Source organism: Andrographis paniculata, unplaced genomic scaffold (assembly GCF_009805555.1).
Source record: "Andrographis paniculata isolate CXL003 unplaced genomic scaffold, ASM980555v1 Contig21END, whole genome shotgun sequence".
Lineage (NCBI taxonomy): Eukaryota > Viridiplantae > Streptophyta > Magnoliopsida > Lamiales > Acanthaceae > Andrographis > Andrographis paniculata.
In genome coordinates this window covers 1451865-1596043 of record NW_026137502.1, presented here as the reverse complement: position 1 = coordinate 1596043, position 144179 = coordinate 1451865, and the positions used below count along the sequence as shown (strand labels likewise).

The window sequence follows — 144179 nt, the reverse complement described above, 5'->3', positions numbered from 1 at the left end:
ATACTACTCGTTTGATTTGATGTGTTGCAAGGAATTGCCCTGGGATATCTAAAGGCCTTGTTGTTATCGAGACATATGGGTTAAGATGACACATTCGATTCATTTTGCTTCTTAGAGGACAGTCGAGTGATCTTGCCAGCTACACAAAGAAAAAGAAAATTAATCCGAGAACCAAGAATGGATCAAACATAGGAGATCACAAGTAGAAAAACTTTATTACCTCGGACATTCAGGACATCTGTGGACGAGCTCAGCCTCTTCCTCTTGTTAGACATATTCCGAACAATAAAACTATTTATGTCTCTTCAAAATAGCACAACTGTCAGGAGACTTTGAGAACAGGGAAAATTAATTATTTTCTTTTTTTTTTATTATATAATTTCTTTTAAATTTTGCCGTGCAAAATTATAGTTAAACAATTATTTGATCATTTTAATAATAATAACTTAATAAAATATAAACAATATATATCATTTTGTAGATATATAATATAATTAAATAATATATAAATATTTATTTATAATAACACAACTTAATACTCAAAATTATACCATTATTAATTTTATAAATTTAATTTAATACATATTTATATTATTATATTTTTTATATACCAAGTCAATACAATCAAAACCACAAGCTCAAACCAAACATATTAACTTAAATAAACATAAAATTTTAAATTAATCAGAAAATTCAAATTCAATTCAAACTTAAATTCAATTTTCCAAACCTATATTAAAAAAGAAACACACCCGTAATTATCCAAATTTCCTTAATAATTTTTTTAATATAAAATAAAATAAAATTAATTTCCCACTAAATTTTTTTTCATAAAATAATTTTATGGCACCTATTTATTTTATTTTACGAGTTTTGAATGGTGAAATTATTTTAGCCATATAGAAATTGTTTTACTATGAAATTGTTTTAGCCCGATGTTACACGAAAGAGGAATTTTTAAAAAATTAAATAGGATTTTTAAAAAGTAGATTTTATACTCCCTTCGTCCCATAACAAAGTATCTAATTTTTTCATTTTAATCCGTCTCATAACAAAGTATTCATTTTTTTAAAAAATAATTTTACTATCTATCTAACATTACAAATATCCTTACAACTTACAATATATTACACAAATGTCATTACCTTTGTATCACACATACTAATAAGGTTATTTTAGTTAGTCTACTTTATTCCTATTACTACGTGTAAAAAGCAAATGGATATCTAATTATAAGACAGAGTGAGTAATAGTTTTGGAAACTATTTCCATATACAAAATTGAGAAATTTTCATCATTTATTAATTTTAATTCAAGGAGTTTTTGAGTGTTTTTGTTGCGGGGACAATTGTGACCCACCAAACTTGTATTTAATTACATTTTAAAGAAATTTACAGAATATTATTAAATTTAAATACAAATTTTTTAGGAATTTATATATCAATAATACCTGTATATACAGAAGTTGTAAAAATGGTTACCTGAAAAGACTTTTCTATCCTCAATATGTGGTAACTTTTCAATTGTGCATTAAACATGCAGTTGAGGGTTAAAAATGTAACTTTTCTTATTCTATGTCCTTTCCACCTAATCATGTTTTTGTCTAATTTAAGCACCTCCCAAAGCTCCAATTTTCATATTGTGGTACTGTTTCTTTGACTAACTGCTATCATTTTCTTTTATTATACATATTTATATTTATTTATATTAATAAAAAATTAATTTATAAAATAAATTATAAAAGAATAATATATTAATATATAGTAGTATCATTTTGTAAAAAACTTTTTAATAATATAAGAAAATAAATTTAAAAATTATATATAATTTTAGAAGATATTTTCTATAAATTATTTAATATTATATTTATATATTTATTCAAGTTTTAAACCGATTGTCCAATCTTTTCCCAAAACATATTTACACATATATATTTATAATTAAAGTTTTGATTGATTTATCATATTTCTCTATTAATTTTCTGTTCATATATATTTATATATATATAATTTAATTTTTAAAATAATTCATTTTATAAAGAAAATACTTTTTATAATATACAACAATAAAAAATTAACAAAAAATTAATTTCAAAAAATATTTTTCTAATATACTTTTCTCTCTCTCTTTTTTTTTTCTTTTAAATTTATTAGACAACCATTTCATTCTTTCTCTTTCTCTCCCATTTATGGTCGATATATTTGTCTCCTCCACCACCGTCACCTTTCCTCCTCTTGTTGCCATCTAATTCTGTCATTAACAACATGATCAGCTTAATCAAACTAATTCAAGAAAAACACCGTCAAAAGTCGCTATCAATCCAAACACAGAGGTAACGACAAATTCATCACTTCAATGGACTGACTTTATTCTTGTGCTACCATCTCGGTTTTGATAGGCAGTTGTCTGAAATTCTATCACATTCTAATCTTAGGAATGTAAAGTTTCGAGAAATTTTTATTCTCTCACAAATCTTCTCAACACAAATACAATAATTATATTGTGTTGTAGAGCGGTATACTAGTACAGAGTATATATAACACATAAAGTTCTTCTATCCCGTTCATTAATATGAAAAAAATTATTTTCTTTGTTGTTTGTTAATGTTTACATATTTTTCTCTTTTTTTTGTTGTTAGATATTTTATTTTTATAAATTCTATTCCCTCTATTTAGCTAATATATATATATTTTTTAAACGAAGTTTAAAAAATAATAATATTTTAATTGTAGTAAATAGTTAAAAGTAGCATAAAAATAATTGTGATTATTTTTTAATGTAAAAGTAATAATGTGATGGTAAAATAATAATATTTATAAAAAAAAATTTGATATTTTTTAAATTGTTACTTTGTAATTGAATAACAAAAATAAAAATATTTATACTAAATGAGTGGATGAAGATAACATATATTATTAGAATAGAAATTTTGATATATTTAGAACATTTTTTTAGTTTTATAAAATGTTAGAAAATGTTTCATATACATATGTTATATATATGTGATATATTTATTTTTGTATAAAACATAACAATAAAATACAAAAATAACAATATTATATGTGTGATGTATTTATAAATGTATATGGAAAAATATAACAATGAAATGCAAAAATAAATATATTACACATATAATATTATTATAAATGTATATGAAAGATTTTTTAACATTTAAAAATCTATCAAAATTTCTATTCTAATACTATATAATATTTTAGTATAATAAAATATCTAACATATATATGTGATATAAAATGTTGAATGTATAAAATGTTGAATAGAACTTTTGATAGATTTAGAATATTTTGTTAGTTTTATAAAATATTAAAAAGTCTTCCATACACCTTTATAACAATATAATATGTGTCATATTTTTTTTTTTTTACATTTAATTGTTATATTTTTTCATACATATTATAAATATTTCGCACGTATAATATTTTTATTTTTGCATTTTATTGTTATATTAAAAAGTAAATATATCATACATATAATATTATTATAAATGCGTATAGAACATTTTCTAACATTTTTTAAGACTAAGAAGATATTCTAAATGTATCAAAAATTTTATTTTAATAATATATACTACTTATGTCAACTAATAAAATATATATATTTTTATTTTGAGTTGGTTTCGAAATTCTTATAATGTCTATTTTTTTTAAATTTTATTTGAATTAGAATATTATTTTAAAAGAACCCCTTTATCGATCACAGTTTGGGAAAACAAGATAAACTCTTTCCCCTCTAATCCTATTTTAACCTGATTAGTTAGTCTCTTACGTTTGTTCTTTTGTTTTTTTTTTCCTCAAAAAATATTAAATAAATAATTAATTTTTTTTATATTACACTATAAATTTAGTTTACATTCTAAACACCACATCAATCTTTCTTTATATCACATCAAACAACTATTCAAATTCAATTTTAACTATTTAAAAATTCAAACACAAAAACTAAAATCTACGAACAAAGACGCCCTAACTGAATTTGTTAGTTGGTTAGGGTTATAAACTAAAGTTGGTTTTGGAATTTGAGAGTGGGTCTCTCGGAAGATGGTATGAGTGCTTTAATTATGTGTGAGAGAAATCCGAGAGAAGAGAGGAAAAGTGAGTGAGAGAGAGCAGCTATTAGTGGTAAGAAATCGAAGTCTTCTTTGTGAATTGTGTCCGGTGAGTGTTCACCTTGACACGTGGCTGGTTATAATGGGGAAAATCGGAGGTGATCGAGTCTCCAATTGTTTGCAATATTGATAAGATATAAACTTTTAAATCATTGGCTATTATTAAAACAAATATTCAGTTTAAATAACCTAAAATTTTAATTCAAACATATCTGAAGATGATAGGACGAGCAGTTTTTTTTTTTTTTCTAAAAAAAAATTAGTTCTAACATGTAATTTTAAATTATTATATACTTTCTTTATTCCAAATAATTTGTAATACAACATCGAGTCAATGTTCCAAATAGGTTTTTATATAGCATCAATTCAATGTTTGAACCTATGACCTCACTATCACGAATCTACCCTGGTGGGTCATCCCTTAAGAGACGAGATTTGATTTTGTTTTGATATTCTATGTTAAGTTGTTCATAAATATTTATGTGATTTTGGTTTCAAATATTTATAATTTTTAATTAGTTGGTAATTTTTATGTATTTCAATTGAATTAAGAATTTATGGTTAAATTAAAATTGTATGTCCGTAATTGCATTTCAATTTGATTTTAGTGGGTATATGAAAAATATTTTTTGCAATTTTGTTTCATCCTGACCATTCAAATCATCAGCTGAAGAAAGATGTCCCATAAAAAGAGCCTAACTTGCAAGAATTTTTATATTCTTGTTCTTATTTCTGAAAATTTGTGTTCTTGTTCTTGTTTACAATGATTGCACATCTTATTTATGATTTAGGGTGTTTTTGGAGACTTTCTTGTTCCTTACATTTAGATCGAATAATAACTTTCCATACCTTAATGCTTAAAAATGTCCAAACTTGTCATGCAATTGTAAAATATGGAAAGAAGAAGGTTGATGGGCACAACAACGATGCCACAAAGGAGAGACTTTTCGTTGTTGCCACCAGTGTAGGAATAATATTGTCGTCTTATGCGAACCAAGTGCATAAAAGCCATAGATTTGTAGTTGTGTTAGATTGTGCCTCGCCTGCAACTCCAGCTTCCGTTGCTTGTAGTTCTTCACCAGGTAATATATCAATTATTCCCTAAGCCTACACTTTTACGCTTAGTTTTTTATTGCTCTCGCATTTTGTGCTATCTTTTTGTCATATTGTTCTCTCAGTTATGTTCTTGCTATTTTCTTAGCTTTTTAGAAAGGCGTTCAAACTTAAGTACAATCTGTTTTGTGTTACTTTGGAAGAAGTATTTGTTTTGATTGTTGTAGCTATATATGAAGAAGTAGAAACATGTGCTAGGATCACTTTGTTTCATCTTACAGTTAAGCAGCGCTATGAAAAAAAAAAAGTTAATAGGCACGATGACGATCTAATTGGTAATCGATGTTACTTTATGTTGATTAATGTGCTTTGTCTAATTTATGGTTTTCATTATATTTTCTAGACTCTTGGTTTCTAAAAGATACAATTAATTATTATGACTTGAAAGGTCTTCCACCTAGAATAAAAGCGTGCTAATGTAAGTAAGATGGTGAATGAGAAATTATATTCAGTTGTATCATCTTCCTCATTGGTTCACCTATCATTCAATTAACAAGAAGTGGTATCAAAGCATTGCGTTGATTCCTTTTCGACCCACTTCAATATTTACCTTTCAAAAAATGTCCAACACAAGTGATTCACAACAAATTCCCATTTTTTCTGGAGAAAATTATAACCACTGGGTTATAAAAATGAAAATAATACTCATCTCCAAGGATTTGTGGAACTATATTGAAGATGGGTTTGAATAACCTCAAGACCCGGCGGCTCTGGATGATGCAGCCCGAAAAATATTGAAGGAGAATCGAAAGAGGAATGCAAAAGCTCTCTCTTTTATCCAACAAGGTCTATCAACGGAGTTGTTCTCAAGGATTATGAGAACAATCATCGCGAAAGAAGCTTGGGAGATTCTTCAAAAGGAGTTCCAAGGCGATTTGAAGGTAAAAAATGTTAATCTTCAAACACTTAGAAGGGAATCGGTGAATTTAAAAATGAAGGAATATGAATGTGTTCAGAATTACTACACTCGGTTGATGAGCATTTTTAATCAAATGAGATCGCTTGGTGAGGAAATTAGAGATAGCAGAGTGGTGGAGAAAATTCTGGTTAGTTTGCCTCCCAGTTATGATAGCATTGTCATTGAAGAAACTAAGGATATTCCCTCCTTGACGATCGAAGATGTGATGGGTTCGTTAAAAGCCCATGAGAAGAGAATGGAAAGACACTCCGAAAAATCAATCGAAAGTGCTTTCCAAACTAAGCTAAATTTGGGTACTAAAGAAGGTGAAAAAAATAGTGAAAATGGTAATCCAAAAAGGGGAAACAGATATGGTGGTGGACAAGGTCGAGGCTGAGGAAGAAGTTCAAGAGGCGGCGGAAGAAACAATATCGAGGGAAAAAGGCAAGTCTTTGATCGAATAGGAAACTCAACCAATTCCCAAAATTGTACAATTTGTGGGAAAATTGGTCACCATTCGGATGATTGTTGGTTTAAAGGCAAGCCAAAATCTTACCACTGTAAAAAATTCGGTCACAAGGAGAAATATTGCAGGAACAAAAATCAGTAGTAGTCGGCCCATTTTTCTGAAGAAAGGGAAAGTAAAGGGAATTTGTTTTATGCTTGTCAAAGTGCAACGGAATACAAGAATGGTGTATAGTATGTGGACATAGGTTGTAGTAATCATATAACGTGAGATAAATCAATTTTTGTGGATATGAATAGCTCCATAGACTCAAAGTGAAGATGGGAAATGGAGCTGTGGCAAAGCGCTTGGAAAATGTACAATTTGTGAGCAAACAAAAAAGGGGGCGAAGTACATTCATGATGTTTTATTTGTTCCAGATTTGGATCAAAATTTGTTAAGTGTTGGACAACTTGTGGAGCATGGATATACCGTAAATTTTAAGGATAATTGTTGTTTAATATTTGATAAAAGTGATGCACAGCAGCTGGTTGCCTCAATTGAGATGGAGAGAAATCGAAGTTTTCCACTTGTTTTCGAGTTTGGAGGAAATGTCGCCATGAATGCTCACACACTTGAAGATTCGTGGTTATGGGATAAAAGACTCGGGCACTTGAATTTCCAAAGCCTTAAGCTACTTCAATAAATGAATATGGTTCAAGGTCTTCCAAAAATTGATGAGATCCATGAAGTTTGTGAAGGATGTGCACTTGGGAAGCATGATCGTCAATCTTTTCCCAAGGGAAGTGCTTGGCGCGCTACGGAGAAACTGGAGCTGATTCATACAAACGTATGTGGTCCCATGGAAACACTAAGTCATGCCAATAATAGGTACTTTATCCTATTCATTGACGATTTCACTTGCATGACATGGGTTTACTTTATGAAACAAAAATCTGAGGTGTTCAACATTTTCAAGAAGTTTAAAGCTCTTGTTAAGAAGCAAAGTGGGTGTGTAATTAAATGCCTCAGAAATGACCAAGGAAAATAGTACAATAGCAATGCGTTTGACAAATTTTGTGAAGATGAAGGCATAATTAGACAACTTATTGTTTGTTATACTTCTCAACAAAACGGAGTAAATAAACGAAAGAACCAAACAGTGGTGGAGATGAGCAAGTCCATGATTCACGCAAAGGATTTACCAAAAGATTTTTGGGGAGAGGCTGTGAATACAGTAGTGTACTTGATTAATAGAAGTCCCACAAAGGCCTTGTACAACAAAACTCCATTCGAAGCTTGGAGTGGAAGAAAACCATCGTTGAGGCACTTGAAAGTATTTTAATGCATTTGTTATTCTCAAGTTCCAAATGAGAGGAGAAAGAAGCTGGACGAAGTGAGTGAAAAGTGCATATTCATTGGGTACAACACTATGTCGAAAGGGTACAGGCTTCTGAATTTGAAAAATGCCAAAGTTATAATTAGCTGTGATGTTTTATTCAACGAGAATGCTTCTTGGAATTGGAAGAACATAGAAGTTAAAAAGAAGGTGGTTCACTTTGAGGATGAGGGATCTGAAACCGAAGAAGAAAAAAATGAAGAAGAAGATCATCCAAACACACCTAGTAATCCATAAGCATCCTCAAGTTCGAGTTCGAGATCGTCGTCCTCTCCCGACTCAACTACAAAGAAATTAAGGAGTTTGAGTGATATCTATGAAAGGTGCAACTTTTGTGTCTTAAAGCCTGAAAGCTTCAAAGAAGCTTACAACGATAAAGATTTGAGAAAAGCCATGGAAGATGAGATTTATTCCATAGAAAAGAACAAGACTTGGGAGATGGTTGCGAAGCCAAATGATAAGGAGATTATTGGATTTAAATGGGTGTTCAAAGTAAAGGTGAATCCAGATGGTTCAATTAAGAAAAAGAAGGCGCAATTGGTTGCTAAAGGCTACTCACAACAGCCCGGAGTAGATTTTAATGAAACTTTTACACCAGTAGCCCGACTCGACACGATTCGAGCTCTTATCTCCATAGCAACCCAAAAGGATTGGAAACTTTATCAGTTAGATGTCAAGTCAACCTTCTTGAATGGAGAATTGCAAGAGGAAATTTATGTTAGGTAGCCACAAGGTTTCCTCAAGGAAGGCGATGAAGACAAAGTATACAAATTGAAGAAGACATTGTACGGGTTGAAGCAAGCGCCTCGCGCTTGGTCTGAAAATATTGATGCTTATTTTGAGGGTAACATGTTTCAAAAGAGCAAAAGTGAGCCGAATCTATACGTGAAGACTCAAGGTAAATCTATTCTCATTGTTGCTCTTTATGTTGATGATTTATTCTATACAGAAAATAATGAAGAGATGATTCTTGAGTTTAAGAAAGATATGATGAATGAGATATGAGATGAATGATATGGATCTGCTACATCATTTCCTTGGAATGGAAATTCATCAAAATGGTAATGGAGTGTTTCTTTGTCAAAAGAAATATGTTGAGAATATTTTGGTTAAGTTTGGAATGGATGATTGCAGTCCTACCGAAACTCCTCTTGTAGTTGGTGAAAAATTGTTGAAAAATGATGGTGCAAAGAAAGTGGATGCCTCTCTTTATAGGAGTTTGGTTGGAAACTTGATCTATCTTACAGCTACCAGGCCGGATACTATGTTTGCTACAAGTTTTTTGTCGAGGTTTATGCACGATCCAAGCCAAAATCACTTAGGGGCAGCAAAACGGGTTTTGAGGTACATTAGTGGTACTACAAAGTTTAGAATCAAGTTTGAGAATTCAAGTGTTAAGTTGTATGGTTATTGCAATAGCAATTGGAGATGTTGTGTAGATGATATGAAGAGCACCTCTCGCTATGCATTTTCTCTCGGTTCGGGCGTGATTTCATGGTCATCAAAGAAGCAAGAATCTGTGGCGCAATCATCAGCTGAAGCAAAGTATGTTTCAACTGCTATTGCAACATCACAAATCATTTGGCTTTGAAGGATTTTGAAGGATGTCGGTGAGATCCAAAATGAGGCAACTATATTGTTCTGTGACAATAAATCGGCAATTGCTATGGCCAAAAATCCAGTTTATCACAGTCACACTCGTCACATCGCGATCAAGCATCATTTTATTCGTGATGTTATTGAAGGAGGCGAGATGAAGCTCATTTATTGTAAGAGTAATAGCAAGTTGTAGACATCTTTACCAAAGTTCTTCCGAATGAGATATTTCATCAATTATCAATTAAGTGAGCGCCTTGGAATTGTGAAAGCACACAAGGGGGAGTATGTTGATTAATGTGCTATGATGATTAATGTGCTTTGTCTAATTTATGATTTTCATTATATTTTTCTAGACTCTTGGTTTCTAAAAAATACAATTAATTATTATGACTTGAAAAGTCTTTCACCTAGAATAAAAGCCTGTTAATGTAAGTAAGATGATGAATGAGAAATTATATCCAATCTTATCATCTTCCTCCTTGGTTCACCTATCATCCAATTAACAAGATTTTATTATGTTAAATTGATACTTAGGAAATTATATAACATCCTTTAAATTTTAGTGAAATCCACAAAATATTTTGTTTTTATTATGTTAAATCCCTTTGTGTTGATACAAAATTTGCATATAACACATTTTTTTATCCAAAATTGATATTTAGTTACAAATATGAATTATGCAAAACTTTTATACCAATAAAAGAAAAATATATTCAATAATCATTTTTAAAATAAACAAATAAATAAATAAATAATTCATTACTTCTTTATTTTATAATTTTTTTAGATATATTGTTATTTAATTTTTACAAAAACTATAAAATTAAAGAATTGGTCAATTATTTATTTATTTATTTTATTCATAAATCATTGTATAAAATATATATAATTTAAATTGATATTTACAACCGAAAGTGCGCACTGAACATTATTCAACTCTTGGGAGAACAGAGTATGGCAAGTGTGTCAAAGTACATAAACTTCAATATAAAACATGCCCAAACAAAACAATAAAAATGAGTTAAAGAAAATAGAAATGAATTCACATCTACCCTCAAATGTGCTAACCCAAATCACAAAAATAAATACTATAAAATTACCAAGAAGCATGATTCAAACGATTGATTTATCACTAAATATCCAGTCAAGTCAGCCAAGCCAAGCCATATTCATCCTAAGATATGTAAAGCTTTCCATCACAACGCAGGAACTTCAATAGCTACATATAATATACACATACATAGCTTACAAAAATTAAGCACGCACCACGGCACATTGATGTTGAGTCGACAGAAGGACAATATCCTAGTCGACTCCACAACTCGGCATCAGAGTAGCAGCACGAAAATAAGACAATTAAGCGATACTCTGGCCTTAAGAATGCAATGCATCAAAACAGAAATTGCATTTGAGACACATTATTTTCTGTACTCACTCCCACCAAAATCCGAATACAACAAATACAAAGGCCAGGCTACTGCTGCAATAAACATCACAATATCCAAAAACATTCCTACCCTACCCCATCACACACCCCACCGAGAAAGAACACCAAAAACAGATGAAACCAAAAAAAAAAAAAGAAAAACTGTCCTATCATTGAGTTGAAAAAAGCACATAAATACTATGTAGTATGATACACTGCATCAAAAGAAAGAGCAATCTCAGCACACTACCTGTTCGCCTGCCTAAATCCCATTTTTACTTGTCCATTCGCCATCCAGACCCTGCCTGAAGATTAAAATTAGGAGCTGTAGCATAGTGCTTTTTAACAGGATTTGAGGCCCCGGGGAATTGTTCGTTGTGCAGAATTACTCCTCTTCCCACAACATTATTTATTCCAACCATCATCTGTGCTTGCTGCTGCTGCTGCATTCCTGCCATGGCGGCCTCAAACCCAATCCTTCTTTGCATCTCTGAGAATGCTACATCCTGTGGCTGCCTCATATCTACTGTTAAAGGCTGCTGCTGCTGCAGCTCTAGATTCCTTAATACTGGGAATTCCGATAGTCCAATGTTGCTGTTCAGCTCTCTTGGTATAACTGAGACACCATTGAAGGGATTGTCATTGCTCTTAGATACTCGACACAGAGGAGGCTGCTCCAGTCTTATAGAGTGATTAGCGAATGCAGCGGGATACTTGCTCAACAATAGAGTAGAATCAAGTAGAGGGTACCCTGCCTGGGTCTTGCCTCCATCCCAGAGACCAAAACTCCCAACTGGGATGTTCTCTGTGCCAAGAAAGTTATTACAATCAAACTTGGACTTTGAAGAGTGCAAATGAACCTTCTCATCAACACTTAATTTCAAGCTCAGAGACTGGCCACTCGTTTTAAGGTGCGAGTTATCAGGGCCAGAATCTAGTAGTTCAGAATTAGGTTCCTTATTGGAAGACACTAAAATTTTACCAAACAGCTTGACGTCACCACTCCGTGAAGGCTTATCTGAACCAGATGAACACCCTGGTTGAGGTCTGGATTTGTCCCCACAGCTCTGCTCTTGGAATGAAGGCTTCTTGAATACTTCACTCTGATGTCTAGAACCAGTACACTTTTGAAGGGAGAAATCCGTATGCCGATCCAAATGCAACATTCCATCTCGAATGGAAATGTCTTGAGGTAGAACAAGATTTTTCCGTTTGACACCCAGATTCATCTCCTTCATAGCATGCACTGGAACTGGGTACCCCCTCAGGATCTGGGAAGACTGCATGGATTCTAAAAGTGAGTTACCTGGGCGTTGTTGCTGGCAATCACCTGTGGTATCCATAGTCTGTAAACATCTTTTATCTAGAGCATTACCAACCGAGTGTCTCTGATAAGTGATGGGAACAGAAAAGAGAGCAGAAGGCGCCACAGAGGCCATAAGATCATTTGGCTGCAATGAGGTCACATCGGGTGTTTCAGGCGGGTAGGATTTGAGGCCAGCCTCCTCCTGTGACCCACATAGAACTTGCACAGAAGAATGTGCATCAGCAGAAGGCTGAGAGACGTTCCCATCAAGCTGATTCTCTGGATTCAGGTCACTTGCTGCACTGGAGAACACCACATCAGCCAGATTAGTATCTCCTAATCTAGCCATATTACCACCATCCAACTTTTCTTCAGGTAAATTTTGCATACGCTGCCCATCAGGAGCCTTGGATAAAGCCTTATCAGCAGCTAAACTAGGCCTACTAGGCATGCCACAATCAACGCCCAGTTCAACTTGTACAGAATTGCTATTGGATGACAAACACATAGTTCTACTCTTCAGATCAGATCCATCAGCATCATTCTGCTCTTTGTTGCCTGCACTGATGTCGACTGCTGGCATAGCATCCACTTGACAGCCATTCGCAGATGTGTTCGTTAAAACAGGGCTGGCAGCCATAGAATCAAGAAGGCATGTGCTAGAACCTTCTCCACAGGCATTAACATCAGGCTTCAACTTGTGGGGTTCCACAGAATCAGACATATGATCCATTTTCGCCTCTTCGGCTATAAGATTCTCTTCACTCTTGTTCTCAGAATTATCACTGCATATAACAGATACATTCTGCAGAACACAGCCATCTTCAACATCACTGCCACCTTCATTAACATCACCAGGTTCAGCACCATCAGCACCAGGATGAATTTGATCTAACTGCAGACACTTTCGAGCCTTGCTGAAGAATATTTTGCACTGATCATTGCTTTTGGTTCCAACACATTGTGAGATCCTAGCAAAATCCTTACCATAAGATGATATGGCCCGAATGAAGATAGACTTCTCCTCATCAGTCCAATCAACTGTATCTATTTCTGCACAACTCTCATCTGAGCATTCATCATCAACATTCTGTGTTACGTCAGGAGTCAAAGGTAGCTTAATACCAGAACTTGCTAGTGGGCATTTCCAATCCTGACACCGATCAGAAGGGTCAAAAGAACTCGTTATGCAAGAGCTCATAGCCTCAGATGACAGTGAACCACAAATGCCAGCTAACACATCAGCTGCAGCAGTTTCACTACAATACATATCCAGACTATTTGACCGATGCAAAGCACTATCATCACCACTGGACAGTTTATGAGAACCAGCTGGACCCAAAAGGATCCTGGGCCTGGATTCTAGCTTCTTCATGCGGACGCCATCATCAACAGCAGCTGCAATTATCGAAGCATCACCAAGTATATCAAGATTCACAGCATTCACCTCACGACTTGACCTTTTTGCAGTAGCTACTAAGTAAGCAGTAGCTTGTGGCTTGCTTTGCTTATCTCGGTTCTTTCTAGCTCTCTCAAAGCTAGTAGATTTATGATTCTTGTAGTAAAACTCAACACAATCAGCAATTGTTTTATGTTCCAGAAAACCTGCAATCTTGCTGAAATCTTTCCCAAAAACAGCAAGCTTATCAATGAAGATTTCTTGCTCCTCAGCTGTCCATGGGTTTATACAAGATCTTTCTTTCTCAGCAGCACCAGGATTTTCAACCAGACCATTGTTTGAGATAAACCTTGACATCCTTGTTTCCTTGTCCAAAATAAAAGCAGGCATCTTCAAGAAATTCCTACAGGGTTTGAATGGTGATGATGAAAGCAACCCATTAATGAAATCAATTACTTCTTCTGCAGGAACTATCGGATGACTTCCAGCTGCAATGTAGAAATGCAAAATCTTTCAGAACATATTGGTTCAGGCAAACTCAGATCCCATTTCCACAGGATTGTAAACAAAGATGAAAGAAAACAAGTATCCCAACATCATTTGCAAACTAATCATAGACATCACAAAAGAGAAGGCAGGTAAAGGACTAACTCCCGGGATCCGTGGTTGAAAATTAGAAGAAAATTTTAGACAATTGGGAACAACTAACCTATACTAGTTATCATAATGCAGATTCCACAATTAACTCAAAAGTTTACATAAAACCTATTTCACACGCTGCTGGGCAAAAGAACTCAAAAGGTATCATTGACAGAATTCCTATGTTTACCAAGTTTGTTAAGAGGAAACACGGAAACAGATCTCAAAGTAATGGTCGACAGAATTCTATTAATTACCCAAACATCTATACATAGGTATAATATCAATACCGAAAATGCATCTTAGAAAGCCTTTTGAGGACCTCATATTGCTGTAGAGTCAAGGGTGATATGCACTAGAATACTTCAGACATGGAATTTCTCTAAACAATATGCAGAGAATGACAGGATAAAGGAGGATGAAAGGAAAATCAATGGTTCCTTCCACACATATGCACTCAAAACAGCATTCTATACTTACTCAACAGAGCATCAGAAGTGCTCTCTTCAAATTAAAGGAGCAAATGATTCAAGTACCAATAATATCAGCATAGATCAACATTAAACACTTTCCCTTAGTGGAGCATCATAGCATATAATACACAAAAACTTGAAGCTGACATTAGAAGTAGAGTACAGAGTTTTAAACCTACAACAAAGACCTCTTCAGTCTTCAGGTACTTAAAAACAGTCAAGAGTGTCATGCAACATTACCAGAAGAATGCTAAACATTCCTTGAAAATGCAATTTCAACTACAGATTACATAAGCCACAAGGAAAACTAATAAATGCTGAATAAACAAGAAATGAATGCCCTGCTGCATCAAATCAACAAAAAATTTAAATATCTCAGAGTCTTTACATCACTTCCCCTGGAATTTAAACAACCACATGAAGCATCATCCTATAGAAAATGTTAAGAATGGACATCAATAAATCTCGTTCAAAGATTATTTGGAAACTGATACTTAACTCTCACCTTCTTACAATTTTTTATATCATGTTTTAATGAGCCAAAAGCAGCATTCCTATTAGTTTTGTATTAACATTTAACAAGGATCGAACTCCAGCCCTTCAAACCTAGTAGTGTGTGCAGTTATGAGGAGATCCAAAAGCCATTGGAGTAAGTATGATATAGTCAATAAAAGCTATATATGAAAAAATAAAGATAGGAGTGGAACACAAGAGGAAGTAACACATCAAGGCAAGAATCATAGCAAGATAAATACTTACCAAAATAAGAAATACGAGATTGAACAGAGGATCGATTCCTTCTATACCCAGTTCGACTTAGATCAAACATCTTGTGTGACTTCCCCTGAAGTTTCCTTACAGAAACAACACGACCTTCTTTCCAGAAATGCTGAAATATCTTAAACTTCAGCGTAACAACTTTCTCCTTAAATTTGTGAGACCACTTCCTTGCTACAAACTTTTCCTTAATCATCAAGGAATCCCTCTGAAAAGAGGAGATCCCAGACACATTTGAAGTACCAACATCACCTTTCCCATCAGGTAATAACTTATTCAACTCCTCTACAGCCCTAGTTGCAGACTCTTTACTAGAAGCTAACACAGAGTCATAAATATGATCACAGGACACATCACCCACAATATTCGAATTTTGGCTATCACGCAAAATGGAATAAGGAACATCAACAGGACACACATTATCCTGGTTGCCCAACCCATTCTCTGAAAAAGCAGGATTCGAGTTCCTGGAATTGTCTGAGTTCAGCATAACAGAACCCTCAACACTTTCTGCCGTCTTGGAAGTGCAAATATCTTCCCCAGACAATACTACAGCCCCAACAAGTTTAGAAGTTGCTGAATATGGGCTATCAATGTCTTCATCCATCGCCTCCATATCCTCTCCTTCCTGGGCAGTAGGTGCATCCTCATCAACCAGGCTTCCAGATGATGCAATCTGCAATGGAGGAGGAACAGCAGTATTACCAGAAGCAGCAGCATGCTCTTCACAAGGTTCTAAAAGGGGCTCTCCAGATTTCAAGTGGCAAGCTGCTGGAAATGGATGGCAGCTGTTGGATCCACCAGACAGAGTCTTGAGTTCAGTTTCAAGAGAATCTATCTCAGATTCAGTCACTTCAAGTGCTTTCAATATGTCAACCTTACACACCAACAGCTTATTCATTGAGGAGGTCCTCACATAACCAGTTTCCATTGAATTAGGATCGCTGGATTGCAGCAAGTCATTTATAAACAAGCTCAAATTAGCAATAGAACTAAGCTCCAAGTTCTCTAGGTTAAAAGAAGTCCCCTCATGGTAGTCCAGGGGCATAATACCAGGCGAACAGCAGAGATTAGCAGTATTATTATCTGAATCTGCTATGTTGATAGATTCTTTCTCCACAATACCTGCAGTGCCTGCAACAAGAGGACACTTTTCATTAGGACCTTGTTTAATTTGAGTAATTGGGTTGGATATTATTATCTTATCCAACTTATCACTAGTAGACTTCAAATAATTAAACTCGCATACAATAAAAGAAAATTTAAACATAATTAATCCTTCAACCAGTACGATTAATTTATCATAAGCCTACAACTATGCTAAGAGTTCATTCGTCCTATTTTTTACTTGGTATAAACTAATCTAAAATTAACCATATTCTAGCTAAGAGTATTTCATGTAAACATAATAATATGTACAACCTAAACATTGCAATATCTTATCTAACAGCTATTTAAAAATTTATAATTAATTTAAGCATTTTAATCCTATCCATTAGAATAACTCAATAATCAAGCAGTGAACTAATAGCATGAGATGAACAAATAACTCAATAAACTAGCGTGAAATACTAAGCATACCTTACTTTGCATTTACATCCACAATGCAACCTATTAACATTATGAACAGACAAACCACCACAAGTTCACTGTATCAATAAATGATATCAGCTTCATAATATCAAAAAATATTCAAATAATAATTAACAATCTCGAATCATTCCAACTGAGCACTAATGACACCATAACCATGCTTGAGCCTTGGCAATTGGCATAACAGGGGTATCATAGAACAGTGGAAATAAGAAAGTACAATATTATTAATTTAAGCACTGATACTATGAATGTGCTAAATTGATCTCACATTTTAAAAAAAAAAAAAAAAAACTTAAAACATGGGAAATAGCTAATGAAATTCAAAAGACATGGTTAGTGACAAAATCATACTTTCCAGTATTCAACAAAAACAAGTAGAAAAAAAATTAACAGCAACAACAAACTCTCACAATGGAAGTCTAGCTGAAATTTTAAAGATACAAGCAAAAAGAAACTCAGAAAAGAAATCTAAATGATGAAATATATAATATATATACACAGATATCTGCAATCGCGTTCCTATATCCCAGCACATGCTCCGCAAGTAAATCAAAAAGAGACACGAGTGAATCTCTGCCTAAATAACATTCAGAGTAACTCATAATACATGACATAAAACAATGGTTTTAAATGATGGCAACTTTCATAATTTATGGCTAGTTATAACCAGCATAACATACAAGTAGGTCAGTAGAAGCTGAGCAACATATCAAATGGATTGCATGTCATGGAAACATGTTTTACACATTAGATTTTACAGTTAGATGAGCCTTCAATTCAGTGGAAACATAAGATCAGCAGAATGATACCATTGCAAGCCCACAAGTTTGGGTTTGCATAGGAAATTAGAAAATTACCAAAATACGTCTCCCATGTCAACACTTCAACACTAAAAGAAACATTTTATGCTTCAGAGTTCCCAACTAAAATAGATCATATTCCCAAAAACATGTCTCGTCCATTGAATAGCTAAATAGTTAGAAGTAACCATTTCTTTACATGGAATTTCCCATTGAAAGTATCTTCAATTGCAAAAATTGAAATACTAGGTTGTGATTGAAAGCCCATAAATATGGAATATTTAGACCAAACAGAAATGGACAGCTACAATTAAATTAAATATTACATAATACCAAAAGATGCTATGAAGAAACACATCCAAGTTGCTAAAATTAAAGCTAACTCAGATTATAAGACATCAAACTCAGCAGAAATAATTTCTTTAGTGCTAAATGGTTAAGACAGCTTTAGAACATAGTACTACTGCTTAACTGCAAGATTAAACAAAGTGATCCCCATACATGTTTCTACTTCTTCATATATAGCTACACTAGACAATCAAAACAAATACTTCTTCCAAAGAAACACAAAACAGACTGTGCTTTCCTAATATTTCTTTTTCCGTGTTTACACAACAGGGAACAGGGCCAAATTACAAACCCAGCAGCTGGGGTTGCTGAAGATAAGCCAAGAGCACTTCTGTCCAGGCACTACAGTATGCTTCTCACAGGAAAATAAAAAAATAAAAAAAGTTTGAACACATCTAGATAGCTAAGAAAATGGCAAGAACATATGAGAACAATATCACGCAGCTACTTGGGGAGCTAATTATGGAGGCAAATATCATTTTAAGGATGGAAAGTGAACCCCCTTTAATGATGATTATAAATGGAACAAAAAGATAGCACAAAATGCAAGAGCAATAAAAAACTAAGTGTAGGTGATAATTTGATATATTACCTGGTGAAGAACTACAAGCAACGGAAGCTGGAGTTGCAGGCGAGGCACAATCTAACACATTTACAAATCTAGGGCTTTTAAGCACTTGGTTCACAGAAGGCGACAACATTATTCCTGCACTGGTGGCACCAACAACAAGTCTCTCCTTTGTGGCATCGTCATCGTGCCCATCAACCTTCTTCTTTTCATACTTTGCAAGACCCTCACCCCAGCCAAGGCGGGGTTTCTTCCTGGAAGTGGTCTCATCAGATGGATCAGAGGAACTGGTCATGGCACTAGCAGCAGCAGCAGAAGATTGGTCTGGTGTCGCATCTTTCTTCTGTAGATCAGACATAATATCAGTAGAGTCAACTCCCAGACTTTTGGAGCTACTGGAATGGCTGAAACCAGAGCCTCTTGACACCAAGCTCCCTGACCGAGACCATTTCAGAGGCTTCCAATCTATTGATCCTAGGTCCTTCTCTTTTCCAGGATTCTGACCCAGGCTCGCCAATGTACCAGATGCTGCCGCATCATTCTTTTCTTGCTTCTCTTTCAGAACATGCTGAGATGGGCTTGATAAAAGATCAGGAGGAGGATGAGCAGAATCATTGCTCACACTATTATCCTTGTGACATGTCTGCACATTCTCCACAGCCTTCTGCACATTCTCCTTATGGCATATTTGGCCATTTTCTACAGCCTTCAGATTACTTGCCTTAAGGTATGTTTGGTAATCATCTACAGCGTTCTGATTGCTTGTCTTATGGCATGTTTGGGAATCATCTCCAGCCTTCTGATTGCTTGTCTTATGGCAAGTTTGGGCATTCTCTGCAGCCTTCTGATTACTTGCCTTAAGGCATGTTTGGAAATCATCTACAGCCTTCTGATTGCTTGTCTTATGGCAAGTGTGGGCATTCTCCGCAGCCTTCTGATTATTCACATTATAGCATGTTTGGGCATTCTCCACAGCCTTCTGATTATTCACCTTAGCGCATGTTTGGGCATTCTCCGCAGCCTTCTGATTATTCACCTTAGCGCATGTTTGGGCATTCTCCGCAGCCTTCTGATTATTCACCTTAGGGCATGTTTGGGCATTCTCCGCAGCGTTCTGATTATTCACCTTAGGGCATGTTTGGGCATTCTCCGCAGCCTTCTGATTATTCACCTTAGGGCATGTTTGGGCATTCTCCGCAGCCTTCTGATTATTCACCTTAAGGCATGTTTGGGCATTCTCCGCAGCCTTCTGATTGTTCACCTTAGGGCATGTTTGGGCATTCTCCGCAGCCTTCTGATTATTCACCTTAGGGCATGTTTGGGCATTCTCCACAGCCTTCTGATTATTCACCTTAGGGCATGTTTGGGCATTCTCCACAGCCTTCTGATTATTCACCTTAGGGCATGTTTGGGCATTCTCCGCAGCCTTCTGATTATTCACCTTAGGGCATGTTTGGGCATTCTCCACAGCCTTCTGATTATTCACCTTATGGCATGCTTGGGCATTCTCTGAAACCTTCTGATTATTCACCTTATGGAATGCTTGGCCATTCTCTGCAACCTTCTGATTGTTCACCTTTAGGCCTGATTGAGTATTTTCTGTGGCCTTCTGGTTATTCACCTTATGGAATGTCTGGTTGTTCGCTATAGCCTTCGGATTATTCACCTCAGTAGTTGGCCTCCCAGAAACACTGGATGACACTGCAGGTTCCCAAGAGTGTGATCTCCAGTCTTTTTGGCTAAAGGATCCCCTGCTTTCTCGGTTATTTCTGATATATTTGGCTTCACCACGAGACCCAAAAGGTCGAAAGTTATCATCCGGCGCATCTCTGTCATTGTACCTAGACCCAAACGGCATAAATACATGACCAGCCTCATCAGGATACATGTGCCATCCACCCTGCTTACCATGACCTTCAGAAAAAAACATACAAATCCCCCAAGAAGGATTGAAAGACTATTAACACGAATATAAAACAAGTTAAACGAGACAAAGCCAGGTAACATGATTTTTTTAATAAAATGTTGCAGTTTTACAGATAATGTAGCACAATGAAAAGCAATCATAGACCGAGCTCTCCAACACCATCTAAATGAAAACCTTTACATGCATTATGTCACAAAGAGTTTACTCAAAAAATAAAAAGAAAATAGGGAAAAGAGTTCAAGTAGTTGCCATGTCCGACTTCAAGAAACTGTGCAATTTAATGGCACGAAAAGCTTTTCACTTCCAAATCTCTCTCCAATAGAAAACTACATAGCCTATAAAATACTTAGAACCTACTTAACCACCCAATATCTATTAACAAAGAAGAAGCGGAACCGAAAGAATAGCGTAAATTGTTACGGTGTGGAACAAATACTCAATCTTTACTGGGAAAAAATTCCAAATACGGATGGAAAAAGAATCCAAGAAAAAGCAAGATAATAATAAGAGTAATAACATTAAGAAGGCTGTTTACTCACCGGGAGGGATAGGGCGGGAAGTGCGAAAATCAGAATACCAAGGCGGCTGCGGCTGATGGTTGTGGTGGTGTTGAAAAGACGGCGGCGCGTGCGGGTGGTGTTGCGGCTCCCGCCATCTATTCGCCCATCCGCCTCCGAATCCTCCGCCGCCAAAGCGGGGGTCGGACCCGGATCTGTCGTGCTTACGGAAATCCCTTCGATCCCAAGGGAATTGCTCCGGCGGCATCAAAACCACTATTCCTGCAACCCTAAAATATCGCTGCTGCTCCGCCGCCGACTTCAATCACATCCAAAACAAACTCCGCCCTACCAACTCCAACAATGAGAATTCACACCAGTAAACGATCAAAACAAAAAGGGAAAAAGAATAAATATGTCCACGCGCTGGCTCCTCTTCTTCTTGCTCCTTCCTCCGCCGCGACGGAAAATTGAAGTCTGGGATTAGGGCAAAGTGACAAAGGGGGAAAGCGACATGGGAGAGCGGTGAGGACAGGTCTCTCTTTTCTTTGCTTTTGTGTTTGTGAAATGGGAAGAAAATTATTATATATTATTATTAATAATAATAATAGTTTTAGATGATATCGAGTTGCTATTCCCTGCTCCGGTGCACTGCACCGGCCCTTCTCAATTCAATTGTCCTCTGTGATCCTTTCAGCCCATCCTATTCGTTCCTCGATTCTTCTAGATTCTACGCCCACCGCACCCAATAATTTCCCCGCTCATTAATTTTATACTATATTCGTATGAATAATAAATTTACAGCAGTATAAAATTATTTGTCTCATGACTATTTATCAGTTTGATTTTGGATAAAATTTTAAAAATATTAATATTATATTAAAATATAGAAAAAATAAAAATAAAAAAAATACTAAATTAAAATAATATTTGTAATGTTAAATAAATAATATATTTTTTAAAAATAAATAAATATTTTATTATAAAACGGATCGAAATAAAAAAATAAATAAATTATTAAGAAACTATTACTATAATAGTTTGGGTTTATTTGTATTGTAAATAATTTGAAAGAATATTTTCTTAAATGATACATAAAATTTGTATTATAAAAATATAAAAATTATAAATATGTATAATATAGTAATTTTAAAAAAAAAATATGTTGGATTATTTTTATAGAACAAACAAATCATTTATATTATTTCAGTCCCAATTTAATATATCTTCTTTTTTTTCATATTCTGTTGTTGTTTCATTTAAAAACATTAATTTTATAATAGTAAAAGTAAATTATATATAAATATTAAAATATCTCTAATATTTATTAAAATATTTATTTTATTTGTATTTGTAAAGATAAAAATATCAAAATTATCTTACATATTTTCATTAATTAATAAAATATTAGTATTATTTTTTAATCTATTATATATAAAAAAAAGGTACAATTGGTTTTAAATTCCTATTTGTCCAAAAGTATTTAAATTCAGTCTCTATTTGATAAAATTTGGACTGCACTCCCCCTTTTTTTCGTATTGTTTGTTTTTTACTCCCTTACCATCCTTCTTCCCCACCCACCGAAATGAAATCTTTGCATTTATTTTCCGATCGCGAAATTGGTGAAGAAGCACCGACGACTACAAAATTGAACCTACCATGTGATTGCTCACGCTTTTTCGATCTTCAACATCCATTCATTCCCCGATTTCGATCTCGAACACCCATCACTCTGATTTTCGATCTCGAACACCACATCGACGGACCTCATAATTTTTTAAGTTTAGTAACTCTATTTGGAATGAGTAGATTTTCGATTAGAGGTAAAATCAGAATATTTTGTGGGAAATTATGATGCTCTACTCGAAGATGTTTACTCACACTTAACAAATTTTCAAAGATATCCATCTATAAATATATTCAAACCCTATTTGCAAATATTTGGTTTTTCATGCAATTGGATATTGAAAATTGTGTGCATAATAACTCATTTTTATGTATTAACTAAGATCATGAGTTTCGTCTTCAAGCAGATATAGTTCATTTCCTGTGTCGAATATGCCCGCTTGATGAGAGGTTCTCATAAATTTGTTTCTATATTGTTCCAATCAATGTACTAATCCTCATGTTTTGTCTATGTAACCTGGTCAACTAAAGAAACAACGTTATATTTCCAGCATATAAAGCAGTCACAAAAATGCTATCGTTGCGGTCATTTCGGGCACAACAGAAAAAGCTATAAAGATCGTTGCCATATTTCTTTCGAAGGTTGTAATCTTTGGTTTTGTCAAGGACGTCTCATTTGTCATATAATTATTTTTGGTGTGTTTGATATGATGCAATATTTTAGTTAATTATACAACAACAAGACCTCATTTGCATAGAATCGCAATTGTAATTTGGATGTATAGTGGTACATGAACACGAACAACGGATATTTGACACTCTTTTTTGGTGTATGATAATTCAATAATACAGGTATCATGAAACGTAACAGAGGCATACGGGTTATTTAGGGGGGTATTTAGTTGTCCTCTCAAAGCACAATGACATTTTTTTTAGTATTACTGTCATATACACAATTTATTGTAATTTGTACGAAGGAATTGGAGGACATTGTGTTGCATCCATTAGGCCCATACACAATTGATTGTAATTGGTACACTAAAGGGAACGGTAGAATGGATTGACATACATAGACACGAACAACGTGTTTGAAATAGTGCTCATTTTTCTATGATACTTGAAGCCAACGATTTCTGACAACATATCAGAGCCACAAAACTCATTTTTATATTAACATTTCCAGTTGGTGTATCGAAACACGTTGGCATAGTAGCGTAGGTACTAACGTATGAAGGTCACTTTCGATCGTATGCTAAATCCTCACAAGTATTAACAAGAGCTATAAAGGTACGAAGTTAGGAAATCATGTCATGATATTAGATTTTTTAGTTATATGAAACACTGTAGTAGGTACACACCTAGTAGAATTTCATACACGAAGTCAGATTAGGGGTATAGCACATCGGATCTGGAGTACTCATCTGCGCCATGAGTCAGACCATATGCTTAGATGCCCCTGACCGAAAATTATTGTGTGCGCCATAATCTGGGTTAATATGTAATAAGTCTAAAAAAATTCTATTTGTGGCAGCAATCATGTACTCTAACAATCAACATAATTCAACTTAGTCACTTATGACTTTGTTAGACATCTACAAGTGGAGATTGAAATATGATAATACATATATACCATACAATCTAAATAAGTCAAGTCTGACTCGTTTAACTATCTACGACAAATACGTATTGTTTACCGATTCTGACAATTCGGAGTGTCTCAAGAAGACTACTATAATGAACTCATCTCTGAATACCGTCAGAAAGTAAAAATTTTGAACCGCAAACGGCCCTACCCTAATCACGGGTTACCAGGGCATATAAACGCTTTACGGAAGCATATGAGACCATAATTATTAGTAGTTAATATCAACCCTAGGGTATGTGGCTATTTTATGCAGGTACGTGAGAATGTGATAAGGGTACAAACACCGACATGCGAGGTATAAATAATAGTTCCTTGGGTATTATCTATATAGTACTAAGTATCCTCAAGTGTAGGTGATTTCAATCATTGCCACACATAAGGGCAAATTTGCTTACTCGGTGAGAGCACTTCCTCTCTCAACCTTTGTAGACCGAATGTTGTTGTGTGTTCTACAGTTCGGATTATTACATAATATGTCTGAAAAAACAATCAATCCATGGGATTAATGATGCATGAGTAACAAACTACATAACTTAATCATGTCATGTATGACTTGTTTAGCCATCCACAGTAAAAATATGTTCTTTTTTTTTCACTTACAGTTCGACGTATACGCGGAAACACAATAATGATAAATTTATTCTTGGTTACCAAGAGATATTAAATGTTTTGAATCAAGCATGACTTATTTCCCAACCACAGATAACCAGAGTATAGATATGCTTCAGCGGAGCATATAACTTCATTTTGCAGGTACGTAAAGATTGCATTGAGGTATGTTCGTTTTGCACGTATGTAACAATATTCTCGGGGTACAAACACCGATATTGTAAGTATGATTGGTGGTTACTTAACTATTATATCTATAGCTACAGGTATCCTTGTGGTCGATAGCAGTCAATCCTTCGACGATTGAGGCAATTAAGGAACTCCGTAGGAACACTCCCTCTAACAATAGGGGTATGTGCATGAGTGTTAAGTCGGTATATATGTTATTACAGAAAGTATTTGTGGGTAATCAGTCTAATATATTAATCATGTCTAAAAACTTCATGCACAATGAAATTACAATTAAGATCAATCATAACATGGTCAGATAATCACTGTAAATTATATACAACTGATACATGTAGGTCATCAATGTACCCCATAATAAAAATAGGGACATGATAGTTTGCCGTTCAAAATAAAATATTGCAAAAACCAAACAAAATAAATAAGCGAGCAACGTTAGAAACAGCTAGAGGCTCCGGCCTCTGTGCGAGAGCCTCTTTCAGTTTCTCTAAAATTTCGGACAGAGGTAGGGAGGGTGGCTTCCCTCCAAAAATACGGATGAAGCTCTTGCTATGAACCATAGCATTATCCTTAACGTACACTTATTTCGAATGTAGTCCAAACATCACTAAAAACTACATTATAGAAAATAGAAACTCTATGTCCGTGCTAATATTAAAGGCCATGTTGTCCGGTTGATAACTATGGACCAAAGTCAATAATCGATGCCACGGGAATCTCATTTTCGAACAATCGATAAAGTATCCGAACGGAGTCCGCGCTTTATTTCCTTAATGTGAGAATATGAAATTTTGTTCTTCAGCTTCTCCACCTCATTTATAAAAGTGAGGAATAGAAAACTGGCTAACTACAAATTTATATTCATTTCATATTCTGTGAAAAAATAAATATTAGTCAGTAATAGGGGTATCTCGAAATATTTTATAGGTTTACTAAAGTATATTGGGGAACACTTAAAAATAAAATACACGTACACATATAACTCCTGTAGGTATATGACATAACATGTTAGGTTTAAAAGATGTCATTATGGGTACATAACAATATCATAACTGATTCTCAACCGATTTAACTTGTAACACAAGTGTCGACCTCTAAACATGATTAATATTCTTAAAACAACCAACCAATATGTAAAAATTAAACAATTGTAGCCAAATCAAACTCATTGTCCCGTAAAACTTTTCGGAAATATAATACGCTAAACCCTAAACGCATAACTATGCCCAAGCACTACTTCCAGAAAATGAGAATTTTTCGAGGACAAACGGAGGCATACAATATTGCGGCCGAGGTTTAAACCGCAATCGAACCTACAATCTGGGGTAAAAAATTGTGAATAAAATAAAAAAATTTGAAAGAACGAAAAAAAAACTTACTTTTTCACGCTGTGTCGGGGTGATGGGCTCGCTTCCAGCTTCCTCTTCACCGTATTTTTTCAGTTTGGAAGACGGTGAGCGGAAATAAGAACAATCGGCTGTCAGTGAGAATTGTGAAAGTTGGGTATAATTTTATTTGCGAGTTGTGAGTGTTGGTTTTTCCTCACTCCACTATCAAATCATGTTTGTAATTGTTCTTTAATTATTATTATTTTTTCAAAAAAAAAGATGCAAAAGTACATAACAATCATACGTAGGTATATATTTAGAATATAGTAAATAGAGCGGGAAGAGTTATGGGTATATATAATAATTATGTAGGCACATGTATATGACATCGGAGTATTATGTACTTTTTAATATTTATAAATTAAAATAATGACTAATATAGCAATAGGGAGTTTATTCAAATCAAATCAGAAAAAAAGGGAGCGCAGGTCAATTTATCATTAAAAGGGACTGAACTTCAACTTATTATGTGTCAGAGGAATTTAAAATCAATTTTCCCAAAAAATAAAAGGTTGATTGAGTCGGTTCTATTATGTCCATCAAATTTTATTTTATTTTTTTAAATGCATTTTTTATTATTTATAGCAAATAATTCTTACGTATTATGTCATTTATTTATTTCTCAATGATATATTTAATATCACAACTACTTACAAACTTAACGTGCGTTTGTAATTTTTTTTAAAAAAAAATTATTATTCATCCGGCATGGTTCCGTATAAGACTATTATTTTTTTTACTAAAAGATTATATCAAAATATTATTTAAATCAAAATTCAAATTACTATCTCAATTTTAAATTAAAACCAAACACACCCTCGATTTATCAAAAAAATTCTCATTTCATTAAATTATTAATATATTTTTCAAAACATCTTTTTTTATGTCATTAAATTACTTATATAATTTCCAAATACCTTATTTTATGATATTAAATTACTCATACATATTTCAAAATACCTCATTTTATGTCACAATCAATAAATATAATAATATATTAATTAAAATTAGTGTTAAAATTAAATTTATGGAAACTCAAAGATTGCATTATTTTGATCGTCAAAATAAAAGCATGTATAGATTCGTATCAAATGGATAAGGCTAAATTATAATCTAAAACTATTAAACTTAAAATAAATCAAATCAAACTAATCTAACCAAAATAATAAATTAAATCTAAATTTAAAATATTTTAATATCCCGCTTCAAATTCAAGTAATTTTGTAGAAACTAACTTGAGTTTGCCTGAACGAATCTAAGTTGGAAGCAGGCGAAATCGGAATCAAACGCAAATTAAGACTCTAATTGATTTCATAGTCAAACGCAGACAAGTTTTAGATAGATCCGCAAACAGAACTGAAATTAGAGTCAAATAATCACAAATAGCTTATAGATTAGAAAACATATAGCAGACATAACAAATCACAAATAACAGACAGATCACAAAAAACATAAGACAAATCACATACAATAAATAGATCGCAAAAATCGAATAGATCGCAAACAACAGACAAATCAAAGACAACAGACAGATCTCAAACATCGGACAGATTACAGACAAATCACAAAATATATCCTAATGTTTCTAGCATCCACGGAACTTTGAAAACACCTACGGTTTATTCTAATTTATGATATGACTAGCGTGTATCACTCTCATAAATAAGCCTATGCAATATCGGCAGTGCGGAACTACATGGGGGTTAGGAGGGTCAACTGACCCCAGCCATAAAAATATATGTATTTTTTAATGTAAAAAATAATAAAATTATGTATTTTATAGTAATTTGCTCCTCCTAATTTTTTATTTTGTAATTTAAAAAATCATAAAAATTTTATCCGTTTGTTGATTTATACTTTTAGTTTTTAAATTTTATTTTTTATAGTAAAAAAATATTAAATTTTATGTAATTTTATTGAAATTTTTTCTAAAACATTTAAATTGCCCCCCGACCTTTTACTGTTGGTTCCATCACTGAATATTTGGCACCGATCAATCTTTGGAGGAGGGTTTGCAATTCTAGGTTTATATTTTTTACTTCGGACTATTAATATCCAACTCAATAAAATAAAGAGTACTATAAACATGAAAACTGCATAACAAGATTCCATGTAATCTCTCATTATTTTCCCTTTTATGTTTGTGTGTGCTTAAACTTAGTCGAGGTATATCTTGCATTAAAAATAAAAAATACATAATAATAAGATACCACAAAAATATACCAATAAAACTACAAAAAAGTATTGCCGGTAGATTAAAGCAATTGTTCGTTGGAAGGAAAGAATATTTTTCAACACAAACGAACAAAAAAAAGAACAAAAATATAGTAAAACAAGAGTACAAAACTAAAATAAAAAAATAAACATTCGTACCTATTGTGGCGTAAATTAATCGAAGAAGAAAGTACATCAATTGACTGGGGAAGAAAAATGCAAAGGACGTGTAACTTGCGCGTGAACGAAAAGAAAAAAAAAAAGAGAAAGTATATGGGCGGCGTGAATGTAACAAAAAAAAAAAAAAAGAGATAGCAAGAAGATAATGAGTTTATACTTGTAGTCAAAAGTTCGGTGTTTGGTGAAGTAAATTGATGGTGGGAGAAAAGATGAAAAAGAAGAAGCGAAAATAAACGATGAGAAGAAGAAGACGTAATTACTACGGAAGTAAAAGAAAGGAAAATAGGATAAAGTTTTTTTGGTTTGGTGAAAGGTTATAAAAGTAAAAATTAAAATGCAATAAGAATGAAATTTTAAAGTAATAGGAGGATTCTACTACCAAAAGATCCTTAATTTGTAGGATTTTAGGGTCATTTTAGAAATCTCAGTATTTGAAATTTCATTCTTTATTTTGTAATCAAATATTGATTCATTAGGATTTTAAAATTTAAATTTCATAGAATTCTGCCAAATTCTAGAACCAAACAACTCCTAAATTTTTTTAAATAAGACAAATACCATAAATATAAAACTTGCTATAATTATGATGGAGGGAAGGAGTATATATATTTTCTCAAATATATCTTAACACTCATCTTCAAAATCAAGAGAAAATTGAACCAATTTGAGTTTGTCAGGAGAGACTGAAAAGTGATATAACCGGAATCATCTACTGAATGCAAGTCGGAAGCACGACTCTCAACATCTTTAGAGTAAGAAGTAGGGTTCTCAATGCTGTTATAGTATTAAACAAGGTTCTCAACATTGTTAGAGTCAGAAACATAGCTCTCAACATTGTTAGAGTCGGAAATAGGATTCTCAATATAGTTAGAGTGAGAAACAGGGCTCTCATTTCTGTTAGAGTTGGAAACAGAGCTCTCAATATTGCTAGAGTCGGAAATTGAGCTCTCCACGTCGTTAGAATTGGAAACAAGACTCTTAATATTGTTAGAGTAAAAAATATGGCTCTCATATCGTTAAGGTCGAAAATAAGGCTCTTAACATTGTTAGAGTAAAAAATAAGACTCTTAGCGTCGTTAGAGTCGGAAGCAGGGCTCCTAACGTCCTTATAGTAAAAAATAGGACTTTCAACGTTGTTAGAGTCGAAAGTAGAGCTCTCAACATCGTTAGAGTCAGAAATAGGGCTCTTAATGTCGTTAGAGTTGAAACAAGGCTCTCAACGTTGTTAGAGTCGAAAACAAGGCTCTCAACTTCGTTATAGTCTAAAACAGGATTTTCAACGTCAGATTTGGAAGCAGGACTCTCAACATCGTTAGAGTTGAAAACAAGACTTTCAATATTATTAAAGTTAGAAGTAGAACTCTCAACGCATATAGAGTCGGAAATATGATTTTAGCATTGATAAATTACTTTTTATATTTTTCATATGTAATACTCATTCCGTCCTAATTTAAAGTATTATTTTTACTATTTTTATCTATCACATTTCAAAGTATCCATTTTCAATTTTAAAATAAGTAATAAGATATTAATACCAAAATACCTTTTAACTTTTATTTCAATTACAAATATATCATTACAAATACAATTACTTTAAACAAAAAGCCAAAAGGGCAAAAATGTCAAAATCTTTTATACATTTCCAATAACCAATAAATACTACTCCATCCGTCCTGTAAATGTGTGCTCATTTGACCGGGCACGAGTTTTAATAAAAGTGGGTAATAATTGTTAATTTTTCCTTTTTATAGTAAAAAACAGTGCAAAAGTGAAATGATTTTTTACTTAAAAAAAAAATGAGAATATTTTTCGATGACAACCCAAAAAGGAAAGTGAACATACATTTGAATGACGAAAGATATTTTTAATCTACTACAAAACCCCAAATAATTCATTTGAAAAGAGACAGAGGGAGTAATATTTTAAAAAAAAAAACATAATATCAGATATTTTTTTTTTTACATCACACTAAAAGATATGTTTTATTTAAAATAACATATTACCATTTATTTATATAATATAATAATTATAATTAAAAAATGTACTATTCTTAGCTAGTCAATTCCCAAATCTATAATCAAACAACCCATCTCTTGGAAAATGAGTGGACCATCACTTTTTAAGAGCAAAATTACTATTTAAATTTGTTTACAAAATAAGGAAGTAAAATTAAACTAATATATTTACGATTTATTTTTGTCACATTTGATTAATTACAACTAGAAAATTATTTATGTGTATTACATTTATACAATTTACTACTCAATACATTGCATTATGATTGATAACATCAATTTCATGGGCCCCTTAAACAAGTGGAGTAGTGGGCCCACCCACAATATACTATAATCCTATTATTTTGGACAATTATTGACAAATTTGACATCTTATTTTATTTCTCAAACTGCAGTCAATAATTCATCACACTGAATGCATAGTATGTGTATATCATACTCCCTCCGTCCATGTCTATATATCCATTTACTTTTTACACGAAATTTTAAAAATATTACTATTATATTGAGATAAAATAAAAATAAAAGTAAAAAAATTAAATTAATCCTATTAGTATTGTATGATATAAAAGTAGTAATATTTGTGTAATATATTGTAAATTGGAAGGGTATTTATAATGTTAGGTAGATAGTTCAATTACTAAAAAATGAAATTGATACTTTTTTATGTGACAGATAAAAATAGAAAAATGGATAGATTGTTAAGGGACGGGGGAATATAATTCACACATGCATTTGATCCGTGCTATAATATTTTATACATTATTTACTTCATGTCTATACAATTGTATATACACTAAATTGCACAGAATCTACACGTGGTTTTATGAAATTTCGTCAAATCTCCTATATTTCTAAAACTGCGTCAAACTCTCTTGTGGTTTTATAAACTTTGCGTCTAACACCCTCGGTGATCCTTATTTAACGGTATTTGACCTAAATACGCTCAAACTGCGAATAAATTTTAGAATCTCAATTTTTAAACCCCTAAATTTACAAATATATTTATTTTTCTTATATTTAGCCTAACAAAATAGTAAATATATTAAAAAATAGTTATTTTTCTTAGGTTTTAAAAGTTTATTTTTTACTGTTTTTTAGGCTAAATATAAGAAAAATAAATATATTTGTAATTTTAGAAGTTTGAAAATTGAGATTTTAGGATTTATTAATAGTTTGGGCGCATTTATGTCAAATACCCTTAAATATGGATCGCGAAGGAGTTAGACGCAGAGTTTATGAAACCACGATAGAGTTTGACGCAATTTTAAAAGTATGAGGAATTTGATGTAATTTCGTGAAAGCACATGTGAATTTTGTGCAATTTAGCCTTATATATATAGTTTGGTTTGCCACACTGTCTTAATCAATACATAAAAAGACAATGTATATAAAAATTTAATAAAAAATACACATTGCCTAAAATATGAGCGTTTATTGTCAATTCTACTTTATACATGTACTGTAAATTTATATATAATATATTGTTTAATATATTACTATATGTTGATTATATTAATCAGTATCATAACCGTCGTATATAGATAATTATTAAAATTATAAAGGTAGAAGATCAATATGTGAAATATAAGAATAAAGTAATAAGTAAGGACAATTAATTTGTAATTAATCCAATTCAATCATATTTATTTATGTTTTAAAATAGCTTATAAAAATTAAAAAGATAAGCCACTTATTATTTACTCTTTTTTATTTGGGTGTAATTAGTTTTGAAAATTGATAATTTTAATGGTTAATATTTAAAAGTATATTTTATAAATAATATCTATTTAATTACTATATAAATTATAATATATACTTTCTCTATAAAAATATATTTGGTACAGAGAATTAACAATATATTGTTTGTTTGAGTTAGACAAGTAAAATTTGAAAATTAGTCATTTTTATTTCTCTCTCGTATCTATAGAAATGAAGAGAAATGAATATTGCAGTATATTTATTTTTTATTTTTATTTTTATTTTTTATTTTTTAAATTTCAATTTTATAAAATCATAATTAATTTATTATTCAAGTATTTAATTTTTATAATTTTTTCTTTTTTAAAAATTTACTAAAATCTCATCTTACAAAATTTTATATAATTTATAATTTAAACAAAAAAAAAAAACAAAAATATTTGTCTACGAATTCTCACTTGTTAAAAGTATCTTTTGTCGGATTATAAACTTAATTAGTCCTAATTCTTTACTTAGCATACTAAATAATTCTCTCTAGTCGAATTTAATTTAATTATTTATCAATTTCGATAAATTCTAAATTTAATTTTGATTAAAATTAAATTATATCGATTATTCCAAATGATTTTTTCAACAATCACGACAAAGTATGTACTTTTACTTCTTCGATTCTTGACGTCCAATCTTGATTTTTGGGGATTGGATTTTGTGTAATCAAGGTAGATATGATTTGTTTGTGTTTATTTTGGTACATGTTTTTGGATAAATTCTGATTATTCTTCCCACTTATTTTCATTGTTTGTTGATACTTTGTCCGTCCCATGTATTATGGCCTATTACTGTAGATACGAGAATTTAGGTAAAGTGTGATTAGTAAGTAATTAAGAAGTGTATTAGTAAAAATAATTATCGTATAATAAAAATAATTGTGGATTAAAATTAAGATAATTAAATAGTTTAATTAAGATTAAAAAAATTATAAAATTTAAAATTTAAAATGAGATTAAAGTGTATAAAAAAATTATATTTTCAAAAAAGGAATGGACAAATTATATGGAACGGAGAAAATAAAAAATATGGACAAATTATGTGGGACGAAAGAAGTACTAGATAAGTAAAAAAAAAATGACTATTCAATTGACATATTGCAAAACTTAACAAAAATAATATATATATAAATATACTAGTTAGAACCCTGAGAAATACACTGTTACTGCATAATACTTTTCATGTCCCATAAATATAGTTTTAATTGGGTTGGGTACGAGATTTAACGAATATTGATATTATATTGATAATTGGTAAAAATATGAATAAAAGATTTGTTTGTCTTTGTAAGTGTATTACTGTAAAAATAGTGACAATTGTGTAATAAAATTAAAAAAGTAGAGGTAGTTTTATGGTAATATGATTATTTATGAAAATAAGACTATTGTTTTAGGACTGACAAAAATGATAAATAAGACTATCGTATTGAGACGAAGGAAGTATTCTATTTCATTTATCATTTTAGGATGAGGTACAATATCTTTATAGCTCGTGTTGATAACATGTAAAATATATAATATATATATGTGGATAATATTATACTATAATAATAATATATGTTCATATATATATATATATAGCAGTAAATCTGCGTATTAATTAGTATTACTATAGATATGAGAATTTAAGAAGAGTATAATTAGTAAATAATTAAAAATATATTAGTGAAAATAATTACTCCCTCCGTCCCAAATAAGGTGCAACATTTATTTTGGGCACGAGTTTTTAGATGGGTAGTATTAAGTAAAATAATTTAGAAATTAGGTGATGTGATAGAGAGAAATGTATATTTAACTTTTTTATTTGAGTGATGTGATGAGATAAAGTGTGGGGTAGAGATTAAGTATAATTAATTATTTTCTATTTTGGAAATGTTGCAGGGTGTTTGGGACATACCAAAAAGGAAATGTTTCACAGTGTTTGGGACGGATGAAGTATTTTATAATAAAAAAAATTATAAGTTAAGATTAAGATAACTAATTAGTCTAATTAAAATTTAAAAATTAAAAAAAAATTAAAGTGTATAATTCTTTTCCAAAAAAAATTAAGCAGGAATATTATATGCTGACAATTACTATTATTATTTTTTTATAACATAAAAACTCGCGGCCGCTATCTTTTGAGTGCGCTCCGGATAAACCTCCAGCCGAACGCATGATCTGCGCTCCGGATAAACCTCCAGCCGAACGCATGATCTCACGAATACGAGTTCATTCCCGTATCACCTTGACCATATTTTACTGGACATGTAATATTATTATTTTATTTTAGAATAGAAGATATGTAAGAAATGGTGGAAGAATGATTTTTATTCCAATACACTGTGCCTTATTTATGGACAATTACAAATGTGATTAGTCATCAACATGCCATGATCAAATTAATATACCTTATGACACCTATTGACATGATGAATCATAATATGATTGGTTTTTCAATAAATTTTTTTTTTTTTTTTAAGATGAAAAATACTAACAAGCTAAAATCTTCAGAACCTATTTTATAGCCATCCAAACAATAGTAGAACAATAAAAAATTCTCAAAAAAGAAACAGACTTTAGTATTTATTAAATAATATTTGACAAATACTAAATTATTAAAATAACATTATTATTAATAAAAAATATATAAAATAAAATTTGTATATAAATCTCGACTAAATAAATAAATATATTTGTTACACCAATCAACTAAAATACAGTTTGTTGTTATTGTTGTTCTTATATACTACATCCGTCCGCCTATAAGGGTTTCATTTACTTTTTTTTGCAAGTTGATATTTGAATATTAATTATTATATTAAAACATAGTACAAATTAATAAAAAATTGCAAATATACTTTTATTGGTGTCTTGTAATACTAATAGAATAAAATCCTTCAAAAAGTAAGGACATTTTAGTAATTTATATTCTACTTTATACCTACTTATTCCCGTACCAACTTCCCATAAGATATCTCTTTTGGGACGGAGGAAGTATTAGTATTTCTACAATTAAATTAAACTTATATATTATTATAAAAAACAAAGATAAAAAGAATATTTGAGCATCACTTTGTGTCCAATATCAATATGGGTGTTCATTTTGTATTTTTAGATGTATGTATTTTTTTTATATTAAGAATGAAAAATTTTGTTGGTAATATAAAAATATAACATTTTATATTGAATGATTGACTCCTTATTAATAGATAAAGTATATTATATATATTGTGTTATTGCATATGTCTATTATATTTTTTAAATAATATTTATAGGAAATTGATATATTTACATAAATAAAAGCTAAATAAACAAATCCAAAATATCATTATTTTAAATCTGATACAAATATATATATACCAATCTTAATTTTTTTAGTAATTATAAACTTCTTCACTGTATATTACAAATACACTTAAATTTGTAGTATTTATTTATGTCAATGTTCTTACATCACATTAAAAATTACTTTTATTCCACTCTAAATGTTTTATTTATTTTTTGTGTATTAATATTTGAATATTAATTATTATATCAAAATATAGTACAAATTAACAAAAAAATTGTAAAAATACTTATATTAGTGTCTTATAATACTAATAGAAGAATATTTGTACAAAAAATTATAGAAATATAAAAATATTTTTAATGTTAAGTATAATAATGCAAAAGATAAATATGACTCTTAAAGTCGGACAAGATAAATACTCCCTTCGTCCCACGTAATTTGTCCCTATTTTCTATTTTCGTCCGTCCCACATAACTTGTCCTTTCTATTTTTAGAAATATAATTATGCACTTTAATCGCATTTTAAATTTTAAATTTTATAATTTTTTTAATTTTAATTAAACTATTTACTTATTTTAATCTTAATTTATAATTATATTTACTAAATAATAATTATTTTTACTAATACATTTCTTAATTACTTACTAATTATACTTTACCTAAATTCTCGTGTTTACAGTAATACACCCATATTACATGGGACGGATGGAGTATTATTTTAATATATTTTGAAATCAATACCGCGTAAAAATACCACCGGATTGAAACAAATAATTATATATTATTATTACCATTATTATTACTCCATTCGTCCCGCGAAAGATGATCCCTTTTGTTAGGGACACAGTATTTTAGGTAGTGTAGATTATTAAGTTATTAATAATAGTTTATGATACTATTTTATTATTTTTTATATGTGTAGTGCTGTTTGTATTTTAAATATTTTTAAAATTATATTTCAATAAAATATATGCAATATAGATATTATTTTGTAGACAATAAAATTTTATATAATACAAATGAATAAAAATATATATTTATTTATTCATTATTACCATAAATTATTTTTATAAAAAATAAGGAGTTTTAAAGGTAGATAAAAATATTTGTTAATTGAAGAGAGAGATAGAAATAAAAATATTTTTGTTGAATTATAAATATATATCAAATAATTTTAACCAAGAAGTAATAATAATAATAAACACATTCTACAATATGATTATATTGAAAACATGGTCGTGAACATAGCCTAAAACATGGTTGTGTTGAGAACAAGATCGTGAACATGACCTAAAACATGACTGTGTTGAGAACCTGAGCAGGAATGTGACTATGTTGAGAACATGGACAAGAACATGGGCAGAAACAGTTGAATAATCGGTTAATCGATTATTTATTTAATCGATGAAAAATAATTTATAAATTAAATTCATAATTTTCAAAATCGATTATTTGGTGAGTTGAAATGCATGTGGATTTTATAATAATTATAAGATATGGTTTAGGCATATAAATGCCGAAAAACCACTGGCGCACCGCTTACCCGGATCAAATAATATAGTCGCGGGTTAAGACTTGGGTATTAGACTTGACAAAGTCTATTATGCTCCGGAGACCAATCGAAACAATAAAATATATTGTTGAAATCGAAGCCCAAGAAAATAATAAAAATAAGAAAAAACCCGAAAATACATTTGTATACATGTATGATTGTAAGTAATACTCACCTACGTGCATGACATAATGCATGACAATTTTATATTTGCATTATTTCAAGCAAATTAATGCATCACATAGAATGCATATGCACGTGCTGCATGATGCATTTATTATAAATAATGATGCACGTAAGCAGGGCGGACCGAGGTGGGGTAGCCCCCCTTCCCACCCCACTCCACTCCAGGTTTTTTTTTTTTTTACTTATTTAAATTTATATATTTTTTTATTTAAATGTATGTAATATAGAGAAAGTGCATAAATAAAAAAATACTAAAAAAATTGTATATCTTGTCTGAAGGAATAGAAAAAAAAATATTTATAATACAATATATAACTATTATTATTGTTATAGTTCGTTAATTGTATTCATTTTCTTTAAAATATAATAATCACAATGATAATTTTTTCGGATAACAAATAAATATTTATAAATAAAATATATTATTTTATAAATTTCAAAATTAGCCCTCCCTCGAATATAATCCTAAGTCCGCCACTGCACGTAAGTGTGCATTAATTGAGTTTGAATACTCTAACGTGTATATGATTCAAATTGCATTTGAATGGATGATCGGTTACGGTCGGTTTCAAAAACCATTAACTCACAAAATAAATTGAAAATTCAATTGTGAATTAATTTACCCACCGGATGGTTGCCTATATAAAGCCTCATCTTCTCTCATTTTTTACATAACCACAACCTCAACATAAACAATATCCCACCTTTCATTCCTCTCTTCTCCTATACATCCGGCGACAATCCAATTTTTTCGAAGAGTTTTCCGATTCTTTATCCGGCAAAACTCTCTCTTTCCAAGTTGTGTGATATAGTTCGGTTCTCCTCATTTTAGCTCGTCGAAGTTCCGAAATATTGGGGTGCCACCTAATTCGGAGACGAACGTCGTTTTATCTTTGGAAACATTGCGCCACGAACCGGAGACACTATCGGGACGTATTCGTTTTTACGGAAAGAGGTTCTACCTCGACTCAACGTGATTATCGAATTATTTCGATAAATTGATTATTGAAATTTATTTCAATAAATTATTGTGATATCGAATTTATTTCGATAACTAACTTGTTTATTGTGATATTGAATTTATTTCGATAAGTATATTCTTGCAATATAATAATAATGAACACGGCCGTATTCAGAAGTGCAAGCTAATCAACACGGCCGTGTTTGCTGTCTGGGACGCCCAGTTACCTTCTGAGTCATCCAACATGGCCGTGTTGAATACAGCCGTATTCAGTCCCAGTCAACTATCTTGAGACTAAAATTGATAAATTTTCGTTTGAGTGAGACCAAAATTGATAAAAAAATTTGAATGAGACCAAAATTAATAATTATAATATTGAATGAGACCAAAAATAATTTTCTCTTTATTTACTATAATCTATTATATATATTTATTTTGTTAAATTAAATAATATATTATGTTAACTATATTATGTGTTGTCAGAATATATCCGTTTGGCTAATTTGTGTTGTAACATCGAACTAATCATATTAATTAAACTCAAAATGATTTTTAAAAAAAATAAAAAAAAAAAAGAAAAAGATGTTATAATAGTTACGTATGATACACCTAAAGGCTACGTAGTCATTTGTATGCTTTTCCTTCATTATGGGGTTTAGTTGTGTATAAATATGGACCAACAATTAAATGAATGGAGATAGCTTTCACTTCTCTTTCACCTTCTATCTTATTAATGCTCTCACACACACACACCTATTCATCTATATCAATACACACGCACACACACTGTATACATTATACATATATATATTATTCATATATCTATTGCATATATATATATATTTATATACACCATATATATAATATAATACAAAATATAAAATAATGGTTAGCGGTAGAGATAATTAATATTTTTATTGGCTATTCCTGTAATAATATCACAACAAAAGCTTATTTCTCCAAGACGCAGTACTATTTTGTAAGTATGCGTTGATTTATGCCTAATTTCTAAGCTTTCTTTTGAAGAAAATTCTTACTTAATGCTTTGATTTATTCCTAAAGGCTTTCTTTCGAAGAAAATTCTTACAGAATGCTTTGATTTATGCCTAATTTCTAAGTTTTCTTTTGAAGAACATTCTTACATTTGATTGAGATGGCAAACATAAATGAAGCAGAGGGTTTTTTTTTTTTAATATATATATATCTTTATTACAAATTATGCATAATAATGCATAAAATAATTTCAAGTGTGTTTGTTCGTGGGTTTTAGTTTTTGGGTTTGGATTTTTAATAGCAAAAATTGAATTTGAATAGTTGTTTGATGGAATATAAATAGAGGTTGATGTGATATTTTGAATGTAATAAATTTGTAATATAATATAAAAAAAATAAATTATTTGATGCAATAGTTTTAGAGGAGGAAAAAAAAAAAAGGACTCCGAATAATAAAAACCTACAGTAAAACTCACAAAACGAACACAATCTTTATTACTGATTGAAGATCTTCTCTAGCCATTGCATTTTTCATTATCATCAATTTCATCTTCGTTGACCAATTTCAAATTTGAATATCAATATGATGAACCATCGGTTTTAAATAAATAAATTGACTAACAAAGATCACAATTATATATAGATAAAGCTAAAAATTTGTTATTGAAAGATGCGAGTATGCAAATGCGAATATGCTGAGCTAAATTCAATTTTAGAATTTAGTGAAAGTGATATAATAGGATCTTCTCACATACGCAATCAAATCTTATTTTTTTTTTAAAAAAATATATATATTCTTTTATTATTCATGAAACTACAAATTAAAATAAATTTACTTTAAAAATATTCAATATATTTTAAAACATAGACCATTTAATACATACACATATATATTCACCTTAAATATCATTATATTACATCACATTTGAATCAACTCTACTCAAATTTCCACAAAAGAATTAGCATGTACTCTATATTTATTTTTTGTACTTATAAAGAATATTAGTATTTTATAGACATTACTTTTTGTATTTATAAGAAAATATTAGTATTTTATATATTAACAATACATAGTTTTAGAAATTGTACGGACAAAAATATTCTTGTATAAGTATAAAAATCTACACTTATATATTAAAAAAGTAGGAGTATGGTAATTACTTCGAATACAAAATTGGGACATTTTTATCAAATAGCATAATGTATTTATCTCAAGCAAGTCTTGTAATAATATATAAGTTCGACACCAATGTTGAATCACATCAAATTAATTATTTTAATTTACATAATTATTCAAAACAAATAATATAATTATATACTTCCTCCGACTCTAAGAGTCTCATTTACCTTTTGCGTCATTGTATTAATATTAAAAATATCCTGTATATTTTTTTCACAAATATCATTATAATAATATTATAAGACATTAATAAAAGTATTTTTGCTATTTTTCTTTGATTTATACTACATTTCATATAATAATTAATATTTAAAAATCAACGTACAAAAAATAATATTATCCTTAGAATCGAATGAAGATAGTATTATAAATTTTTAGTGATCAGGGTGCACTCTATCCCCTCAAAATTAATATCTCATGTTAAAATCAACACTCTCTTCCCTAAGATTAATATGAGATGAAGAAAATATTTTAATATAATAGTTTAGGATAAAATTAATGTATTTTTCTGAATTACAAACATTGCATGGTAAAAAACATCTGAAATGAACCCAGATTGCAAGAACATAAGTTTGATTGCCATGGTTATAGGCCAATTCAACCTGTTCGTTCATTCATTATGTCATAATAGAACCTGGTTATATGAATAATATCAAAGTAGTTTTCGAATTTGAACTCGACTCGTTAAACCTCAGTGCCACACTTCCAGTGCTTACAGGCAGAAGCAATCGGCGAAAATTCACAAAATGAAACCATACATTCATTTTAAAGAGAGCTGTACAAATACATAAAATGTTACAACTGCAAAGCATTTGATATGTACTTTCCAAACCTGTAGTAATTCCTGTAGAGTTATAGCTAACAGTTCACGCCGGCATTGCAACTTGGTTCGACTTGTAGGATAAAGGACTCAAATATGCCCGACTGAGAGAAGCTAACATTCTGCGACAAGCCAAAGCTGCAGCGACAATAACCATGGTGAATGATGCCAAGCAGAATTTCAACATTAGTATGGGATCTTTTCGAGCAGATTTCAAGGAGTTGAGGAAGATAACTTTGAGTCGGCGGTCCCTCAGGATGGATCTGTGCTCGGAGTTGGAAGTAGAAAGTGATGTTTCAGAGAGATTGAGGCCCTTCCCTAAAGGTTTAGACATCCATTCGCATAGAATGTCAGCGATGGCCCTGCAAAGTTGCTGCCGGAAGGGACTTGCCTCGCTTGAAACTACTGCCCGTATCAATGAGGCTCCATCCTGTTTGGAAGAAATAGGGTTGAGATTCGAAATTGAGAATAATAATACTCTTTCTGTTATCCAACTGTGTGCTTAAACTTTTCGGCATAAATTTTAATATGAATGTTACTTTTTGCCTTTTACAATAGAAAAAAATACAAAAAATAGTACTCCCTCCGTCCCATATTTTTGGATCTATAACTGTATATACGAGAATTTAGGTAAAGTATAATTAGTAAGTAATTAAAAAGTATATTTGTAAAAATAATTATTATTTAGTAAAAATAATTATAGATTAAGATTAAAATAACTAAATAGTTTAATTAAGATTTAGAAAATTATAAAATTTAAAAGTGTATAATCATATTCCCAAAAAAGAAAATGATAAATTATGTGGGAAGGACGAAAATAAAAAATATGAGAAAAATTATGTGGGACGGAGGGAGTATGATTTTTTTTTAAAAAAAGATAAATGAGAATATTTTTTTTTATATTAGCCCAAAAAATGAGAGTGAGTGTAAATTTGAATGGCGAAGATAATAAACATAATTCCAGTACTTTGAAGCTACATTTTCAAGTATAGCCAGAAATTCAAGCATTAATAATGAGAAGTAAGGCCAAAAACAAACCCAAGCACACTAGATTAAGGGGTAAGAAACATGTACTCACTGCATTCATTAGAAGTCTCCTCAAGACAACGCCGTTTTTGGATGGTAGAAGTTTCAGGGCCAGGTTTGCAAGGTTAACTTCAGGGGATACGGCATTTATAGAGCGACCAGGAGAACTTTGAGCATTTGACGGCGCCAAGGATAGAAGTCCTTTCCTGAGGGTGAAATGGCGACCTGGGTTATAGAAATCGATTTGCTACACTTGCTTAACCCAATTCTATTTTCACTAGTTTCCGAGACTGGTAATGTATAACTATACCTTGTCGATCCAACTCTTAAGAGAACAGAGAGCTTTTGCCATTGAAATTCTCTCCTTCTGTTGAATACAACCTTGCAATATCGAACAATATATTTGCATTTATTCGAGTTACTAGCGCTAAAAACCATAAAATCTCTCTGAGAACATAATAGTACAATATCAATGGAAGACAATCAATTTTATGTTTATAAGGTATTCATCATTGTACTGTTCATCTACACGTACCGAATATAAAATTCTCCTTGTAGCCGAAGAATTGTCAACAAGAAGTTTCTGGACTACGTAAGGATATGCAGCTTCAAATGTCTTAAATGTTGGATCTGCAGCTATTGCCAGTCCTATTGAACAGAGTGAAGCATATTAGAGGCGATTACTTAATAACAAACAAGATATACGAAAAAACAAAAAGTGATTGGACAATATACAACTACTGTCATAAAAATGAGGGCACATATTCCCCTTATAGTTCAAAGATTATTTACTGTAAAGATTCATATCAACTATTAGAGGGTGACTCATCAATTTAGCTCATACATTCCCAGATATAGTCTATGCAGCAAGTGTAGTTAGTCAATTATGCACTGTTGGAATATATGGATATTGCGAGAATATATGGATATTGCAAGAATAAATGTGAAACCGAGTCTAGGATGAATCATCTTTTCGAAAATTAGATACGCCCCGATAGTGCCTCCGGTGGATGACGTTCTAACCCAAAGATAAAACGGTTTCCATCTCCAATGAGAGTAGCACCTCTAATCGTTGGAGCTCCGGCGAACAAAATGAGAGAGGAACTGAGCTGAAGAGGCTGTCAGAAGGCTAGAAGAGAGGAGATAAGGAGGAGAGAATTATTTGTGTTGGTTAGAGTGAAGGGGGAGGCTCTTTATATAGCCGTCTCCATTCGGCCAAAATGGCAAGGGATCAATTACGATAATAATTACGACCTTAATTATCGATGTAATTAATTATAAATTCAAACCTTCCGTTTGAAGCAGTCGTAATTAATTCTAATTACAAACCTTCCGTTTGTGACTATCGTAATTTATTCTAATTTCAAACATTCCGTTTGAAATAATTGTAATTTATTCTAATTTCAAACATTCCGTTTGATATTATAATAAATCTATCAAACGGATAATATTTTATCCAAATAATACTGCGACTTAGACCATATACCCGGATTTAATTTGGGGTTGCACAATTTGGTTTGTCTCGGGACAGGCAAAATAGCCAAAATATTAAGCAAACTCCATACACAATATTTATTTATTTATTCCAAATTAATATAATTAATTTGGTACACCGACTCGTCGCATTTTCACTCACAAAATAATCGATTGCAAAATAACCGATTATCCAACATGCACAATCCAGAAAAAGTTGATCTCCAAGCAGTGAGGACTAGCCCCACAGGTCAACACGAGTCATTTCAACGCGCTTCTGTCCTCACTCACGCGCACCCACACCCTGGGAGACTTCTCAGGAGGTCACCCATCCTCAAATTATGGACTCACGCGCACCCTGGGAGACTTCCCAGGGGGACACTTCTTAGGAGGTCACCCATCCTCAAATTACGGACTCACGCGCACCCGGGAGACTTCCCAGGGGGAGACTTCTCAGGAGGTCACCCATCTTCAAATTACGGACTCACGCGTACCCTGGGAGACTTCCCAGGGGGTCACCCATCCTCAAATTACGGACTCACGCACCTTGGGAGATTTCCCAGGCGTCACCCATCCTCAAATTACTCTAGAGCAAACATTAACTCTAGAGTTCTTTCAGTAGAGCTTTTGAAAAGGAATATGCACATTGTTGACATGAGTAGTCTATTCAATCCATTTAACCTATTATTCAACCTCGGGGGTATTTCATCCTCCTCGACTCATATCACTATTCAACTCCGGGATATTACATCCTCCCCGACTTAAGAATGCAATGTCCACATTGCACCCAAGGATCCATCAACTGCTAGGCTCGTCCCCAGTCCGGTCAACGACTTCGGGCTGTTGCAGGTTGACTCTGATACCAACTGCGAAACCCCGGCCTGCAAGCCACGCGAAGCCGAGCATGTCGGGATCGTAGACTAGCTCCACAGGTCAGGTCGGCTCTGATACAAATTGTGACGCCCCAGCCCGCAAGCCATACGAAGTCGAGCATGTCGAGATCGTAGACTGGCCTCACAGGTCAAAACGAGTCCTTCTAGGCGCTTCTGCCCTCACTCACGTGCACCCTGGGAGACTTTTTAGGGGTCACCCATCCTCAAATTAGTATAGGGCAATCACACTCAACTCTAAAGTTCTTTTAGTAGGGCTCCCGAAAATAAATATGCACATTGTTGACATGAGTAGTCTATTCAATCCATTTAACCTCTTATTCAACCTCAGGGGTATTTCATCCTCCCCGACTCATATCACTATTCAACTTCGGAGTATTACAATTTCTTAAAAGGCATTAAGCTTAGCTCTTGATGCATAAACTAATGTTGATTATGCAGGCTCTATCGTTGATATATTGTGTCTTTCTTGGAGGGAATCTAGTGACTTGAAGGAGTTAAAAGCATAATGTAGTAGCAAGGTCAAATCTAGAAGCATAATTTAGATCAATAGCTCAGGGCATATGTGAGTTGCTTTGGGTAAAAAGATTATCTTGGAAGACCTAAAGCTCAAGTGCGATAGCCATATAAAACTACTGTGATAACAAATCTACTATTAGCGAAGTGCACAATCTACTTCAATATGATCGAACAAAGCACATTGAAGTTGATAAACACTTCATCAAAGAAAAACTTGATAGTGGACTAATTTGTACACCTAAGTGGCTCAACATTTGAGATTAGTGAATCCAAGCTGGGGATGAAATGTCTACTCTCTAGTATGTATATTATGGAAAAAAGGCATGTCGTGTATTTTAAGGAATGATATATATTGAGATTAGTTTGTTAAAATAGAATATGTTGTTACTAATTTGATTCCCTTAAATGATTATTTCTCATTTTTGTAATATATACATATATTCCTTCTGAATTCCAAAACAAAAAAAAAGCTCAAAATGCACAGGGTGGAAGGGGTAGATGTGGAGGGGATAGGATCAAATGCCAATAGCTTTAGGAGCATACAACATCTGCATAATAGAATTAGAGGTTCAGTCACAAACAGTCAGATACCAGCGAACTTCCCGTGCAACAATACCATTCACCTATTTAATTTCGCCTCCTGTAACAAGATGGGAGTATGGGTAACCAATGTGAATAGCTAAATGCCTAAATGCAGTTTGGGCAATGAAACTAACACGCCAAACCGTATAAGATTCATGAAGAATTGTTATCATGATGCTTATGTTGCAGGCTTGGGTTTGCCACCAGGCAGATTCATAAGAACCATAGAAACACTAGAATAATTTTAACATAATATTAGAACCTATTATTTTTCTTCCGGAATAAATACATCCTACTAATCCACATTTTTCCGGGTACTTGAAATGTGCCTGCAGGTCTGTCAATTTTAAGATCCTACCTATAGTTGTTAGTCTTTCTACTTTTAATTTTAATTATGTTTAGAATTTTGATTTATGTCTGGAATAGAGTGAGTCATATCTCTGACATGTCTCCAGAGCTCTGTATCCGCTGCGTTCAGAGTCCTGTCGTTTTCGACTCTGTTGAGAGTTTCGTTTCCAATACTCAATTATGAGCATGTCTCGTCTTTGACTCCAATTCTATTGAAAAAACTGCTTCTGAGTCCGACACAGTAAACAATTATGGCTACGTCATTTTCAATTTCTCTTTGCAAACTCAAGTTATTTATGTGACCTCATCACTTGAGTTTGAGAGGACATGTTGGTGATTTAGTTTATACTTTATATTGGATTTCTATTATCTAAATTATCATTATTATATGGTTATTATATCCATTAAATTAGATTGTTATTATTTGAGTGTATCGAGTCTATGTCATGCATCTATTTTCATTATGAATACAATTTAATCATGCTTGATGAATATATGATTAGGTAGGATCGCATTTTTTATTAATCAATCACTTAAACTAAACATGTCCTATTCAGTAAATTGAAAATATAGAAGTAAAGAATTTTACCAATAAATATGTTTATCAATCCTATATCATCAAGAAGTAGTAACTTCCTTAGTTATTATTCGATCATATTTAGATTAAGTTGTTATTAGTCAGATATATCTAAATAGATTAGGTTGTTGTTTAGACATATCTACTAGATTAAGTTTTTATTATTTAACCTTATCCTTTTATATAATATATAAATACAATGTATAAATAGACCTTAATTTTATTATCAATAAATATCTTAGAAATTTTTCTTTGAATGTAACATGATATCAGAGCCAAATTTTCTCCATGTACATCCCTGTGATTTAGAATATACTCGGAGGACTTCATTTCAATTTGAGATCCACAACCACTTCGAAAACATACATCCCATTCTAATCCTTTCTATTTGTCACCTTACAATGCATTTGACCTATACCACCATCGTCATTGTATTCTTAATTTGAATTCTTAATTTGAAAAACAACTGCCACCAAATATCATCATAAGAAACAAGGCATGTGAGTTACCTGCATTGGTCAACATTTGGTCAATATAATCGGTCAACAATTTCATTTCTGCCGACTTTGGCCGCATGTGCAAGTGTGTTCGGTGTGCAATTGCTAAATTTTTCTAGTGACAACCAATATATTGAGATATTTTCAACTTATCTATTAAGTTGTTTCAGTTTTTTGATAAAGTTTCTAGTTTGGTATTCAATTACCTGTTTGAAATTTTTGCCTGTTAGTATTTAATTTCTTAGGGTTTAGCACCACAACAGCGATGGAGGACCACCAATGTTGCCACCATGACAGAGGATCGCTCTCATAAAAACCTCTAATTTGATGCCGCTGCAGTGACAAAGGATCGTTGCTATGGCGGCAACAACAGAGGATCGTGGCTTTTAAAAATTCTAATTTGGCCAAAATTTTAATTTATTAAAATCACCACCATTGCGACAGATGACCGCCAACGCATTCCCGCGATAGAGAATTGCTACCACTGGAAATCTTAATTTGACAAAAATCCTAGTTTCTTAAAGTTTAACGCCCCAATACGACTTAATCAATTTGAATGCTAATGTCCAGTTACAAAGTTCGTCCATATTCCATGTCAAATTATGTTTTTGTTGAATGTCTCACATTAGTAAACATGTGGAAACTCCTTTGGTTTATGAGGGTGAAGGGTTACTCTACCTATCACCAATTAGTTTTAGTTTAGAAGCCCGAATTCCTTCTTAACCTGGTAGCAGAGTCTTAGGTCTTGAGTTCGAGTCCCATCGTCCCCCATTTGTTGTTGTCCACGGGCAAGTTTCATTTGGTGGCATTTATCCCCTTGCCCGTGAGGGGGTGTGTTGGATGACTCTCGTTTGTAGATAAATAATTAAATGATGTCGTATCCTAAAAACTTAAACTTTTAAGTAAAACGGTCATTTACTTCATCTAACAGTTTTCATCAAAACTCAAATTGGCTTCTACGTCACCATATATCTAAATAATAACCTAATTAATAGTTAATCTAATAGATATGATTAAATAGTAACTAACAAATCTAAATAATATCAACCAAAATATTTACCTAAAATATATTTCAACACATATGAGATAAGACATCACTGAAGGTTCTATAGAGAATCTGTCATTAATGGTCGTTTAGATTACAAAGGTTGGAAATAGTATTAGAAGAGGAGAACGCCTCATGTACTCAAATATGGCTCAATTTGGGCTGTTCCTATAACAGTAAAAGAAATGTTACCTTCAAGAGAAGCCAGAGAGCGCAAGACAAGTATATAGTATGGTGGAAGGCGACAATGGTGCTTCAATGCTACAGTCCAAATTTTGCCAAGTATCTACATTATAAACTATTAATAATCAGATAAATAAGAGAAAAGAAAAACTGAAATAGACACCCAAAAGCAATCTCAATGTGCCCTTAGAAGACCAAATCAGATCAGGTCACTGATAATGAGATGTCTCTAACAAGAAAAACAGGAAATAACGAGTTAGGGTGTAATTTACTCTTACGATTAACTAACAAATTGTGTTTATACATAATACTAGTAAAGAATTGTATGAAGTTAGAATATAAAAAGACTCAGGAATGCGAAGTGTTAAGTTTTGTCCAAGATCATCCACCATTGCATGGTAAGAACTCACTTGCAGTTTCTTTAATCTTAAAGTAATCTTAATTACATAATGTGAGCAGCATTCAAAACTAGAAGTGTTAAGGTTCCTAACTACCCGAAGGTATTATTCACCGAGTTGAATTGTGAATCAATTAAGCTCTGACCAAGTCAAATGGCTGCCATATGGCCAGCTGACATAATCTACAAATAAGATAACAAAGAAATCACCCTCACCCGACTAAATTTAACATCTGGAACACCGTTGTTGAATTCCAACTCTGTCAGGGCATCTTCCAGGTCCTGTATCAATTTATAGATTGCAGGTCCAATGATTAAAATCTAAGTAAAAAATAGGATGAGCTAATGCAGGTGGAACTATGCCAATAACCATAAATCATATAGCCAGAAATGCTCATCTACCAAATTGAAGGACCAAATGTAGAGACTACCCAAGTGAAACGCCGTAAGTTAGTTCCAGGCCTTATAACATCCATTTCAGTCAAATCATGCACAAGGGATGCCCAATCTCCATTAACTATGTGAACAATCGAAGCAAGCATAGCAAACTGATGCCTCTTTTCCATCCGACAAATCAAGCCAAAATCAAGAAACCTATTAAAAAGGTGAAAAAGAAGCAGTCAAGTGTGTTATGAATAGCTTGGACCCCAGAATTCTATGCCAAAAATCAAATTTAAAATTGTTATTATAATTAATAATAAAATGCAGTTGATAACAAAGAGGATTAGCTTTAGGAGAATACCCTATTTTCCCATGTGGTACATAACGTAAATTTCCAGGATGCGGATCAGCATGCATTATTCCAGTATCAAGAAGTTGAACAAGTGATGCCTCCACGCCTTTATTAACCTAAAGGAGTTCAGGTAAAAGAGTCAATAACATAGTGAGAAGAGAACAGTATGCGGAATAAAAACAATGAGACGAGTTGATGGATTTATTATGTTAAATTGTGTGATCAATCTAAAAACTGAAAAGCATAAAAATTTCGTCAGTTAATTTGAATTAACATACAATTCTATGCAACCTTACACAGGTACAGTTACAATAATACACTAAAGCTATCACAAACTGAAAGTTGTAGTAGTAGTTTTTCTGATTGAAGTCTAATAGGACAACGATATTGTATTCTCCAAAATTTCATATACAAAGGTTTTATTGGCTTTTGTAGAAATGAATTGATTCGACTTAATTGAAAGTTTATGTTGCATATAGCTATTGAAAATAACAAAAACAAGGTTCCTTTATGTAAAATAAATGAAGCCCTAAATACATACATGCATACTTATATTAGATAAAACACTTAGATAACAAAATAATTTGGACAGATCTCTATACCAGATCTAGAAGCTTTTCTTTAGACTCCTCGGAAGATGCAGAAATTAACTCACTTGGACTTTCACCGAACATCCATTCCATGGTTAAAACTCTCTTCTTGGTCAAATGTGGTAACACTTTTGGTACACAAATAAATGGGAATCGAGAGTGTGCCTCCTGCAAAGAAATAAGCACATAGTGGTTTAAAGATGTTCAGTGCTAATATGAGTGTTTTTAGACTAGAAAGAAAGTCCGAGTTTTCATTCTTGCAGCATAATAAGCAGATCCCAATGATCCCAGCCCCGATGAATATAGCAACAAGGCAAAAAGCACTGTTGTTTAATACTGCACAGTGCTGAAAAGAAGCAACAATGTATGGCCAAGATTTAGCCAAGTAAGCAATGACTTCAACTACATGTTTATTTTATCAGATGAATCAATCAATTACTGATCCAAGGGTGACTGTTTAAATCACACATAACCATGCTCTGAAAAATAGAATTCAAGTTTATATTTGCTTCTACAGTGATGCATCTCTTTTAAGGAAATATAATTGAAATAACAGAGATAGCATTAATCATCTTCTTCCCCTGTCCTTGATCTTACAATGAATGCAAGGAAAAGGTATACATAAAGCTTTCGCAGTGTTGAAATTGTGAAGGCCTTATTTAGAAAGCCAAGGTCTTTACACCTAACTCTTTAACATGAACTTCCATAAATAAAATTTTTTTGGGCATCTCTATCAAACAAAAAGCTACTCAATGTGAATAATAGGAAACAACGTCACTTCTCAAGATCAACTGCAATAGCACTTGCAACATTATTGCACTTTTGTGGGTAAAAATGAGAACTGGCAAAAACTCTTCTAGACTTCAATGTAAAAAAAAAAGAAAAAAAACAACAACAACAAAACAACCGTCGGATGGATTCCAGATAAATCAGGTCCATGGAAATTTAAGTATGGCATCAACAAACTGCATCACTTCATCTTTAGATGCCCTTTGGTCATCTTCCAACATGTACCTAGAAGCGCAACCTGCTTTTCTAATTTTGTTGCTAAACGAGGCGCTTGGGGTAGCGCACAAATTTCTAATTGATTTAGCTACGTCTCCAAGGGTAGTTTTTCTCCCACTGCGGGAATAATTTCTTAAATTCTACTGTTCTTCCATGTCCATTGTACTATGCAATCATTCATCCTATATAATGAACTATTTTAGTCTTCAAAAGAAGGTCTGGAAGATATAGCAAACTAGCTATGTTAATCTGACACTGCATTTTTAGATCTACTATAACTTCCATGTGACAGACTGCGCAGTGCTGAGAAATGAAGCAACAAAACTTTTTGCTCCTTATTTCTCTATCCAATATTGCAAACTGATGGAATTGAAGAAGAAACCATACAGTAAAGAACAACAGTAGACTTGTTGACAAAATAAATACCATGAATTCTAAGGCATTCTGTGCCTCCAAGTTGTAATCTAACTCCCCAATGAATCCTTTTCCAAGTTCATCTGCATACAGTCGAATGTCGTTTTTCCTCTTTGCTATTTTCTGCAAAAGCCCTAGCTGAAATAGTTGAAGTTAAAATTTCAGCATCCTATATTTCTTATAACAATAAAAAGTAAGAACAGGAGCATGACACAAACCCCTATACGAAGGATGTAAATATCTCGAACAACAACGTGGTGTAAGTTTGGACGTTGAACTTTCACAGCAACATCTAAACCATCATGAGTAGTTGCCTTGTAAACCTATGCAAAGTTCCAACAAACATTTCAGAAAAGATAAATGGGATCAATGCATAAATATTAATCATATGATACATTATATCACTTCTTCTCTTAAGTCAACAAAGAATTATCACAACTTGGGTGAACTCCAGAGCACATAAAACATCATGGAAACCTTCTATACCTGCCCAAATGAAGCTGCAGCCACAGGTTCGTCAGATGTATTCTTAAAAACTGTATTAACAGGACAACCCAATTCTTCCTCAATAATCTTCATTGCCTCAGCCCGGGGAAAAGGAGGAATTTGATCATGCAGCTCTGACAATGCCTGCAATCATAACTTAAACCAGAAAATGAAATATGAAATATGAACAATGAAATTTGAGTTGTGCGTGTGCACATCCGTGTGTGGCTTACTTTACAGGCACAATGAAATGCTAATTTTGTAGCACAACTGTTTATAAACATAGTAATTAATAATGTGTTCTATTGACTGGGAGACAGGATCTCAATTATTTAACACCATTTCTGAAAATTGATCCAAGGATAACCACGTTGCTCAGAACTCAATGAACCAGAAGTTTAGTTATATACTTTAGTTATATACTAACAGTCTTGAAGGAAATATCAGGAAAAAAAAATGTCATATAATAAACTTTATTTTCTCTGAAGCGAACAAAAGATAGAAGCAAGTATGGTTAATAACATACTACAAGATGCAAAGTTAGCTCAAATATAGAATATAAGACAGTGATTGGCATATTATTGGTTTTTACAGTTATTTCCCAGTCTCATAGATATTCACACAGATTTGAAATGGTTTGTACCTTTGAAACATCATAACCAATTATATCGGGCCTTGTAGCAAGGGACTGACCAACTAGAAAGAAATAGAAAGTTGCATCAGGAAACAGGTATACTATTCAAGAAATATTCATATTACAGGTTCATACTAGAACTATCACGATTAATCTAGAATACTTCAACAAAACTGTAGATAGATGAAGCAAGCTCTTTAACCATCTTGTCTTCTATCTTTTACTGCATTAATACAAAACCTTTATCATCACCTTTCACAAAAGTGGGGCCCAAATTTAGCATTGTATCTTTTAGTACTATCCCGAAATTGTAGTTGGAGTTGTTCTCATGAGCATTACTATCTGCAGCAGGACTGATCCTGGAGATCTGGAATTTGATTGTGGCTGAAACAAAGGCAGTAAAGACCTTCCAGAAAAAGATACAAGGAAAAATATAAGAATTTGTAACAGTGATATGCCAACAACTCTAACTGTTTAATTGTCCAGTAACTCTGAATTATCACCAAGGACCCTTAATTCGACAGCAAACAGCAAGCGTAAAATAAATAGGCATCTCATGCATAAGCAAATTCAATTAGCAGGAAAAGACATGTCATTTCACAGGAGGATATATGCAACACTTTTGGGTGTTCACAAACAGCTTCATAGAGTAAATGAAGAACCTAAGATCGGAGCCAATTGTAGAATTCAACAAGAAGAAGGATATGCACAGAAAACAAACATTAACATTACAATGGTCCATAGCTCACAGTTTGCTCAGCAATTGAAGGTTGCGATTAGTGTCTATGATCCATGCATCATAACTATTAATTCTTACTTCTCTTCACTTTCCCTTTCTTCATTTTTTTCCTCCATTCTTGATCTTTCTCTTAATTTCAGCTCTACAAACTATTTCCTAATCTTTAAATTACTACATGTCACACCTTGTTAAATCACAAGCACCAAATTAATTTGCTTACTTAGAGTTTTGTACTTACACACTGGTTCAAAGCTAAACACAGCTTGAAGACTATTTTTTTTTTTTGTCACATTAATATATATTACCTCGAGAAGCCGGAATGCCACAACTTGAGGCCTCAAGGTAAAATACTCTGTAACTTTTTCTGCATCATAAGTTTCAGGAAGAGGCTTTGTCCACATCTTGGATAGATAGTAATAGTAACCAAAATACACCTCCAAGGCTTTGAGATCAGCCAGAAACAAATCAACACCAGAAAGTTCTAGGAGGAGAGAGAAAAAGAAAACATAAAACAGAATGGAGTGAGGCTTTTTAGTTACTCTGAAATACAATGTAAAATAGTATCATAAGTTTTTTGAGCAGCGAGAAACAAAGTAACAAACATTACATTAATACTGGTTTACTGTGTCATCGTCTCTGCATACACATATGTTAAAACCTATTTATTTGTCTGTGCATGTGTGTCTGTATTGGAAACAGATATGTATTTACCCCACTGAACAAAACAATACACGGATCTTTCTATTGAGTTAATACAATATTGACAATGGACGTAAGATTCAAATCAAAACATGATTAATTAGAATCACTATTTCACCGAACTTATATAATGCAACTACATCTATAAAATATGATTTAGGAACATATCCATGTTTTGTGAAAATAACTATAGGTTTATTTGCTTGTGATTTTTATAACTAGTTTTTATTAATTAATCTACAAATTCTGTAAAAAAAAGCATCACATCCAATACTAATTTTCCTTTCAAAACATCACATCCAACAACTATCTCACCTTAAAAATTCAAGACAAAATGCGCACACACACACACACACAAACAAATCACTAGTACACAAAATAGTTTTTAGGCATTTTCCCTCAAATTGAAGGGGCACAACAATACAGTTTATAACTCTGTAATTAGACAACCATCATCATGATCACTCCCAATATCCTCAAATTGATACAAATAACATGAGTGTTGCTGCAAAACTCTTTTGAGATTTACTTGCACTATTAGTATCAAAACTTTGTCCCTATACAAGCAACAACAGTTACACTAGGCACACAAGCTAGGGGTGCACAGAGCACCCCATGGCCCGGGATTCCAGATCATATCTTGTTAATACAGCCCTCAGAAATAAGGCTATAATGACAGTAATCAGACTACTAATAGTAAACCAAACAGACACCCCGAACACCAGCCATGACAATTTACCAACAACAAAGCCCGTTAAAAGTGCATATTTGAGATAGACCATTTTGAAAAATACTCGAGGTGACACAACGAAAGTGATTTTTTTTAGGGGAAAAACAGGACAGCTTAAGTTTTGATCCATTGAAATCTAAACCCTGTACTTTCCATTGAACCAAACTGTTAGAATATGAAACTGAAATTCTCTATTTCAATCATAAGAATACGCACATATTTATAGTGATATATAAATCGTAAGACAAGAATCCTACGAATCTCTTAAATAACATAACTACCATAAATATAATATATTACTTCTAAATATATTTTAACACAAACAATGCATCACTCTATGTACATAGTTACCTACAACAATATACTACAAAAGTAATATAATGACTGCTATTATTAAATTTTTACATACAATATAAACTTGAGAACATATCAAATATTTATAAAAATTTAAAATAACCTATCTTAGCTCACAGTCTCAAATGAATATTTTAGGAATTTATAGGTCTGTCTCTTAACATTCACAGGCTTTGTTCATTACTTGAAGAAAGTAAAAGGAACTGTCGTGCATTTATACTGCTGCTTTGCAACTAGCACTCAAAAGTTCATGCTCTTAGTTATCACATCTTTCTTATGCATGACATGTATTTTCTTTATCAATTGTCAGTTTAGTTTTCTATCATCACCATTGTCATTTTATCCTATTAGGCTATTACAAATTAAAAAGAGTAGTTCAAAACACATGCAAGTTGAAATTATTTACATGTATATTAAGTTTAATTTTTTAATCGGCTTTTTAGTCCACGATTGCTACTCTTCGGCCTTCCCCTTTTCTTGCATCTCCCGTTTTTGAACCGTAGAAAACTTCACAAGATTGTCCCCCATTTTGAAACTGCTCTGAACAAACACTTTCTTTCAAATGGCCTCCCGAAAACGAACTTGGACACTGATGATAGGTGTAGTATAACAGTCTAATCAATGTTCCTCTTAGCTGTGTTTGTTTGAAAGATTTTGTAAGATTTTCACTATCCACCCATTTTTTTATATAAAAAGTTTCAAATCAAATACCTAATTTACATTTCCTTTATTATACTAAAAATCGAATTCAAATTGAAAATTAACAACAACTACTAAGAGCAGTAATTAGATGCAGTACCTGGATAGTAAGGCTGAGGCCACGACGGAAACTGGAAGGACGAAGCCTGAGGATCCTCTATACTCCGCAGCCATAGCAAATCCTCGGCTGCCTTGGATACTTGGGGAATGTGAAATGCTTTGTTGGCCCATGCCCATCCTTTGCTCAAACCCGTTTTCAAAAAGGTCAGGTCCTTCCCCGCCACCTCCGCTATATTACCCAACGCGCCGCCATTGCCACTCGGTGGCTGCTTCTTGTTGGAGATAACGACATTTCTGTTGCTTCCGGTGAAGGACTCCTTCCGAGTTCTAGGAATCGTCCTTGCACCACAAACAACAGGTCCCACTCCCAGCGAGCATACTGACGTCATAGAGCCAATTCTCGACGGGGTGATTCAGGCGGGGTATGGAATCGTCATGTGGGATTAGAGTGGCGTCAGCGGATCAAAAAGCTGCTTGCTTTGGGTTAGAGTTTCCGATCAAATTTAAAAATCTTGAAGAAGGGAAGGGGTTTAGGCGAAACGCAAAGGATATGATGATGATATGAGCCACTTATCCGGGTTGGGTGGGTGGCAGCTCGTAGCGTGAGAGTGTCATTTCGACCCGGCGCCCGCGATATGTGTTCCAGTGCGTGCCGGAACATGTGTTCCTGTTCCAGTTCCAGTGTTAAAGATTAAGATTGGGCCACGTGACGTGACGCAATCTAAAAAATGTAATTTTCTTTTAAATTCATTCTTTTTCTCCAATAGTCAAGACGCAATATCTCATTTTCTCTCATTTTTCATTCTCATTCTCCTTTCTCTTTTTTTTTTTTATTTTTATTTTTATTTTTATTTATTTATGACGTGAAAATCTACCGCCATTATCTGAAAGTGTGCACCTGGTAAACCCTCGCCGAACTGCAAACTAAATCCGACAGACAAAAATAGAAGTTACTTCCTCCCTCGTCAGCAAAAATTAGAATATTTGGGTAAATATATATTTTATTTAAAAAGTGATAAAAATAAAAAGGTAGTTTGTGATATTTTTGAAAAGTAAAGTAGAAATAAATAAATAAAAAAAAAAGATGAGAGAATATAATAAAGACAATGACATTAAATAAGTGTTAAAACAAAAAATAATAGTTAAATATTCAAATAAATTTGATGAAAGTATAAAATACTAATTTTAAATTAAACTTGAAAATAATAAAAATCAAGTTGTAATAAATCAAAGCAAAGCTAGTAAATAATAAGAATAAGTGAAACAATGATTTTGCAATTGAGAAATAGTCCCAAAAATAATAATAAATATATATATACATGAAAATCAAAATTCATTGAACATCTATCAAAGTAATGAATAAAGCATACACAGGATAAAACAAATCACAGAAATGCGACTCCATTTTACAACTTCGACCGGCTATTTTATGGTGTAGCTAATTTATACTCGCTCTTTAACAATTTCTCTGTCGGAGTCTTGCTGGAGTTAGAGGAGTCTTTTGTATGTCTTTCAAGATTATTAGCGATGCGTGTTCGTAATTCTCGATCCAAATCAACAGCAAGTGTTTGTCAAAGGAGAAGGGAATCAGCGTCGACGATGGCAACGGAAGAAACAAAAGGGATTCATTATTTTTTGCGGGAGGAATTCTTTTCTTTTTAGTGTATTCAATCACACTTCTACATGAAACTTTGTTAGACTTATAAAATTTAAGTGTATTTAACTCGGATCAAAATATGGAGTATTTAAAAGTCTTTTAATATCTTAAGTTATTCATTTAAGCCTTTAAAATCTCGAGCTATTCAATAATATATAGACTTTGATTTTAGTAGAAAATTATGAAAATTTTATATAGTATAAAATCTCTCTGCTAAATTTTTAAAGATTATTATTATTAGTGTTGTTGTTGTTATTGTTATTGTTATTGTTATTGTATAAGTGATAAATAATATGATCATATTTATTATTATTATTATAATTCTTTATTAAAAATTATTAATTTAAAATTAAAATATACTACAGAATGATTATCAATTTTTTTAAAAATATATATTTTTATAATATGAATTTAATATTTAAATAAATACTATTATGATAATAAATATGTATTACTGAAGTCATTACATTGTCATTCCGGTCAAAGTGGACTAGATATTTATATATATATATATTTTAGTTGAATTTAGTTTATAAGCATTTATATTTAGTTTTTAAATTTTTTATACCAAATTTTTTTCAAAAATCATAAATTTTCTTTTTGATTTTATTTATATATTTATTTTTTATGTAAAAAAATTATATATATATAATACTCCATTCATCCCCTTAATTTGTTCACTCTTTCTATTTTCGTCCGTCTCACATAATTTATCATTTTTTTTTGGAAATATAATAATACACTTTAATCATATTTAAAAATTTATAATTTATAATTTATTATTTTAATTAAACTATTTAATCATTTTAATTTTAATCTATAATTATTTTTATTAAATCATAATTATTTTCACTAATACATTTCTTAATTACTTATTAGTTACACAATACCTTAAATTCCGTGTCTAAGCTAAATGAGATAAATTAGCTGGGACGTAGGGAGTATTAAAAACTAATAAAAATAAATTAATATATTGAATAATAATATAATAAATATTATAAAGTTAAAAATATTAATATACAAAATAGTAGTATAATATACTACCATCGTCTGGTTGTAAGGGTCTCATTTACTTTTTGTGTGCTGATATTTGAATATTAATTATTATATCAAAATGTAGTACAAATTAAGAAAAAAATTACAAAAATACTTTCATTAGTGTCTTACAATACTAATAGAAGGATATTTGTACAAAAAAATATACAAATATAAGGATATTTTGGGATCAAGTATAATGACGCAAAAGGTAAATGTTACCCTTAGAGACGGATGTAAGGAGTATGTTACAACATTTCTATTCATTAATAATTATAGTCCCGTAAGAGATGGCCGGGTGGTCTGGGGAGTGAACTTGTGAACTTGTTACAACACATGGTTCGCCTAACGTACAAAAACGGATAAGAGGTGGCAAAGAAAGGAAAGAGAATGAGAGATTGCATCTTGAGTAAGATGAAGTAGTTTAAAGAGATAAAAATAAAAAATATTCCTTCCGTCAACTCAAAGGATATTTTTTATTTATTTTTGTATGTTACATTTAAAATATTTTTCTTATATATTAATAAAAATAATAATATCTTATTATTATATTTAAATTACAAATATATGATTATACATATAATCATGGATATATTAAAATATGACAAGTTTTTTAACAACCTACATAAATGAGCATACATTCAAAGAAGAGCAGCACACTACGCCCACTTCAACGGTATTACTCTCTATCGTTAGTGTAATGCCCCGATTTCGGAATGTATAAAATAATATTATTATAGCAAATAAATATTTGACAATAGTAATGGAATCAAGAAATTAATATTTTGGGATAAATTTTATTCCTATTTTATATATTGATTATGATTGAAAAGACTGTTAAACGGATAAATATCGATAAATATAAATATAAAATATATAATAATAATATAATAATAAAAGTAATGATGATGAAGATAATATTTATAATAATAATAATAATAATAACGTTAATAATAATATAATATAATATAATATATATAATATATATAATAATAATATAATTATATATATATAACAAACTTTAGCTGAGAAGCGAAGGAAGCGAAACGCGAAGGAGAAGAAGAAAGGAGAAGAAAAAAAAAAAAGGAAGAAAAAGATTTAGCTGTCCGATTTTGATTCCGACTTCGGTATTGTATTTCTTGTTATACATAGAATTTAATTATGGATTTTAATATGAATTTCAATATTGGGAATATTAAATTAGAAATTCTTCAAAAATTCAAAATTGGCTATTTAGCTACTTAATCGATGAATTTCTTTAGCTAATAGCCTATTCATAGTCCTAGTATTATATTCTGAGAATTTCGTACCAATCCAAGTCGAATAAAAAACGGCAGTATATTGCACCTGCCTGCTTGTTCATACCTTTGCGTATTTTTATTTAATAATCGGACAATATAAATATTATGAGGTAGAAGGATTTTATAGCTAGAATATCATATTCTACTAAATATAAAAGTTTGGAGCCCGACGAGTTAATTATAGAAATTAGCTTTTGAATAAGCAGGTAGCTCCTGAGAATAAGCATAAAGCTCATCTGATTTGAGTAAATAATGGGACAGGTGTACGTTGGAGGAGATTTGGGTGAAGTTATAAAAATCCAGAAAGTATCGGTAGGAGGTAAGCAGTAGGGAATTAAATCTAATTTTAAGAAATTAGGTATTTATGTTGCATGTGATTCTGATTCTGATATTGATATGATATTATGTGGAATCATTTGGTCAGTGCATCTATATATGTATATATGTGTGTGTATATGCATGTGTGAAACTTCGTTTTACGATATTTGATATACGTATTTGATCGTGTTGGTGAATTTATGAAAAGGAGGATAGGTGGGCCGTCTCACCAGCCCTTTTCATTAAATTCACTTATTGACATGCTGCACACATCGCACGATTTATCGGATATGTTTTATGGATCTATCGTTTAGTCGCCGTGTGCGGTAGTGCTAGGCGAGGGCATCATCTGGGGTTAGGATATTCGACCCCGATGTACCGTAACACTTTGGCGATAGTGGACGATAGTAGTCGGACAACTGGGTGACTTAGTCGCACGGTCATTCAGGGATTAGACCCATTGCAGTTGAGACGTATTTGGTCTAATCATTCGTGTTCGGTGTTGTTCCACTCATTGGAGTAGCTACTAGTGAGGTCTACCGGTAGTTTAGGATCATATGCCAAACTCCAAACGCGATCCCGTTAGGGCGTGCGAGGAGGAGTAGAGTTTCCGGGTTTCCTTCGGGTGATTCCAGGTTGCACGGATTCTACTACGTTACACGGGGTAGGGCTAGACAGGAGGGTCCTATCTTCGCTATCACAGACTATGGGGTGTCTTGTGGTTAATGGCGACAACGCTCGGCTATCCATGTATTGATTGCGGGAGTCGTATGGTGGGTATATGGAAGTGACCGGGTGACCGTTATATTATTATGGGTTTACCAGGTCCTTCCTTGAGCCGAGGATTTTCCGGCTATTTATTGATGATAGTCTAGTGAGCCGTTATTATGGAGCCGAGGTTATTCCGGCTGCTCACTTTGACATATGTATATGGGTATATGTGCATGAGTTGTCGATTTTGACATTATTGTTACATTATTTCAGTATGGGCATGGCATGGCATTTATTTTGCAAATGACGGAAATTAAACTCTATTTTCGAGCATAACATGGCATATTTTACGTTAGTTCTTAAAATGGATTTAATTCTAGACTGCTTTTAAGAAAAATATTTGATTCAGGTACGCATGGCACCTCCGGGACAGGGGACGTCTCGGGAGATAGAAAGACGGGCTGAATGAGTGAACTGCATCTGATGTATTATATGTAAATTCTAACTAGAAAAACCTCCCGTTTTGGGAGTATGTTCTTGTAAATATTTATAAACTTGTTTTTTTGGAAATAATAAAATGCTTATATAATTAATTTTAGCCTTAACACTGTGTTGTGGGGCCCGAAGTAGGAGGTGACGACCTCATGATGCAGTGTGGCGGTAGCATTTCCAGTATGAGCCAACTGGGGGTGTTACAAGCTGGTATCAGAGCCTAGGTTTGATAGATTTTGGCTCTTTGAATTAAAAAGGTTTTGAAAATAATAATGATATTGAATTGGTTTGGTGAGGTTTGGGTTTTGCGGGTGCATTCATGTTAATGTGATCTATCTTTTATTGTTATGCTTGGTTTAGCTGTGTGCTGAATTGATATTGAATCAGGAAAAATTGGGGGCAGTATGTCGAATTCTCGAGGTGGTGGTGTACGTAGGGCTATTCAAGGCCCAGAGTTTGATCCTTCGTCTGATGAGTCACAGTATCCTGTGCCAGCGCATGTACCAACAGAGGCACTTAGTTAGGATTTCTTTCGGCAGTTTATGGCCGCGATGATGCCTCAACAGAGGAGTTTCATTGATGCTGTGATGCGGCATAACCCACCAACATATTCTGGTTCAGTGGAGCCAGGAGTCCTTGAGTTTTGGGTTGAAAAGATGGAAAAGATATTTCGTGTTGTTCAGGTTCCGCCAGATCAACGAGTTAATATTGGAGCCTATTTCTTGGAAGGCCGAGCAAATCGGTGGTGGTTAGGTGAAGAAGCTGCAGGTGTAGACCAAGTGGATATGACTTGGGATGAATTTAAAGCAAAGTTAAAGGCTAGGTTTATACCGTCGCATATTCGAAAAGCGAAGAAGCAAGAATTGCTGGACTTAAAGCAGGGCTCGATGTCAGTTGAGGATTATTTTGTGAAGTTTAATGAGTTGGAGATGTATGTTCCTGACTACTTTTCCTGTGAGCGAGACAGAATTGACCATTTTGTAGACGGGTTGCAACACAGAATTCAAGAAGCTTTAGCGGTGTTGGATATCAGTTCATTGTATGAGGCTTACGAGCGTGCTGCCCGATTTTATCAGAAGCAGGAAGTCAGACAAAAGGAGAGTGAGAAGGAAATAGGTTATCAACATCAGGTTCGAGATAAGGGAAAAGCTAAAGTGGAGGATGAGCCCAAGGGTAAAAAGAAATGGTGGCAAATGTTCAGGTCTGGGCCATCGTATAAGGGGATTTCGATTAATGGACCGAGTCAGGAGAGGTCTCAGCAATCGGGGGCTGTTTGTCGGCGTTGTGGAACAAGCCACCCAGGTACTCGTTGTGATAAAGTTCCATTGACATGTTTTAAATGTGGTGGTAGTGGTCACATTGCCAGGTTATGTCCAAGTGTGGCAACTGCAAGGGAGTTTCCAGAACCGAGGTTTAGGCCATGGCAGCCGCCGTCTTCGCAGTCACAAGGGAGAGGATTAGGATCATCTTGGCGAGGGGGACGAAGTCAGTCACGTTCGTCATCTAGGCAGCCAGGCAGAGGACCTGACCAGCGTGGACGAATAAATGTTCTTACCCAAGCAGAAGCTGATTATCATCCAGGTGAGGTTTTAACGGGTAGATTTCTGGTTTGCGGTTTTCCTGCTCTTGTGTTATTCGATTCGGGTGCAACGTTCTCGTTCATATCTAAGCGTCTAGTTAGACGATTGGGTCTGAATTCATCAGTAGAAGTGGTAGTGGAAGTTTTACTTCCATCAGGAGAAGTGCTGGAATGCCGAGAGCTTTATATGCAGATTCCGGTTAGTATTGAAGGGGTTGATTTTGTTACTAACTTGTTGGGCATCAAGCTATCCGAGTTCGATGTAATATTGGGGATGGATTGGTTAGTGGCATATCAAGCTCAATTTGATTGTCGAAAAAGATCAATTTCGCTGGTTGGAGCGATGGGCGAACTGGTGAATTATGCGGGATCTGCCAGACAACCTTCTATGAAGGTAATTTCATCCCTATCATTTCAATCACTTATTCGTAAGGGGTACCCAGTGTATCTGTGTGAGGTAAGAGATTTGACGCAAGGGGAGCAGCGATTGCAAGATATTCCTGTAGTCCGAAATTTTCCTGATGTATTTCCTGATGACATTCCGGGTATGCCACCAGCTCGTGAGGTGGATTTTACTATTGATATTGTGCCGGGTGCTGAGCCAGTATCAAGGGCTCCATACCGGATGGCACCTTTAGAACTAGCTGAACTTAAATTGCAACTACAGGAATTGCTAGATAAGGGTTACATTCGGCCTAGTACATCGCCTTGGGGAGCTCCAGTTTTATTTGTGAAAAAGAAGGATGGAAGTTTGAGGTTATGTATTGACTACCGTGGACTGAACAAAGTCACGGTGAAGAACAAATATCCTCTTCCGAGGATTGATGATCTATTTGATCAACTGGGAGGAGCAACTATATTCTCAAAGATTGACTTGAGATCTGGATATCATCAGCTAAGGATTGCAGAGCATGACATTCCGAAGACAGCTTTTCGGACTAGATACGGGCATTATGAATTCACGGTTATGTCCTTTGGGTTGACTAACGCCCCGGCTGCGTTTATGGAGTTGATGAATAGAATTTTTCAACCATACCTCGATCAGTTTGTGGTGGTATTTATTGACGATATCTTGGTCTATTCCCCAGATAAAAAGACGCATGCAAAACATTTGCATGTAATATTAAACATATTGCGTGCAAGAAAGTTATATGCCAAGTTATCCAAATGCGAGTTTTGGTTGAAGGAGGTTGCTTTCTTGGGGCATGTTGTTTCTGGAAAGGGTATCTCAGTAGATCCTTCTAAAGTGGCGGCAATTTTGGATTGGCCAAGACCTACCAATCAATCAGAAGTAAGAAGCTTTTTGGGTTTGGCAGGATATTATCGGCGATTCGTTCTTGATTTTTCGAAGGTTGCAAAACCATTAACTAATTTGCTGAAAAAGGATGCAAAGATTAACTGGGATCACGAGTGTGAGTCATCCTTTCTAGAATTGAAACATCGATTAACTTCAGCGCCAATTTTGGCTTTACCAGTGGAAGGTGAGGAGTTTGAAGTGTATAGTGATGCTTCGAAGCAGGGATTGGGATGTGTCTTAATGCAGAATCAAAGAGTTATTGCTTATGCATCACGACAACTAAAACCTCACGAAGAGAATTATCCGACACACGACTTGGAAAGGGCAGCAGTTGTGTTTGCTTTGAAGATTTGGAGACACTATCTTTATGGAGCCCATTGCAGAATATTTACTGACCATCAAAGTTTGAAATATATCTTCACCCAAAAAGAATTGAATTTAAGACAAAGAAGATGGTTAGAATTGGTGAAGGATTATGATCTTGAAATTGTGTATCATGAAGGCAAAGCAAATGTTGTAGCCGATGCCTTAAGTCGAAAACCAAGGCATAACTTGGGCTTCATGTCGGTTGCTGATGAACTGTGCCAAGATTTAGCGCGGATGGAAATTGAGGTACTTGGACGGGGTATGACTCGGGGATATTTGCAAATGATACAAGTTGAGCCTGAAATTTATGATCGCATTAGAGCGGCTCAAATGGAAGATAATAAAATGGTTGAGCTTGCAGTGAAAGTTCAGTACGGTCAGACTCAAAATTTTAATATTGCTCCAGATGGGAGTCTTCGATTTCACGGGAGGTGGTGTATCCCAAAGGATCGAAATGATTTGAAAGAGCAGATTATGAGTGAGGCTCATAATACACCATACTCAGTGCATCCGGGGGGAAATAAAATGTATCATGACCTACGTCAACATTTTTGGTGGAAGGGCATGAAGAAGGATGTAGCCAAATTTGTTGCACGATGTTTAAATTGTCAAAAGGTAAAAGCAGAACATCATAGACCAATGGGGTTGCTACAACCTTTAGAAGTTCCACTCTGGAAATGGGATTCTATCGCAATGGATTTTGTAACAGGACTTCCAAGGTCAAAGTCGGGAACAGATGCAATTTGGGTAATTATAGACAGATTGACCAAGTCAGCAGTGTTCATTCCAGTACGTATGACTTGGAGTATGCAGAAATTGGCCAAATTATATGTTCATTATGTGGTTAAACGACACGGTATTCCTGAGGTGATCATATCAGATCGTGATCCACGTTTTCAATCTCGATTTTGGCAAAAATTGCAGGAAGCCTTTGGTACTCAGTTGCATATGAGTACTGCATTCCATCCTATGACTGATGGTCAGTCAGAAAGAACTATCCGTATTCTGGAAGATATGCTAAGAGCTTGTGCTATGGAATTTCAAGGGAGTTGGGAAGACCACTTGGATTTAGTGGAATTTTCATATAATAATAGCCATCAAGCAAGTATCGGAATGGCTCCTTTTGAAGCTCTTTATGGTCGAAAATGCAGAACTCCTTTGAGTTGGGACGATATGAGTGATCGACTGATACTGGGTCCGGAAATGATTGAGGAATCGAAAAATAAGATTCGAATTATCAGAGAAAAGATGAAGGCAGCTCAAGATCGTCAAAAGAGTTATGCCGATAGAGCCCGACGTGAGGGTCAATTTCAAAGTGGAGATTTTGTCTTATTGAAAGTATCCCCAATGAAAGGTATTAGAAGGTTTGGGATTAAAGGAAAATTGAGTCCGCGTTATGTTGGACCTTATGAAATTGTCGATCGAGTTGGTGATTGGGCCTATCGGTTGGCACTTCCAAATTCTATGGAGCGTATCCATAATGTGTTTCATATATCTCAGCTTCGTAGGTATGTTGCAGATCCTTCTCATATTTTATCTCCAGATGAGATAGAGCTGAATGAAGATCTTTCGTATGAAGAAAAGCCTCTGTGGATCATGGACACAAAGGTCCGAACCATGAGGAATCGAGATATTCGTATGGTGAAAGTAATGTGGTCCAGACATGGAGCGGAAGAGGCCACGTGGGAAGTAGAACAAGAAATGTTCAAAGCATACCCACAATTGTTTAATTAAGTTGCCTTGTTATGTGTTTGAGTTTAGATTTCGGGGACGAAATCTTTTTAAGGGGGAGTGGATTGTAATGCCCCGATTTCGGAATGTATAAAATAATATTATTATAGCAAATAAATATTTGACAATAGTAATGGAATCAAGAAATTAATATTTTGGGATAAATTTTATTCCTATTTTATATATTGATTATGATTGAAAAGACTGTTAAACGGATAAATATCGATAAATATAAATATAAAATATATAATAATAATATAATAATAAAAGTAATGATGATGAAGATAATATTTATAATAATAATAATAATAATAATAATAATAATAATAACGTTAATAATAATATAATATAATATAATATATATAATATATATAATAATAATATAATTATATATATATAACAAACTTTAGCTGAGAAGCGAAGGAAGCGAAACGCGAAGGAGAAGAAGAAAGGAGAAGAAAAAAAAAAAGGAAGAAAAAGATTTAGCTGTCCGATTTTGATTCCGACTTCGGTATTGTATTTCTTGTTATACATAGAATTTAATTATGGATTTTAATATGAATTTCAATATTGGGAATATTAAATTAGAAATTCTTCAAAAATTCAAAATTGGCTATTTAGCTACTTAATCGATGAATTTCTTTAGCTAATAGCCTATTCGTAGTCCTAGTATTATATTCTGAGAATTTCGTACCAATCCAAGTCGAATAAAAAACGGCAGTATATTGCACCTGCCTGCTTGTTCATACCTTTGCGTATTTTTATTTAATAATCGGGCAATATAAATATTATGAGGTAGAAGTATTTTATAGCTAGAATATCATATTCTACTAAATATAAAAGTTTGGAGCCCGACGAGTTAATTATAGAAATTAGCTTTTGAATAAGCAGGTAGCTCCTGAGAATAAGCATAAAGCTCATCTGATTTGAGTAAATAATGGGACAGGTGTACGTTGGAGGAGATTTGGGTGAAGTTATAAAAATCCAGAAAGTATCGGTAGGAGGTAAGCAGTAGGGAATTAAATCTAATTTTAAGAAATTAGGTATTTATGTTGCATGTGATTCTGATTCTGATATTGATATGATATTATGTGGAATCATTTGGTCAGTGCATCTATATATGTATATATGTGTGTGTATATGCATGTGTGAAACTTCGTTTTACGATATTTGATATACGTATTTGATCGTGTTGGTGAATTTATGAAAAGGAGGATAGGTGGGCCGTCTCACCAGCCCTTTTCATTAAATTCACTTATTGACATGCTGCACACATCGCACGATTTATCGGATATGTTTTATGGATCTATCGTTTAGTCGCCGTGTGCGGTAGTGCTAGGCGAGGGCATCATCTGGGGTTAGGATATTCGACCCCGATGTACCGTAACACTTTGGCGATAGTGGACGATAGTAGTCGGACAACTGGGTGACTTAGTCGCACGGTCATTCAGGGATTAGACCCATTGCAGTTGAGACGTATTTGGTCTAATCATTCGTGTTCGGTGTTGTTCCACTCATTGGAGTAGCTACTAGTGAGGTCTACCGGTAGTTTAGGATCATATGCCAAACTCCAAACGCGATCCCGTTAGGGCGTGCGAGGAGGAGTAGAGTTTCCGGGTTTCCTTCGGGTGATTCCAGGTTGCACGGATTCTACTACGTTACACGGGGTAGGGCTAGACAGGAGGGTCCTATCTTCGCTATCACAGACTATGGGGTGTCTTGTGGTTAATGGCGACAACGCTCGGCTATCCATGTATTGATTGCGGGAGTCGTATGGTGGGTATATGGAAGTGACCGGGTGACCGTTATATTATTATGGGTTTACCAGGTCCTTCCTTGAGCCGAGGATTTTCCGGCTATTTATTGATGATAGTCTAGTGAGCCGTTATTATGGAGCCGAGGTTATTCCGGCTGCTCACTTTGACATATGTATATGGGTATATGTGCATGAGTTGTCGATTTTGACATTATTGTTACATTATTTCAGTATGGGCATGGCATGGCATTTATTTTGCAAATGACGGAAATTAAACTCTATTTTCGAGCATGACATGGCATATTTTACGTTAGTTCTTAAAATGGATTTAATTCTAGACTGCTTTTAAGAAAAATATTTGATTCAGGTACGCATGGCACCTCCGGGACAGGGGACGTCTCGGGAGATAGAAAGACGGGCTGAATGAGTGAACTGCATCTGATGTATTATATGTAAATTCTAACTAGAAAAACCTCCCGTTTTGGGAGTATGTTCTTGTAAATATTTATAAACTTGTTTTTTTGGAAATAATAAAATGCTTATATAATTAATTTTAGCCTTAACACTGTGTTGTGGGGCCCGAAGTAGGAGGTGACGACCTCATGATGCAGTGTGGCGGTAGCATTTCCAGTATGAGCCAACTGGGGGTGTTACAGTTAGTCATTCATCAACATGTTCCTTTGATGCCTTGACAATCATGAAACTAAACAAGCTATGGAGGAAACTTATGCCGGAGTTGACATAGCTCATCAAGCTGGCCCAAAGCTGCATTTCCGAATAAAAAGGATAGGGTATAGAGTTTGCATTGAGATGTCAACCGTGTCAGTATTATGCTAACTTTATCAATAAGCCACCAGAACTAATATCCCAACCATTGCTTCGTGGTCATTTGATACTAGGGGTATGGATGTCGTGGGGCCACTTACAAAGTCATCCGTTGGACATCTTTATATCTTGGCCGTGACAGACTATTTCTCCAAATGAGCTGAAACAATTCCTTTGAAGGAGTAAAAAATGAGACAACCACAAACTTCATACGAATCAACATCATTACCATTGCGAGGTCCCTCGGAGCATCCTCACCAATAATGGAAGATCTTTCGTCAATACTCACATATACAAGCTTTGAGGAAAGTTCATCTTCCTACAAAATAAGTCCTCAATCTATTATGCGTCAAAAAATGGACTTGTGGAAGTATTCAACAGAACACTTTGCAACTTGCTAAAAGAGGTTCTCTTCAAATCAAAGAAAGATTAGCATGAGCGCATCGGTGAAGCTTTATGGGCCTGTCGTATTACATTCGAAACTCCAACACAAGCAACGCCATATGCACTTGTATACGGAGTCGAAGTTGTCTACCTATCAGAATGAAAAATTCCTTTGTCAAGAATTGCTCTTTAAGAAGGGTTGAAGACTGAAGAATATGCCTGATTAAGACTCTAAGATTTAAAGGCTCTCAATGAGAAATGAGTACAAGCTTAACAAAGATTGGAGTGTTGTCAAGCACATTTTTCTCGAGCTTTCAATAAAAAAAGTCAAATCACGGTCATTTCAAGTCGGAGAATTGGTTCTTCCTGTGAAAATTCCTAAAAGACATGATCCCAAGTTGATACTTGACATGTACCATATCTCCCAAGTTGATTCTTGTCCAAATGGGATGGACCGTATGTTGTCATTGAGGTCTACACAAATGGCGCGTACAAGTTGATATCTTAAGACGAACTCTGAATAGAGCCGATCAGCAGGAGGTCTCTCAAAAGATATTATACATAAGAGTCTTTTAAATTAATTCAAGACTCTTTAGACTGAGAATAAAATGCAACTACTCGATGACTTGATCCCTTCACTGGGTACGTAAGAAACTTGAAATATAACTTTATGTTCAGTCGAATACCTTAAAAGAAAAAAAGAAATTAGCCTCAAAAGAGAAAAAAATAGCTTGCAAAGAAAAAATGATTTGGGTAAAAAAAAAAAAAAGACCCTAAAAAACGAAAAATGATAGCCATAAAAAAACAGATAAAAAGAAGAAAAGAAAATTTTGTTTTTTTTTTAAAAAAAGAAAAATAAAAAATGATAAATAATTATTGTTTTACTTAGATTTTAATTATGGATAAATAAAACAAACACATATGTATATATACGAAAGTTAGAAAAAACAAAATCTAAAATTTATTGATTGGTAATAAAAATGAAAAGTACAAAATAATTTCAGACATTAAGATTATACAACTCTTGTTTGCTAATATCTAACAACTTTTTGAAGCTTTTTAAATATTTTCGTCTAGTGCAGGGATGTTCTCTACATCGGCGAACTCATATTTAATTTTAGCAATTTGAGTGAGGATATTCTTATGGACGGCATGACGATGCTCGATAAGGGAAATATTCTCTCTTTTTTACTCTAGTAAACTGCGAAGTTTCACGTCAATAATCTTCACACACTTCTGTAATTCTTTGATAGTTTTGCTCTCTGAAGTCTTCCTCATGTCAAAGAGCAATAATCGATCTTTGATCTCTGAAATAGGTTGATCGCAGACCGCCAAGAATATGGTGTAAGTCAATTCGAAATGAGCCTCGTCAAAAGATGCAACATCATCAAAAAGGGCCTTGACTCGGTCTTTAATGTGAGAAATGTCGGAGTACTTAAAGTTTTTCAAAGTGAAGGAGTTGGTGTCCTCAAAAGCTTGCCCCGAAGATCCGACCATACTCTCCCCAAATATTCGCATTAGATAGAATTCAAAAAAAATTTCGCCACAAAATTCTCAAAACCACAGGAATGATGGACTGAATCACCACGGGTTTGGTTGGAACATCATTTACTTTCTAATTGCAAACATCCTTGTTTTCTCCAATTAGCTCCACAATGGAATCTCGGCTTGCCAAGGGATCCTTCGCCTCAACCAACAAAAAAGGGATAAGGAAAAAAAATGAATAGTCGCTCAAGGAATGATGCCGGCAAGAATGGGGACCTAAGGAATTCATGATAATATTAGGATCTTGACGAGTTTGCTTCCAATAGACATCATGATCACTACTACTTCTCTCGATGGTAGAAGGTCCCGCCCGTTTGAGGAACCGACATTGAGACTGTTTGAATTTCCTTTGTTCTTTTCGAAAACACCGCATGATAAGCAACAATGTCTTTTGAGCTTTATCCGCAAACTTGAGTCTACCACTTCTTATAGACATAGAAACAAAATCCCCTCGGAGCTGCATAAATACGTGGAAGTATAACTTTGTTTGAAGACTTCAAGATAGTGCTTTGGTGCCAATGTCAATAACATTCCTCAAAAGTGCAACAACGGATGTCTTTTAAAAGAATCTTGGGAATCTCTTGGAAAAAACCAAATTGACAGCAGAAACGGTGGGGACTATACGACTCCAAAAAACATCAAAGTCCATCCCGCAAAGTTTGAAAGCAAACGAGAATAGAGATGGAGTATTCTTGCTCGTAGTCTTCACGATTTCCATCATCAATGAACTGCACATTGAAATATTTCATGATCATGGTTCAAGTTCAACTAAAGTAGTCACCGCAAAATTTTTTTATACGCACGAGCGCTTACAGCCCCAAAATGCTTCACCATCCTTGGACCGAAGATTCCCTTCCAAATGTTGAAGTGGGTCTCACAATACTCGGCGATCTATCTAGTCAAAAAGTGGAGATAAAATGTTGTCTGAACTTTCTTGGGATTGGATGAATCGACGATCATGTTTAGCTCTCTATAAACATTTGTCAAAACTGGGATGGCCAAGCTTACCATAAATTTCAACGCTAGGATGCTCACTATCTTGAAAGTTGAAGGACGTATCAAACCTACGTCATCAAGCAGAAGCACAAATATGCAAAGCCAACAAACAAGAAACATTATGAGAAGAGTCTCCTCGAGGTGTTCCCGTCTAAGTTTAAGTTTGGTGAAATATGACTTTTGCGCCTTCGACCATGGCTCATGGACACCAATCTCTCCTGAAGGTTGTAAATAGCATTTTCCGACAAACTATTATATCAAAATAGTATTTAAATCAAAGTTTATCAATCCAAATCAAACAAACTCAACATAAATAGATAAATATAAACTTATTAAATACAATAATTATAAATAATAAAATTTTGAAATAAAACATCATTTTATACATACAAATTATAAATACTTTAAATATATAAATAAAATTATTATATCAAATAACTAAATAACAAATCATACATAATAATTAATAAAAAGTAATTGAAATAATTTGCTATAGATATATAAAAAAAATGTAAAATTTTTAAATGTAAAGCTCTTATTGTTAAAATTTTGTAAAAGTAATTTGTTGTATGTGTATGATTATTTATTTATTTATTTAAAATTAATGTAACTAATTTGTATATCATACACATACAATTTTTAATTGTAGTTTATATCTATAAAAAGAAAGTGAATTTAATATAGTTATAATAAATATTTGAAAGTTATTTTTGTAGAATGTGTATTTATTATTGGTTATTGGTTTTTTATGATGTTGTATCATATTTTATGTAATGGGTCATTATGTTTTCTATATATAAAAAATTTGGTTCGATATTTAGTGCATTTAAATTGATTTATGCACATAAACTTAAAAAAGTAAATTAATCATATTTATAGAAAAATCAACTTATGTATGTTAATAATTTTTTTTATATTGTTTATGTTCTTATTTTTTTTGCAATGTCTTTTAATATTTAATTAAATTTTTGTGTCAATATGCAGATGTATATATATATATATATATATATATCAGAATTCATTATGTTGCAAGGAACAACAATATGGATATGCATAGTGAAAATTTTATACTTGAGTTTATAATGGACGTCGAATAATTTCTAAAATAGCAAGAAAACAAGTAACATATATGGATCAAGCTAAGATTATATTAGGTGTTCTTGTCACAAATGCAAAACACAAAAATATATTTCCCCAAATGAAGTTGAAGTGCACCTATATAGGAAGAAATTCATAAAAAATTATTATAATTTGATATATCAAGGAGAACCAGAAAATAATTATAGTCCATCAAGAAATTTTGTCCTTAATAATTGACCATGGACATCATTAACACACCATCATCACTCAAATTATGAGAAAAAATGTTTCCTGACATTATTGGAGTGTCAATATATTCATATCAGTTTAATGTTTCTTCTATAGATTCTAGATTTAAATAATCTAACAGTGTGCACATTTGAACAAGTTCATAGATATTTTACATGCAACTAATTGTTCTTATGTGGAATGATTGTGAGATACATTTTCAATTATTTGCAGTTGCTCATTTAGTTAGCATCAAGGATTATTATAATATGCCACAAATTGATTCAATGATTTGTAGCAAATTATAAGTGAAATGTTGCCTACAGATCATATGTTGCCATCATATTTTTATGCAACACAAAATTGATATGTGAATTGGGGTTATCTTATTCCAAATATGCAAAATCAGAGTTTTCCAAATATTAAATTTGATTGCTGCAAAAATAGTTGTATATTATTTTGGAACAAAGATGAATTAATGGACTGTTGCAAACTTTGTGGGTATTAAGTTATAAAACACCTCAATGGAAAAAGGTTCATTTTGCACGATTAAGATATTTACCATTAACTGCTACATTGTAAAGGTTATATGCTTCTAAAAAAATGGCAGAAACTATGCCGTGGAATTTCCCACACGACACTTAAAATAGTTGTACGTGTCATCCTTTTGATGGTGAAGCATGGAAACATTTTGATTGTGTACATACTGAATTTTCACATGAGGAGAGAAATGTTTGGCTAGAATTATATGTAGTTGGCTTTTGTCCCAATGGATCATATGGAAAAAAGTATTCTTGTTGACCTATTATTGTCACACCTTCCAACTTACCTCTAGGTATGAGTATGAAGAGTGAATATATATTTTTATCATCGATAATTCTTGGCCCTACAAATCAAAAAGGTAACATTAATGTATATTTGCAATATTTAATTGAAGTGTTGAAAAAATTGTAGAAGATAGGGGAAATAATGTGCGACACTTCTACAAAGACATATCTTTTAATGAGAGCTTTACTTATGTGGAAAATTAATGACTTTCCAACATATGATATGCTTTATTCTTAAAGTACAATTGGGCTTATAAGTTGTCCAATATGCATGGAGGATACTTGAACATTTTACTTAGAATACGGAAGAAAGGTTAGTGACTTTAATTGTCATTGACGATTCTTACCCTCTGATGATGAGTATCGACGTGATAAGAAATCTTTCAAAAGAGGTTTTGTTGAATATTCATCTCTTCCTCAAAGGCGAGATAGAGATAAAATTGGGACCAAGTATTTCATTTTAATAGTCATAGATGATCCTCATGAAAAGCCCTATGGATATGATACTAATAATAAGTGCACCCACATAAATATATTTTTGGAATTTACAATATTGGAAAAATCATTTGATTCTACACAATCTTGACGTGATGCATATTAAAAAAAATGTATTTGATAATATTTCTATATTGTCATGGTAATCAAAGAAAAAAGTAAGGATAACCTCAGGGCTCGAAAGGATATCAAAGTTCTATGCAATCGACCAGAGCTTACCGTGAACCGAGATAGGGAGTACTATGCCCAAAGCAATATACACATTAAATCGAGAACAAAGGAAAAAAAAATATGTCAACGACTTAAGAAATTGAAATTTCTGACAGCTACGTTCTGATATCAGTAGAGTGAGTGAGCTTAACCTGAGTTGTATGAAAAGTCATTTCACATTTTTTTTTGGAGAGATTGATTCCGATTGCATTCAAGAAGATGCTTTCAGATAATGTATGAAGTGCCATTGTAAAGATTAGTCTATTTTTTTAGCAATTGTGTAGTCCTATAGTGAAAGAAAGATATATGAAAGAGTTGGACAAAAAAACTCCATTAATAATTCACAATCTTGAGAAGATATTTCCACCAAACTTTTTTATTCGATGGAGCGTGTTATGGTTCATTTACCATATAAGGTACATGTAGGATGTGACACCTCAGCCCACAAGCCATGCTGGTCGAGCATGTCGTGATTAGACTAGCCCCACAAGTTAATATGAGTCATTTAAATGAGTTTTTGTCCTCACTCATGCGTACCTTGGGAGACTTCCCAAAAGGTCACCCATTCTAAAATTATTCTAGGGAAATCACACTTAAATCTAGAATTCTTTCAGTAGGGTTCCCGAAAAAGAATGTGCATATTGTTGACATGAGTAGTTTATTCAATCTATTTAATCTCTATCCAATATCGGATGGCCTAACACTGGCTCATCTACACACATGAGTTGGCATAGCACCGGCCCAACTTCGGGGGTATCACATAGCTTTGCCTCCGTTCAAAGCCCTGCCTCATATCGATTCTGATTCGTTCAAAGCCATTGTCTACTTCCAACTCTAATTCATTCAAAGGTTTTGTCTAATTCTAACTCTAATTCGTGTAGAGCTCTACTCTTGTCTTCTGATTGATTTAGTAGATGATTTTGGTTATCATCTCTAATCTTCTCCACAAGATTTTAGAAGAATTTCGAGGGAATCAAGGCAAGGTAATAGTAGCTAAAAATGACGGATCGGACCCGAGATGAGTGCATGGCCCAATAAAGCAAAAAATAGTTAAAGACCTTGGAAAAAATCATCAGATAAGGTCAATATTTTGAAAGAAAAGCCCTAGTTGAACAAAACCCATGAATGAGAGATGAAAACCCCAATTGAGGAAAGAGGCCCAAATCAGCAAAGGCCCAAAAAGAAAGTAAGCAACTCAGAATCTTACCCATCGGAAAAAACTCTACTCATTGCGAGAAAATTTGCAGCTTTGCTAAAAAGTGGTAGGAAAAAGTAATGGCTACAGAAATCATAATAGCCATCAAGAAAAAAGCGTTTAATCCTTAAGGAACTTGAAGGTTATTTTAGTGGAGTTAATATCAAGCAATTAAAATTTGAGTTATCATGATAGTCAATGAGCTAGGGGGTTATGATGATCAAAACATGAGAGCTCAAGAAGTTGGCTTTTTAATGGAGTAAGTTACATGAAATTAATAAAGTGGAGTTTTAACTTTAAGGTAGGACATGAAAGGGAGAAGATCGAAAGAAGAAAAGATCCCCGACTAACACAAATTTTCAACATGTTATCTTTATTTTCTCGGTATTTTTATATTTCAATATTATATATTTTTCACACATTTATTTGCTTTCTTTTCTATTTTCCTTTCGATTCCTATGTACTTTCTGTTTAAGTTCAATGAATTTTTAATTTTTTTTTCATTTTTATAGGCTGATTTTTCGCTAAGTCCCATTTTTGCAGACACAAAATATCACTTAGTGGCATTTTGAAGTTCCTTAAGGGATCTTTGGCCATTCTCGACCAATTTCATCAAGCTGTAGTAACACTTGATATACGAATTTCGGTATACAACAACCATATTTATGAAAAGTATAACCAGGGCCGGCCCTGACTTTCGAAGGGCCAAGGGCAAACTAAAAATTAGGGGTCCTTATATATATATAATATTTTTTTACCTATAATAAAATATAAATAATAACAAACATTTTTTAGTATTTTATTATGCAAAAAATATCAATAATAATAATAAGGTAAAATTGTTCATAGCTCTCATGTAATTTTGAAACTTAGTATAAATTGTTCATGTACTTATAAAAAATTGTGTGATGCCCCCTTATATTTTAACAAACATTATATAAAACCCTCGCCATACAAAAATATATATGGAAAATTTTCTAGGGGTTTCGTTCAATGTTTTTGAAAGTATAAAGGGTGCCATGTAATTTTAAAGTAAAGAGAAGATTTACATTGAGTTTTGAAACTACAATAGAGTTATTAACAATTTTGCCTAATAATAATAATAATAATTTTGTCTAATACTTATTTTCTTTTAAATATGCAAAAAAAATAAAATAAAATAAAAATAAAAGACCCCTAAATATATATAAATGATATACTCCATTTTCTTTTTACCTATAATAGAATATAAATAATTAACTAAAATAACTTTTTCTAGCATTTTTGGATAAAATGTCAATAATAGTCTTAACATTAATTTTGCCTAAATAATTTTAAAATAAAAATTAAAGCTCCTAAATATGTATAAATAATATTTTTTTTATTTATAATAAAATATAAATAATCAAATAAAGTAAAATTTCTAATATTTTTATATGCAAAATATCAATAATACTATTAATATTAATTTTGTTTAATTCATTCTAATATATAATAACATAAATATATAATGAATCTCTATTTAGATTGGACCCAAGGCGAGCGTGCCTTTTGCCCAGGGCTGGCCCTGAGTATAACACGCATAATCAAACTTGTCATACTTTTCTCAATTACATTCATAGCTATAACCATGGCCTTTATAGTATTATATTTGAAGGCGCCAATTATTTGAGTCAAATCTATTTTGAAAAGTACAATTGTAAGTAGCATCTAAGAATAAAATAAACCAAAAATATATTTTTTTTCAAGAAATTTTTGCTTTGTGGTTTTGAATTTGGATTTTTTTTTTTTTTTACAATACAATCGCAATTACTTAAAAAATACTCTTTTGGTCATATCTATCTATCCATTTAGTTTTTGCTTGGAATTTTATAAATATTAATATTATATTGGGGATGTAGTAGAAATAAAAGTAGAAAGACTAAAGTACTCTTATTAGTATTGTACGATATAAATGTAAAGATATTTGTGTAATATATTGTAAATTGGAAGAGTATTTGTAATGTTAGGTAGATAGTACAATTACTTAAAAAAAAAGAATTATTTTGTTATGGGACGGACTAAATTGAAAAAATGGATAGATGGTTAAGGGATGCAGGGAATATATATTTTTTGTCCCAGAATAGTTGTCTTATTCTTTTATTCCTATTTTGTAGTCACCACTATGCAACAAAATTATCACTACTTTTCCACAATATTTACGCAAATATCACTACAATTATCACTTTAATATAACCCTTCATAAACTAAGAAAAATTTGACCTCATTTACAATTTTCTTTATATCTACTTTTAATTTAATATATTATTTTTTAAATTTTGTGTCTGTTCCCAATAAGATATCTCTTATTAAAATATTATATTTAAATTACTATTAACATAAAAAATCTAAAGTAAATAGTAAATACTGACGCATCCCTTATTTATGTTAATATTAGTGTCTTGTTGGTGCAATTTGCAATTTTATTGTTATTATTTTATTCGATGTGAATGATTTTTATATCTCTCAATTGGTCATTATTTTATTAATTGTTTTTAACTTATTGATTTTCTCAAATTTTATTGAATTAAAGTTTACAAGAGATTGCGAATTATTTGCCGGCCGTACTTGCAAACAAATAATTTTGAAGTATTTTATTTGTCTTCTTCAATTCTTTAGTATTTTTTTGGGTAATTTTATTCGGATTTGATCTAGCATTATTATTTATTTATTTATTTATTTATTTATTTATTTATTGTCAAAATCATTAAACCACCCACAGTTTTTATTAAATACTCTCCCGCTCCCATATAAGAATTGACCGCATTTGATTTGTGGTACGATATTTTATGCACTAAAATTTAGTGAGTTAATTATATTGGATTATGTTATTATTATTATTATTATTATTACTCCCTTCATTCCATATGTAAATATTCATATTTGTTTTTTGCACTTAGTTTTAAAAATATTAATATTATATTGGGATATACTACCAAAACACAGGATATTAACCACGGGCTGAGGGTTCGTAACAATATCATCGTAACAAATAGATATTTTAGTTACGATAAAAATCGTGACAAAACAATTTGTGTTCGGTCAACGTTTCAGGCACAGTTGTTACGCAGAATTTTACGTAACAATTAAGAAGAAGGAAAACTTTGGTCGAAATAATATTAGTTACGATCAAATTTCATAACTAATGATATTAATTTATTTTTTTCCATTTAAATTTAATATTTGAAATTTTTAAAAAATTAAATATATATATATATAAACACGCATTGGTAAGTCTTCACTCAAAAATCTCAAATACAGAAATTAGGGCACACCTTCTTCTCCCCCTCGCGCTGATCTCTTCCTTCCCCCGCACTGCACTGTACTCCCCCCTCCTTCCGCCGACACAACCCTCATCGTCAAATTGGTTGGATTGACAAGCTACTCCGACGCCGGCGTTCAGGTAAGGTGTTTAGGTTTTGTCCAATAAGATTCAGTATGGACCTACGGTTCTTCGTTCGTTGCATTCTCAAACTGATATTTTGAGGAACACAAAAAATTGGCTTCTTTAGGTTCATACGGGTTTGGGTATGCCATGATTGCTTTCTCTTTGTTCATGTCTGTGTCTAGAGCAAGCTTTTGAGGTCTATTTTTTTTTTTTTTTTTTTTTTTTTGCAGAAAGATCGTTTGTTGATGATATCTAGTAAGACTCTAGGATTTCTCCGGTGATTGGTATGATTTAATTGAACTAAATTTAGAACAAGATTCCGTAGTTGAAATCTACACAGCGGGCTCCCCTAGGTTATGAGCAACTTTTGCCGTTCTGGGTTTTGATATCGGATGTAATGTGTTGTGGGCATTTTTGGTTTTTGTTAGGGAAACGATGGATAATTGCAGTTTTGATGGTGATTTGTTGTGCTTTTACTGTTTGATATTTGCTACTCAATGAGGAAAACATAAAATCAGTAGGGTTCTTAGTGTGATTCGTACACCTAGTCAGTTTGGGATATGAATGATCAAGTGATAGCATTAGTTGTAGTTCAATGTTCAATTTGTATAATTGAGGAATCAATTTGTTCAGCTCAACAGGTGCTTGTGAATTTGGATTCAATAAACAGGAAAAAGAAAAAAGGGGAAGAGATTTGAATTTAGTAAATGAATTTTGATTGATAAAGCATAATAGGTTAAACCAAAATGTAGATAAGGAATGGAGAAACCTTACACAACTCACTTGATAATTGTTCAGATTTCCGCTTAAATGCTGTATGTTATAGTGTTGGATATGTTTTCCATTATATCTCTATGAATGGATTGAAATAGCATTGTATACACTTCCGATCTTACAATATATTGTTGTTCTGCGAATTTATTGTATAACTTATGATTCAGTATAGGGATAGGCATTAGACACCGGCATGTATAAAAGGTTGGAGGTAGCATAGTTGTAAATGGATTGCTAAGGTGCAAAGCCTACATTTTTTTGTTAATTAGTTATATTTGTTGCGGTTTAGTTTGTATTTACCAATTAAATAAGGATACAAAAGCATATTTCTCTTTCTTTAAGTTTTCTCCAGCTCAAACCTACTGGTTCTATAGTTTCATTTTCAGGTTTGTTGTTATGTAATTTTGGCTAAATTTTTTAAATGTGTACTACCCTAGTCTCTAGTTTTTTTATCTTCTAGCTGCAGAAAATTTTGAATACCTTGTAAAACTGGAGGTCATCTTATCTAAATCCTGCATGATTATGGGCTTCAAGTATCTCATTGTTCATTTGCAAACATCTAAATGGTTGAAAAAACTAACACTATGTTGTATAATGTATTTAATCCTTGTATCTTAGACTTAAATAGAGCCACGACTAGTTAGGATAGAGTTTAGATGACGAACATGATAATGATGATTTTAAAGATACAAAACACCTAAAATCAGGGTGGAAATGGATACATCAAAGCTGATTCTGATCTCAAATTTAAATAAACAGTCGGTATGAGACCCGACACACATTTTATGTAATAGTACATCCTTGCTGGTTTCATAAGAAAGATTTGCGACTACTGAAAAGTATTTTCCCTTTATATTGTGAAGATTTTGTGTTAGTTATGAATACACAATATGTGCCTTGCATAGACATAAATGTCATTCGTTTCTAAACAATCTGAATAACCTCGTTCTTCTTATGAAACAATGTATACCTGGGGAAAAAATATGCAACATGGTTTTAGTATGTGTGTTAATTTCACATAGTGTCGAGATCCTAGAATTTATAGGGGAAACAATAGTAACTTATGATATATTAATGAAGGAACTGATTCAAAGGCTTATGTTGCAGTTTCACTTGCAAGGTCGGCCTCACTTGATTCTTTTGTTGTAGACATATTTGTAGAATGAACTAAACAAGATTCCCCCGGAAAGGCGGACTCCGGCTGTTCGGGAGACTCTTTACCGACGGGCTCTTGGGGGAAAGACCAAAAAATGCTCAAAGGTTGACACTGCCGTCAGTTCAGCTCATCCCTGCAGTGAGGCAACTGGTTTAACAAATACTGTAGCATTCCAGCAAGGGTGGGAAGAAATACAGAGCGGACTTGGAGAGTTGAAGGAAACGATGGCTGAGTTCAAAACCATCAAGGCTGATGTGTATGCATTCATGCACAGAAACTCCGGAGCAGTTAATGGCCCATCTGTAAGTATTCTTAATATTCATACTTTCTTTAATTGCATCCCACGAGCTTTGAATGGCTAAAAAATTCACTACGATCTGTTTATTCTTCACAGGCCACAGCTCGTATTGATACGGTCTCTGAGCTTCTTAGGCCTGTATCTGAATCACCTATGACGGTATGATTTTGTGAAACCCTAAAGTTAACTAAGTGTCAACTTTAGGCTAACCTTCATTTCCAACCTGTATGCTTCCAACTATTCTGTAATCTCTATTGTAGGTTGGCACCCGTGTACTTATATTATCTCGTACCAGAGAGAAGAAAGTTGTTGTTGAGGGACTTCTGTTCAGCCCCCCTGCACCAGGTTTATGGCATTGTTTGCCTTAATTTTATTCTTTTGAATCCTTCAATATGATGTTTATACCGTATTGTCGATGTTTTGACCGTACAGGTGTCATAGTGCAGTTGATTATGGTTTTATTAAGTATAGGCATCTTTAATTTGGAGAGTAATGAACCTTCCGGAATCAGAGATCTCATTACACTCGTAGAGGCTATGACGTAATATTGCATTTTCATATATAACATTTGATGTTTTTGTAATTACATCAAACGACTACGTAGAAGTATTTTGTATGTACAAGATTACAAGTGATTGAAATCTATGATCAGTAGATTTTAATCACTTGTAATCCATTTTTGGACATAACGTAATCTAAGGATAGTCAATTATATAGCTCTCAGGTTCATAGTACATCATTGAGTTGCATGTCCACCTTCAAATGTTAACATCATCATCAAGTAGAAATTGATTTTATGCAACATGTGTTGGGTTTGTTTAGGGCGTGGGGATCACTTTCATAGAACAAATTAATCATTGAGAGAGTAGGAGGGGACCTAACATGTTCTTTAATCATCACAGAGTGTGATCAAATCACTCTCAGATTGGGAGAAAATGGACATAAAAAGAACTGGACTAGCAGAGACGTGCACGGTTCTATGAGGGGTGACAAAACATTAATATACATATCTCCAAAACCTCGTAGAATATATATTACTCATCAGGATTGCTAATACCCAATCAATATATATTTCTCATCATTCAATCCAAAGTACTCAAACTCCCAACAAACAAGCACAAATAAATCATGTCCCAGCATATAGAAGCATAAACAGTTTCACAACCAACCAAAGATTGAGTTCAAGCAATTTCACCTCGGATTCAAATTCGCATAAGCTAGTACGTGCACTACACCGAAACCCCTTTAATTTTCAACGGCCTTTGGAAGCAAATCCTCAACAAAAATAGGATGTAATCAACAGGGAAACAAATATTCAAATCCAACAAATAAGAAGACAAATATGCACAGTGGGTAAAAAGTATTTCGATTCCCTTCATAATGTAACAAAATACACTTATTGATACATTTTTTGTACTCCTCCAACTCCATAGCCAACGGACACAAGATTGGGAGAAACATCAACAACACTTCACGAGCGAAGTTGGGTTTTTGGGGTTTTGGAGTTTCCGAAAAAGACAACCCCACACCTAAACCCTACTCGTTGTCGGGCTCAGAATCGACGTCGACCCTACTCGTTGTCGGGCTCAGAATCGACGACGACATCATCAGCGATGGCGTCACCAAAGCCGATTTCAGAATCGTCGATCGAACCCGGAGGACACAAAAAAATTGATTCCGACATCTTCTCCGGCTCGTCGTGAAGAGGAGATGAAATTTCTGGCCTTTTCCAGGCGATTCACTGGCAAAAACGACAACGAAGACAATATTCTTACAAAGAAGAAACCCTAGACGAAGTCTGTCGAAAAAGACAGATAGAGAGATAAAATCGAGACAGAGAGATATAGAGTTAACATATGGGTGAGTTTAAGAGGGGTGGGTGGGTGTTAATGGGGTATGTGAGAGTATTAAGTATGATGGGTGGAATAATTAAATTATATTGTGTGTTGTTTAAATTTTTTTAATTGTAATGACAATTGTATAATTATTGTGAAAAAATAGGGATAATTTTGTAGAACGGTGAAAGTTACTTACTTAAAAAAAGAAATGAGAATATTGGTTTGGGACACTATTATTTTGGGATGGAGGAAGTATTACAATGAACTTTATTACAGTCAATATTACTCTCTTCATCCCTTAACAATCTATCTATTTTTCTATTTTGGTTCGTCTTATAACAAAGTATCTACTTTTTTTTAGTAACTGTACTATCTACCTAATGTTACAATACCCTTACAATTTATAATATATTACACAAATACCATCACCTTTGTATCATATTCCCTCCATTCCAAACACCTTGCAACATTTTCTTTTTGGTATGTTCCAGACACTATGCAATATTTCCAAAATATGAATAATTAATTATATTTAATCTCTACCCAACACCTTATCCCATCGTATCACCCCAATAAGAAAAATAAAAATACATTTATCTGTTCATCACATCATTTAATTTCTAAATTATCTTACTTAATACTATCTACTTAAAAAATTGTGCCAAAAGTAAATGTTGCAGCTTGTTTGAGACGGAGGAAATATAATACTAATAAAGCTAGTTTAATTTTTTAACTTTTATTTCTCCTATATTTCAATATAATAATAATATTTTTAAAGAAAATGGACAGATAGATAAGGCCCGGACTAAGAGGACTATTTTACACTTACGACAGATCTCAAGACGTGAACGAATAATAAAAAATACAACGGCAGAAAATGCATAATAAATCTCAAAGCTGAAGGCTGGTGGGCACCACAAACGACCTTCAAGCAGCTGGTGTCGAAAGTTGTAAGAAATCGATGGAGGTTTTGGGGATTCAGCTGGTGTCGATACTTTTAATAATTTGTTGTGCAGTAGTTTGGAATTTGTTGAAGTGGGTGTGGTTTAGGCCTAAGAGGGTCGAGAAGTGGCTGAGGCAGCAGGGCCTCCATGGAAATCCTTACAGGATCTTCTTCGGAGACTTTAAGGAAATTACGAGGTTGCAGAAAGATGCGAGATCCAAACCCATGAGTTTTTCCCATGATATTGTGCCCAGAGTTGTTCCTGAACTCGATCTAGCTCTCAGAAACTACGGTAATTCTGATTGAATTATTACTGTTATTTCTTTCTTGTTTTATATATTTTTCAACGACGAATAAAAGTTGAGAATAATAAAAAAGATATTAGATGAAAATTATTGGTGTGTTTACCAAACAAAATATTTTTGATACGATTTTACCGATTGAAATTATACACTAAGAAGTATAATATATACATATATTTACACAATAATGTTTATTTTTTAAACATTTTCAATGATTTAATTAAAAAATATTGTTTTTCTATATTATCAATATGGACAAAAAACACCTCAAAAGTTAATATATACAAAACAAAAACTCTTGGGAAAAATTGATTTTATATGGCTAACAAAAAAATTATAAAAATCAAACCAAGTGTTTTATACGGCTAAATTGATTTTTCTTTTGTCATGTTGAAGGAAAAATTACCTTGTAAATAGAAATTTTCGAAATTTCAAAATTTTGTAAAGACTAAAAAATTGTACCTAAATCATTTACCTAGAGATTTTGGAGTGTTTGGAGATTTGGAAAAATATGATAATAGAAAAAAGGTTTAATAATTTTTCTTTTGTCTTGTTTATTATTTTTGTTCGTCCCAAAACAATAGTCTCATTTCTATAAATAACCATATCATCGTAAAACTATCCCTATTTTTACATTATTATTATTATACAATTGCTACTATTTTTTACACTAATATGTTCACAGGGGCAAAAAAGTCATTTATCCTTATTTTTTATCGACTACCAATATAATATCAATATTCTTTAAATCCGATGTCCAACACAATAAGACTGTACTTTTGGGACGGAGGGAGTATTTAATTTGAATAAATATTATTGATGAAAAACTTTACAATTTTTAAATGTACTTTGTACTTTCTAATTCGTATAATAGTTTGAAACGATATCTCATTTTACAATTTATCCTACACTTACAGGTAAGTGTAGCTTTATATGGTATGGGCCAAGACCTGCAGTGATTGTCTCGGAACCTGAATGGATCCGAGAAATTTTGTCGAAGCTCATTTTCCACAAGCCCCCGGTTCCAAAAGTTCGACGTTTGTCGAGAGGTATACACACATTGGAAACAGACAAATGGACGAAACACAGGAAGCTGATCACGCCCGCCTTTCACGTCGACAAACTGAAGGCAATGTTCATCTACAAACTACATACACATTGACAACGGAATGATAATACTGTTTCTTTTTTTTTTTTTTTTGATCGGAATGATAATATTGTTTCTTGTGTTTGCAGCTCATGGTTCCATCGTTTTACTTGAGTTGCGCCGACATGTTGAGCAAATGGGATGAGATTATCCCGAATGAAGGGGCGCGCGAATTGGATGTGTGCGGTTGTCTCAAAACTCTTACGAGCGATGTGATTTCGCGCACTGCCTTCGGTAGTAACTATGAAGAAGGAAGAAAAATATTTGAACTTCAAATGGAACAAGCCCGGCGTATCATGGAAATATATTACTCGGTTTACATTCCCGGATGGAGGTGCGATAGGTCATTGTGTTCGTCGATTTATAGGGATTGAAACAACAACTAATTTCCATTCTTTTATAGGTTTTTACCGACGCCACACAATAGAAGAATTAAGGAAATAAAAAAAGAAGTAGATTCGACCGTGATGAGCATCATCGACAAAAGGATGAAATTGATGGAAGCCGGGGAGGGTAGCGGCGATGACTTACTTGGTTTGCTACTAGAATCGAACATCAAAGAAATCAAACAAGGAGGAAATAAGTTCGGAATGAGCATGGAGGAGGTGGTTGAAGAGTGCAAGTTATTTTACTTCGCCGGACAAGATACTACTGCGAACTTGCTCGTTTGGACAATGATTCTATTGGGGAAGTACACGGATTGGCAGTCTCGAGCAAGAGATGAGGTTCTACATCTCTTCGGAAAAAGAAAACCCGAGTATCAAGAGTTAAACCACCTCAAAATTGTAAGTGTTTTCGACATCTTTGCTTTCAGCAAATTTCATATTATATCATCTTTCTATCTACTAACAATTTAGTTAGTTTGATTGTGATCTAAAATTGATTTGACTTTTTGTTTAAATACTCCTCAATCCCGGCTAAATTGTCTATATTACTGTAGATACGTAAAGTATAATTAGTAAGTAATTAACAAGTACTCCCTCCGTCCGTCAAATTTATTCTCACTTTCCTTTATAGTCCGTCCACTAAATTTATCCCAAGACTAATTTTGGCAAAATCAACAAATCAATATTTAATTATTACCCTCCATTCAACACATATTTACAACAAATACCACTAACTTTATTACATTATCTCTCTTCATTTACTTTACTTTTTAACTAAATTTTCAAAAATACCCTTAACTACTTATCACTTTTTTAATAAAATATTCATTTTTCGTAATTCCCGTGCTAAGCCCAAATGGTCTAATTTTAATGGACGGAGGGAGTATAATAGTAAAACTAATTATTATATAATAAAAATAAGGATAAATTGTTATTTAGTCTCATATATCATCCATTTAGTATTGTAGGACTTTAAATGCACATTGTATAAAAATAGTTTCGTAAGTAAAATTATTTTGCTAAAATGGTCCTCCAGTGCCGGACTCGCCATGTTGGCCCATCGTTGGTGACATGGTACTGACGTGGCTGAAATGTCATCGCCATGTGAAAATTTTTTATTTTTTTATTTTACAGAATGTCTTGGTAAACTTTTTTTAGTCTCATGTCTCTAACCCCTCTTTTTATCATTTTAGAACTTTAAATAGATTCTGTCTGAAAATAGTTTCGCAAGTAAAAAAAATTGCTAAAATGGTCATTCGACGTGTCACTAACGTGGCGATGACATGTCAGCCACGTCAGCGTCACATCATCAACGGAGGACCAATGTGGCGAATCCGGCACCTGAGGACCATTTTAGCAAAACAAATTTATTTCAGACATTGTCCATTTAAAAACCTCAAATGATAAAAGGGTCATATACAACTAAAAAATAATTTATCTTAAAAATAATAATAGATTAAGATTAAAATAACTAAATAGTTTAATTAAAATTAAAAAAAATTATAAATTATGAATTTTAAAATATGATTAAAGTGTACTATCATATTTTAGAAAAAAAAAAAAGACAAATTACCTAAGACGACCCAAAATGAAAAAAAAAAATTGACATTTTATATGGGACATAGAGAATAGTAATTTAATATGATATTTTATGAAAAAAAATATTACTCTTTCCATCCCACTTAATTTGACAACTTTTTTTTATTTCGGTCCATTCCCACATAATTTGTCATTTTTTTTTTAAATATAACTATACACTTTAATCACATTTTAAAATTCATAATTTATAATTTTTTATTTTAATTAAATTATTTTTTCATCTTAATCTTAATCTATAATTTTTTTTATTAAATTATAATTATTTTAAGTAATAAGTTTCTTAATTACTTACTAATTACACCGTACCTAAAACTCAATACCTAAACTAAATAGGACAAATTAACTGAGACGGATGGAGTATATTTTTATTAGAAACCGTACAAAATAAATGTGCGATAATTTGTATTTGAAATTGTAATAAAACAAACCGAGGATATTAAAATATTAATACATTATCCTATCTTTTAACATAAAAGTACCAATATATCTATATATTTCAACACAGATTCCTATTACTCTTGAAAAAAAAAAAAAAAAAACACAGATTCTTACTAGGAATTATCTCTAGAATCTAAATGTAGTTTAGTTTTTACATACTTATATTTACGCAACTTTCTTTTTACCGTTGGTTAACAACAATGATGTGATGTTTTGAATCAATTTCACACGGTTTTGCTATTTTCCAATGGTCACAACGATTGTCCTTTTTATTTATTTATTTATTTCTCAGATTAATATGATACTCCACGAAACTATGAGGTTGTATCCGCCGGGAATCATGCTTAACCGAATGACTACAGAAGATAGCAAAATAGGGAACTTAACTCTACCGGCCGGGGTGCAACTTATATTGCCGATCATTTTATTGCACCATGACGAGAAGATATGGGGCGACGATGCAAAGGAATTTAACCCGATGAGATTTAGCAATGGAGTTTCCAACGCTACGCAAGGCCAAATGACATATCTCCCATTTGGAGGCGGGCCTCGGATTTGCTTGGGACAAAACTTCGCCATGACAGAAGCCAAATTGGCGATGGCAATGATTCTACAACGTTATAGTTTCGAGCTTTCTCCATCATATTCACATGCTCCTTGCACAATGGTTATTCTTCAGCCTCAGCACGGCGCACACTTAATGCTCGAGAAGATAAATTAAGGATTAATTACATAATATTGTTATACGTGTCTTTAATATATTGGGAAATAAAGTGCTGAAAATACTGAAATTTGTGTCCTATATATTTGGATTAAATTTGTTCTTTCGTGTTCGGATTTTGTTTTATATATCCTTTATATCCCATAATGACTAGGTCAGGAATCGGCCAGATCAAACTTTAGTTAAATAGACGGAACCTAGTCTAAAAAATTACAATTTGGACCTGACCTATTAGGTTGAAAAAAATATTTCTAAAGTCATGTGTGAACTAACTATAAGCCTATTTAAAAGTTTCTGTAATAATTATCTTTTTTCTTTTTCAAACTTAAATGTTATATATATATATATATATATATATATAAAAGAACGACTAAAATAGACTACTCTTTAATGTTTCGTTGTTGCCTTTAAATTTAATATTTTTATAAATAATAAATATGTAAAAAAATATAATACTTTTATAGAGTAAATAAATATATATATATATGCACATTATATACACATTTTTACCATGGTCCAAGAAATTTTTTGATAAAGCTCTAATCTGCCCAATTTAATAAAAAGGCGATGAAGTAGAAATAAACTTGAAGTTTATCTCAAGATTTTGATTGAATGATACAAATATGATATGAGAATTACATGCTATGCGAGTGTATTTAGTAACTTCAGAAACTTCGTCAAATATTAAAAATAAATAAATTTTGACCAGTGAGTTTACATGTCGAACTCAGGGAATAATGCTATTATGCAATGCTTTAAGTAGAAAATTGTGCAATGAGTTGTTATGATAAAAAATAGAATTAATGCATGCTAAAATTTAAATTTAAATACAAAAAGTAATTAACAAAGAATTAATGGAGTGCTATTGTGAATGATGTGAGGGAACAACTGTCGCTTTTTCCCAACATCATACATGGAAATATGAAAGTAACGTGACCATGCAATATATTCTATGCGAAAAGAGGAAGATGATGCTTGTTAGATGGATGAAAATAAATGCAATATAGATATAAACTTCGTACGTGAGATTGTCACGTGAAGGTGATTACATAAGATTTCTGCCTTACTAATGTATTATGTGATTCCTCATCGATACTCGCGAATGATGAATCGGATAATCAATTCACGACCTACCTTTATACTACATATTCTAAGCCAAATTGAGTTTAAGGAGCCGCTTTCGCGAGAGGTCCTGACTCTGTCTAGTAGCATGATTTCCTTCGAAATTCATTTAAGTAGATGGTAATAAGTGACTTACATTTGCTTTTTATTCAAATGTGTCAACAAAGATACTTCGCTAAAAAATTATCTTATGTATGCGTCAACCATGGATGCTAGTGAGATGAAGAAATATGATGTTTCATCAATTATATATATACAAAATATGACAAGCTGGCTAGCTCACGAGGCAAGCCAAGCTCGCGTTTTATTGCAAAATAGATAAATATATGGAGAGACTCGAAATGGAAGAAATAGAGTAAAATGGAGAGAAAATGAGATAATGTCATCGGAGATGTGGTGGAATGGTTCAAATGAGAGGTGAAAAAAGAGTATTTATAGAGGTCAGGGGAAGCTTCTGGAAGCTTTGACAATAAGAAGCACCCTTGCTAACTTATTCTAAAACCTACCATTAATTTATACAACAAGAGAAGATAAAAGAGACAATTTTGTGCAGAGTTGACCTCGCAATTTAGCACTGACATCGTCACTTAGCACTAGAGCTCGCGATTTAGCATTGACATCGTCACTTAGCACTAGAGCTCGCGATTAAGCATTGGTCTCCATTTAACAGCAGAGCTCGCGATTTAGTGTTGATCGTCATTTAGCATTGGTTACAAATTTGTAGTTGACCTTTGACTTTGTATTGACTTCACATTGGCCATTGACTTTTGCATTGACTTTACATTTGAGCAAATTTTTCACAATTTGCATGATTTTTCGTGATCGTAAAGTATTTTAATTAGAGCCAAACTTAAAAAAAGAAATTGATATTTACTTAGAATAGGTAATTGCGTAGCTTTTGACGCGCACAAAAACATTAAATAAAAGACAATAAAAATAGAAAGGAAACACAATATTAATTTAGCAAACGAAGAGAAAAAACAACAAAAAACTAACATAAATAGATAACAAAAAGTCCAACAAAAGACTAACTGCCATAGCATTATTTAACCAAATAAATTGTCAATAAACACTAAATTAGCTACAATTAAATTGGACTAAAAATTATAACTTGAGAAATAAATTTAATTAGGATTAATTTATATATAAATTAACTATAAGTATTAAAAAACTTCACAAAAATTAGTATTATACCCTGATGTTCATATAATCGCAATATGATGCAATGTTGACATGCGTAAACTGTCAGTCAAATGAGGGGGAGGAGGAGAGGGAGGGAAGATTCAATCAAGAATTAAAATAGCTATCCTAAGAAAATTCAACTAAACCATTTAAACTATTGATCATTGAATTAAGTAATTTGATCAATCTATTGATAAATTAGTTTCTTCAATTGAAAATAACATAAGAAAAATCCAATTTGAATATTTAATCAATTACGAAAGTTTTTTTATTCGATCAAGGAATTCCTAGGGTAAGCGCATTAACCTATTTACTACTTTATTGAATAAATACACAATTGCGAATGCAGTTATTCAATTAGCACACAATTAATAGGCAGACTTAAAATTTGGCCACAATAATAAATCGCATCTAATGATTGTAAACACAGTACACATAAATCACACAAATACCTATTAATTGAAATATTTGATTAAAACCAAAACTTTCTCACAAATCCATAATCTAAGAATCCAATCCAACCTTAGACTAGAATAAGAAATTAGATACTAAACACGGTACACAGAAATTAGCTACTAAACAACGTAGGCCAATAGAATCCACTATCCAACATCTTTCTTGCAGTTCTTTGAGCTCCAAAACGTTATCCATACGCGAGTGTATGGCAGAATGTAAGGATCGAGTGAAACTCACTTTTCTCAACCTATCGTCTTATGACTTGATTTGCACGTCGTTTCCAAAGATAAGGGTAATCCCACATGTAGTATTTTGTATCGCTCTTCAACTTGTCCTTCTTCACTTTAGGTCAGCATGCCGGAAATTGATTAGTAACAAAATAGTTCACTAAATCAGCATACCAAGGAATATAAACACTCAAAGAAAGTAATTTTTCATCAGGAGAGATCTTCTTCTATGGTAAGTTATTCTCAACAGTGATTGGGAGTCGACTCAAGTGCTCTGCTACCAAGTTCTAAGATCATTTCTTGTCTTGGATTTCCATATCGAACTTCTGAAGGAGTAAAAGCCATTGTATCAATCTCGGTTTAGCTTCTTTCTTGGTCATCAAATACTGTAATGTTGCATGATCAGAAAAGACAATAACTTTAGAACCTAATAGATAAGACCAAAACTTTTATAAAGCAAATACGACAACAAGTAATCCTTTCTCGGTCATAGTATAATTCAACCGAGCCCTGTTCAAAGCCTTTGATGCATAGTAAACAACATAAGGTGTCTTTCCATTTCGTTGACCCAAAATAGCTCCTACTACCATATCGCTTGCGTCACACATCACTTCAAAAGGCAAATTCCAATTTAGAGGTTGCACGATTGGTAGGGTGATCAAATGCCTTTTCAACTGATCAAAAGCTTGCTTACATGGCTCACTAAATTGGAATGAAATTCCCTTTTGAAGCAAATTGAACAATGGTGATGCAATCTTTGAAAAATCCTTTATAAACCTCCTTTAAAAACCTGCATAACCCAAAAACGAGCGCACTTCTAGAACAGAAATGGGGTAAGATAGAGTAGAAATAAGATCAACCTTTGCTTTATCTACGTTTATGCTCCTAGAATAAACAACGTGACCTAAAACCACACCTTGATTGACCATAAATTGACACTTCTCCCAGTTTAACACCAAATTAACCTCACAACATCTTATTAAAATCAAAGCCAAGTTATCAAGACAATTTTCAAAACAATCACCATAAACACCGAAATCATCCATAAATACCTCAATGATTTTCTCAATGTACTCAGACAAAATACTCAACATACATCTCTAGAAAGTTGTAGGGGCATTGCATAATCCGAACGACATCCTCTTGTACACAAAAATACTAAAGGGGCATGTGAATGTCGTTTTCTCATAATCCTATGGTGCTATTGATATCTTAAAGCGTCCTGAAAAACCAACTAAAAATAATAGTAAGCATAGCCAACTAACCTTTTGGTCATTTGGTCAATAAAAGGAAGAGGAAAATGATCATTTTTTGTTACAGAATTAAGCCTGCGATAATAAACACATTGCCGTCATCATGTTTGGTTGCAAACAAAAACCATCTCACCATCTTAATTCTCCTTCACAGTTATCCTTGTTTTCTTCGGCACCACTTGGATAGGACTCACCCACTAGCTATCAACAATTGGATAGATTATGCCAGCATCTCGAAGCTTCATGACTTCCTTCTTCACCACTTCAGTCATTATTGGATTGAGTTTCTTTTGTGCTTGTCGGACTGGTTTTGCTCCTTCATCAAGAGTAATCTTGTGAGTACGAAACAATGGACTTATACCTTTGATGTCTGTAATCGTCCATCATAGAGCCTCATTGTGATTATTCAGAACTTGGATCAAGCTGAGCTCTTGGTCGGATGTAAGATTTGATGATATGATCACCGAAAAAGTCTCTTTCTCTCCTAAGTAGAATACTTCAAGTGTTCCGGCAATGACTCAAGTTTCAACTCTGGTGCCTGCACACTAGACGGTAACAAACGTTGATCAATTTTAGGTAAAAATAATGGAGCAAGCTCATACCTTTGTGGAGTCAGTGGAATGACTCTTAAAGCATGCATCATCCTCTATAATCTAGCATCTATCACGGGGTCATGAGCTTCATGAAGACCTATATGATTCACTAACACCATTTCCAACGCATCAGAGGCTCTCAGCTCAAGACTATCATGCACTACATTCTCAATAACATTTATATAAAACGAGTGAGTATTTGCAGGATATTTCATGGCATAAAAAATGTTAAACTTAATAGTTTCTCCATCAAACTTCATCATGAAAGTTCCTTGCTTCACATCAATTTTAACATATGTTGTACACATAAAAGGCCTTCCTAAGAGCAAGGTGAAGGATTAGGTGAATTTTCATTTTTCATATACAACACATAGAAGTCGACATGAAAAATTAATTTATTGACTTGAACTAGAATGTCTTCTATAAGTCCTTCAGGGTATGTATTAGTCCTATTATCTAACTAAATCACAATTCATGTTTTCTTTAAAGGTGCTAGGTTCAAGGAGTTATAGATTGATTTAGGCATCACATCTATCGCAGCTCCTAGATCTAGCATGACTCTTTTTATTTCTAAATTTCATACCTTGCAAGAAATTGAAAACATACTTGTATCACGACACTTCAGTGGAATTTTTCTTTATAAGACCGCAAATACGCTTCATTTGCAATAATGCACTTGTATCCCTTCATCATTCTCTTGTTAGTGCACAAGTCCTTCAAGAATTTTGCATATTTTGAGATTTGGCGAACCGCATCTATTAATGGTATACTGAGCTCCACCTTTATGAAAACCTCTAAAATTTCCTTATCCTTACTTGGTTTCTTTGGCTTCACCAATCTGGAAGGAAAAGGTGCTTGCTAGACTTTGTATTGAAAGGGGGTTTAAAATGTACCTCGTTAGCTTTTATGTCTTTTTGTTCAATTTTCTTCATCTTTGTCATTTGGAACCACCACATGTGGACTCTCCACTACCTTACCGGTTCGAAGAGTCATCGCGCTCACATTCTTTGGATTCTTTTCAGCTTGGGATAGTCATTTTTCTTGTACTTGCTCATTCAACTGACATACCTCAGTGGCTAGTTGCTCCACTTTCGCATCCAAATTTTGTATGTTATCTTCGTATCCTTTTGAAATTGCAAAGTGTTAGCAACCATGGTTTTAACCATATCCTCTAAAGACATACTTGATGATGCAGCAGGTTGAGGTGGTGGTGGTAGTGGACGATACATTTGTTGCGCTGGCGCTTGTGTTTGGAATCCTTGCGGTTGATTCCCATACCGCAAGTTGGGATGATCTTTCCACCCAAGATTATATGTATAGGAGAACGGGTTGTACTGTTTGTATGGCGCTTGAGCAAAGCTGGCTGCATTCAGTTCTGCAGTGTTACCTCTTGAAGCTTATGGCAGACATGGTGTTCTATACTCGTGCATATGCCACATGCTCTTAATTGTTGAGTTTGACCAACCACCAATTGACGCATAATCGTAGTTAGCTCAGACAGCTGTTGTTGAATAGGATCGGAGTTGGAGCTGTCGACTACTCCACTATCTCGAGTACCAAACTCTTGTGTATTCGCTGCCATTCGAGATCAGATCCCAAGCATCTCTAGAAGTTTTTTCAGCTAATCTACCTTGACTCGCAACATCAATGTTGCTTCGATTTGTCCAACTGAGGCCTTCGTAGAAGTATTGAATAAGCAGCTGCTTAGATATCTGATGTTGAGGATACCTTGCGCACAGGCGGTTGAATTGCTCCCATGGTTGTTGCTTGATCCCACGGATTTACTTCCTCAATGTTGCAGCTTGAGATGCCGGGAAATACTTTTTTAAAAATTTTCTCTGCAGGTCAGCCCATGAAGTTATGCTTCCTGGAGGGAGGTAGTACAACCAGTTTTGTACTGCATCCTTTAAGAAAAAAAAAGGAAAGCACACAACTTGATTTGTTCCTCAGTGACTCCTGCTGGTTTCATGCTCGAGCAAAAAATGTCAAATTCACGTAGATGCTTATGGGGCTCATCACCTGCAAGACCATGAAAATATGGTAGTAAGTGAATCAATCCAGATTTCAGTGCAAATATAATAGTATCATTAATGGCAGGAAAGGTAATGCAGAGGGGCTGTCGAGTTAAATTCGGAGCCGCCAACTCCCTGAGTATCCAGTGATCTTCTCTAGCCATGATTCGATCGCAGTCCTCGTCAGAAGTGTAAGGACTAGTTGATTATGTGTTGGAGCTCCTATAAGATTCTAGTTTCTTTGTAGCTTCTTTCCTGAACTTTCTTGCTAACTTTTTGATCTCTGAGTCGTATATCAAATTTCCTAGTTGAGAAGATCAAGGCATAAACCAGAATCAAACATAAAACGAATAAAATAATAATAAATAATAAATAGAGAAAAAAAAAATTAACAATGATCAAACCAGTCCCCGGAAACAGCGCAAAAAATTGACAAGCGTGGATTGTCAGTCAAATAATACTTGTTTCTTAATCAATTGTTGAATAAAGAAAATATGGTCGATCCACAGAGACTGCAATTGTTTTTCTTTATTTTATTGTTTATTTAAAATGGGGGAGGGGGGGGGGGGGGAAGGGAAGATTTCAATCAAGAATTAAAATAAGTATCCTAAGAAAATTCAACTAAACCAATTAAAGTCAATCAATTAAAGAGATAAATAAAAACGAATTTATCAAGAAGTAGAACACTTTAGTCCATGAAAAATTAAATAATGGATTTTATAATTGAATTAAGTAATCTAATCAATCTACTGATAAATTGGTTATAGGTACTCGATACAATCGAACATCCAATTTTTCCTAACTTTGTCGGTGGTAGAGGTACGACCAATTGACCATTCTCTAATCAAAAGAAGTAAACTAGGTACGACCATAGTAGAAATTCTTCAATTGAAAATAGCACAAGTAAAACCCAAGTCGAATATTTAATCAATTACGAAAGATCATTTATTCGATCATGCAATTCCTAAGCTAAGCACGTTAACCTATTTACTAGTTTATTAAATAAATATACAATTACGGATGTAGTTATTCAATTAGCACACAATCAATAGACAGTCTTAAAACTTGGCCACAATAATAAATCGCATATAATGATTGTAAACACGGTACATAGAAATCGCACAAATACAAATTAATTGAAAGATTCAATTAAAACCAAAACTATCTCACAAATCCATAATCCAAGAATTCAATCCAACCTTAGACTAGAATATGAAATTAGAAACTAAACATGACTAGAAATCGAAAACAAATAAATTCTACTTGAAAGAAGACGAAGAAGAGTTGTGCAACAGTCTTGATCGCTCCGGTCATCACGTGCGTTCTTCCTTTCTTGCCAAGATGATTTTTTTTTTTTTAAAACTTTTTTTTCATCTTTGCTTTTGATGATGAACCACCGTGCAGCCCTCATAATAGGGTTTTGAATATAGATTTTTTTTTTTTTTCTCTACCCAAAGTTACTTTTGATGCAAAATTTCAGTTTTATCAAGTCTTGACTTATCCAAACTTTCTCTAGGCAACATGCTTAAATCAAAGCGAGAATCTGATTTTTTTTGCAAATATCTTCAATTTATTTCATTCCTAACACAAAATCAAATTCGACCAAAAATCAGTATGAACTATGCAAAATTATAGTCAATACGCGCAATTAACGTACAAAAAGTAGGACGAATAATTAGTTTATCAAATGTGTTCAACTAGTAAAATATTTATTGTAATGAGTAAGTTTGACTTTTTTATTTAAAAAAAATTCAAAATCTACTCACGAATCAAATTCAACCTCAATTAAATGAATAATTTTTGGAGAACATCAACCACCTTGTATCACTTTGATCTATTTATGTATTTTTTTTTTAGAAGTTTCCTTATATAAATAATTCATATGTCTCTAAATAAAAAACCCATTTTTTTCCATAATAAACAATTATCTGAATGATTTACGAAATATATATATGATATTCGTAACGTTAAAATATGCTGAAGCAACTTTTTTTTTTTTTTTTTATCTAGAAACCTGTCCAAATAGTTATCACACAAATTGTGCGCATTTAAAAACATAATGATATTTAGAATTATTTCTTATATGGTGTTTTCAATACAGTAATGATGTTTTATTGCAATATAAACACAATATATGATGTCTTGAAATGATGTTGGCATGATCATAAACTGATGCAACGATTTCAATACATGAGATGTTCATTATGATTGGGATAAACCATGCTTCCTTTTCTTGTACCTCTCTTTATTGCAATAAAAGTGGATGTATTACACTTGTTGGGATCCATTTTTTTACTTTTTTGCATTATTTTTGCACGACAAATCCTTGACTATTTACGTAATTACAATATGATGTATACGCATCATCACTATTACAATAGAGAATCCGCCCAAAACTGGAGTTGTAATTGTGTAATAAAGTTTCAGAAAAGTGGCATGGCCTCCACAACAGACGTTATATGCTTTTCAAAGTCCTCCTGTAGGAGGGTATAACCGGCTTTGTTGAGAATAAACGTTCATCATTTTTTTTTTGTGCATCGGATATCTTTATATTACCTATACGAAATGTAATTATGTTGTTGTACATATTATAATAAATGAAAATATATTCTACACATACCTAAGGGCGGAAGTTGACCACTACGTGGTGGCCTTTGAGAAATACGGCGGGGATGAGTTTTAGAAGTCTCAAATGTCTATCCGAAAAATATATTTTTGTCAATTATCAACCATCAACATGAAGAACAATCTTAACTTCCAAAAAAACCATTCCGAATTTTATCATTTTTGGTAGACACCGTTGCATAGAAACACGATTTTAACATTATTCAATATACGAATATATAAAATAAATAGCAAGGTTCATAGATGAGTAGTCATAATATATACCAACAAAATCAAAGCATTTTCAAACAAATACAACTTACAATATCAAACAAAAGTATATAAGATTAGTAAATATAAGTATATTACACCAAAAAAAAAATCTTGGCAAATGCCTATCATACTAGCAGAAAATCACAATACTCTCCTCTCCCCCGTCACAAAGCTTTTCTCATATACATATTGTTCTAACGAAAGGTTAGAATGAAACCCATTTAGCAATTATTGTTATCATAATCTCGAATAGGGAAACAATTACTAAAACAATAGTGAAATATTGACTAAAATCGGTTGCGAGCCCTAACAATACCCCTGTATTCAACTAACAAAAACATTCAGAATTGAAAATTTTCCTTACCAGTGTATTCCTCACGCGAAATAAACCTAAATATTAGAATTTAGATTCTAAATCGAAACTTACCCTTACCGTTGTTTTTGCCATCACAGATTCTCCATCGGTCATGCACAAATAAACCCGCAGGCTAGAGAGAAGCACTACTTCGCGCGAAACGAACCTAACAAAGAGAAAAAAATATCAGAAAAAATAGATTTTGAGGGTGGAGAAAGACAATTTTGGGATTGACATAAAAGTAGATTTAATGCTAATATTTTTTATTTTTTTTAATGTGGAGAGTGCAGTGTGTATAAAAGAAGTATAGGGATTTAACTTAAATATCAAAATACCAATAATATAAATAAAATTGTCTGTAATATAAATTATGATTTATTATTTTTAATCTAGATTAAATTTGAATTTAAATTAGAGTATGAACATTTGACTTATTCGTATGATATAATTTTATGTTTTTTTTTTTTTGTTACTATTTTTTTAGAGGTATTGTTTGATTTTTTTTTTTCCTTGCTATTGCAAGTTCACAGCATGAGAGAAACAATAATAAAAATAAAAAATATTATTTTCTTTCTCATCCATACATATGAATATTTTTTTTCCAATTATTTATTTTTAATTTAATATAATTTGTGAGTAATTATATATTTTAACAGATTTAGATTTAAATTAAAACATGAATTTTATGATACTTTATTTGAATCACATTAATTAATATTCTATATTTTTCTGTTGTTTTTATATCTTTAGTTATGAATTTTAATTGCCATATAAATTTTAAGAAATTTGATTTATGATTTGCATTACTTTTTATATTTGATTTATTTTGGTTATTGTATATTTTTATATTGTTTATATATTTATATAAACATTTAAATTATGATATACATATAAAATATTAGAATATAATTTTACATAAAGTTGACTGCATAGCATGGATCTACTAGTATTTATATTATTTGGTAGCTCTATTAAATACTATTGAAATTTTTAAAAGTAACGAATTCAATAACCATATATGTATATGTATGGTAATAAAATTAATAATAAATTTAATAAATATACATTGATATTATTTGGTAATTGTATCATATACGTTGTAATATTTTTCAAATATTTTCCTCCATAAGCCCTTGCATCTTTGTTCTCAATTCTCCTTCTCCAGATCATAAAATTTTCCTGTTTCTTGGCTTAAAATTATATATAGGCTCTTAGAAACTTCGATCCTGAGCTTGAAAGCTAACATCCACCAGACATTGTTGTTCGATCGAAAGTGGTAAGAAATAGATGGAGGTTTTGGCAATGTTGTCGATACTTATTATTTCTTGTGGAGTAATCATCATCGTATCTTTGTGTGCTGCTGCTTGGAATTTCTTGAACTGGGTGTGGTTTAGGCCGAAGAGGATCGAGAAGTGCCTGAGGCAGCAAGGCCTCCATGGAAATCCTTACAGGTTCTTCTTCGGAGACTTTAAGGAAATTATGAGGTTGCAGAAAGATGCCAGGTCGAAGCCCATGAGTTTTTCCCATGATATTGTGCCTAGAGTTGCTCCCGAAATCGATCAATCTCTCAAAACATACGGTAATTGTGATTTACAGTCAGTTAATTCTTTTCTTATGTTATATATATAACAATTGAGAATAGCAAAAAATTAAATTGAAATAGTGTTTAAGTTTGATATAAATTAAATGAGTGATAGAGCTACCGAAAAATTGATTTTCTTGGTCATGTTCAGGGAGAAAAAGGAAAGAATTGTGTTTCCAAAACTTATAGTTCAATCAGATTCCTGACTAAGCTTTTCATTTAGCAATGCCTTCGTCAAATTGGATCACATGCTGAAATTTTCAATTCAGCAAAGCTGAATTATATCTTAACCCTTAATTTTAATCTTTAATTTTAATTTAAATATCATTAATCTAAAATGAAAGATTGTGATCTATTTCAGCATATGCTGATGTCTTTTACAAATCAAGATATGATCCTATGCCAAATTCTAGTTTGATATTGTTACAGTGAGAGTACACTTGATACTTCTTGTTGAGGACTCCCGTTTGCGGGATATGTAACTTAATGGCTTAGTTTCCCTAACAAGTTCGAGCTTTTAGGTGAGACGGTCATTAGCTTACGACATGGTATCAGAGCCTAGGTTAGGTCTCGAGTTCGAGTCCCGCCCGTCCCCATTTGTGGCATATGCATGTGCAAGTTTCGTGGACCCACTTGCACCTGAGGGGGCGTGTTGAGGACTCCCGTTTGCGGGATATGTAACTTAATGGCTTAATTTCCCTAACAAGTTCGAGCTTTTAGGTGAGACGGTCATTAGTTTCCGACACTTCTTAACTTGTGTTATAGTTTGATACAATATCATTATCTCTTAATTTGGTCTTGAATAAATCATGAAATAAACAATAAGTGTAACCAAATTCCCTATCCTAAAGGTAAGAACAACTTTCTATGGTACGGGCCAAGACCTGCAGTGATTGTCCAGGAACCTGAATGTATCCGAGAAATTTTTTCGAAGCTCAGCATTTTCCATAAGCTCCCAGTTCCAAAAGTTCGAGATTTGTCGAGAGGATTACATATCATGGAATCCGAGAAATGGGCGAAACATAGGAAGCTGGTCGCACCCGCCTTTCACATCGAGAAACTTAAGGTAATTAATGTTCGGGTACATACTACATAAACACTACAAAAAAAAAATAGTATATTTGTAACGGAATTTCGTTCCTAAAGTTCACGTAGCTAACCTAATTCCATCATTAATTTCGTCTCTAATATCATTGGTAATGGAAAAAAGTAAATTTAGAGACGAAAAAATCTCTTTTCAAAAATGATATTTTCTTGTAGTGTGATGACAAAATGAAAATATTGTTTCTTGTGTTTGCAGCACATGATTCCATCCTTTTACTTGAGTTGCGCCGACATGTTGAAAAAATGGGATGACATTATCCCAAATGAAGGGGCGTGCGAATTGGATGTGTGTGGTTATCTTCTAACTCTTGCGAGCGATGCAATTTCGCGCACTGCCTTTGGTAGTAGCTACGAAGAAGGAAGAAAAATATTCGAACTTCAATTGGAACAAGCCCGACATATCATGGAAACACGTCACTCAGTTTACATCCCCGGATGGAGGTGAGATAATTCATTGTGTTTGTTGATTTATATGGATTGCAATGACAACTAATTTTCATTCTTTTGTAGGTTTTTACCGACAAAACAAAATAGAAGAATGAACGAAATAAACAAGGAAGTAGAGTCGACCGTGATTAGCATCATTAACAAAAGGATAAAATCTATGGAAGCCGGGGAGGGTAGTGGAAATGACTTACTTGGTTTGCTACTAGAATCGAACAAGAAGGAAATCGAACAAGGGGGAAGTAAGTTTGGAATGAGCATGCGAGAAGTGGTTGAAGAGTGCAAACTTTTTTACTTCGCCGGGCAAGATACAACCGCGAATTTGCTCGTTTGGACTATGATTCTATTGGGGAAGTACACGGATTGGCAGTCTCAAGCAAGAGATGAGGTTCTACAGATCTTTGGAAAAAGAAAACCCGAGTATCGAGAGTTAAACCGCCTCAAAATTGTAAGTGTTTCTGACATTTTTTTTTTCGCCAATCTTATAAAGCTTAATATATATCGTTTGTACAACATTAATCATATATCTTATTTCTATCTAGTGACAATAGACATATTTTGTTATTTATGTATGGATCTCACAATATTAGTAAATTATCTTATTTTTTGTAACATATATAATACAAATTTCTTGTTAGGGTTAGCTAGGACGATAATTTTGTCTTTATAACATACTTACACTTACACATAACTTTCAACATTTTATGACATTTTATTGTTGTTTAACAACAATCATGTGATGTTTCGAACCAATTTCTTGTTATTTTACTATTCGCTGATGGTCGGAACGATTATCCTTTTTATCTTTTTCTTTTCCCCGCAGATTAACATGATACTTCAAGAGACTATGAGGTTATATCCACCGGGAATCATACTTCATCGAATAACTACAAAAGATATCAAAATAGGGAACTTAACTCTACCGGCTGGGGTGCAACTTATATTGCCAATCATTTTATTGCATACTGACGAGAAGATATGGGGCGATGACGCAAAGGAATTTAACCCGATGAGATTTAGCAATGGAGTTTCCAACGCTACACAAGGCCAAATGACATATCTACCATTTGGAGTTGGGCCTCGGATTTGCTTGGGACAAAACTTTGCCATGGCAGAAGCCAAAATAGCGATAGCGATGATTTTACAACGTTACAATTTCAAGTTTTCTCCGTCATATTCGCATGCTCCTTGCACGGTGTTTGCTCTTAAGCCTCAACATGGTGCACACTTGATGCTCGAGAAGCTAAAGGATTGATTACATATATAATACTACTATTTTTGTTTTTAATATTGAGAAATAAAGTACTGAAAACACTGAAATTTGTGTCTTTTTTGGATTAAACTTTGTTCTTTTGTGTTATGAATTTGTTTTATATCTTTTGCATCACATCAGAATGGGAATCGACCAGATCAGACTTTAGCTAAATAAACCAAACTAGTTTAAATAATTACTCTTTGAACCTGACCTATTAACTTGAAAAAAAATAAAATTTGAAGTCGAGCTAATCTATAAGTCTATTTAAAAGTATATGTAATAATTTTTATTTTTTATTTTTGCATTTTCAAATTTAATGTTAGTAACAGAAAGGAGATACAATCATTTTTTTTTTTATATCTATTATCTACTATATATATATATTTATCCTAGAATTTGTTTCGTGACAAAACTTGGGTTTTTTTCATTTTTTTTAATGTGGGGCCCACATAAATAATAATATATCAAGATTTTTTTATTATTATTAAAATTTACATTTTGTGATAAAATCTATTAATTTTGAATATCTAAAACACTAAAGATTGATCGCATGAAATATTTTAATTTATTCAAATAATTTTCATACTAGAAAATTATATATTTAATAACATTAATTAATTTAAAAATTTAATAAAATTTATAATCACGTCATACGTCATACTATGCAGAGCAGCCTACTGGTGTGTATATATATATATATATATATATTATAACAACTGTTAAAATTGATCACTTTTTATGTTTTGTGGTTGCCTCTAAATTTAATATTTTAATAAATTATAAATACTTAAAACATCTAAAATTCTTTCATATTAAATGAATACATGTATACACACATTATAAGCCAGTCCCGGTATGATTCAGCATCATGCTGAACAAATTCTAATTGTTCGATTTTAAAATTGATCAACGGTTTAGATTAATTTAATAGGTAAAATTGTCAATTTTTAACGATGTTAATTATGGTATTGATTTCATCATTTATGAATTTGATTTAAGCATTGAAAATATGAAAAATATATACTCTGTCCCAAAACAATAGTCTGATATTGTTATTTTCGTCCGTCCCAAAATAATAATTCAATTTCCATTTCCGATAACTACCTCCCAACCTTTTTCAAAACTATCTCCACTTTTTTAACATAAAATAGGGGTATTTTAAGCTTTTAGAAATAATTTTACACCTACTATCAATACAATACTATTATTCCTTAATTCTCTATCCATCCCAAATGTCCATTTTGTTTTAGTACGATGTTGGGACGGATGAAGTACTTATATAAATCATTTTTTATTTGGCATGAGAAATCATTTCATATGAAAAATAATTAATTTTTCTTTCAATATCACTCATTTGAAGTATAAAATCGTCCAAAAATAAAATAAAATTGTGCAACGATATGGATAAATTTACTTGTGTAGACTACTATTATTGGACAACTAATTTTTGTTTTCGAACTCAGATGATGCATACAGATCTACATTCATAAACTATAGTGACTGAACGACTGCAACTTTTTAAACCGCCGATGATGAATACGAACTTACACTCATAGAAAGCTAATTATCAAAAAAAAAAAAAAAAGAAAAGTTCTAAACATCATCTTTGCGTAGAACAATTAGTATATTCATCTAAAGTGTAAAATATATTTTTTTGGCTATTACATCAACAAAACTATTATATTTTGTAAAAAAAAAAAAAAATCAGACATCATTTGCGTATGACAATTAACATATCCATTATTTACATATAACATATATTGTTGACCGGTATAACAGTAGAACTATTACTTTTTTTAAAAAAAAAATACTTCTTCCATCCCAAAATAATTGTTTTGTTTTTCAATTTTCGTCAGTCCTAAAATAATTATGTTGTTTCCTTATTTAGTAACAGTGGTTCTCACTCCCTTAATTATTACTCTAACCTACTTTTTAAAATCCTTAAAAAACAAGGGCATTTTAGTCTTTTATATTTTACTTTATATTTACTTTCAATGTCAATTGGGCAAATATGACCATAGTGACTAAATGCTATTATTCATTAATATCTGTGTCAACTCCCAACAAAACGTCTCTTTTGGGACGGAGGGAGTATGTTACAGTAATCGTTTCCACACAATTAGCATATCTATCTAAAGTACGCAACATATATTGCCGAGCAGAATAATAATAAATTTATCATATTTTTGAAATTGAAATGTCTCAAATATTTTTTAACCACGATCGAATAAAAAAACAACCATCTACATTTAAAGACATTAACCACACCATGCATCTATACTTTAGAAATAACAATTCAAAAGTTATATCTATCAACAAGCCTTTCCTCTACCCCTATCGACCTCGCATGACACCTCCTTTGGTTGTTTAGGATTGGTTCCACACCCATCGCCATGAATTTTACATATAAAAGGCCTTTAAAACATGTTCATATAACAACGTACCACAAATAAATACTATTGGGGCAAAAAGTTTCTTATGGTTGATCTCAACAACCCTCCTCCGCACGCATGAGAATTGGATGTAATTTCTTTTCATAGCATTGGGCTTATTCGACACCTCATCATCTACTATCTTCTTCACCATTGATATTTGTAGAGATTAGAAACAGTGCCAAAAACGGAAGAAATGCAAGGCAAATCGAATCAAAAATAAAATTACTCACAGAGGCGTGACGAAAGGTTTTTGGGTGAGAGACGGTCGAGAGAATTTGACGGGGTGTGAGGCGGTGGGAAATAAAGAAGAATTGAATTAAGTTCATTCTTGTTTAACTTTTTATGTTTTAATTTTGTTTTATTTTTAAATTGTTGCAGGTACCAGTAACTTTGTAAATTAATTGTATTATATTGAGAGAATATAAAAAACATACTATAGAATATTATAACAAATTACGGTACGAAAAATTATTTTAGGTGTGTTATAGATATCGATTTTTTAAAATAATGGTGATTTATTTTTCTATAAAATCAATCTTTAAAATTGAGGCTAAATTTTTGCAATCAATCTTAATATTCTAAGAAATTATTAACGGAAAATAACTCCAAAATTTTTATAATCATCTTTTCGTACTACGTACATCTTTTTTTATATTCCTCGTATTATATCATTCATGTATAATTTTCGATAATATATCATATTCTTGCTTTGTCGGGAGCATATATTCGTGTTGTAAATATCATATTACTTTAGTTGTAAATATTTCAACTAAAATTTGTATCAGAAGTCTATAATTTAGGATGATTCTTATTCCAAATATAACGTCATAATTAATATTATTGATTTCTTCAATTAAAAATTTATAATAATAATTTTAATACAATACATATGAATAATTACACAGTATTTGGTTACATTAGCATAGATAGTCGTTGTATGGTGATCTAAAGACCAGCTTTCTCTGAGTGCATTTGTTAAATATTTATAAATTTGTATCCCTACAAAAGCTCAATACAATTAGGAGATAACGGATCCAGCCCAAGAAACATGATCCGGCCCAGCTTCATGAGGCCCACACAGAACCCAAAACTATTTAAATAAGAAAAATTATTATTCAAAACTTAACACATAAACTCTGAGCCCAAACCAAATACACCAAGTTGATTTACCAATTTTTTCACTAAAAATATCAAATCAAACTTTTATCTTTTAATATTATATTAAAAATAAATTTTATATTCTGAGTATAACATTAATTTTAATTTATTTGATTAGTTATTCAAATTAAAAATTCTTATTATTAAAAAACCAAAACATAAAATTCAAACTTCCAACCAAACATACCATATTTATTTTTATATTGTTAGATATAGAAATCATCTTACTAGATATAGATACTTTTTTTTATATTATTTGATTTTATCTATCTTCGTTTATACTGGAGTCCACTAGTATATATACTCTTGTATTTTCTTATTTTTAGCAATAATATAATTTTATAAGTTTCCCTCAAATTCTAACATGGTATCAGAGTTCAATTTTAATAATCCAAAACCCACCGCCGACACCGTTAGAACCGCTGCCTCGCCACGACCAGCCCTCCAAATATCTTCGCCAGCCAATGCACGTGCTGCCCTTACACGCCGCCGACGTGAATCACGGCGGAAGAAGGTTTTCTACCGCCGCCCTTTTGGCTGCGCGTGCGGCCGCGTGCGGCCGCCTCCGCCTACCATTTTTCGGCCGCCATCTCCTGTTTTAGTTTTCTACGTCGTGGTTTGGTTGGGTTTGTCATCCGAGTTGATTTTATTTTGCCAGTTTTACCGGGTTGGATTATTCGATTTGATTTCATGATTTGTATCGGTGCGTGATTGGTTTTGTCATCGAAGTTGATTTTATTTCCGTGTTGTTACTGGCATGACTTCTTTAGTCTAGAATCTTGTGACTCTCTTGCATCAAGTTCTTGTTTCCAATTCCTCTACTGCTATGAACAATTGGTGATATTTTGATTCTGGTTGTTGCAATCATATGACAGCTACACATGTTCTCTTGACCGGTGCGCATCTTGTGTCATCTTCCCTGCCTATCCAGAGAGCTAATGGGAGTCGCATGGATATCACTTATTCAGGATCTGTATCTCTACCATTTGCATCTCTTTATGATATTTATTGCATTCCTCAGTTGACTTAAAATCTTATATCAGTTGGCCAATTAGTTGACTAAAGACTTACTGTTACTTTTTCCTCTTCTGGTGTGTCGGTTCAAGATCCACCCAAGGGTCAAATTATTGGGACAAGTCGAAAGGTGAGTCGACTATTTGAGATACATTCTCTGAAAATTCCTCATCGTAATTTTTTTGTTGCTTCTGCTCATACCCCTTCTATTACCTTTTATTTTCCTAGTCTCTAGTGCACCTTCGTCTTGGTCATGCATCCTCCTTTAAATTCAGTCTCTCATTAATAAGGGTCATTTGGATTCTACTCGTTTTGAGTCATTTGATTGCTTACACCGTCACTTGAGAAAACAACAAGCCTTATCCTTTTCAAAAAACTATATCGGTCGCAAGTAGACCATTTTTTTGGTTCACTATGATATCTGGGGTCCTTCCCATGTTCCCTCTGTGAGTGTGTTTCGTTATTATGTCATATTCATAGATGATTAATCCCATTTTACATTGATATATTTTTTGAAACACCGCTCAAAATTACCTCAAATATACATCATTTGCATAAATGATTAGAACTCAGTTTTCCTGTCTTATACAGACTCTCCATACTGATAATGGTCCTGAGTATAGACATTTTATCTTATTAAGTTTTCTCTATGCTCAAGATACATTAATTCAACGTTCTTGTCCATACACCTTTCAACAAAATGATCGCGCTAAGCGCAAACATCATGATATTCTAGATATTGTTTGTGCGTCCTTTTTATCTACCTCTTGTCCTGATAGGTTCTGGGGAGAAGCTGCCCTTACTGTTGTTTATATTATAAATTGTATTACATATTTTTTGCTCTATAATAGTACTTCTTTCGAGTGTCTATATGGTCATCCACCCGATTATATTACCATTCGTCCCTTCGGTTGTGTTCATTTTTTCCTTATTCCTCCTCATGAACGTTCCAAATTAAAACCTCGTACGCGTCTATGTTGTCTTATTGGTTATGGGGTAGAGCATAAAGGTTATAGACTTTTGGATCCGATCTCTAAACGGTTGCGTATATTTTTTCATGTTATCTTTGGGGAGAATATCATGTTTTCCACCCTGTCTAAATTTAATGTCTTATATATTTCTCATTCACCTTCATTCTTTTCGGTATGTCCTCCCTTGTTTCCTGATCTTGATCCTACGACCCCATCTCCGTCTCTTGATCCTGCTCCAATTGAGGCTTCTGATCCACATCCAGTTGAGGCTTCTGATACACCTCCGACTTCATCTCTAGATATTGATCCGACTGCGGTGCATGGACCTGTCACACCTCGTCGGTCACATCGAGTAAGTCAACCCCTACTCATTCGCATGATTATCATTGTTACTTATCTAATTATTTCACCACAAGCTTCGGTCATTTTGTGAGGCGAGTGCTGATCCATTGTGGCAGCAAGTTATGACTGAGGAATTGTAGACTCTATACAAGACTCACCCTTGAGATTTAGTGGATTTGCCTTCTGGAAAGACACCTATTGGGTGCAAGTGGGTTTTAAAATCATGACTAATTTTGATGATTCCGTGGAGAACTAAAGGCTCGTATGGTGACTAAGGGTTAATTTCAGAAATATGAAGTTGACTATGAGGAGACTTTTGTCCTTGTTGCTCATCTTACTACTGTTCATTGTCTCCTTGTTGCCGCTGTTCGTCGTTTGTTTCTTCTTTAGTTAGATGTCAATAATGCGTTCTTGTATGACACTTTTTCTGAAAAAGTTTTATGACTCATCCTCCAAGTTTTCCATGTTCTATGAAGGTTTTTCGTTTACGCCGCGCTTTATATGGATTGAAGAAGGCCCCTTGGGCTGGTATGCCACATTTAGCTCTGCACTTTTGGAATTTGATTTTCCCACAGGCGCTTACAAATTTGATTTTTTTCTTCATTGGTCTTCCTTAGGAATAATTATCTTTTTGCTTTATGTTGATGACATGATCATCATTGGTGATGATACATTTGGTATTTCTGATCTATAAACATGTCTTAGTCAGTAGTTTGAGATGAAGAGTTTGGTTCCTCTTCATTACTTTTTGGGACTTAAGGTCTCTGATTCTCCAGATAATTTTTATCTATCTCAGGCTAAATATGCCTCTAATCTTATTTCTCGAGCTGGCCTCACAGACTGTCAAATAGCCCCCACACCACTTATCTATGATGTTCAATTTACCTCTCATGGTGACTCTCTTCTTGATAATCCTACACTATATCGTCAGCTTGTTGTAAGTTTGATCTATTTGACTGTTACTCAACCTGATATCGCTCATGCAGTTCACATTGTAAGTCAGTTCTTGGCCGTTCCGAAGACCTCTCACCACTCTGTTGTTTAACATATTTTTCGCTATGTAAAAGGTACTCTTCTGCATAGTTTACACTTTTTATTTCACTCACCTTTGACACTCAACAATTATTTTGATGTTGATTGGGCTAGCGATCCTACCGATCGTCATTCGACCACTGATTTCTGCTTCTTCCTAGGAAATAGACTTTAGTTTCATGATCAAGTGCTACTGAAGTTGGTCTCTACTATCTCATCATTTTGAGTTACGAGGGTTGCTAGATATAGATATCCTTTTATTAGATATGATATCTTTTAAATATTATTTGATATTATCTATTATAGTTTATACTCGAGTCTACTGGTATATATATTCTTGTATTTTTTTATTTTTGGCAATAATACAATTCATAATTTTCCTCAAAATTCTAAAATATATTATATTAAAATTTTATTTTATTTTAAAAATAGTATATCAATAATTAGTTATATCATATCAAACAACTAATCAATGTCTAAATTTTAAATCCAAACTCCAACCAAACATGTTATACTTTATTATGGAAGTTATTGTTTAAATATTTAAATTTAAATTATTTTCTCTTTAATAATAAAAAAAGGCTTGGCCCCGTTTAAGCCTGATTTTTGGTAGGTGACAGCATATTTTATTCTAATTATTCATCTTATTAGTTTATTATAGAATAAATAAAACAGCATATTTAATAAAACGAGATGACCAAAGCGTAGTTAACAAGCTGACTTTATTATTACCCCCTTCGTCAACGTATACCTTTTACTATAGTAAATTTAGAAGAAATATAAATAATTATTAATTAATAAAAATAATTTTAAATTAAAATAAAAATAATTATTTAATATAATTAAAATTAAAAAAATTAAATTAAATTAAAAATTATTAAATAAAACTAAAGTGTATAATTTTATTATTTTTAAAACAAATAACAGAAACAAACGAAAATAGAAAGGTAAACAATAGACACATTAAGTAAGACGAAATGAGTATTATTTAATAAACCAACAAATATTTTTATTAGTTTATAAAACATACCCAAGAGTGATGAGTACTCGATTGAGGGAGGGTTAAACCACAAACCATCGACTAGAAGTTGGTGGAATTAGTGGTAAGAAATCGATGGAGATTTTTGGGATTCATCTGGTTTTGATACTTTTAATAATTTGTTGTCCAGTAGTTTGGAATTTGTTGAAGTGGGTGTGGTTTAGGCCTAAGAGGGTCGAGAAGTGGCTGAGGCAGCAGGGCCTCCATGGAAATCCTTACAGGATCTTCTTCGGAGACTTTAAGGAAATTACGAGGTTGCAGAAAGATGCGAGATCCAAACCCATGAGTTTTTCCCATGATATTGTGCCCAGAGTTGTTCCTGAACTCGATCTAGCTCTCAGAAACTACGGTAATTCTGATTTAGATTTATTATTATTATTATTGTTGTTGTTGTTGTTAGGGTTTAATTTGAGATAAATGATCGAATGATTGGTTTTAACAGTTTGGTTTAATTAAGATTTGAATTTCATTCATAACATGTTAATTAATCCTCTCTTCAGTCTCCCATTATTTGCCAATAATTTTTATCTTAATTTCCCATTTGAAATAGAACAATGTGTTTCAAATAATTGATTCTAGGGTTGGTAGTATTATTTAGATTTTGAATTATATTATGATTTATTTTACATCATTACTCTATTTTTGCAGTATTAGTAAAAATGCATTTATTTTTATTTCAACTATAAATTTTAATTTTTTTTTCTAAAAAAAAAGTATATTTCCTAGCTATATATTCTCTTTTTATATTATTTTATAGTATAATTTTTTATATTTATAAATTACACCAAATTTTTTACATTATCATCCAAATTATATAATTTATATTTTATTTTAAAATTATATATTATCGCCCAAAGTAAAATTACACATTACTTTAAGAAAAAATTAAATTACATATAATTTTCCAAAAGATAAAATTTTATATTACTTTTTAAAAGATAGAATTATACATTATTTTTCAAAAAATAAAATTATACTCCATCCGTCCCATAACTATGTATTCATTTGCTTTTTGCACGGAATTTTATAAATATTAGTATTATATTGGAATATAGTAGGAATAAAGTAAAAATGACTAAAATGGCCTTATTAGTATTGTGTGATATAAAGTAATGGTATTTGTGTAATATATTGGAAGTTGTAAGGGTATTTGTAATATTAGGTAGACAGTACATTTACTAAAAAAGAAAATAAATACTTTGTTATAAGACAGTACATGGGTTAAGGCTCTCCCGAACCCATCTCTTACTCAACAACTCTTCAACTTGCTTCATAATCTCTTTGACCTCCTCCGGATTAGCATGATAAGTTGGACGTTTGGAATTAAAGCTCCGAGAATGTAATTAATTTTGATGCTCAATGCCTCGAATTAGAGGTAAACCATCAGGAACATCTTCGAGGAACACATCTTGGTATTCTTCAAGGAAGGTAGCAAAGTTTGGGGGACGCTTGCTCATATCCTGCATAGATAGATAGTTTTGTTTGCATATTAGAAGAAAGAAATTAGTCTCACTGTCGCTCAAATACTCAACTTCTCTCAAGCTCAAGAACAGTTTTGGGGGTGTATGTTTTTTTTATTTTTGCTCTTTTTCTTTCATCTCGGAATCGTAGGTTTTTATTCTTCACTCAGATTTTGAGCACTCAAAGTATTTTTACTCTTTTCAATAACTCTCTTTTTACTTTTCTCTCGCGCTTTTCTCTCTTTCGCTTCCTCAACAATTTTTGGTACAAGTACTTTTGGTCGGGATTCACTTCATTAGGACACAATGGTTTGAGTGTAGTCTTCTTGCCATCATGAACAAATGTATACCGCTTTAGGTGCCCATTATACATTGCCATTTTGTCAAATTGTCATGGCCTCCCAAGCAAAATATGACATCGCTTGCATAGGAACCACATCATACAATACTTGGTCCTTGTAGTCCTTGATGTTGAAATCAACACGTACTTGTTTCGTAATCTTGACCTCACCACAATTATTAAGCCATTGAAGCTTATATGGCTTTGGGTGGGCTTCAGTTTTCAACCCTAATTTTTGAACCACAAGATCACTTATCACATTGGCACAACTTCCTCTATCTATGATCATACTACAAACCTTGTTGGCTATCTTGCATCTACAATGGAAAATGTTGTCTTGCTGTTCATCGTTGTTTATCTCCTTAGGAAACGCACTAAATTCCCTTAATGTGACCAAGTTAAACCAGTTTTATGTCATAGTACAAGAGGTGTCTTATCTTCATCCTTCTTTGGATAGGTGGATGGGCTGGGGTTCTTGTGGACAGAGCTCCCCATTTTATTTTTCCTCCATAGCTGGTCGCTCCACCTTAATGGCCAAATGTACCATGTCTTTCAAGTCAAGACAAGGATACCTATCAATTTCATTGAAAATTTCCCTGTGTAATCCATTGAGAAATCTGCTCATGGTGCTATCCGGATCTTCTTACACATCCATCTGCATTAAGAGCATTTTCATCTCTTTGTGATATTCTTCAATAGTCCCGGGATTCTTGCGTAACGCTTTGAAGCTTACGCAATAGATCTCGATGATAATATGATGGAAAAAATTGTTTGCATCAACCTCTTCAATTCAGTCCATGTGCGTGCGACTGGCTCTCCACTTCATCTTCTAAATTGTCTCAGTTGGTCCTACCATGTTAATGCACAATTTGAAAACTCCATTACCGCAAGCCGTAGTTTACGCATCTCGGACAAAGGTTGAACATCAAAGACAAGTTCAATCTTTCGCTCCCATTCCAGAAATGCCCACGGATCAGATTTCTCATGGAATGGAGGAATTTGGAATTTGATAGATCGCAAGGTATCATCCTCTTGTCTCCGCTACTCCCGACAATTTCAATTTCTAGAATGGCCATCCTCATACTCTTCTTCATCCTCACGTTTATCCTCATGAGGTGGTAAATGCCTACCGTTTCTCCGTGGTGGGTGATTGTTCTTTGCCGGTAGTACTTCAGGGTCATGTTCTCCTGCATGAGTAGGAGTGCCTCCTTGAGTTTGGCTAAGTTCAATCTGGTCTAACCGATTGCTGATCGTCTCGAGAGATGCATGGTGCAAATTGCGCATCTCTCTTAGCAAGGTGTCCATCAGAAACTTAGAGTCGAACCCGTAAGAGTTGTTGTTTTCACCTACCTTAAAAGAATATAGTAACTATATATATAACTTGTTAGAAAAAATTCTTCGCGATCCTCATATATCACTTCACTCGTAACAAACCTCTCCGTCTTACACTTTAGCCAAATCAAAGTCGTTGATATTAATCCATAGTGACACAACCGGATTTTTCATAAGGAGTAGAGATGTATTCAAACAAGATCGAAGACAAGTGAAAGAGAATTCTTCAAATAGAAAAGTAGGGAATGAAAAGAAAGGTAAACTCGTTTTTACCTGGATGACTTAGTACCGTCTTCTAATTGGTACCGAATTTTGAAATTCAATAATTTTTTTTCACGTTTTTTTTACTGACTTTTTTTTCTTTTTATGCAAACAAATAAAGATTCAAGTTAAAGAAAAAAACTTGAATAATGTAGCTCTCATACCATATGACGTAGAACCGAGGGGGTGGTTCACGTTTTTATGCCTAGTCGAAATGGATATTCGATTAAAAGGAAAATAAAGATATGTTTTGGGATTTTGAATTTTTGAGAAGGAAAATGATTGTAAATATACGGACTTATAGAAAAACAACAAACACTTACTCGAAGACTAGATGGGGAATCACAGTATCGAAGTATCTTGTTTTCTTAGGACCTAAGTAACTTGTCTTAGAACTTTTAAGTCAAAACAGAGAGAACTCGAATAAATATGCTAAATCCCTGCAAATGTTGGAAGCAACGAACCTGTAGACTTAACTAAAGATCCAATTTGATGGATAAACCAAAGTGTAAGGAATCACTATCAAACACTTAGTTTAAAAAAAGAACTAATGTTCAAATATATTAAAATATAGATGATCCCAAATTACATCTAATTTTCCTATTTTATAGACAATGGAAAATAAATGCAAAAATTGAAAACTATTATATTCAATTTAGGAAATAAATACAAACAAATTAATGCAATCAACCTATGAAACATGCTACATTCAGTGCATTCACATCTTGGAACTCCATTCTTATTGATGTCATATTGAAAATCCACTCTTATTGATGTCTTCTTGAAAATCCACTGTTATTTATGTCATCTTGGAAATCCACCATCATTTATGTTTTTTTCTGAAAATTAAACAATATTTAGTTCTTTTTGAAATTTCCACTAATCACATAGAAAATTCAAGTAGCATTAAATAAATTGTTGATTGGACTCCTCTAGTGGGGCCAGCCAAAATGCACCTTCTAGAAGTTCACCTTGATCTCGACTTGCTGGATTAAAATCAGCAAGGGAGAAAGAGGTCTTTATGCCGTGTTGTGAATTTATTTTCTTCGTCCGATTGAGTTGCCAAGGCCGAAACTTGATCTTGAAATTTTCATGCTTTGCTCCGAGTTATTGATCCTAGGAGTATTTGATGTGTTTGCATTGTCTTGCTTGAAATGGCCTCGTCATAAGTAAAATGAATGTATTATGGAAAATTTAGGGATACCAATGAGTCGGGTCGAGACAGACCCGAGACACGATCCATATATATATGGTTAGACCCGAAATCCGAATCGATTCCAACTATACCCGAACCCATGACTAGAACCAATCCGATCCGAGGTATACCCGATAAGATCTTATAAGCCCGAAATACCTTTACAATTCTTCAAAATTTAACTCAATATTGGACATGAATATGAACCCCGCATATGTCATAGTTTACATATTTTATTGAAAAATATTATAATAAAATCATAAAAATTAAATAGATCAAACTAAAAAAATAATTTTAATATAACTATATTGTTAAATATTAGTATATTTAAATATATATATATATAATTAAAACTCCCTCCATCCCATAACAGTTAATATATTTTTCATTTTAGTATGCATAGTAAAAGTTGATACGTTTTTATATTTAGTATATTTATAAAACATTAAATATACTTAGCAAATATAAATCAATAATTAAATTTCTAACATCTTATAGGTAGAAATCATTCAAAAGCCATTTACTTTTATCTCTCTCTTTGATCAACTTAATTATTTTTTAACATTTTACACGTAGGACTACTCAAAATCATGTTATTTCTATATTTTTTCTCAATAAATAAATCTTTTTATTTACATTTAAAATTCTTCATTTTTTTATAAAATTAATTTATATTAATCATAGATTTATAGAAGTATTTTTATTTAATTGTATTATATAAAATTTTGTTTTTAAAAAAAGATACACATATTGTATATATTTTATTGTGACAATATTGTTTAAAAAATATAAATTCTAATTTTTTTAATAATATATATTCATTTAGTTTAAAACTACCAACATCATAACACATATAAAATAATAAAATAATAACATAACATAATATTATTAACTTATTAACTTGCATTTCTCTAAATATCGTGTCACTAATCAAACATACTACCTGTATTGGGACGGAGGTAATATATTATTAATATATTTATCGGGTCCAATTTGGATCCAATTCTGGGTCAGATCCACCTTGAAACCCTGGACCCGACTGAGACCCGATTAGTGTATATCTATATATATATATATGATACTCAACCGGCCATACCTTATTTGATACCAAAATAATTAGACCCGACCCCAAGTAAATGGATCGGATCCAAGTCGGGACTCGGGTCTCTTCGGACCAACTGCAATCTTTAAGAAAAATTATTAAAGTTTGACTAATAAAACTATTTATGGATCAAAGTTATATATTATACATAAATTTAGCATAAAACAAAAGAATAAATAGTAACATGTAAGTTTGGCAGTGAAAATTTTATAATATATGTAACATATGTCTTGTGCCAGGGAAGCATAGCTACCTATGGTTTGGGCCGAGACCCGCAGTGATTGTCACGGAACCTGAATATGTCCGAGACATATTTTCGAAGCTCGATGTTTTCCAAAAGCCGCGCATTCCAGCTTTTCGACGTTTGTCAAGAGGGGTAGATTCAATGGAGACGCACAAATGGGCCAAGCATCGAAAGCTCATCAATCCAGCCTTCCATGCCGAAAAGCTGAGGGTACAATTCTTGTACATGCTACGACTTCAATGGAATTGACTTCTTTGCATACAATCGATGATAAGATATATAAAGGTACAATGTCGACTTATGCATATGCTATTATTGCATGTTTCTTGTGTTTGTAGCTCATGGTTCCATCCTTTTACTTGAGTTGCGCCGACATGTTGAAAAAATGGGATGAGATTATCCCGAATGAAGGGCCGTGCGAGTTGGATGTGTGGAGTTATCTTCAAACTCTCACGAGCGACGTGATTTCGCGCACTGCCTTTGGTAGTAGTTTTGAAGAAGGAAGAAAAATATTTGAACTCCAAAGGGAACAAGCCCAGCGAATCATGGACAAACAACGCTCGGTTTACATCCCGGGGTGGAGGTGACATTAGTTTATTGTGTTCATTGGTTTGTAAGGATCGAACTACAAAGTAATAGCTTCGTTTCCATTATTTTATAGGTTTTTACCGACGAAACACAATAGAAGAATCAAGGAAATCGTAAAGGAAATAGAGTCAACCTTGATGAGCATCATCGAGAGAAGAATGAAATTAATGAAAGTCGGGGAGGGTAGTGGTGACGACTTACTTGGTTTGCTATTGGAGTCTAATATAAAGGAAATCGAAGAACGAGGAAGTAGGTTTGGAATGAGCATGGAGGAGGTGATCGAAGAGTGCAAGCTTTTTTACTTCGCCGGGCAAGAGACTACCTCGACTCTACTCGTTTGGACTATGATTCTTTTGGGGAAGTATACGGATTGGCAATCTCGAGCAAGAGACGAGGTTCTACAAGTCTTTGAAAAACGAAAACCCGAGTATCAAGAGCTAAACCACCTCAAAGTTGTAAGTGTTACCGACTTCTTTGCTTTTGTCAATCTTATAAATTTTAATATCATTCATAGAACATTGAAAGAAAAGTGTCAATCGAAAAAATTCAACATCTTTTCTTGTTTTAGTGTTGGCTAACAACAACAATCATTAGATGTTTCTAACCAATTTTTCGCGCTATTTTACTCTTTACATATAATCATAACAATTGTACTATTCATTTTATTTTTTTTTCTTTTGTGTAGATTACCATGATACTCCACGAGACTATGAGGTTATATCCGCCGGGAGTCATGCTTAATCGAATAACTACTGAAGATAGTAAACTTGGAAATTTGACTCTACCGGCCGGAGTGCAACTTATACTGCCAATCATTTTATTGCACCATGACAAAGAGATATGGGGCGACGACGCAAAGGAATTTAATCCAATGAGGTTTAGCGAAGGAGTTTCCCACGCGACGCAAGGCCAAATGGCGTATCTCCCATTTGGAGGCGGGGCTCGGATTTGCGTGGGGCTAAACTTTGCCATGGCTGAAGCAAAAATGGCGTTAGCTATGATTCTACAGCGTTACGCTTTCAAGCTTTCCGCGTCCTATTCCCATGCTCCTTTCACGGTGGTTACTCTTCAGCCTCAACACGGCGCGCATTTGATTCTTGAGAAGATAAAGGATTGAGATTTTTTTGTGTTAGAAAATGTATGATTAAATTTCTTTTTCATCTCTTATTTTTTATTTTTTATTTTATAACGTGGGAACCCGCAATTACTACCTTCAGGTGTGCTCTAGATAAACCTCGGTCGAACTTAACAGTCTGTATGATTATGTTTCTTTGATATGGTGTGGATTGTGTATTGAGAAATAAAGTGTGGAATTGTTTATTATTTCATATTTTGGTTGGAAATTCGAATTTACTATTTGCAAAATGTCTATATTTGAGTTATGAAATAGTATGTGTGTTTAAAATAAATTTCAAATAAAATCAAGATATTTTAAAAAATTATATTTTAAAAATTATGGACTCTTTCTACTTCCTTAAATTAGTCGTGCTTTCATATTGTTTTTTAGGTGTCACACCAAAGTTGTCCTTTTCGCTTTTGATTGTTTTTGTTATGAATTACTCTCTCCATCCCATATAACATGGGTGTATTACTATAGACACGATAATTTAGGTAAAGTATAATTAATAAGTAATTAAGAAGTGTATTAGTAAAAATAATTATAGATTAAAATTAAGATAAGTAAATAGTTTAATTAAAATTAAGAAATTATAAAATTTAAAATGTGATTAAACTACATAATTATATTTCCAAAAATAGAAATGACAAATTATGTGGGACTGACGAAAATAGAAAATAGGGACAAATTATATGGGACGAAGGGAGTATATGGCATTATGAAAGTAGGATAGGCAATAATGGTTTGTGTGTTTTTTACTCTCTCCGTCCTAGTAGTTAAGATGGACGTGTTATGGTATATACGAAAATTTAGGTAAAGTATAATTAGTAACTAATTAAGAAGTTTACTAGTAAAAATAATTATTATTTAGTAAAAACAATTATAGATTGAGATTAAAATAATTAAATAGTTTAATTAAAATTAAAAAAATTATAAATTTAAAAATTTAAAAAAAAATTAAATTGCATAATCAGTTTTTCAAAAAAAGAAAGGACAAATTACGTCGGAGAGACGAAAATAGAAAATAGGAATAAATTATGGGGGACGAAGGAAGGAAGTATTATTTTGTATGTTCTTTGATATGTGTATATATATATTATCTTGTATTTATTAAATCACATATTTAGAGAGTTTTTATGTCTTTAAAACAATTGTGATCACTATGATGATGTGCAAAATTCTGCACGGCGCTTAAACACACAATATAAACACATATATCGATGTCAAATGTGGCGGGTTAGTCCCGGATCGCCCTGGATCCGGTCTTAATGAGGCGGGTTCGGATCTAAAAAATTTAGTTCGGGGCGGGTTATGAATTTTATTAAAAACTTGTCCTTCCCCGGACCTGGACTCGGACCCCGATATTCTAATAATTATTATAATTTGTTTATATTTTTATACAATATAAATTATATTTTTTATTTGTTTAAAAAATTTTAAACATAAAATAGAACCTTAATTTTAAATCAAATTTGTTTTAACATTTGTTTCTTCTAAAATTCTATTTATAATTTGGACTACGGCTAACTGCCGACTATTGTCAATATTTGATTGTTCTCATTTTTAAAACTATATTTTTTTTTACTTTGCCGCATACTTTTTTTTAGTATTGTATTATTTTAAAAAATTATATTTTATTCTTTTCTTTTAAAAAAAAGAAGTTTGTCGGGTTGGCCAGGACGAATCTTGGGGCCGAGTTGAAACAGGGCGATACGGGTCTTGAGTTTTACTATTTTCTAGCAGGGTGGGTCTCGGGGCCTGCAAAACCCGTCCCAAACCCGCCCCGTTGACATCCCTACATATATCATACAATAGAAAGGGAAATATCACATGAAATAATATAATATAAACACAATAAAATACAATATGACACATACAACACATAAACGTTAACATAATTATGTGATATAATCTCATACGATAGATGATATAAGGATAAACAATACACAATTAATGTAATATAGACAATACATGAATTTTGTTAATATAATTTAAAGACAATACATAGTCGCAACACATAACATAATCTCACATAGCATATGTTACGATTAATTTCAACACAAAAAATATATCAATATGACACACTCATATATTTTTAATTAATGCTCCCTCCGTCTCACGTATTGTGTCAGTGTTAGTGTAGACACGAAAATTTAAGAGAAGTATATTTAGTAAATAATTAATAATGTATTAATAAAATTAATTAAAATATAATATAAATAATTATAAATTATTTTTAAGATAACTAATTAATTTTATAAAATTTAAAATAAAATTAAAATATATAATATTTTTTTAAAAAAAAATTGACATGATATGGACCGACAATAATAAAAAATATGTCATTATATATATAGGATAATCAGTTAGCATTGTATGTTTTTTTAGCAATATTTTCTCAAATGTTACTATTTGAATTCTTCATTTTTCAAAAAAAATATTTTTTTTTCTCAAAAACATCCCATTAAACATTATTTTCGTAAGAAACACAACCCAAAATTTTCACAATCTCATCAAATGATACACACCCTATAAGTATTCCACCTTAAAACATTCGAAAAAGCCAATCATAGTATTAAAACATATATATTACCGACGAAAGTGATTCACCACGTGTCACCTTTTGATTTTATTTTTTTTAATTTTTTGGAAAGTTATTCACCACGCGTCACCTTTTGATTTTATCTTTTTTCAATTTATTGGGAAGTGGGGCACACCACTTAATTGATTTATTTTTTTATTTTAAATTTTGTACATGGGTCCAACATCATGAATTGAACTATGATTACTTTATACATTAGGTTCAATTTATTGATTTAATTCAACCCCTTTCGATTTATTATTTTTAAATTTAATATGGTGTCCGTCTTTTGAATAAATATTTATTTAAATTTTTTTTTTTACACGAAATTTTATGTAATATTAATATTAATATATAATATGAATAAAATATAAACTATTAAAATAATCTTAGGTATATGTATAAATTTAGCGGACAATTAAAATAATTATAATATTTTAATATTAAAGTTAAGTACGTAAAAAAATAAAAATAAAGATACTATGAAAATTTTATCAAAATAATTTAATATTATATTTCTTCCTTCCAACTAATAAGTATATATTTATTCTTGACGATTTTAAAAAATAATAGTATTTTAATGATAATGGGGAATTAAAAGTAGTATAAACACAATTTTGCTATTATTTTTAAGTGTAAAAGTAATAATGTGATAGTAAAATAAGACTATTTGTAAAAAAAAGAATGAGGTACTTAATAAAATTATTACTTTGTAATTGGATAACACATAATATAAATATATATATATAAATAATCTCTGGCTAGACGGAGGGATTACTAAAAATTAATTTTATATTCAAAATACCCACATTTATATATATATATATGTGTAATCTCTGGCTAGAGGGAGGGATTAGTAGAAATTAATTTTATATTCAAAATATCACATGAATAGGAGAAGTGTGTTATTTTAAATAAACAATAAAAAAATAATTTGAAAATAAAACAAGTAAATATGATTTGACACTTTGTTTGGGGATTCTCCCCAAATACATTATTCATCCCATTTTTCCTCCAAAAATATCAAATCAAACACCTATTTTTTATTTTTTATATTATACTAAATATCAATTTTACATTCAAAATATTACATCAACACCTATTTACATCACTTTATACAACTATTCTGTTGATGTCGATTTTCAACAATAAAAAGTAAAATCCAAAAATAGAAATTATCTTCGAATTTGATAAAATAAATTGACTGAGATTTAAGAATCCCTAGACACCGTACGATACATAAATAAAATAGAAAAAATAAATACTACAGACTGTAAAAGTAAAATGGTGATCCCCAAAAGAAATTCACTGAATTTGATGTCGATTGAAGATGGTTTGTTTAGGTCATAAACATACCTATTTAAAACCTATGTCAATCGCCACAACCAGGCCGTGCCTTCATATCCGCTCGCCGGTTGTAACTTCTCTCAACTGTCTTAGAACTGCTTTTCGTCCGACCAGCACACCTGCTCCTAAACCCTAAACCCTAAACCCTAAACCCGTCTATCAGGCTTAAAATTCGATGCCCTGCTGCCGAGTCGATCAACATATCGGCTATGGGCATCACATACTCATCTTTAGAAGTAGCTAAATTGAGATATCTGAAGTCAATGCAGATCTGAATCTTTCCATTCTTCTTGGTTACAGGGACGATGTTGGCTAACCATTCTGCATATCGACAAGGTCGAATGAACCCTACTTTCAATAATTTCTCAATCTCTTAAACAATTCTGGGCTAACTCTTCTTGGTGGTTGCTTATATGGCTTGAACCCCTTCTTAATCGGCAACCTATGTTCTATTAAATCGTGCGCCAATCCGAGCATTTCCGATTAATCCCATGCCAAACATTCCATATGATCACGAATTACCGTCACCATTTATTCCTGCTACTTTTAGACAATAAACCACTAACCCTGACCATCTTGGGTATTTGTTCGGTTCCTACATTGTATTCAATGAGAGGATCCTGAGTTGACAAAGAAGTTTCTGTCTTTCTTAAGAGATCAGGCCAGCGAAAATCTTCTCCCTCATCAACATTATTGTTGGAACCTTCCCTACCATGTAGTCTAACCATTATTTGGTTTAAATAAAACTGTCTAATAAGCTCGTCACATTCACCTATTTCTTTCATAATTAAATCTTTAATAAATGTAAAGTTTTTTGGCTAACAACAGAGCCATAATAAAGAAGAATGTTTCTAATGAAACACATAACCTTGTGCAGTGAGCTTACAGCGCTTCCAGGGATATTCATCTACCACAGCTGTTTGTGAAATTGGAGGCACATACTCAAAGTAAAGTAAAGACTCTTCCACAATTTCTGTAGAACCGAACGGATTAGTGTTGACATCCATTCTGAACACTTGATCTCCTTCCCAAAACATGATCTGTTGATGGAGAAAAGAAGGCACGCATTTGGAAGCGTGAATCCAATCTCGCCCTAACAAGATCGAGTAAGTGGTGTTGGCATCTACCACAAAGAACACCGTAGAAATCACCTTCGGTCCGACTTCAATAGGGGCTACCATCATCCTTTCTGGTTTCGTTGGTTGCCCCGTGAAGCTTGTCATCTCGATATCTACTGGAGACAGATCTCCAATTCCTTTTCCCAATTTCCTCAAAGTCTTGAGAGGCATAACGTGGAAGACAGCTCCGTTATCTATGAAAACATTGTTAATCGGCTTACCACATATGTGAGTGTTAACATATAATCGTTTCAAGTGCGGGATTGCTCCTTCTGGTATAAGTGGAAAAACCATAGGTGGAGGGTTGTCGTGTGTATGTCCGGTACTGCCAGCCATTTCTTCAACGCTACTTACCTGCTCATCATCTGGCGCATACATTTATGAATCAACACTGGCCATCTGTTGGACCTTGTTCCGCCGGAAGTTGTGATATTTTTCTCTAAAAAGAGATTCTAACATTCCTGCCTTGGATGCTAAACTGGCCAGATCTCGAACATCATGGGCTGTTAAAGCCTCCCGCAGTCGTGTATGCATATTCCTGACTACCAAATTGGTCATCTCGCTCTCCTCAATGACTGTTGGGTAACGTTCCTTCATTAGTCGTATCCGCTCTATGAATTGATAGGCGGTCTCCCCTGGCATTTGCCTAATCTCTAAGAGATCTGTGAGTGAGACCGTCGGGAGAGGATTAAAGAACCTTGCATGAAAAGCTGCCTCCAAACCTTCCCAAGTTTGTAATTGTCCTGGCGGAAGATTGGCAAACCAAGAAAAAATTGTTCTTGTGAGAGATAATCCAAACAACTGTAATTTGTGAAACGGATTATTGCCCGCTTCCCCAAATTGGGCCGTGAAACGTCCCACGTGCTCAATTGTTGAGGCTCTATCTTCTCCTGAGAAGAATGAAAATCTGGTGGCCTATAATTTCGCGGGAGAGAATGTTCATTAATGATTCTCTCTGAAAATGGCCTCTGATATACCTGTCTGTTCACCATTTGCGGATTCATTCCGAAATGCATCCTCAGAACTTGAGCGATGTCTTCCGGATCCACTCTAGGAGGAATAGGATCGAACACAGGAATGGGGTTATGAGCCTGACTACCTAATCTTTCTTCTCTGAGGAAGGCTGGTTCGGCTCTGACACCCAGTAGAACATTATTTAGGTATGTCAGAGGAGTCTTTCCCCTGTCAACCCTAGTAGTGGCACTTGGAAGAGTACTGTCTACATATGAAGGCCCCGCAAAATTTGCTTGTAATCTAGATGGTGACATCCCTGGTGGTGACTGAGTGGGTTGGAGAGTAACCCTTGATAAAGCTTGATCTAGCATATTTTGCATAAGGTTTTGTTGCTCACGCAACATGTTTTGCATAGCCAGAGTTTGCTGATTGTTCAAGTGTTGAACATAAGACACCCAATCGGCGGGTGCTTGGTGGACTTCCCCTGCATTTGGTATGGCAGGTGGTGAAATAGTTTCCCCCACCGGTGTTGAAGATACTTGGGGCTGTGAACCCGCCATATGGATCATTCCGATAATTCGGCCGGATCTCAATCGTATGAAATTCTCTTTTGCCGTAGGATCAGCAATCTTGCCCTGCTCCCACTGTGGTCGCCAAATTGTTGATGCCGATTTCCAATAATAAAAAGTAAAACCCGAAAATAGAAATTATCTTCGAATTTGATAAAATAAAATGCCTGAGATTTAAGAATTCCTAGACACCGTATGATACATAAATAAAATAGGAAAAATAAATACTACAGACTGTAAAAGTAAAATGGTGATCCCCAAAAAAAATTCTCTGAATTTGATGTCAATTGAAGATGGTTTGTTTAGGTCATGAACAGACCTATTTAAAACCTATGTCAACCACCACAACCAGGTCGTGCCTTCATATCCGCTCGCCGGTTGTAACTTCTCTCAATCGTCTTAGAACTGCTTTTCGTCCGACCAGCACACCTGCTGCTACATCTCCTCTTGCCCGTCTTCCACTTGTTCGATCCGCTCGCCGGTTGTAACTTTCCTTAACCGTCTTTTCAGACGGATCATAAATCACCATCCGACTGAGAAACCGTCTGAACCATCCACCGACTGAACCTACCGAATAACCCAACGATTGACCAACCGACCAATCCAGATACTAACTGATCGCTAAACCAAACGACTAATCAGTTGCCCACTCGAGCGACCACCATTCACTCCATTCAAACAGCTGAACAACCATTCGTCCAGACGATTCATCGATCGCCCAATCAAGCGACCATCTCCAGTCCCTTCAATCGGCTGAACAACCATTCGTCCAGACGATTCATCAGTCGCCCAGTCAAGCGACCGCCATCCAGTCCCTTCAAACGGCTGAACAACCATTCGTCCAGACGATTCATCGATCGCCCAATCAAGCGACCACCATCCAGTCCCTTCAAACGGATGAACAACCGTTCGTCCAGACGATCCATTGGTCGCCCAATCAACCGACCAACTGACCGCCCTTTCAAGCGACTGAACTACTATTTGACCAAATGACCGGCCAATCGATCATGCGATTAACAGATCGCTTAATTAAGTGACCAATTAACAGACCTTTCTTTCAAATGGGCCCCTAGAAGCCCACTTTCCTCTTGTCTGACCCCCGTATCGACCGTCTCATCTTTCTTCACCCGACCTTATCTTGTCCGACCTCCTTATCGGCCGTCTCATCCTTCTTCGCCCGACTTCATTTTGTCTGACCTCCTTATCGGCCGTCTCATCCTTCTTCGCTCGACTTCATTTAAGACCCTACTACCATTATCAGATACATTGGACTATACATCAATCCAATATATAAGTCCATTCTCAAGAAACCCTATACATTGGTTTTTTCTTACTCAACATATTCAAATTCAAAATTTTTACTATTTAAATCTCAACTCATAATCTAAACAAATTCAAAACTTTTACTATTTAAATCTCTAACTCAAAATCCAAACTCACATACAAACACACATTTAGTTACTTATTTATATAATTTACTTATGAATAAAAAATAAATAAATAAAAGCATTATTGTCAGATTATTATTGTTTTTTTGGAAAAATATGTGTTATTTTTTAAAAAAATAATATTCTCTTATAAATATAAATTTGAAAAGACATTATTATTATTATTATTATTATTATTATTATTATTATATGGAGATTCAAATAATATGTAATTAATTTATAATTTAAAAAAAAAATTGAAATAACATTACAAATTAATAAAATTTGGCTTTAGTTTTTTTTTTAATTTAAATTATTTTAGTAATAAAATTTTCAAATAAATTATAATTTTAAAAAATAAATTAAAATAATAGTTACATGTTAATAAAATTTGACTTTATAACATGAGTATATAACTAATATTATATATAGATATCATTTTTTTAATATCAAATATTTGATTGATAAATTTTATAAATCTCCAATATTTAGAGCATTAAAAACTAATAGTGTAAAAAGATTTTGATTTATTCAAAATTTTCATATTAAAAGCTATATATTTGATAATGATAATTAATTTTAATAATTCAATAAAATTTATAATCACACCGTGCATAGCACGGCTGTCCCCTAGTATTAAAATATAACCAAACATATATAAATATATATATATTATGGTAAATTATATAACACATTCTTATATTTTAGTCAAAATGCACAAAAAATTCTATGTTTATTTGTTGCGTGATTGAAACCTCCTTGTGTTAATGTAAATTTTGCATCGAACACCCTATTTGTCAAAATTTAATTTTTGTTCTAAATAAAGATCTCAAATTACACAAATTTTATACGAATAAAAATCGTAAAATATTTTAAACAATTTTTTTAATAAAATAAATAAATTAATAATTTATTTTATTTTAAACAATGTAATATCAACTATTTATTTATTTATTTTATTCAAAAAAATTATTTAAAATATTTTACTTTTTTTTATTTGTATAAAAGTTGCATGGCAGGTGACCTGAGACGTCGGGGGGTTTGAACCTATAGTCTCACGGTCACAAGTCCAACCCCTACACTACCAAGACATCCGGTACGGAATATATATTATGCATTTTTACTAAAAACACAAAAAGATGTTATATAATTTAACATATATATTATACTCCCTCCGTCCCAATACAATAGTCTTGTTTACCATTTTTGTTCGTCCCAAAACAATAGTCTTGTTTACCATTTTTGTTCGTCCCAAAACAATAGTCTTATTTCCATAAATAACCATATCACCATAAAACTACCCTTACCTTTTTCATTTTTATTATACAATTGCCACTACTTTTTACACTAATACACTCACAAAAGCAAAAAAATCTTTTATCTATACTTTTTACCAACTATCAATATAATATCAATATTTTTTAAATTTCGTGTCCAGTTCATTTAAGACTATAATTCTGGTACGAAGGGAGTAATAATTATGAATATATTAACCAACGGTTATTCTTTACCGACCAAATAGACTTTTTGTCGATGGAGATAAGCGCACTATACACATTCCACAGTGCCAAAGTTGTGGTGAAGAATTATTTAAATAAAGTGTAAGTCTATATATGTTATGAAACGAAAAATTCCAATCACAACAAGAAAAGAAAATAATAATAATAAAAAAAAAATGAAAATATTTGGTCCAATACAACAAGAGTTTGTTAACTTAGTATTTTTTGAAATATATTTTTCTTTTTTATATTATGTATAAAAAATGAATATATATTTGATCCAATACAAATGTTTATTTACTTTGTATTTTTGCAAATATATTTTTATGTTATATATGAAAAATTATATTGGTAATATAGAGAAAATAATATTTTGTCATGAATTATTAGCTTTTTAAAGTGGATGAAGTGTATATATTATATATATATATTGTATTTTAATATGATATTTTATTTATTTCAAAAATATTGCATGGATTTCAAAATATTGTATGAGATTTTTTCCTGTTTTAAAAAATATTGTACATAATTTCCTTAAAAATGAATAAAATGCAATATTTTTTAAAATACGAGAGAATTTTATGATATTTTTAAATCATGGAGAAGAATTGTACAAAATTTTCAAACCACCGGTAAATTATAAATAATTTTGTTTAAATATATCGAAAAAAATGGAATAGATAATGGCTTCTTTCCTTAGTATTGTCTAAAAATTGAAAAAGTTGACTGTATATTAATTTTTTTGTATTTTGTTTACTATATAATTTTCACTATTTTATTTGTGTTTATTTGACCATTATTTGTTTGGGGATTGGATTTTAATTCTACTCTTCATTCAATTTTTTTCCTCCAAAAACATCAAATCAAATATCTATTTTTTATTTTTTATATTATACTAAAAATCAATTTTACATTCAAAACATCACATCAACACCTATTTATATCACATCATGCAACTATTTAAATTCAAAATTTTTACTATTCAAATTCCAACTCATAATCCAAACCTCCAAACAAACACACTTATAGATTATTATTAAAATAAAAAATTACTAAATAAATACAAAATATTTCTCTTATCTAATTTATTACTTTTTCATCGTGGCATTTTTTTTTTCACTCTCAATATACCGTCTCCTCTAGATCGATTTATCCAAATAATTGCATTTTTACTTTTTAGCTAATTTTTTTATTTTACCAAATAAATGAATTAATTTCATTCTATATTTAATTTTTTTCTCTTTATAATTTTTTTTTTCTCTTTAACTCCAATCTTGGTTACCATTTTTCTTCAATTTGATTATTTAATTTGTACCAAATACATTCTAATCTAATACTATATATATTTGGCGACGAAACGTTTCCGCCACGTCGCCCCTTTGATTTTTCCATTTTATTTATTTATTTATTTTTTTTATTTTAAGTTTTGGATGTGGGTTCACATGCAATAATATATAATTAAATTTTATTTTATTTTACTTTATTTGATTTTTTTTACATTCATCGTTTTATTTTTTAAAATTTTAATTATAATGAGCCCCACCATTTAATAATAATATATATAATTTAATTTAATTTAATTTTTTTAAATATGATTATATTTAATTAGTTAATAATAATACGGTCATGCTACGGTGTTTCCTCGGCTATAAACACGAGAATTTATGTAGACACAAAAATGTATTAAAAAAATATTTATTGTATAATAAAAATAATTTATTATATTTATATTGATTATCTAGACATGAGTATAATTAGTAAATAATTAAGAATGTATTCGTGAAAATAATTATAGTATAATAAAAATAATTTTATATTAAAATTAAAATAACTATTTATTCTAATTAATAATAAAAAAATTATATATTATAAAATTTAAAATAAAATTAAAATTTATAATTAAAGAAAAGTGATAGAATAAATAGACAGTCGAAAATAAAAAATGGACAAAGTAAATTAGACAAATGGAGTATTATTTTATTATATGTTTTATATAAGAAATATTATTAGTAATCTTAAAATAGAAATTAAATATAATTAGAAATATAGAATATGTATTTAAATATTTTTAAAATAATAACTCTATATAAATATACTATACATATTTTATAATAAAATTTATATAGTACAAATTTAACAAATATAATTGATTAATAAAAACTAATTTTTATTAAAGATAAAGAGTTTTAAATGTAAATAGAAATATTTATTTATTAATGAATGGACCAGAAATAAAGGGATTTTGAGTAAATTGTTATATATTATAAAGTCAATTAATTTAATTTATATTTTTTAAATATATTTTAAATTAGTAAATATTACTAAATATATATATATATATAATCATTTGTTATAAAATAGATAAAATATAAATGATATTATTTGTATACAACGGATAGAGTACTATTTAATGTTTTGGTATAGGATTCACTTTTCATTCCTTTCTTCTTTTTTTTTTTTTGGTGGTGTGGGATTTATTTTTTATTTTATTTGTCTATTTTTTTAAAAAAAAATTGCATGTGGATTCATCTTTTTTTCATTCTAATCATTTCATAACATTTCACTTTTAATACTACATGAGACTTGAGACGAAAATGAAGTCCTGAAAATCACATCAAATAAAAAAATAATTCAGATTATTTTTTAAAAATGTGGGTTGCGATAGTATGTATTATATTCATTTCATCCTACAAATTGTAGGTTGTTTAAGAATTGAGACTAAGAAATAATGAAATTTTAACATTAAAGTGATGTATGTAAAAAATAAAATGATAGTATTATGATAAATTTATTAAAATGATTGATAAAAAAATAGTTGAATAATTTTTTGAAAAAGGACAATTTAGTTATTATTTGTTAAAATAAAGGTAATAAAATTATAAATGAATAAATTTATTTATTATAAATAGATTGTATATAAGTTTAGCAGACAACAAAAAATAAAAAAATAAAAGAACGGTCATATGATTTTGACGGACAAATAGAGTATTATGTTATATATTATTTGTTTGATATTCTTTGTGTATCAAAATTTAAATTAAAATAATTATTGAATTTGATATAAATAAAATAAAAGTGATATTTTTAATGAAAAATATATAAATTATATAAAAATAAATGTGTATTTTTTTGGAAAAAATTCTATTATATTTTAATATTGTCTCTGTCCGATATAATGTTACAATAAGTGTAAATATGAAAATATATGAGATATAAAACATAAATAAATGAAATGTGTGATATTACATGTGAGACGAAAGAAATAATAATTTTTTATACTTTTGTATGTATATGTTATTTTGCCACCATTTTTTTTTTATCGAAATTGTTACAATTGTTTGGGGGATTGGATTTTTAAATCCACTATTCATTCCATTTTTTCATTCCAAAACATCAAATCAAACACCTATTTTTCATTTTTTATATTATACTAAAAATCAATTTTACATTTAAAACATCAAATCAACATCTATTTATATTACATCATACAACTGTTCAAATTCAAAATTTTACTATTCAAATCCCAACTCAAAATCCAAACCCCCAAACAAACACACCCTTAATGTATTGATGTAAATAAAAATAAATATATAATAAAATTACACTTAGTAAAAGAATTTGATATTTTGTATTTGAATGTTATCAATTATAAAAAGTCTTAGCTTTCAAACCAATAAGAGGAGTATGCGTTATTCTTATTGAACAATAAAAATAGATTGTTGAAAATAAAATAAACAAATACTCTATAATTTTGATATTTTGTTACTTATTTCTATCATTTAATTAAAAATTTACAAAAAATAAAAGCATTATTGTCAAACTATTTTTTTTATTGTAAATATAAATTGTAAAAAAAATTAAAATTTATATGCAAATCAAATTTAGATAGATTACTACTATATGTTATTAACTTACAAATATAAATAATTTAATTGCAAAGGAATACTTCTTCCGTCTTTTAACAATTTATTCATTTTTTTATTTTGGTCCGTCACATAATAAACTATCCATTTTCTTTTTTAGTAATTGTACAATCTACCTAACATTACAAATACCCTTATAATTTACAATATATTATACAAATGTCATTACCTTTATATCATACAATACTAATAGGGTTAATTTAATCATTTTACCTTTATTTATATTTTATCTTAATATAATACTAATATTTCTAAAACTATGTGCAAAAAACAAATAGATATATAGATACGAGACGGAGGGAGTAATATATATACAAATTGTTTATTTGAATTTTGAATATTATTTTTGACAGCAATTAATTTATATTTTTTTATTCATCTTCTTAATATATTTGTCTATTTAAGATTTTCTTATATATATATATCCGCAAAAAAATAAAAAAAAAAAAAAAAATAAACATAATTTTATATATGTAGAATCTATCATATATATATATATCAATATTTATTATTAATATTAAAATTTATATTTTGTGATAAAAGTTATTAACTTTTACTTTTTTTATCTCAACTAATTTGTTCATCTTAATAATTAGCAAGTAACTAAGAAATATATTAGCAAAAAATAATTATAAATTAAAATTAAAATAATTAAATAATTTAATTAAAAATTTAAAATTATTTTAAATATATAATTATATTTTTTTAAAAATAAATATAAATTAAATAGGAGAGATCCAAATAAAAATAATGTATAATTTAAATGAAAAGGAAAAAGATTTTAATGATAATAATTAATTTAACAACTTAATAAAATTTATAATCATGCCCGTATCTAGTTATTTTATATATAGAGAGCTAGCTAATCATGCTAACAAGTGAGTTTTTATTTATTTGCTAACAAGTGAGTTTTATGAAATAAATAAAACATCATATTAATAAATACAAGAAGCGTATAATTATCATTACTATTCATATCATTATTATTATTATTATTATTATTGAATGGACCCACGAATATTTTAATTTAATTTGTTCATAAAACATAGTCAAGATACCATGGATCCTGGACCTAAAAAATAAATCCAATCCCTACACACAAAACGTTTATATATATATATAAACACACGTATGTATATATACATTATGTGTCTGAAGATAAGACGATAGAGTGTGTTATTGGGACAAAGAATCCGGTCTGTACTCAAGACTCGATGGAGGGCTTATATAAACCACAAACCATCTTCAAGTAGTCATCGAATTAGTGGTAAGAAATCGATAGAGGTTTTGGAGATGTTGCCGATGCTTAATATCTCGGACATGTATCGTTATTAATTTCGATCGCGGCCTCTTTACTTGTGATGTTTATCATAATATACTCTGAGCTTGTAGCACTTATGGATGCATAGTATTGCGGTGTAAACTTAAGTTCCACATTGGAAGATGCGAAGAAAATCTAGCATCTTATAAGTCTCACATGAACTCCACTAGTATGAAGTTTTTTGGAGAAAGTCCAAAAATAAATATGTACGAGCTGGACCCAAAGCGGAAAATATCATATTTAATATTGAGGTGACCCAATCCCAACATATAGAAATAAAATTCAATATATTTTGTGTTTTAGATTTGAAATTTGTCGATTCCAAATGTGTTAAAATATATAATGGAAGTGTTTTAGATTTTTTTATTTTTTTTTTGAGAATTTTGAGATTTGACAGAAATCTTTATATGGCTTGAAGCAGTCTCTGAGGTAGTGGTACAAGAGATTTGATTCTTTCATGGTGTCTAATGGATATACTCGTAATCAGTTGGATAACTGTATTTAATTGAAGAAAGTTTCTAGGAATTCATTTGTGTATCTGTTGTTGAATGTCGATGATATGTTAATTGCAGCTAAAAAACATGGTTGTAATTAATGACGTGAAGGTTCTACTAAAGAGTGAGTTTGAGATGAAGGATCTGGGTGTGACAAAAAAAATATTGGGTATAAATATCTAGCGTGATAGAGAAGTAGGACAACAATGGGTTTCTCAAGAAAAGTATATTGAGAAAGTTTTTGGAGGCATTCTCTATTGATCAATCCAAACCGGTAAGTACTCATTTGGCGGCACACTTTAAATTTGATCGGAGCACTATACCGTCTAAATATGAAGAGGTTAGCTCCATAAAGAAGGTTCCATATTCGAGTGCAATTGGAAGTCTTATGTATGCGATGGTATGTACGAGATCGGATCTCGCTTTTGCGGTTAGTGTGGTGAGTAGGTTTATGACTAATCCGGGTAAAGCTCATTGGGAAGCTGTAAAGTGGATCTTGCGATATTTGAAATGAGTGTCTGATATTTGTCTAGTATATGATGATAAATGTCATGGTGATGGTCTCGTTGGATATGCAAACTCTGATTACGGGGTGACTTGATGAAACGAAAATCACTAACTTGTTATATCTTCACTCTATTTAGATGTGCGGTTAGTTGGAAGTCTATTTTACAAACCTGCGGTTGTACTGTCGACGACTGAGGCGGAATACATGTCAATGACTGAAGGTATGTAAGAGGGTATCTAGTTACATAGTCTGGTGAAGAGTTTGGGTCTGAAGGTAGAAAAACCGGTGTTATTCTGTGATAGTCAAAGTGCTTTTAGTTAGGCTAAAAACTCGGTGTATCACAAGAGAACCAAGCATATTGATGTAAGGTTAAATTTTATCTGTGATGTTCTGCAGGAAGACATGTTTTCTATTTAGAAAATAGCTACATAACACAATCATGTTGATATGTCGACAAAGGTCCTACCAACGGAGAAGTTGAGCACTGTTTGAACTTGGTAAATATTCGCAAGAAGTAAAGTCCCCTCAGGGCATCTGGCAAAAAGGAGACAACTGAGAGAGATACTGAGGAACTTTTGGCGGTTGGAGAAACTCCAAGTCAAGGTGGAGATTGTTTAAAGGTGACTTTAATTTAGTTGTCTACTTGACCTGAAACCAAAGCGAAAAGATTGTTTTAACTGACAGAGCTTTTTTTGGCCCATCTTAATTAATAACAAATAGGCTTAGAGTTTATTATGTTTTTTAGTGCTTATAAAGAGATAGCTATGGTTCGTAGCAGTATTACATGATTGTAAAACCTCTTCGGTTCCTGCCCGTGGACGTAGGTTTACACACCGTCATCGAACCACGTAAAACCTATGTACTATTTATTTGCTTTCTTTCTCGTTTTCTCATAACACACACATTAACACAATATATATAATCTATAATTAATCTACCACAGGGCCGTCTCGAACTTTTTTGGGACCCTAAGCGAAAATAAATTATAGGCCTTATAAATACATGATTAAGATGTATTTTCAACAAGAGGTTGAACGTGACGGTCTGGACAATGTCAATTTGAGAAAAAACAGATAAAAGACAGTTTGTCCAAAAGTTTGAAAAGCGAGAAAGACTGAAGGAGGCTGAAAGAGATAAGAAGGAAGGTGAGACGGGTTTGGTCTGAGTTGGTAGGCGCAATGCAACAAGGTGTAAGGTAAAAAAGTGTAAACAATTATTACATTTGGAAAGATAAGGTGAGATATGGTTAAGAAGAAAGAGAAAACAAATATATATGATTAAAGTTTAAAATTTAATTTTAAAATTAAATTAGACAATTATAAAGAAAAAAAAATATATAAACTAAAATTTAAAATTTAATTTTAAAATTTAATAATAACAATTAATAATATTTTAAAATATGGGCCTGTATTAATTAGGGACCTTAGTAATTGCTCACTCTCCTCGTTCTATGAGCCGCCCTGATCTACTACAAAATATTAACCGTTCAATATAAATATTACTCCCTTCATCCCATATAATTTGTCCACTCTTTTTATTTCCGTTCGTCTTATATAATTTGTTCTTTTATTTTTTGAAAATATAATTATACACTTTAATCACATTTTAAAATTCATAATTTTATTTTAAGTAAACAATTTAGTCATCTTAACTTTAATTTATTATTATTTTTAATAAATTATAATGATTTTTTTTATTAATATATTTTTTAATTACTTAGTAATTATGCAATACTTAAAATTACGTGCTCAACTAAAATAGATAATTTAATTAAAACAAAAAAATATTTTCTATATTATCGATATATTTATATGTAATTAATACAAAAAAATGTGCTTTCATTCAAAAAAGACTAATATAACAAACCCATCGTGATTCCAAATATAATAATATAAAATGGTACCACGAGGGACTCGCGCGTGATGTCTTATTTTTTTATTTGTATTTTTTTTTTTTTTTTTTTTTGTCTTCATGTGCCAATAATTGAACGGAGGACTGCCTCATATTTTTATTAGTTTTTATGTTGTTTTTATTATTATTATTATTATTATTATTATTATTATTATTTAATACACTTTTCAATTAAGATTTCTATTTAAAGTTTTTAAATAAAAATATTTAAAAATAGTAAAAAAAATATTTCACTCAAATAAAATCATAAAATTTTAAAACACTTTCATAATTCTTAATAATTCTTAATACATAAAAAATTTCAAATAAATTATAAATACTAAAAAAATAAACATGAAATCCTATCTTTGTTCTCAACTTCAACTATCATAAACCAAACTTAAGGTCCTAACCACAGCAGCAACAACAACAATAATATTAATAATAATAATAATAATAATAATGATGAAACAATCACATTTAGTTTATAATGTAGGATGTAAGAATGTCTTTGTTTTGATTGAGTTAGAAAAAAGTTATTTTGAATTAGATATTAAAATAATATTTGATTGAAGGTTTTGTGAGAGAAAGAATTATATATTTTTTGAAAAATACATAATAAAATTTGAAAAAATTGATTAAAAAAACAAACTCTATTTGTTGCAGTGAATAGACAAAAGATATACTCCCTCCGTCCCGCAGCAAGGTTGTCATTTAGTTTTTGCGTCGTTATATTTGACATTAAAAATATTCTTATATTTGAATAATTTACTCTAAAAATGCCATTGTATTGGTATTACAAGAGACTAATAAACATATTCTTGTCTTTTTTTTTTCTCGATTTGTACTACGTCTTGATATAATAATTAATATTCAAAGATAAATATGCAAAAAGCCAATGACAACCCTGCAGGGACAGAGGGAGTATATATATATATTTAATTTATTTTTGAGTTAAGAAATTAGAATTTTAGGAATAAACTATTTTTTATTTTCTATTTTGATTTCTCTTGAATACCTATGAGAAATAAAGATAAATGATTTTAGAAGAGAAGTGAAAAACTTAGAATTTTGTTTTTACTATTTAGTTTTAATGATTTTTATTAAAATATTATCTTAATCTTATAAAAGATATATCCAAGTTTTGTTAATACAAAAGCTTAATAATGATGGGTAAAAGCTTTGTTAACAAGCTTATTTTATTCTTATTCTTCTTATTATAACCATTCATATTATTATTATTATTATTATTATTATTATTGAATGGACCACAAATATTTTTATTTGTTCATAAAACATAATCAAGACTAGATAGAGGGCTTATATAAACCCCGAACCATCTTCAAGCAGTTGGTCGAATCAGTGGTAAGAGATCAATGGAGGTTTCGGGGATGTTTTCGATGATTTTTCTTTCTTGCGCAGCAGTCATCGTATCGTTTTGTGCTTGGAATATCTTGGAGTGGGTGTGGTTTAGGCCGAAGAGGCTCGAGAAGTGCCTGAGGCAGCAAGGCCTCCATGGAAATCCTTACAGGTTCTTCTTCGGAGACTTTAAGGAAATGACGAGGTTGCAGAAAGAAGTGTGGTCGAAGCCCATGAGTTTATCCGACGATATTGTGACCAGAGCTGTCCCCGAACTCGATCAGTGTCTCAAGAAATATGGTATTCTTGTTTATGAATTATTATTATTATAATTAAACTACTCGAACGAGTGGTTTTTGTATTTTAGATTTTACTCTTTCACTTTTATTGTTTTATGCAAAATAATTGTGATATATATATATAGATAGGGTTTGTTTGCCACATTTTTTTTTTTTCCATTCCAAATATATATATATATTTTGTCTTCCGACAAAAATCAACATTCAATATATAATATTACTCCCTCCGTCCCAAATACCGTGTCTGAGAGGTGTAATTAGTAGATAATTAAAAGTATATTAGTAAAAATAATTATCATATAATATAAATAATTATAAATTAAGATTAAGATAACTAATTAGTTTAATTAAAATTAAAAAATTTAAAATGAGATTAAAGAGTGTAATGATTTTCCAAAAAAGGAAAGTGACATGGTACGTGGGACGGACAGAAACGGCAACGTGGACATGGTATCTGGGACGGAGGGAGTATTTTTAATATTACCGATGCAATTTTCTATACGTCAAATAAAATAAAATAAAAAATTAAAATAAATCACTAAACAAACAAACATATTTTGTTTAAAAAATAAATATCTTTTTTTTTTATTAAGAACCGATGAAATTACATATTGAAAAGATAGATAAAAAAAAATTCAAAAGTAACAAAGCCTAATTAATCGTCTAAGATTAATTATTAAGGACTTATATTAATACGATCGAAAGTTTCGATCAAATTTGTTTTAATTTTTAATTTATGTACTCCCTCCGTTCCAATACAATAGTCTTGTTTACTATTTTTGTCTGTCCCAAAACAATAGTTTCATTTTCATAAATAATCGTATCACTGTAAAACTACCCTTATTATTTCATTATTATTACACAATTGTCACTACTTGTTATACTAAAACACTCGTAAACAAAAAAAAGTCTTTTATCCGTACTTTTTACTAACTACCAATATAATATTAATATTCCTTAAATCTCGTGCCAAATACAACTTAGACTATAGTTTTGAGACGGATGGAGTATTAAATAGAAATAATTATTTTGAAGGGAAGAATAGTACAATAATAAGGTAGTTAAAAAAGAGAAAAATATTTTAGTATAGATGATATATCAATAAAACAATTTTAAAAATATATGTATTAAAATTATCCATGTTTCACCCAAAAATATAATAAAAGTGATACATATTTCTATTAATATTATCAAAAAATATAATATATTATATCTACACAAACTCACATAATATATATTCTATCTATTTATTAAATATTAACAATTTAACATAAAAATTTAGTTTATTCATTATTGACACTCTTCTCAATACCTAATATATATATATAAAAAAAAATGACTCTGAACTAAAAATACAAACAACACATTTAATACTTCATTTTCATATTACCAACACTTTTTTATATACCTAACATACAAAAACACCTCAAACTAAACACTAAGCATACACATGTAATACTTCCTTTTTCTATTTTGATTTAATACTCTCTCCCTTCCAAATTCTTGTTTTTTTATTTTTCGTCGGTCCCAAAACAATTATTATGTTTTTTTTATTCAGTAACGGTGGTCTCCACTTTACAACAAAATTATTTCAAAACTCTCCCTAATTATTATTCGAACTCACTCTTTAAAACCCTTAAAAAAACAAAGGCATTTTAGACATTTATATTTTATCTACTTTTAATTAAATATTATTATTTCTTAATTCTCCACGACACCTTTTTTGGGACAGAAGAAATACGTTTTCTTGTTCCATTTTGTTTGCTAATTTTTAAGTGCTATAATTTTAATAAACTTTTTTATTATTTTTATAAATTGTTTTTTAGTTGGTAAAAATGTAAAATTTTGTTTACAAATAAAGAATGGTTACAAATCAAACAATCTATAATCACAAAACTCTCTTTGCACGGCAGGCAAGTATAGCTTTCTATGGTACGGGTCAAAACCAACAGTGATCGTCTGGGAACCTGAATATGTCCGAGACATTTTTTCGAAGGTTGATGCCTTCCAAAAGCCGCCAACTCCGGAGGTTCGACGTATGTCGAACGGAGTTGATTCGTTGGAGACAGACAAATGGGCGAAGCATAGAAAGCTTGTCAACCCGGCATTCCACGTTGAAAAACTCAAGGTACCGTAAAATATTGAGTATTTGATATAATATTCTATGTGAAGAAGTAAGTACTTGATATAAATATTCTAAGGCTTTGTTTATTTATAAGATTTTACCTATGATTTTACTATCTAACTTTTTTATTTATTTTTCAAAAACATCAAATCAAACAACTAATTTTTATTTATTTTATTACACTAAAATTTAATTTTACATTCAAAACATCGCATCAATACATATTTATATTACATCAAACAACATTTCAATTCAAAATTTTACTATTCAAAATCAAAATTCAAAACAAAAACATCACGAGGAAACACACCCCGCGATGGTAAAAAATAAAAATATGATGGAAACATATACACAATCATTTTTTCTTTTGTTTGTAGCTCATGGTTCCATCGTTCTACTTGAGTTGCGCCGAAATGTTGAGCAAATGGGATGAGATTATCCCGAACGAAGGGGCGTGTGAATTGGAATTGTGGGATTATCTTCAAACTCTCACAAGCGATGTCATTTCGCGCACTGCCTTTGGAAGTAGCTTCGAAGAAGGAAGAAAAATATTTGAACTTCAATGTGAGCAAGCCTTCCTAGTCATGGACATGGAGCGCTCGGTTTACATCCCAGGGTCGAGGTTTGTTATTTCATTGTGTTCTTTGATATATATTGATTGAACGAGAGAACAAAGTAATAGATCCATTTCCATTCTTTTATAGGTTTTTACCGACAAAACACAATCGAAGAATCAAGGAAATAAGAAAGGAAGTAAAGTCGACTGTGATGAGAATCATCGAGAAACGGCTGAAATCGATGAGATCCGGTGAGGGTAGTGGCGAGGACTTACTTGGATTGCTATTGGAATCAAATAGCAAGGAAATCAAAGCGCGGGGAAGTAAGTTTGGAATGAGCATGGAGGAGGTGATCGAAGAGTGCAAGCTTTTCTACTTTGCCGGGCAAGAGACTACCTCGACTCTACTTGTTTGGACTATGATTCTATTGGGGAAGCATACGGATTGGCAATCTCGAGCAAGAGACGAGGTTCTTCAACTATTTGGTAAAAGAAAACCCGACTATCAAGAGCTAAACCAGCTCAAAATCGTAAGTATTTTCGACATCTTCGCTTTCACCTATCTTATAAAGAAAAATGTCTTTCATATATACAACAATCATTAGATGTTTTTCGAATTGTTAAATAGCTATCTCATCTAAAAGTTTAAGTTAGTAGAAAAATACATCATTAATTACATACTACCTCCGTCCGGTTCTAAGGTTCTCATTTACTTTTTGTGTGTTGATTTTTTAATATTATTATATCAAATCGTAGTACAACTTAAATAAAAATTGCAAAAATATTTTTATTAGTGTCTTATAATACTAACACTACAAGAAAAAATCATTTTTGTAACAAAACTTTTTTGTCTCTAAATTTACTTTTTCCGTTACTAATGACATTAGAGACGGAATTAGGAATGGAATTACGTCAGCTACGTGAACTTTAGGGACGGAATTCCGTTACAAATATATTATTTTTTTGTAGTGTAATATAAGGATATTTATACAAAAAATTATACAAATATAAGGATATTTTTAATGTTAAGTATAATGACGCAAAATATAAATGTGAACCTTAGAGGCGGACGGAGCGAGTATTATATTCAATTCCAATATGAACAATTGTCCTTCATTTTTGTTTTTTTGTTTTTTTTTTATATTTTTATGCAGATAAACATGATATTACTCGAGGTTTTGAGGTTATATCCGCCATCATACATGCGCATTCGAATGGCTATGGAAGATAGCAAAATAGGGAACTTAACTCTACCGGCCGGGGTGCAACTTATATTGCCGATCATTTTGTTGCACCACGACAAAAAGATATGGGGTGACGATGTAAATGAATTTAACCCAATGAGGTTTAGCGAAGGAATTTCCCACGCTACAGGCGGCCAAATGATATATCTTCCATTTGGATATGGGCCTCGGATTTGCGTGGGCCAAAACTTCGCCATGGCAGAAGCCAAAACTGCAATGGCTATGATTCTTCAACGCTTTGCTTTTAAGCTTTCGCCATCGTATTCTCATGCTCCGTGGGCAATGGTTACTCTTCAGCCTCAACACGGCGCACAGTTAATGGTCGAGAAGATTAAGGATTGAGGTGTTAGAGAATATATATATATATATATATGATATGGTTTCGACTTATTTAATGTTCAAGAAGATGAATTGATTGTGAATTTGCATCGTATATGATGTGTTAAGCTTGGTTTCAATCTCGGACATGTATCCTTATTGTAGGTCGCAGACATCTTTACGTATGATGTTTGTCGTAACGTACTTTGAGCTTGTTGCACTTATGGATGCATAGAAATAAAATTAAGTATATTTGGTGTTTTCGATTGGAAATTTATCGATTCTAAATGTATTTAGATATATTGTGGAAGTGTTTGAATTTTTGAGAATAATACAAATTAAAAAATAAATATTTGGTTTAATATAAATATACACATTGACACTATTTATCAATGTTTATAATTTTTTCAAAAAATATCATATCAAATTTATATTTTCTCCTGTAAAACATCACATCAAATACTTATACTTTTATTATTTTCAAAAAATTTTGCTACCATTTCTAAGACAGTCAAAAAACTTTTGCAATTTTTCTTTATTTATAGACAATCTTTTCTTTTTTGCTCAAAATACATAAATACAAAAAGAAAAAAATTATTAAAATTATACTACCTAAAAAACTATGACAAAAGTAAATTAAGCAAAAAAACTTGTCATAAGTACGACATTTTATATGAAATGAATGTTTAAATAAATATCAAGTATAATATTTTTTTAATAATAATAATAATAATAATAATAATAATAATAATAATAATAATAATAATAATAATAAATTTTACTATTATACATATGTAATTGATTCTTAGTTAAAATTGAATCATATACTAAGTGTACGTAATTGTAATTTTGTCCCAACTAAACTATACTTTTAAACAAATTCTAAACTTTATTATTGGATAGCTGAAAACATTTCGATTATATTTATT

The 144179-nt window shown here is 32.1% G+C and overlaps 6 protein-coding genes and 1 long non-coding RNA gene across 57 annotated transcripts; 5 read left to right on the top strand and 2 right to left on the bottom strand.

Moving 5' to 3' along the window:
* Positions 1 to 10966: 10966 nt before the first annotated feature.
* LOC127245112 (uncharacterized) lies at positions 10967 to 21912 on the bottom strand. 50 transcript variants are annotated; one of them, XM_051265778.1, is made up of 6 exons: positions 21379 to 21912; positions 20174 to 20826; positions 20039 to 20128; positions 18937 to 19993; positions 15583 to 16734; positions 10967 to 14199 (listed from the first exon to the last, which is right to left on the bottom strand). In XM_051265778.1, the coding sequence occupies exons 1-6, from the start codon at positions 21602 to 21604 to the stop codon at positions 11282 to 11284; spliced, it is 6096 nt and encodes a 2031-aa protein (XP_051121735.1). In that variant the 5' UTR covers positions 21605 to 21912; the 3' UTR covers positions 10967 to 11281. The 50 variants fall into 50 exon arrangements, with proteins under 50 accessions (XP_051121735.1, XP_051121741.1, XP_051121743.1 ...); XM_051265784.1 differs by having other exon boundaries at positions 18937 to 19948; XM_051265786.1 differs by having other exon boundaries at positions 20084 to 20128.
* A 19914-nt stretch (positions 21913 to 41826) lies between these two features.
* LOC127244976 (uncharacterized) lies at positions 41827 to 57247 on the bottom strand. Its single transcript, XM_051265603.1, has 16 exons — positions 56631 to 57247; positions 54354 to 54529; positions 53562 to 53715; positions 53319 to 53371; positions 52676 to 52819; positions 52408 to 52512; positions 52202 to 52327; positions 50783 to 50938; positions 50190 to 50296; positions 49879 to 50041; positions 49664 to 49729; positions 49060 to 49153; positions 43472 to 43584; positions 43247 to 43317; positions 42989 to 43142; positions 41827 to 42340 (listed from the first exon to the last, which is right to left on the bottom strand). Exons 1-16 carry the CDS (start codon positions 56977 to 56979, stop codon positions 41957 to 41959), a joined length of 2415 nt encoding a protein of 804 aa, XP_051121560.1. The 5' UTR covers positions 56980 to 57247; the 3' UTR covers positions 41827 to 41956.
* Positions 57248 to 67941: 10694 nt separating this feature from the next.
* Positions 67942 to 69246, top strand: LOC127245177 (uncharacterized). Its single transcript, XR_007837404.1, has 2 exons — positions 67942 to 68081; positions 69201 to 69246. It is a non-coding gene; the product is annotated as an uncharacterized LOC127245177 (long non-coding RNA).
* A 15681-nt stretch (positions 69247 to 84927) lies between these two features.
* LOC127244840 (cytochrome P450 CYP72A219-like) lies at positions 84928 to 89705 on the top strand. Its single transcript, XM_051265364.1, has 5 exons — positions 84928 to 85325; positions 86253 to 86464; positions 86572 to 86816; positions 86886 to 87267; positions 89198 to 89705. The coding sequence occupies exons 1-5, from the start codon at positions 85052 to 85054 to the stop codon at positions 89624 to 89626; spliced, it is 1542 nt and encodes a 513-aa protein (XP_051121321.1). The 5' UTR covers positions 84928 to 85051; the 3' UTR covers positions 89627 to 89705.
* Positions 89706 to 100990: 11285 nt separating this feature from the next.
* Positions 100991 to 104088, top strand: LOC127245029 (cytochrome P450 CYP72A219-like). The gene is made up of 5 exons (XM_051265674.1): positions 100991 to 101282; positions 102137 to 102351; positions 102586 to 102830; positions 102900 to 103281; positions 103657 to 104088. Exons 1-5 carry the CDS (start codon positions 100991 to 100993, stop codon positions 104086 to 104088), a joined length of 1566 nt encoding a protein of 521 aa, XP_051121631.1.
* A 7983-nt stretch (positions 104089 to 112071) lies between these two features.
* On the top strand, positions 112072 to 119924 carry LOC127244839 (cytochrome P450 CYP72A219-like). Its single transcript, XM_051265363.1, has 5 exons — positions 112072 to 112428; positions 118009 to 118223; positions 118352 to 118596; positions 118675 to 119056; positions 119287 to 119924. The coding sequence occupies exons 1-5, from the start codon at positions 112155 to 112157 to the stop codon at positions 119716 to 119718; spliced, it is 1548 nt and encodes a 515-aa protein (XP_051121320.1). The 5' UTR covers positions 112072 to 112154; the 3' UTR covers positions 119719 to 119924.
* A 14474-nt stretch (positions 119925 to 134398) lies between these two features.
* Positions 134399 to 143511, top strand: LOC127244837 (cytochrome P450 CYP72A219-like). 2 transcript variants are annotated; one of them, XM_051265362.1, is made up of 6 exons: positions 134399 to 134420; positions 138732 to 139008; positions 140921 to 141135; positions 141510 to 141754; positions 141837 to 142218; positions 142843 to 143511. In XM_051265362.1, exons 2-6 carry the CDS (start codon positions 138741 to 138743, stop codon positions 143272 to 143274), a joined length of 1542 nt encoding a protein of 513 aa, XP_051121319.1. In that variant the 5' UTR covers positions 134399 to 134420; positions 138732 to 138740; the 3' UTR covers positions 143275 to 143511. The 2 variants fall into 2 exon arrangements, with proteins under 2 accessions (XP_051121319.1, XP_051121318.1); XM_051265361.1 differs by lacking the exon at positions 134399 to 134420 and having other exon boundaries at positions 138678 to 139008.
* Positions 143512 to 144179: the final 668 nt, after the last annotated feature.

What these genes read in the sequence shown, in the direction of transcription:
- LOC127245112 (XM_051265768.1), bottom strand. Translation starts at nt 21,604, where the DNA reads ATGCCGCCGGAGCAATTCCCTTGGGATCGAAGGGATTTCCGTAAGCAC. An exon ending in TTCCCGCCCTATCCCTCCCG is followed by an intron (nt 20,827 to 21,378) that starts GTGAGTAAACAG and finishes TTTTTTCTGAAG; the next exon opens with GTCATGGTAAGCAGGGTGGA. An exon ending in ATCTCGTATTTCTTATTTTG is followed by an intron (nt 14,200 to 15,582) that starts GTAAGTATTTAT and finishes TCTACATTGCAG; the next exon opens with CTGGAAGTCATCCGATAGTT.
- LOC127244976 (XM_051265603.1), bottom strand. Translation starts at nt 56,979, where the DNA reads ATGACGTCAGTATGCTCGCTGGGAGTGGGACCTGTTGTTTGTGGTGCA. An exon ending in CAGATGTTAAATTTAGTCGG is followed by an intron (nt 49,154 to 49,663) that starts GTGAGGGTGATT and finishes TTTATAATGTAG; the next exon opens with ATACTTGGCAAAATTTGGAC. An exon ending in CAAGGAGAATTTTATATTCG is followed by an intron (nt 43,318 to 43,471) that starts GTACGTGTAGAT and finishes CGATATTGCAAG; the next exon opens with GTTGTATTCAACAGAAGGAG.
- LOC127244840 (XM_051265364.1), top strand. Translation starts at nt 85,052, where the DNA reads ATGGAGGTTTTGGGGATTCAGCTGGTGTCGATACTTTTAATAATTTGT. An exon ending in TTCACGTCGACAAACTGAAG is followed by an intron (nt 86,465 to 86,571) that starts GCAATGTTCATC and finishes TTGTGTTTGCAG; the next exon opens with CTCATGGTTCCATCGTTTTA. An exon ending in AGTTAAACCACCTCAAAATT is followed by an intron (nt 87,268 to 89,197) that starts GTAAGTGTTTTC and finishes TTTATTTCTCAG; the next exon opens with ATTAATATGATACTCCACGA.
- LOC127245029 (XM_051265674.1), top strand. Translation starts at nt 100,991, where the DNA reads ATGGAGGTTTTGGCAATGTTGTCGATACTTATTATTTCTTGTGGAGTA. An exon ending in TCAATCTCTCAAAACATACG is followed by an intron (nt 101,283 to 102,136) that starts GTAATTGTGATT and finishes CCTATCCTAAAG; the next exon opens with GTAAGAACAACTTTCTATGG. An exon ending in AGTTAAACCGCCTCAAAATT is followed by an intron (nt 103,282 to 103,656) that starts GTAAGTGTTTCT and finishes TTTTCCCCGCAG; the next exon opens with ATTAACATGATACTTCAAGA.
- LOC127244839 (XM_051265363.1), top strand. Translation starts at nt 112,155, where the DNA reads ATGGAGATTTTTGGGATTCATCTGGTTTTGATACTTTTAATAATTTGT. An exon ending in TCTAGCTCTCAGAAACTACG is followed by an intron (nt 112,429 to 118,008) that starts GTAATTCTGATT and finishes GTCTTGTGCCAG; the next exon opens with GGAAGCATAGCTACCTATGG. An exon ending in GTTTACATCCCGGGGTGGAG is followed by an intron (nt 118,597 to 118,674) that starts GTGACATTAGTT and finishes ATTATTTTATAG; the next exon opens with GTTTTTACCGACGAAACACA.
- LOC127244837 (XM_051265361.1), top strand. Translation starts at nt 138,726, where the DNA reads ATGGAGGTTTCGGGGATGTTTTCGATGATTTTTCTTTCTTGCGCAGCA. An exon ending in TCAGTGTCTCAAGAAATATG is followed by an intron (nt 139,009 to 140,920) that starts GTATTCTTGTTT and finishes TTTGCACGGCAG; the next exon opens with GCAAGTATAGCTTTCTATGG. An exon ending in TCCACGTTGAAAAACTCAAG is followed by an intron (nt 141,136 to 141,509) that starts GTACCGTAAAAT and finishes TTTTGTTTGTAG; the next exon opens with CTCATGGTTCCATCGTTCTA.